This window comes from Oncorhynchus masou, chromosome 31, assembly GCF_036934945.1.
Source record: "Oncorhynchus masou masou isolate Uvic2021 chromosome 31, UVic_Omas_1.1, whole genome shotgun sequence".
In the NCBI taxonomy this organism is placed as follows: domain Eukaryota; kingdom Metazoa; phylum Chordata; class Actinopteri; order Salmoniformes; family Salmonidae; genus Oncorhynchus; species Oncorhynchus masou.
In genome coordinates, this window is record NC_088242.1 from 19257942 (window position 1) to 19402120 (window position 144179).

General features: G+C 44.8%; 1 protein-coding gene across 3 annotated transcripts; it reads left to right on the forward strand.

The window, feature by feature from the left end:
- The first annotated feature begins 12336 nt into the window (after positions 1-12336).
- On the forward strand, positions 12337-107440 carry srbd1 (S1 RNA binding domain 1). Of its 3 annotated transcripts, none has more exons than XM_064950271.1 (21): positions 12337-12447; positions 16924-16991; positions 17132-17549; positions 17847-18104; positions 18354-18520; positions 19484-19601; positions 20007-20145; positions 20842-20938; positions 21239-21395; positions 27099-27202; positions 28857-28964; positions 29057-29214; positions 31433-31523; positions 31741-31848; positions 55748-55839; positions 61839-61921; positions 91185-91291; positions 92411-92587; positions 95088-95240; positions 104565-104749; positions 106172-107440. In XM_064950271.1, exons 2-21 carry the CDS (start codon positions 16924-16926, stop codon positions 106462-106464), a joined length of 3081 nt encoding a protein of 1026 aa, XP_064806343.1. In that variant the 5' UTR covers positions 12337-12447; the 3' UTR covers positions 106465-107440. The 3 variants fall into 3 exon arrangements, with proteins under 3 accessions (XP_064806343.1, XP_064806344.1, XP_064806346.1); XM_064950272.1 differs by having other exon boundaries at positions 17135-17549; XM_064950274.1 differs by lacking the exon at positions 28857-28964.
- Positions 107441-144179: the final 36739 nt, after the last annotated feature.

The following is a 144179-nucleotide window of genomic DNA, read 5'->3' on the forward strand; positions in this document are numbered from 1 at the left end:
AACTACATAATTGATAAATTGTGTACCTCCACTACACTACTTTGATACACATCAAGCAGACTGAGGGTAGTGGGTATATGGTCTGGTGCAATGTTCCGTCTAAACCGGCGCACAGTAGCCCTGAGACTGCTGCGCAGCTCCCCAGGACTGCAACACAGAAGAAATATCAGCTCAGGAGATATAACTTCACTCAACTTTCTAGAGCAGTGGTCACCAACCAACCGGTCAATCTCCAAGGCATCCCTAGTTGATCGCCAAACATTTCTGTAAAAAACCCAATGATAAAGCTTGTACCCAAGAAGGCAAAGATAATTGAACTAAATGACTATCGCCCCGTAGCACTCACTTGTGTCACCATGAAATGCTTTTAGAGATTAGTGAAGGATCATATCACCACCTTACCTGCCACCCTAGGCTCATTTCAGTTTGCATACCTCCCTAAAAGGTCCACAGACGATGCAATCACCATCACACTGCATACTGCCCTATCCCATCTGGACAAGAGGAACACCTAGTTAAGAATGCTGTTCACTGACTACAGCTCAGCATTCAACACCATAGTACACTCCATCTTATCGTTAAGCTGGAGGCCCTGGGTTTCAACCCCACCGTATGCAATTGGGTCCTGGACTTTCTGACGGGGCACCCCCAGGTGGTTAAGGTAGGAAACAACATCTCCACTTCACTGACCCTCAACACTGGGGCTCCAGAAAGATGCGTGCTCAGCCCCCTCCTGTACTCCCTGTTCACCCATGACTGCGTGGTCATGCACGCCTCCAACAAAACAAAGGAGAGGCCTCCCAGGTGGCGCAGTGGTCTAAGGCATTGCATTGCAGTGCTAGCTGTGCCACCAGAGACTCTGGGTACGAGCCCAGGCTCTGTCGCAGCCGACCGTGAACGGGAGGTCCATGGGGCGACGCACAGTTGGCCCAGCGTCGTCCGGGTTAGGGTGGGCTTGACTGGCAGGGATATCCCTGTCTCATCACGCACTAGCAACTCCTGTGCCGGGCCGGGCGCAATGCACGCTGACCAGGTCACCAGGTATACGGTGTTTCCTCCGACACATTGGTGCAGCTGGCTTCCGGGTTGGATGTGCGTTGTGTCAAGAAGCTGTGTGGCTGGGTTGTGTTGTGTTTCAGAGGACGCATGGCTCTGACCCTTGCCTCTCCTGAGTCAGTACAGGAGTTGCAGCAATGAGACAAGACTGTAACTACTACCAATTGGATACCATGAAATTGGGGAGAAAAAAGGGTAAAAAAAAAGTTAAAAAAGGAGGAAACAGAGGGAGCACCCCCCAATCCACATTGAAGGGACAGTAGTGGAGAAGGTGGAACATTTTAAGTTTCTCGGCGTACACATCACAGACAAACTGAAATGGTCCACACAGACAGTGCGGTGAAACCTCAGGAGGCTGAAGAAATTTGGCTCGCCACCTAAAACCCTGACAAACCTTTACAGATGCACAATCAGAGCATCCTGTCGGGCTGTAGCACCGCCTGGTACAGCCACTGCACCTCCCTCAAGGCTCTCCAGAGGGTGGTGCGGTCTGCACCACGCATCACCAGGGGCAAATTACCTGCCCTCCAGGACACCCGATGTCACAGGAAGGCCAAAAAGATCATCAAGGACAATAACCACCCGAGCCACTGTCTGTTCACCCCCTACCATCCAGAAGGTGAGGTCAGTACAGGTGCATCAAAGCTGGGAAGGAGAGACTGAAAAACAGCTATCTCAAGGCCATCAGACTGCTAAACAGCAATCACTAACTCAGAGAGGCTGCTGCCTACATAGAGACTCACTAGTCACTTTAAACAATGCCACTTTAATGTTTACATATCTTACATTAATCATCTCATATCTATATACTGTATCGTATACCATATATTGCGTCTTGCCTATGCCGCTCGGTCATCGCTCATCCGTATATTTATATGTACATATTCTTATTCTATCCCTTTAGATTTGTTTGTATTAGGTAGTTGTTTAAAAAAAGAATGGAATTGTTAGATTACTTGTGAAATTGTTATATTACTTGTTAGATATTACTGCACTGTCGGAACTCGAAGCACAAGCATTTCCCTACATCTGCTAACCATTTGTATGTTACCAATAAAATTAGATTAGATTTTTTTTTAATTGCCATTTTTTAATTTGTCTTAGGTTGTTGACAGTAGGTGCACCCGATTCAGCTGCCCATCTTGACGAGAAGGCAAACGGTTGCCATTTAGAACCTTTTCATGTGTCTGAAGGTACAATCTCTGCCTTCCCAGTGGGCCCAGAGAGCAAATCAAGTGCACTATAGGGCTACCGATTTTATAACGGATGGCTCAAATGATCGTGTCTGCAGTAAGGTAGCAGTCATAAAAGAAAGCTATAGCAAAGTTAATACTGGGAGAATTAAAACCATGACTAGAGAGAGACTGTCAACTAAAAGAGCTAAGAGGTGCTGCTTGTAGGATTGAGTTCATGTTTAAATTCTTACTTCAACACTGTCAACATTTTATGAACTGTAAAATGTGCGTTCTTCCAATTTCCACTCAGCGCTACAACAAGCGCTGCAGCAGTGATGAATGAGTAGGAAAGTGTATCTATAGACTTGCGCTGTTATTATTAGTGGCTTTGGTCTTTTTTAATATCGAGGAATATTTTACTTTCTCTGAGTTCATAGGAGAAACAACATGAATTTGTTCAGCATAAATAATGCAGTGCGACTCGAGTTCGCAAATAGCGGGTGACTGGAACGAGCTGCGAAAAGCACTCAAACTGGACAGTTTTTATCTCCATCTCTTCATTCAAAGACTCAATCATGGACACGCTTACTGACAGTTGTGGCTGCTTCGTTCAAAGACTCAATCATGGACACGCTTACTGACAGTTGTGGCTGCTTCGTGTGATGTATTGTTGTCTCTACCGTCTTGCCCTTTGTGCTGTTGTCTGTGCCCAATAATGTTTGTACCATGTTTTGTGCTGCTACCATATTGTGCTGCTACCATGTTGTGTTGCTACCATGTTGTTGTCATGTTGTGTTGCTACGTTTTCATGCGTTGCTGCAATGCTATGTTGTTGTCTTAGGTCTCTCTTTTTGTAGTGTTGTGTCTCTCTTATTGTATTGTGTGTTTTGTCCTATATTTTTTATTTTATTTTAATCTCAGCCCCGTCCCCGCAGGAGGCCCTTTGCCTTTTGGTAGGCGTTCATTATAAATAAGCATTTGTTCTTAACTGGCTTGCCTAGTTGCCTAGTTAACTGGCTTGCCTAGTTAAATAAAAATCAGCTGAAGAACGGTGTCCATTTTTGGTCAGTGTCAGTGGGGGAACGGGAGAGCGGAGGGATGTTGAGAGGTGGCTGCTCTCTCCATTTGCTGAGACTGACCACAGATGCAAGCACCATCATCCCAGTAAAATACAAATACAACTATTTAAATGTATGATGACGCAGTAATACAACAACGGATCTATTACCAGTTTGATCATATAGCCTACCTTAATGTTTAAATAGAATTAATAACAAATGTCCAGAACATCAGTACACTGGCAGGGCAATTCAAGCAAAGCCAATATGCAGTGGTAATGTATTGGGCCTATAGCTTACTGCTCAGACCTCACTGCTACAGTACTGTTTTTAATTGGTTAATGTTGCATAGGCTTACGTTTTTTAAGTAATGTTAAAAAAATCTAGGCTTACATTTTGACTCAGAAACGGTTGGTGACCACTGTTCTGGAGTTTTCCCTGTTAACACTATCAACGTTTCCCTTTACTGTGGCAATTGTGATCTTTTCAACGCAATATTAGACACTTTCAATACAGCATATCGAAACAAAACGAGCTATGCAAGAGATTGTTTTGTAGGCAGAACGCATCAGAGTAGGATTTTATTGCATTGACATGCACGACTCAGCCGATACTCTACAGAACGGTGCAGTTTAACCAATCAGAGCTGCAGTAGGCCTATATGCAAATGATTAATTTCCATACATGGATCTGCGCTATTTACAGAACTGGTACGCCGTCCAGCTGGTGGCGGTAATGCACCATTAACATTGGATGCCAACCGCCGTTAAACCCCATTGAAGAAGAAGACTTTAAACTGGCCGTGAGTAGATGTGCTCGTTTTGAGATCAGAGCGAGAGATCAGAGCCACATGTGCACATTTTGTTCAAGTTATTTGCTAGTTAGTGAGTTATTAGCCCAGTTATAGATACTTTGTATTCAGCCATAGGGGAGTGAAGGCTTCCTACAAGAGCACAACACATGTACATTTCTAGACATCTTTGAAAAGCAAGTCCGGTAAAGGGCTTTGTTTTGTCTTAAAGGGGCAGTGTTGTATTTTGATACGGGTTTGAATAAGTTAAGTAGCCAAAAGGCAAAGGGTAACATAATTTTCTGATTCTCTGTAGTAATGGTATGGGAATAATAATGCATTTGATTTTTTGTGTGTTTTTTTTGTTGTTACATCAAACAACACTATATTTTCAGTGACCTTGTCTGAAGGACAAGCCCTGCATGTTTTTTTTTCAAAACTCTCTTGGAATGTAGGCCTACATTGATCACCATACGTTGGCTGCTACTGTAAGCTGAATGATAGAACAGCTATTTCCAAGTTAAAATGTAATGGGATGCATTTTCTCCATTGATTGTGATGGTAGGCCACTCTGGTAGGTCTACATTATAATCAAATAGTCACAGTAGTCTACTTGGCCACTGTTAAAACTGTAACTGTAAGGGAAAATTGGTGTGGTGTATACCTGTGTATAGCCTCCACTACACAACTGGCCCTTGTGTTTTACAAGAAATGCACTCTCCTACATGAGTGCGCTGGTATTATGGTTGCTGTCCTTTCAGAATCACAAACCTGTCACACACTGAAGACCTATAGGTTCACCACTGTACTAACCTGTCACACTGAAGGTCTATAGGTTCACCACTGTACTAACCTGTCACACACTGAAGACCTATAGGTTCACCACTGTACTAACCTGTTACACACTGAAGACCTATAGGTTCACCACTGTACTAACCTGTCACACACTGAAGGTCTATAGGTTCACCACTGTACTAACCTGTCACACTGAAGGCCTATAGGTTCACCACTGTACTAACCTGTCACACTGAAGATCTATAGGTTCACCACTGTACTAACCTGTCACACACTGAAGACCTATAGGTTCACTACTGTACTAACCTGTCACACTGAAGGCCTATAGGTTCACCACTGTCACATGCTGAAGATGTATAGGTTCATCACTGTACTAACCTGTCACACTGAAGACCTATAGGTTCATCACTGTACTAACCTGTCACACTGAAGACCTATAGGTTCACCACTGTACTAACCTGTCACACTGAAGGTCTATAGGTTCACCACTGTACTAACCTGTCACACACTGAAGGTCTATAGGTTCACCACTGTACTAACCTGTCACACACTGAAGGTCTATAGGTTCACCACTGTACTAACCTGTCACACTGAAGGTCTATAGGTTCACCACTGTACTAACCTGTCACACACTGAAGGTCTATAGGTTCACCACTGTCACACACTGAAGACCTATAGGTTCACCACTGTACTAACCTGTCACACTGAAGGTCTATAGGTTCACCACTGTACTAACCTGTCACACATTGAAGTTCTATAGGTTCACCACTGTACTAACCTGTCACACATTGAAGTTCTATAGGTTCACCACTGTCACACACTGAAGGCCTATAGGTTCACCACTGTACTAACCTGTCACACACTGAAGGTCTATAGGTTCACCACTGTACTAACCTGTCACACTGAAGGTCTATAGGTTCACCACTGTACTAACCTGTCACACACTGAACACCTATAGTTTCACCACTGTCACACACTGAAGACCTATAGGTTCACCACTGTACTAACCTGTCACACTGAAGACCTATAGGTTCACCACTGTACTAACCTGTCACACACTGAACACCTATAGTTTCACCACTGTCACACACTGAAGACCTATAGGTTCACCACTGTACTAACCTGTCACACTGAAGACCTATAGGTTCACCACTGTACTAACCTGTCACACTGAAGGTCTATAGGTTCACCACTGTACTAACCTGTCACACTGAAGGTCTATAGGTTCACCACTGTACTAACCTGTCACACACTGAAGACCTATAGGTTCGCCACTGTACTAACCTGTCACACTGAAGATCTATAGGTTCACCACTGTACTAACCTGTCACACACTGAAGACCTATAGGTTCACTACTGTACTAACCTGTCACACTGAAGGCCTATAGGTTCACCACTGTCACATGCTGAAGATGTATAGGTTCATCACTGTACTAACCTGTCACACTGAAGACCTATAGGTTCATCACTGTACTAACCTGTCACACTGAAGACCTATAGGTTCACCACTGTACTAACCTGTCACACTGAAGGTCTATAGGTTCACCACTGTACTAACCTGTCACACACTGAAGGTCTATAGGTTCACCACTGTACTAACCTGTCACACACTGAAGGTCTATAGGTTCACCACTGTACTAACCTGTCACACTGAAGGTCTATAGGTTCACCACTGTACTAACCTGTCACACACTGAAGGTCTATAGGTTCACCACTGTCACACACTGAAGACCTATAGGTTCACCACTGTACTAACCTGTCACACTGAAGGTCTATAGGTTCACCACTGTACTAACCTGTCACACTGAAGGTCTATAGGTTCACCACTGTACTAACCTGTCACACTGAAGGTCTATAGGTTCACCACTGTACTAACCTGTCACACACTGAACACCTATAGTTTCACCACTGTCACACACTGAAGACCTATAGGTTCACCACTGTACTAACCTGTCACACACTGAAGGTCTATAGGTTCACCACTGTACTAACCTGTCACACATTGAAGTTCTATAGGTTCACCACTGTCACACACTGAAGGCCTATAGGTTCACCACTGTACTAACCTGTCACACACTGAAGGTCTATAGGTTCACCACTGTACTAACCTGTCACACTGAAGGTCTATAGGTTCACCACTGTACTAACCTGTCACACACTGAACACCTATAGTTTCACCACTGTCACACACTGAAGACCTATAGGTTCACCACTGTACTAACCTGTCACACTGAAGACCTATAGGTTCACCACTGTACTAACCTGTCACACACTGAACACCTATAGTTTCACCACTGTCACACACTGAAGACCTATAGGTTCACCACTGTACTAACCTGTCACACTGAAGACCTATAGGTTCACCACTGTACTAACCTGTCACACTGAAGGTCTATAGGTTCACCACTGTACTAACCTGTCACACTGAAGGTCTATAGGTTCACCACTGTACTAACCTGTCACACACTGAAGACCTATAGGTTCACCACTGTACTAACCTGTCACACTGAAGATCTATAGGTTCACCACTGTACTAACCTGTCACACACTGAAGACCTATAGGTTCACTACTGTACTAACCTGTCACACACTGAAGACCTATAGGTTCACCACTGTACTAACCTGTCACACTGAAGACCTATAGGTTCACCACTGTACTAACCTGTCACACACTGAAGACCTATAGGTTCACCACTGTACTAACCTGTCACACACTGAAGACCTATAGGTTCACCACTTTACTAACCTGTCACACACTGAAGACCTATAGGTTCACCACTGTACTAACCTGTCACACACTAAAGACCTATAGGTTCACCACTGTACTAACCTGTCACACACTGAAGGTCTATAGGTTCACCACTGTACTAACCTGTCACACACTGAAGGTCTATAGGTTCACCACTGTACTAACCTGTCACACACTAAAGACCTATAGGTTCACCACTGTACTAACCTGTTACACACTGAAGGTCTATAGGTTCACCACTGTACTAACCTGTCACACACTGAAGGCCTATAGATTCACCACTGGCACACACTGAAGACCTATAGGTTCACCACTGTACTAACCTGTCACACTGAAGGTCTATAGGTTCACCACTGTACTAACCTGTCACACTGAAGGTCTATAGGTTCACCACTGTACTAACCTGTCACACACTGAAGGCCTATAGATTCACCACTGGCACACACTGAAGACCTATAGGTTCACCACTGTACTAACCTGTCACACTGAAGGCCTATAGTTTCACCACTGTCACACACTGAAGGCCTATAGGTTCACCACTGTACTAACCTGTCACACACTGAAGGTCTATAGGTTCACCACTGTACTAACCTGTCACACTGAAGACCTATAGGTTCACCACTGTACTAACCTGTCACACTGAAGGCCTATAGGTTCACCACTGTACTAACCTGTCACACTGAAGACCTATAGGTTCACCACTGTACTAACCTGTCACACTGAAGGTCTATAGGTTCACCACTGTACTAACCTGTCACACACTGAACACCTATAGTTTCACCACTGTCACACACTGAAGACCTATAGGTTCACCACTGTACTAACCTGTCACACTGAAGGTCTATAGGTTCACCACTGTACTAACCTGTCACACACTGAAGACCTATAGGTTCACCACTGTACTAACCTGTCACACTGAAGGTCTATAGGTTCACCACTGTACTAACCTGTCACACTGAAGGTCTATAGGTTCACCACTGTACTAACATGTCTATAATATATATAAAGACTGTTACAATTTCCCCCGGTCTCCCCTAACTAAAAGTGAGCGTGCAACTTTCCAACAATTTCCCCTAACAGTGAATTAAGGAAATTCTTACAAAGTTTTGGGATATTTTTCAACGAAAGTAAAGGACAGTTATGTTATGAGTAAAGTAGGAAGCCCAGTTTTCAATAGGCGATGAGAAATTCATGTTTCAGGGAAGGAGTGTATATACAGTTGAAGTCGGAAGTTTACATACACCTTAGCCAAATACATTTAAACTCAGTTTTTCACAGTTCCTGACATTTAATCCTTGTAAAAATTCCCTGTTTTAGGTCAGTTAGGATCACCACTTTATTTTAAGAATGTGAAATGTCAGAATATTAGTAGAGAGAATGATTTATTTCAGCTTTTATTTCTATCATCACATTCTCAGTGGGTCAGAAGATTTAATACACTCAATTAGTATTTGGCAGCATTGCCTTTAGATTGTTTAACTTGGGTCAAATGTTTCGGGTAGCCTTCCACAAGCTTCCCAAAATAAGTTGGGTAAATTTTGACCCATTCCTCCTGACAGAGCTGGTGTAACTGAGTCAAGTTTGTAGGCCTCCTTGCTCGCACACGCTTTTTCAGTTCTGCCCACACATTTTTTATAGGATTGAAGTCAGGGCTTTGTGATGGCCACTCCAATCTCTTGACTTTGTTGTCCTTAAGCCATTTTGCCACAACTTTGGAAGTATGGTTAGGGTCATTGTTCATTTGGAAGACCCATTTCCGACCAAGCTGTAACTTCCTGACAGATGTCTTGAGATGTTGCTTCAATATATTCACATAATTGTCTTGCCTCATGATGCCATCTATTTTGTGAAGTGCACCAGTCCCTCCTGCAGCAAAGCACCACCACAAAATTATGCTACCGCCACTGTGCTTCACGGTTGGGATGTTGTTCTCCGGCTTGCAAGCCTCCCCCTTTTCCTCCAAACATAATGATGGTCCGTTCTATTTTTGTTTCCTCAGACCAGAGGACATTTCTCTAAAAAGTTCAATCTTTGTCCCCATGTGCAGTTGCAAACCGTAGTCTGGCTTTTTTTATGGAAGTTTTGGGGCAGTGGCTTCTTCCTTGCTGAGCGGCCTTTCAAGTTTTGTTGATATAGGACTCGTTTTACTGTCGATATAGATACTTTTGTACCTGTTTCCTCCAGCATCTTCACAAGGTCCTTTGCTGTTGTTCTGGGATTGATTTGCACTTTTCGCACCAAAGTACGTTAATCTCTAAGAGACAGAACGCGTCTCCTTCCTGAGCGGTATGATGGATACGTGGTCCCATGATGTTTATACTTGCGTACTATTGTTTGTACAGATGAATGTGGTACCAGCCAACAAGTGCTCAGCATATGTTGGAACTCCTTTAAGACGGTTGGAAAAGCATTCCAGGTGACTACCTCATGAAGCTGGTTGAGAGATTGCCAAGAGTGTGCAAAGCTGTCAAGGCAAAGGGTGGCTACTTTGAAGAATCTAAAATCAATTTTGATTTGTTTAACACTTTTTTGGGTTACTACATGATTCCATATGTGTTATTTCATAGTTGTGATGTCTTCGCTATTATTCTACAATGTAGAAAATAGTAAAAATAAAGAAAAACCCTTGAATGAGGTGTGTCAATTTTTCGCTGGGACTGTATGTATGTACAGTGGGGCAAAAAGGTATTTAGTCAGCCACCAATTGTGCAAGTTCTCCCACTTAAAAAGGTGAAAGGCCTGTAATTTTCATCATAGGTACACTTCAACTATGACAGACAAAATTAGAAAAAAAATCCAGAAAATCACATTGTAGGATTTTTAATGAATTTATTTGCAAATGATGGTGGAAAATAAGTATTTGGTCAATAACAAAAGTTAATCAATACTTTGTTATATACCCTTTTTTGGCAATGACAGAGGTCAAACGTTTTCTGTAAGTCTTCACAAGTTTTTCACACACTGTTGCTGGTCCTGGTCCCTTTGCAGAAAAACAGCCCCAAAGCATGATGTTTCCACCCCCATGCTTCACAGTAGTTATGGTGTTCTTTGGATGCAACTCAGCATTCTTTGTCCTCCAAACACGACGAGTTGAGTTTTTACCAAAAGGTTATATTTTGGTTTCATCTGACCATATGACATTCGCCCAATTTTCTGGATCATCCAAATGCTTTCTAGCAAACTTCAGACGGGCCTGGACATGTACTGACTTAAGCAGGGGGACACGTCTGGCACTGCAGGATTTGAGTCCCTGGCGGCGTATGTGTTACTGATGGTAGGCTTTGTTACTTTGGTCCCAGCTCTCTGCAGGTCATTCACTAGGTCCCCCCGTGTGGTTCTGGGATTTTTGCTCACTGTTCTTGTGATCATTTTGACCCCACGGGGTGAAATCTTGCGTGGAGCCCCAGATCGAGGGAGATTATCAGTGGTCTTGTATGTCTTCCATTTCCAAATAATTGCTCCCACAGTTGATTTCTTCAAACCAAGCTGCTTACCTTCCCAGCCTGGTGCAGGTCTACAATTTTGTTTCTGGTGTCCTTTGACAGCTCGTTGGTCTTGGCCATAGTGGAGTTTGAATTGTGACTGTTTTGAGGTTGTGGACAGGTGTCTTTTATACTGATAACACGTTCAAACAGGTGCCATTAATACAGGTAACGAGTGGAGGACAGAGGAGCCTCTTAAAGAAGAAGTTACAGGTCTGTGAGAGACAGAAATCTTGCTTGTTTGTAGGTGACCAAATACTTATTTTCCACCATAATTTGCAAATAAATAAATTAAAAATCCTACAACGTGATTTTCTGGATTTTTTCCCTCCTCATTTTGTCTGTCATAGTTGAAGTGTAACTATGATGAAAATGACAGGCCTCTCATCTTTTTTAAGTGGGAGAACTTGCACAATTGGTGGCTGACGAAATACTTTTTTTGCCCCACTGTATGTATATATGTATGTATATGCCATTCATTCATACAAGGATACACTTTCATGCTTGGGTTAGGACCTCCATATTGTAGCTTATAGAGACCACAACTGATGTATTAAAACAATCTACTTTAGTTAAGATACAAACATCATGAAGCATATAACACAATAAATTAATTTGACTTCATGAAAATGTGTTTTTTGGACCTAACTTGCATGCCACTTTTTCCATGTGGTTCTTTCTCCATTAAATTATGACCTCTTCCTAAATATTTGATCACATTATTCATTTTTGTATGGTTTCCTAGAAACAAGGGGTTGCTCAACTAACCCTTTGGCTCAATTTACCCCACTCTCCCATTGAAGAACTATAAATCAAACACTTACTCCAGATGTAGCCTGTTGCAAAAAAGGCAATAGGGTCAATATAGTAAGGATTTTTTGAAATAGGTGCCTAAAAATGTTGCCTTTTCTCATGAGATATTTTGCATTCTGCATTTTAGTGTAGCTCAAAGTAATATTCTTTGGAATAATTGCCTATTATTGCCAAAATCTCAGTTGTCCAATATTTTAAGTGACTCTGGTCCTTTAAATGTGATTCAGAATAGACTACACCATTTTCATCATAGGGTGTTTTTCTCGTTGTGAGTACTAATACGCTGAAGTACATTTCCGTACAATGTTAGTTACTATAATACAACGTTTTATAAGTAGTATATTGTAAAGAGTTGATATGACTTAGTGTCCCTCTATACAAATAGATTGACGGAAGTGATCCTAAACTATGATTGGATGAGCCCTATCACGTCACGTGTTGGCGGAAGTAGCAAGAGCATCGTTTGCCAGATGTTTTGCAACATTGATGTATTGCTTAGAAGCTCTTCCAATTGAAAAACACTATCAACGTGAGTAGCTTGTTGTACTGTTTAACAAACTGCTAAACATATTTTCGTCGTCAATGCAACACTAACCAATGTTTTCATAATGTAGCTATAGGCCTAGCTAGCTACGCCGAGGGAGACAAATCACTCTGGTGACACTCGCGCCAGATTTGAATGAATGATGCTACCCGGCCGTTAGCTTAAATTAATACAAATTGTAATTTAAATGGATAGTTGCGGGACGAAGCTACCCGGCCGTAGCAGAGGTTGGGCCAGGGGTATTTTGCAGCGAAGGGCAACGTGTTCAACTACTAGTTATTTAACTGCAGGCCTCTGCAACCAATACTGTTATAATCATAGCTATTACACTAGACATGACGAACCTTTTCCACGAGAGCGGCGGAGCGTTCCATTTCCATCTTAACGGTCGTGCTATCAGAGATCCTTAGTACGTCCCTAACCCTTATTGAAGTAAAAAATGGTTAGACAAGGTTTATGGTTAGTGCATAGAGAGAGAGAGAGAGGGGGGGGGGGGGGGGGTATGGCATGAACATCTCAAGTATCCCGTATGGGGTACTAACGCTAGCTTGGAACTACCCTCTTCGAACTGGGGTGTAATCTTTACGCCGATTCTGTTGCAAAACGTTTTGGAAAAGAAACCATTCACTCCAAAAGTAAAACGAGAGTTTATATGGGACAAAATCAGGTAGGTCCCTCCCCGTTTCGTTCCGTTTGCAGTTTGATACTTAAACGGTAATTGGTTTCCGTAATCAATACACACACACACACCTGATGCTCTCCTGAAAATAAGTAGGCCTAGTATGTGGTGTTATGTTGTATAGCAGGGGTGTCAAACTCAAATACCCAGTGGGCCAAAATGTAAAACCTGAACAAAGTCACGGGCCAACATTGAACAAATTAACCTTTTAATATGGACCCAAACAAGTTTTGCTTTAACATTGAATATGGAACAAGCATCGCTTATTACCATACAATATATAATTTAATAGTGGAGACATGCAAAATCGAATTTCAAATGAAAAAACACCAATGGCATTCATTTATTAAATAAATAAAATTTAAATAAAAATTGTATGCCTCTTTTCTATTTGCAGCCTTCTGATTTAAATACCAAAATAAACTTTTTCCACTGGCTAATAATTTTACAAATAAAATGATAATAAATCAATCAACCATTCAAGCCCATGCCTTGTAGCAAGAAAAAGTGCATAAAGAAAACGTTAATAATTGCACACTGGTCTAATCTGATGTGCCCAAGCCAGATACCTGGCATCTCTTCTTGGATGCTAGTTCATCAATGTCTGGGCTCAAGCTCTGAGCTGAAGAAATCCTCAGTATCGAGCGAAGATGTTCATCAGTCAGAAAAGTTGCTCGCATAGATAAGTGCTGCCGAACATGGAGAGCATCTGAGCAGCTTGGGTGCGGTGCTGAGGCATTGTGTCATGGATGAACCGTGGAAACTGTGCGGCGCCCACAGCATCATACTTTGACTTCAGCGTGTCGTTGCACTGGAGTTCAATCAGCTCCATTTGGATGTTGGTTGGTGCATTTTCCACATCAACTGCGAAGGGATTACTAAGCAGTTCTAACTTGCATTTCTGGGCATCGAAGTCGGCAAATCGCCGGCTAAACTCAGCGGCGAGAACACTGAGTTTTTCAGCAAACTGTGCGCATGGGAACACGGCGGTAGAGATCTGCGCTTTTATGGATTGGCAGCAGGGAAAATGGCAAGGGTTTCTGATTCTCCCACAGGCACAGTTTAGTTTTGAAGGCCCTCACTGCAGCGTACATGTCTGTGATGATGCGCCCCCGCCCCTGAAGCTGCAGGTTCAGCGCATCGAGATGGCTCGAGATGTCACAGAGAAAGGCCAGCTCACACAGGAACTTTTGCTCCCGGAGCTCTGCTGTATCCTTCCCTTTGGTTTCCAGGAATTGACATATTTCCTCACGCAGCTTGAAACATCTGTTCAGTACTTTTCCTCTGCTTAGCCATCTCACCTCTGTGTGATACGGCACGTCTGCGTATTCCGAACCACACTCCTCCAGAAAAGATTTAAACTGGCGGTGATTTAGACCTTTGGCTCTTATAAAGTTAACTACCTGTGTTACTGTGGTCATAACATGTTCCATCTTTAGGGCTTTGGCACACAGTGCTTCCTGATGTATGATGCAGTGGTAAACAGTTAGCTCACCTGCACAGTTCTCTTCCCGCATCTTCTCCCGAACCATGCCCACCAGTCCACTCTTTTTACCACACATCGCTGGCGCACCATCTGTCGTTAATCCAACAAGTTTATCCCACGGCAGCTTTATTTCAGTTACACATTTGGAAACCTCCTCAAAGATTTCCTTTCCTGTGGTTGTGCCATGCATTGATTTGAATCCTAATAGCTCCTCCGTAACACACAGATTTGAGTCCACTCCACGGATGAAGACTGACAGCTGAGCAGTATCAGATGCGTCGCAGCTCTCATCCACAGCGAGGGAGAACGCAACAAAATCTTTTCCCTTTTCCATCAGCTGGTCATACAGATTGGTGGCAAGATCACATGTGCGATCAGCTACTGTGTTCCTGTTCAGGCTCACGTTTGAAAATGCTTGTTTTTTCTCTGGGCATACGAGGTCACAAACCTTCATCGTGCACTTTTTCATGAACTCTCCCTCATTAAAGGGCCGGGCTGATTTTGCGATCTCTGCTGCCACTATATAACTAGCCTTTACAGCAGCCTCGCTTTGTGATGTGGCTTTTTTAAACATATTCTGTTGTGAAACCAAGCTTCTTTTCATCTCCTCTACTTTCTGGCTCCTTTGAGTCATGTCCAGGTCCTTGTATTTGTCATGGTGTTTCGTTTCATAGTGTTGTCTAATGTTGTACTCCTTACTTACAGCCACGTTGACTCCACAAACAAGACAAACAGGTTTGTCTTTTACATATGTAAACAGATATTCTGCCTCACACTTGTCCAGAAAGCTCCTGTTTTCTGCCATTCTTTTCACCATTTTTGGAAAGGGTTAGCTCGCTGACAGTTGTAGCGTCTATGTTGCTATGACTACTGTCACAGAGGAGAGAGCGTTTCTGGGTCCTGTCCTGATTGGCGCGCGAAAACAGCAGAGCATTATGGGATTCGTAGTATTAGTGGTGAATGCGCTGTATAATACCGGCGGGCCAGCTCTAGTAGTAATTTGGTATTGTCTCGCGGGCCAAATATAATTACCCCGCGGGCCAAATTTGGCCCACGGGCCAGAGTTTGACACCCATGTTGTATAGTATACATGCTGATCATTGCTCCCCATATTGCTGATGGGGAGAGTGTGTGGGTACTTATTAAATACAGCCATCTCAGTAGGCCTAGGACTACCAGTAGGCAGTAGGCTTTTGCAAGTCCTTTTTACAGAGGTTATTGTAGGCCAAGGGCAGGAGTAGAGGCTATTTAGAAAATCTAGTTAAATGTGTATTAGCCTACATACTGTCCCAGTCAAAAGTTGAAACACCTACTCATTCAAGGGTTCTTTATTTGTACTATTATCTACATTGTAGAATAACATTGAAGACATCAAAACTATGAAATAACACATATGGAATCATGTAGCAAGCAAAAAAAGTGTTAATCAAAATATATTTGAGATTCTTCAAAGTAGCCACCCTTTGCCTTGATGACAGCTTTGCACACTCTTGGCAATCTCTCAACCAGCTTCACCTGGAATTATTTTTCAACAGTCTTGAATGAGTTCTCACATATAATGAGCACTTGTTGGCTGTTTTTCCTTCACTCTGTGGTCCAACTCATCACAAAACATCTCAATTGGGAAAGGGTTGGGTGATTGTAGAGCCCAGGTCATCTGATGCAGCACTCCATCACTCTCCTCCTTGGTCAAATAGCCCTTACGCAGCCTTGAGGTGTGTTGGGTAATTGTCCTGCTGAAAAACAAATGATAGTCCCACTAAATGCAAGCCAAATGGGGTGGCGTATCGCTGCAGAATGCTGTGGTAGCCATGCTGGTTAAGTGTGCCTTGAATTCTAAATAAATCACAGACAGTGTCACCAGCAAAGCACCCCCACACCATCACACCTCCTCCTCCATGCTTCATGGTGGGAACCACACATGCGGAGATCATCCGTTCACCTACTTTGCGTCTCACAAAGACACGCCGGTTGGAACCAAAAATCACAGATCTCCACCAGTCTAATGTCCATAACTCATGTTTCTAGGCCCAAGAAAGTCTCTTCTTATTATTGGTGTCCTTTAGTAGTGGTTTCTTTGCAGCAATTTGACCATGAAGGTCTGAGATGTGTCTGTTACTTGAACTCTGAGAAGCATTTATTTGGGCTGCAAATTCTGAGGCTGTTAACTTTAATGTACTTATCCTCTGCAGCAGAGGTAACTCTGGGTCTTCCTTTCCTGTGGCAGTCCTCATGAGAGCCAGTTTCATCATAGCGCTTGATGGTTAAAAATTAAATGTTGATTATCTCTCACCAGATGCAACGGCGAACTCGCACAGTTAAAGTCTACACGGAAAAGACAACAGATGGAGATTCCGATGAACTGTGAGTTTTATCATAAGTCAGGAATCGTGCATTGAATTCATTTGATATAAATTGTGTTGTTTTGTGTGTATTCTAAAGCTTCTATATTCACAGTTTCCCTTTTGATCAGTTTTCCATAACACAAGCCTCTGTTCCCTTAGTAGTCCACACACTCCGTCAGCGAGTGAAGATGAGATTGAAGAATGGCAGCCAGAATCCAAGGCCCCCAAGAGGCAGCAGCCAAGTGAGAAGAAACCAGCGGTGAAGAGGCAGGCTAAACCTAAAGAGCCCAAGGAATCCAAACCCAAAGCCCCACGCAAACCAGTGGAGAGGAAGCCCCGAGCTCCCAGAGCCCCTAAAGCTCCCAAACCCCCTAAAGAACCCAAACCCCCTAAAGCTCCCAAACCCCCTAAAGCTCCCAAACCCCCTAAAGAACCCAAACCCCCTAAAGCTCCCAGAGCAACAAAAGGAGGTAAAAAGCAGCAAGCTCTGTTAGAGGAAGAGGCTGGAGGAGCCAATCAGACTAACTCCATCTATGATGCAGCGGAGTCACAGCAGTCAGCCAGGGTCAAGAAGGAGGTAAGAGTCATGGAAACTCTCCACCTGTTTAGTAAGCTTTTATTACCCTAGTAACAATATTGTGTTCATTTGGTTAAACATTACTTGCTTTGCAATTGCATTAATGGAGTTGAGTGATTTTTGTTATTACAGTGGTATAGGGACTTAGTGGTACAGTGTAATACGAACTGCTCAACATGATTTCTATGAAATTACTACACATTTGGCTGTACATAATGGTAGACACCTCACTGACTGACTTCACCACTTGTTATATCAGGTAAGTGTTTATATACTCCTCCAATGGATGTCTTTCAGAGACTGTCCTTCATTGTGCCTGATGGATCGTGCAACGACAACATGTCCAGAGCAGGGGGCGGGTGGTCCGAGGGGCCGTCCTCCAGCCATCAGCCTTATGGGGGGAAGAAGGAAGAGCCTGAGGAGGACTTCGCGTTTGATGAGCCTTCTCTGAAGAGACAGAAGACCAGCAGTGCCCCTCAGGGCAGGCCCACCAGACTGCCCACCTCAGGAAGAGCCTTTGGAGAAGACCTGAACATGAACTGGGACCTTATTCAAGTAAGTCCTTTGAGTAATTCAACAACAAACCATCATTTTCAGCTCTAACCTAAATAAACTGAACAGTTGCTATACTGTTTTGCCAAACCACCAAATATGTAAATATCTGGTCTGACTGAATGGCACCCTAAAATTTTCTGCAAAATAGTTGACCATTGCAATCAATGTATGTTTCCTCATTAATGTAGTATTATTCACATGGTACTTTGATTCCTATGTGATGCAGCATTCTCCTCTGTGTGTTGTCAGTTGCTGTCTGAGAGGACAGGAGTGGAGCAATGGGTGTGTTTGAACATTTCCCAGCTCTTCAGAGAGGAGAACACCATTCCCTTTATAGTGCGCTATAGGAAAGAGATGATCAACCACATGGACGCAGATGCCGTGAGGGACGTGCAGCTGGTGCTGGAGGAGATCTAGTGAGGAACTTATTAGTGGGGTGATATACCAGTTTATTAGACTGGAATAGAAAATAATATTTAACTTGTTTATTTGACTTCACCGTAAGTAACTTAAGATAATCAAACAAATATTTCATAGAAGCCAGTGGTGTAAATTACTTAAGTAAAAATACTTGAAAGCACTACTCTAAGTCGTTTTTTGGGGTATCTGTACTTTAATATTTATAATGTTGACTACATTTACTTCACTACATTCCTAAAGAAAATATTGTACTTTTTAATCCATACATTTTCCTTGACATCCAAAAGTACTCATTACATTTTGAATGCTTAGCAGAACAGGAAAATGGGGTCATTCACACACTTATCATGAGAACATCCCTGGTCATCCCTACAACCTGTGATATGGTGGACTCACTTAACACATGCATTATTTGTAAATGATGGTCAGAGCATGCCCCTGGCTGTCTGTGAATTAAAAAAAAAACAAGAAAATGGTGCAGCCTGGATTGCTTTATATAAGGAATTTGAAAAGATTTATACTTTTACTTTTGATACTTAAGTATATTTTAGCAATTACATTTACTTTTGATACGTAAGTATATTTAAAACCAAATACTTTTAGAATTTACTATTATTTACTATTTTACTATTTTATTCGGTGACTCACTTTTACTTGAGTCATTTTGTATTAAATGTACTTTTACTCAAGTATGACAGTTGGGTACTTTTTCCACCTCTATGTCTGCATAAATAACTGTTACAACCAGTCAGTGCAATAACAGATCATCTCCGTTAGATGTCGCCAATCGAACAAGTTGGGTATTATTATAGTTGCCGATATTTTTTGTTGTTGCGTATTTCATCTGTTTTTCTGTGTGTGTGTGTGTGTGTGTGTGTGTGTGTGTGTGTGTGTGTTTCTGCATTTGTGTATGTGTGTCCATGCATGTTTTCATCTGTGTGATCCTGTGATCTTTCTAGTGGACTGGCGAAGAAGACGCAGACTATCAGTCAGACTCTTAAGAAGGAGGGAGTCCTGACTGCTGAGCTGGAACAGGCTCTGAGGAACTGCAGGACCGCTGATGAACTGGACCACGTGGTGAGTGAGAGCAGTCTACTTAGGGTTGCAAAGGGATGGAATGTTACCGGAAATTTTTTATTTACCATTAAACTACTGGAATTCTGGAAACTTTCAAGGATTTTTTGGAGTTTTCATATTTGATTTATTTAGCTGTAAAGCATAATCCTAAATATAACCCATGAACTTCATGAATACCGTTAATGTTTAATATTTTTCCATAGTTTATCAAAATTACCTATTAATTACCAACATTTCAGAAAATTCCAACTTTGGTAAATTACTGTGAGTTTTTTCAACTCCAGGTCTACTTGACCAGAACTGGACAGTGCGTGTATGTGATCTGGACCTGAACTGGAACATGTGATAACTGACTCACTGCCTGATGGAATATCCTCTCTCTGATGTGTGCTTGTACCCCTGCAGTATGCACCCTACAAGAAAGGCAGCAAGCTGAGCAAGGCCCGTCGTGCCAAGCAGCTGGGACTGGAGTCTGCTGCCCAGGCCCTGCTACAGAGTCCTCACAGTCTGGACCTGAGTGCCTGGGTCAAACCTGGGACTGAAGGTACACACATTATACTGCCAATGGTACTGAGTTCCCTGTTGGAAGATTCCCGCATTTCCTGCTTATCTACTTCTAATTGTAGGAATCTTCCAATCAGGAATTCAGGAAAACCAGGACATTTGGGGAAATCATTTTGCAACCCTAGCCCTGTGTCTCACACCTCACATTAGCCAGCTGGGCTAATCTGCAGCAACTCCAGTTCTTTGCCATTATTAGTTATCATGATTTTAAAGAATTGGTCACAAGAGGGCAGCGAAGGTCTATGAAAGGGGACCACAATGGGGATGCTTTGGCTAGATATAATTTCTCCCAACCCCCCTCCGTAAGATACGGTTGATTGCACTTCATGTGAAATTGAATGTATGGTAATTCAGTATAATGCCATTGCTTTCATATGCAGATGAAAATACATTTCCATTAGACCTATAATACTGGACATGCGCTCTCAGAATTCAGCACATAACGATGTTGATCTTTGGACACCGGGTTTGCTTTGAGTGACACAGTCAAACCTTTTACATACTGTACAGGGGAAGTATTGATGTTAGTTTCTGTTGAATAACATTTTACTGCTCAAATCTCCCAGTATGCTGTCCCACTGATACCATAGTGTTAGTGCTACAACTAGTTTATTACTGTGTTCATATCCTAATGTGAATTATATATACATCATTTCTGCATGTGTCTGCCCCACAGGTTTGTCCACTTTGGAGGAGGTGTCGACCGGAGTGGAGCAGATTTTGGCTGATATGATTGCTAAAGACGGAGAGACTCTGACCCATATTAGATCGCTGTAAGAACTTTCTCCTTCTCTCCCTCTTTGCCTTCCACACTATGTACAGAACTGTGTTCCCCACTCCATCTGTTCCCCGTCTCCAATCATTGTTTCAGCTAAACCTGCGATCTAGCTGGTAATAAGTACTCTGTGACACTTCTTGGCATCTGTGTGTGTGCATAGATATTTCCATCTTTTGAACGTTATTTACAGTGTTACGGTTATATCTCTCTCTCTCTCTCTGTGTCTCTCTCTTTCTCTCTCTCTCTGTGTGTGTCTCTCTCTCTCTTTCGGTCTCTCTGTCTGTCTCTCTCTCAGATGTGATAAAAACATGGTGACGCTCCAGTCGTCTGTGTCTAAGACAGCCCTGAAGGAGCAGCAGAAAGAGGGTCACCAGGGGAAGCCCAAAGACATTGACAAGTTCCACCTGTACTGTGACTTCACCTGCAACGTGCAGCGTATTCAACACCACCAGGTGAGTCCGAGACAGACCCCTCAGCCGGTAGCAGGGAAATGGCTTTCTCATTTCTATAACTCTAGCTCTAATCATGCATTTAGGTCAATGTCTTCAATGACAAGATGCATTATTTCCATCCATTACACACTAAACCACATTCAGTATCTAACACTGGTGAACACCTGTCCTGATGCCTATGATACATTAGTAGAACCACATAGTATTCAATGTGCTAATAGTCAACTGTTTGGACTAGGGTATGAAATGTGTACAAAGCATTTCATGTTTACGTCTCTTTGTCCACTGAGCCCCAAACTGTTTATGTAAAAATGAGTGATCTTTGAGTAATATTGTAAGATCACTGTGAGTTTAACTCTGTGGCAGTGCTTGGTATTTCCCTCGGCCCCCTCCCTGCGTGCCACTTCTGAATGCTAGTCACGTCAGGCGAGGTTAACCATGCCCCCGTCCCACTCAACCTGCCCCCCACCTTTTCCTGTGGCAGCTTGGTTACTCAGAGTTGGTCCGGGGCCACATGTCACAGTGGGTCTGTCACGGGCGCACCCTGCCCTCCTCCTTTCCTCTCGCCCCGGTCTGTGTCCCCCCAGTCATTCCCTCTCTGCTCCTCTTAACATATGTGACATGTCCCCCGCCGATGTGCCATTGGATTAGGGTCTGAGATTGACAGGCGTTCCTCCGCCGTGACAGCAGCTCACTGCCCTGAGAGACAAAAGGGAGAGAGCGAGGGAAGGAGGTAGAGAGAGAGAGAGAGAGAGAGCGATAGAGTGAATGAGTGAGTGGCAGCTGCGGATGAGTGGTGCATAGCTGCACTCATGGTGTTGGCCTTTCCATTCAGGCGCTTGTGCGTTCTAGTCAAGAGCAGCCCACTCTGCGAGCAACATTGTTAATTTTGTGACGCGGAATTGTCACTGAGTGTTAATTTCTCCAGCAGTGACCTGCTAGCTGTTGGATTCCGGCAAAAATCAACCTTTTCTTGGCGTCATGTTTAAAGGGGAAAGGTTGTTGTATGTGTTGTGACAGGAGGCATGTGTACGCACATACAGTACTCGCTGTTTAATTTAGCACATTAGGCTAACCGCAGTCAAGCAGGTGGTCAGGCAGGCAGTGTATTAAGGGTGTTAAGTTGTGGTATGTATTTATGCAGCTGGGTACAGAAGCTCCTGGAGATAACACTTTAAACTGAACACTTAGTTATAGAATTAGTTGATTCTAAATGGTGTTGTTTTAATGGGTTGAAAAAAATGCATTTCTGTTGAAACATCACTTTTTTTCAAATGGTTTATAAGCATAGGCACTAAAAGTATGATTGATCATCAATATATATACATATATTTGTGCTAACTCTATTCTTCATCCGTACTGTGAATGTATTTAGACTGATTTCTCTAATCTGAGTCAGTGGAGTTGATATTTCTAAAGACCACTGAGTTTCTATTTCCTCTGGACTTCTAGACATTGTCCTTTTGCGGGGAATTACTGTTAGCCTACACATAACCAACTACACAGTACACAACGATTCTTACAGATTGTCAAATGGCAGTTGAAGTTGTATGCCGTTTGGAATGTATTAGCCAATATCAGATTCAATTTGTCGAACATTTTAACTCTCTTGAAGTGCAGAAACAAACTGTATAATTACTTTTAATGAGTGCAGGTGCAGTGGAACGAAAATAAGTAAAAGGAGAAATCTGCATTTAACCGTCAGTATCAATTACATCGGTTTACACAGGTATTTAAGACCTGACTGAACACTCGAAGAAACACTATCACAATGATGTATTAATGTACACACACCACATTGTAGAGTAGGTGCGACTCTCTACCCTGTGCGTGCCTGGTCCTCCCTGTGATTGACAGGCGTGATGGTGGAGAGGTGAAGTGGGTACGGTCAGCAGTACTGCGGCCCTGCGTTGTGACCGGTGTGTTCCCGGGGGTGACCGATGCGTTGTGACAGGGCTGGTGTCAGGTGACCAGCTGGCCTGATTGATTGTTTAGCGTCCGCCTCACGCCACCTCACACCCAGGACCTCCAGCTGTCCCTTCCCTCCCTGCCAGGGAGGGTCAATCACAGGTTCTTGCCTGCACCACAACACTGACTACACAGAGCAACATGATCCTACTTCCTCTGCTCTCTTAGGACAGACATTTGAAAAAGTCAAGGAAATAGGTGATAATCCATTGTTCAGTGCTTCTTGCTCAGTTGCACTGTTGCTATTAAACTAAGATGCAGCTGGAGTTGCACTATTTTTCTCAGATGGTCAGGGTTAGCCCGTCGAGTCTAGTTGTAGATTTCACCGTTTTAAGTATTGATCCTAGAAATGGGCTGTACGTTGGCTTTGTGTGCCATGTTCAGAACAGAAATGGTTGCTGTCACTTGGGCTCTTTCACAAACTATACATATAACTAAATGTGATGTAACATGATTTCTAAGCATTTAGTAATTATTAGGAAGTATTTCCTCAATTACTAAATTCTTAGAAAACATGTTATATACATTTTCTGTGTTGCACATCACATTTAGTTATATGTATAGTTTGTGAGTCCATTAAGCATTATTGATTACTTCCTAATAATTACCTACAACTTACAACCACAGTTTATCTTCCCACCATAGTTTAATGTATACTAACAACAGGGCATCATAATGACAAACTCAATTTTAGCCATAGTTAGAGTGCATCAACAGTGCCTCTCCATAGCTATTAACGTCTTGCTTATACTTTGGAATATGCCATTAGGGATTTGTTTTTCTATCCACAGCTCTAATTCCCTTTGCGTCTCCAACTGGTTTCTAATCTTCTTGTCTGTGGTTGGCCTGGAGTGTAGTGGACCTAGATTTGTCTGCTTCCTCAATTATAGACCGGCTGTGATGGACAGGTGGGGAAATACATGCCTGTTCTCTGCAGTTGGACTGGCAGCTATTTGCATTACGCGCAGCCAGATGTGTGCGTGTGTGAGCTACATTTCCTTTATAACAATAGAGAAACAGGACATTTGCCATTTTTAAATTATGGTTTCATGATTATCTACAATTTCAAAAATAAACTTAGCATTAAAACAAATTGTCCAAGACTAGTCAGAGGGATCTTGTAATTTGGATGTTTTCCCCCATTATTTTATTTCAGTTAAAACATTGTTGTTTTATGAGATTACACATTTATTTGAGTGGTAATTATTTTTTGTCAAGTCACAGTTCAAATATAGGCTAAGGGAATAATGTGATTTCATTCTCTCGTTTTCGAATAATCACAGTATGTTTCATTCTTTAGCTTGGATTCCATTTAATTCAGACTTTATTGCCAATCAACAATGGATAATAAGGCATTTGTTTTAGGGCCATTACAGACTATTCCATCACGGTAAGACAATACAGTAACATAGAGATATGCAGTAGGACATTTAAAGTGAAAGATGTTGAGTCTACTGTATGGAACATTTATAGATATAGATAGAAACTGAGTGGACAAAACATTATGAGCATTACTCTTTCCACGACATAGACTGACCAGGTGAAACCAGGTTAAAGCTATGATCCCTTCTTGATGTCACCTGTTAAATTCACTTCATGAAGGGGAGGAGACAGGTTAAAGAAGGATTTTTAAGCCTTGAGACATGGATTGTGTATGTGTGCCATTCAGAGGGTGAATAGGCCAGACAAAATATTTAAGTGCCTTTGAACGGGGTACGGTAGTAGGTCCCAGGCACACCAGTTTGTGCAACCCTGCTGGATTTATCACGCTCAACAATTTTAAGAATGGTCCACTACCCAAAAGACATTCAGCCATTTCGACACAACCACGGGAAGCATTGGAGTCAACATGGACCAGAATCCCTGTGGAACGTTTTTGACACCTTGTAGAGTCCATGCCCTGATGAATTGAGGCTGTTCTGAGGGGAAAAGGGGGGTGCATCTCAATAATAGGAATGTGTTCTTAATGTTTAATATACTGTGTGTGTGTTTTTATATATATATGCAATGCTTAAATTATTTTTGGCTGCGATAATCTCAGTATTATATTGAATATTTATGATTCTAACACGATTATACAAATAATGAAAACAAGTCTTTATTCAACCCAAAACTAATATGATATTTATTTAAAACTAAATGTTTCCCTATAAAACATGGGATCAAGTTTATTTTTTCTTGAGAACACTCATTGGTGTATCGCAACCCCCATGTTGTGTGTGTTTGTTCTGAAAATGAAAAGATAAGGAGTTAAAAGTTCACCACATCGTCTTGTTTTCTTTGAGCCCTGCCTATCGCCCAGTTCAACAAGCAACACATTCACCATTCCTTACTCTTATTTAGAAAGTAAATATTGAATCTGAATCGCTCAGTCTTAAAAATAATATTCATTAATGTAGCTGACATTCCTCATATTTTTCCAATTATGATTTCATTGTTTATGAAGAACATGATATGTTGGAAATGTCTTTTTTCTTTATCTTAATAATGTAAATACTGAACTTGCATGTCCTGCAGTAGGAAAAATTGGAAGGATTGAATTTGTCAGACTGTCTGGTAACAACCTCTTAATATCTGCCAAACTCATTAAATCTCAGGCAGATGTGATGTGAGCTACATCATAGCATGGGAAATGTTTTTTTTCTGTCTAGTTCTGGCTGCGTTCTACACTTAAATGCTATCAATTTGGCTTAACAATTTGTTCCTAGTTGTGGAAAGGGTTTCTTGGAGTGTGTGATGGAGAGGAAACCATAAAGGAGTGATTGGGATGTTTCACATTACTGGGTATTATGCTACGCCCCCTTGCCATCTACATTTGTGGCGCTTGGAGTGTTGATTTCAATGGTGTTTGGTGATGGAGGTAGCTAGCCGTCCTGCCAAGCCCAGAGCGATGGAGGACGCGTGGCAGGGGGTGTCTTGTGGCCAGCGTTCAGGTAGCTGTCACAGCCATCACCTCCAACAATCTCACCCAGGTCATCCTCTTTCATGAACACTGATTCACCAACACAGACAGGACTGGGATAGATGCCTGTTCTCTGACAGAACATCTGTCTGTTTTTCTTTATGGCGTTCTCCACTGAGTTGTCCCTTAGAGAAACCCCACTCAGTGAGGAGGAATAGAGTATGTGGGGGAGGACATGAAAGTTTGTTGGATGTTTTGTCCGACTTTGTTCGATCGCACGCAAAACTTCAGATTTGATGAATATCGCATGAGAAATCACCCAGCGAACAGAAAAGCTCAAGGGGGTAACATGCCAAAAAAGGAAATATAAATTTCATCATAATTCTTGCAGCATTAATTTCTGTCTCGATCTGGCCATTAGCTGTTGTGATGTGGAGGGCGGGGGTGGATGTGGTGACTGCTTGGTGGCAGGCTGGTAGGATGTGTGGGGGGGGGGGCATTTGTCAACTTGGCTCTTCCGCATCGAATCCAGATTGATGGGCCATTTCTTCCCTTTTTCTTCAAAAGGTTTTCCTCAGAAAAGGTCAGACACTTAAAACTATTTGCTTAACAGCATGCCACCTTTCCTTCTAGCTAGATGGGGGAATTAGTGGGGGAGAGCAGGGAGGTTTTCTACAGTGTAGACTGTGTGAGCAGACTGTGTGTGTGTGTCCGTGCCAGTGTGGCGTGGGTTGGCTTTCTGTGCTGTTTTTGGAAAGTGTGTGTGAGGGGTAGGGGGCGTGGGGGTCTGTGCCGTGTGTCGCCTGTCTCAACAGGTTATGTTTTTCTTGCAGACCCTGGCCATTAACCGAGGGGAGAATCTGAAGATTCTGACAGTGAAGGTCAACATCCCTGACAGGGTGAAGAGCGACTTCTGTACGTGGTGTCTCAACGGCAGGTCGGCCCCCCCCCCCCCCACACACACACACAGACACACAGAGCCCTTGAACTTCTCTCTCCTGTACTTTCCTGCTCCCTCTCTCTGTCTGTGCCCTGTACCAGCCTGTAACGGTGGTGTCAAAACAGTGGTGGCTGTTTGCAGTCTGTCCCCCAGGTGTGAAGGGCATATGTGGGAGTCCGGTTCATGTATAGTCACACAGTTCATGTTTCTGCGTTGGTTACAGTGGCCCCTTCTAGAGCATCGTTCCCTATAACAGACACGGAAAGTAACTCAAAGCTCCATGCATTTATTAAATACCTGTGCTTTGTCTTTTAAAGCTCCTATAGCCACAGATAAAGTCGAAGTTAGCTTCTTTCTCTTTGTGTAAATAAAATATTTGTAAAATACTATGCATAACATGGTTTAGCAATAATAATTGACAATGTTTTTGGGGAAATGAACCCTCACTCACAAGTTGGATTCAATGCAGTAAAGATCATAGTCATCAATGTGAAAATGCCTCTACATTCACAGCTCAGTGGCTTTTTATGGTGTTGGTAAAAATAGATTTCCAGTCTCTTGTTTCAAAATAGTTCATATAGATTCCCAAATGGAGAATGTATATATATATATATATTTACATATTTCGACATGTACTGTATGCTGTAGAGCTCTCAAAATATTATTTTAAATATCTTATGATCATGCTTTTAAATGCATCATATTACACTGTACAACAATATTGACCCTGAAAAGGAGTTTTTCACAGTGAAATAAAAGGAAAACACCACAGTAAATGAAACAGCACATGAGATTATTTTCATAACAGCACATACAATTATTTTGTTTTGAAGTAGACCATAATATGCTATTCTAATTTGTTGATATACAAGAAAACACAAATTGACACATTTTGTTGTTTTAGAAAATTACATTTGAGTGAGATATAGACCGAGGCCCAGGTTTTTTTTTTCTCTCTCTCTCATGAATGAATTTGTTTTCAATCTGGTAAAGGTAAGATATATGCATTTTTTTAGCATATTTAATTCTATATTTCTTGAATTAATTGTTTGAGAATAACATTGTATTATAAATCATATATTATATCTAACATAAATGCATATCTACCCAGCAATGTGACAAATTCATACTAAAGGTGTACTTGCTTATCATGGAAAGTGTATCAATTGAATACATTAGTGTTTTTTTGTGATTTTAAAAATGGTTTGTGAGGAGATATTAATTTTCCCCCAACATTTAATTTTTGTATTTATTTTGTTAAATCCTTTTCTTGTAAAATGTTTATTTCATTCTATTTTAATATCTGCTTAACTTGTTAGTTTCTTTAAACTATCCAGGCATCCGATTCATAACAATAATAGTGAAAAATATCCCGTTTTTAAGTGATGGTGGTGTAAAAATCTCAAACCAAGACTTTATTTAGTCATGGAGCTGTACTGTAACCTATGAGGTCAAGGAATGTGAGAGGACCTGTATCCACACATGTAACCAATCCTTTTCTGATCAAAAGAAAGGTCAAAACAGTGAACTTACATTTTCGGTTTACAAGATTCACAGAATAACTGTAAAACGTCAGATTCACACCAAAAGGGATACCGTGCATCTATATATATATATATTGTCAGAAACCAATTTTTGGTTTCCGCTGTAGATGGAGACCCAAGGATTCCACTAGAGAGGAGCTGATTAAGATCTTAGGAGACGCAGTGGAGGACTCGTACAAAAGACTCTTATTCCCCCTGCTCAGCAGAAGCTACAGGTCTGTACTGAACTATGTGTGTGTGTTCCACGAATGAATTTAACTTTACTGTACTGTATTTTAAATACCCCCTGTCTCTCTCTGTCTGTCAGGACGAAGCTGACGGTTAGTGCGGAGAAGGAGTCCATAGCCATGTTTGTGCGCAACTTGCGCCAGCGTCTGTTGGTGTGTCCTGTGAGAGGCCGTGTCATCATGGGCGTGGACCCAGGGTTCAGACATGGCTGTAAACTGGCCTTCCTCTCCCCTACCAGTAAGAACCCATACTAACATGCCCCTCTTCCACTCTGAGTTTCTGGGTATAGGGGGAAGATTGGTGTTTCAGTCAAAAGACTGCTTTTAGATCAGAGAAAATGTGTTGTCCCAGTAGTTCATTCTAAGTGAAAATAAACATCCTAGCATATCTGCAAAGACCAGTCACACATGTCTGGTCTATACTGTAGTGTAGTCTACTAGTCTGTACTACTGGAGGAGCAAGGGTCCTCTCCTCTCCACCCCACAGAGCTGATGGACATTCCTCCCACCGGGCCTCTATGGGCGGGGCCCCATGCAGGGCCACGTTTGGGCCCTCCTCCTGGGCAGCTGATGGCCTGGCCACAGTTCAGGCTGCCAACCCGGCGGGGGTTTGTCAGCTGGCATTCCTGTGTTATGGCATCTGCCCTGCAGCAAACACATGCAAACAGACACGCATCGACACATACACACACACACTCAGCTTGACCATGACAGGTCTGGGGGTGCGTGGTCACATGACCTCTCATCGGAGCCTTCCAATAGGATCAGTGGTGTCCCATCAGCCTGACAGGAGATGGCAGCAGTTGAGTCGTTCCACCAATTCGGTGCCTTTTGAGAAGTGTAACTTGGTAAAAAAGAAACTCTTGATTTCACCTAATTTTAGCATTCTGTCAAAGAGCACGTTCAACTTCATAATAATCCCCCTCCCCCCTATATACTATAGTAAGTACATATTAAAGGTGCAATATGCAGAAATCGCTCTGCCATTTCCTGGTTGCTAAAATTCTAATAGTTTGCCTAATTTCAGTTTGGGACAAAACAAGCAATGCATAGGGTAGAGAATCATTGCACCATCTAAACCACTGAAATATATTTTCAACCAAAATTATTGTATTTTCAGCTGTTTGAAGCTGGTGTACAAAACTGAAAGTAAACGACCTAACTAAACTTAAGAACGGGAAGCATAGAAATAGCACAAATAAAACAGATCAACTTCTTCTTAGACTTGCTTTCGATGAGAATTCTATGTGAATTTGGTCGGTTCACCCAAAAAGTGCCAAATAAAGTAACAGGGTTGACTGTAACAGGGTTGGCAATTTCATAGTAAATTGGCCATATATCCCCCTTGTGACGGAGGAATGGAAACTTGTTGTGTGCAACAAGGAGTGGCATGCTTCACAAAAAAATATGAAATTGCTATAACATTTCTAGACTATCTATGGGTAACAGTGTTAACATGTTATGCTCGACCTGTTCCGTTTTCCACCACAAAACACCAGAAAATTGCTAAAAAGAGTTTAACCAGCTCACTTGCTTTTACACCATCATTTAACTATTAGATGTTCAATGTTAAATTTGAAGAAAAAAAAAATATATATAAAATGAATTGTTTCATATTAAAACGAGAGTACAGTTCACATAACAGGGTTGATTTTCAAATGAGGGGCATATGTAAATGAATCACTAATGACATGAAATAAATAATTATTTTCAGAAATGACTGTCAAAGCAACAAAATAACTAGGACTTCACAATGATGGTGAAACCTGGAGAAAGATTAAGTGGTTTGAAATCTTCCTAGAAGTGACCGAGTTGACGGAGGGACAAATGTCAAAATGCTGAATGTTGGCACTATAGCAAGCCTTTATTCATATATAACATCTGAGTTATTGAATTCTCCATGTAGTCTATATTAAAGGACACTTCATTTAATAAAACAGGCTTTTAAAATTCAATATTGGTGCACAATTTCTACTTAAAATATCAAATGGACACAAAAGGTTCTCTTTTCGTGGAACAACCCAGCTCTATTCGTCCGTCCTTACAGAGGCACAGGAATGGACAGATCTGGGGGAGAAGTTCAACAGGAGGAGTATACTCAAAATAGCCTTTTCACACTGCTTAGCTTAGCTTAGTTTAGCCGAAGCAAGCATAGTTGCTTGAACAGTGCTGAAAGGAAATTATTCAAGCCAACAGAGTAAGTTTGTGTGAGCATACTTGTTTGGAAATGGTATTAGTCCATCCATTCCATTTTCCAGGTCCCCCTCACAAAAGATGTTTCTAACCTTGAGTCTTTCCCTCGTTAATTAAAGAATCATCTTCAAATGCTCTTTTTGTCTCTCTTCCTGGGTCAGATCCTGTGATAAAGCTAGTAGGAGCGTCTTCTTTATACCTCAGTCTTGGTGATACAGAAGCTTTTGTCCATCTTACATACTCACCCCTCCTTTCTGTCCCAGGTCAGATATTATTCACAGATGTGGTGTACCTCCATGGTTCAGGGGGGAACAGAGAGGCAGACAAACTGCGCCATCTGATGATCAGATACAGGTACTGCATCTGGTGTGTTCGTTTAAATCAACTGTGGCACATTGTGTAGAGTATATCACTAAGATAAAGAACACTACTTATCAAAATGAAATCAAGAGGTTTTTAGGAGTATTTGAATATTCACAGAAATAGATAAATTAATCCCTTTTTTGTTGATAGAACACAATGTTTTTTGGTTTCTTTTTCACACTCTCCGTCAACTCTTTCATACACACAGCTGTAACACGGTGGTTATCGGCAACGGCACAGCCTGTCGAGAGACTGAGGCCTTCTTTGCTGACCTCATCAGCCGACGCTTCTTCCAGCCTCTGGACGTGTCATACTGGTAAGACCAGAGTCGTTACTGTAGACTCCTACTGTATGGGGCGGCAGGGTAGCCTAGTGGTTCGAGTGTTGAACTAGTAACTGAAAGGTTGCAGGTTCAAACCCCCAAGCTGACAAGGTACAAATCTGTCGTTCTGCCCCTGAACAGGCAGTTAACCCACTGTTCCTAGGCCATCATTGAAAATAAGAATTTGTTTTTAACTGACTTGCCTAGTTAAATAAAGGTAAAATTAAAACAATTAAATGTGCCCAGATAAAGTCCTAAGTGTAGACTCTTACTGTATGTCCCCAGGTAAAGTCCTAAGTGTAGACTCTTACTGTATGTCCCCAGATAAAGTCCTAAGTGTAGACTCTTACTGTATGTCCCCAGGTAAAGTCCTAAGTGTAGACTCTTACTGTATGTCCCCAGGTAAAGTCCTAAGTGTAGACTCTTACTGTATGTCCCCAGATAAAGTCCTAAGTGTAGACTCTTACTGTATGTCCCCAGGTAAAGTCCTAAGTGTAGACTCTTACTGTATGTCCCCAGGTAAAGTCCTAAGTGTAGACTCTTACTGTATGTCCCCAGGTAAAGTCCTAAGTGTAGACTCTTACTGTATGTCCCCAGGTAAAGTCCTAAGTGTAGACTCTTACTGTATGTCCCCAGGTAAAGTCCTAAGTGTAGACTCTTACTGTATGTCCCCAGGTAAAGTCCTAAGTGTAGACTCCTACTGTATGTAGGCTACCTAGGGAACTGAGTCAATGTCACTAAGAGGAGGTGCCTACAGGTTCCTCTCAGCATTCAAAAGACAATTAAAATGTTAAATGTAGGGAGCTTCACTCATCAATAAAATGAACAAAGGTAACAAAATAGGGTTAGCATGGGGAAATAGGGCAGGGGAGTGGCTAGGCTAAAGGATATGGGCCAGGCTTGGAATGGGTAATTCTTGTAGGTTTTAAATGTCATCTGGACTTTGTTTGAATGCCTCTAATTAAGAGCAAATATCTCTGGCAGTCCATCCAGTGCTGTAACCAGCAGCACTATCCCGTCCAACCCAAATAACGACTAGAGTTCTGATCGTCTCTCTTGCGCCGACGTTTGTTTGTTGACTTTGGGTCAGGACTGGATTGCAGCCCAGAACCACTCAGATGTGGCTTTGTATGGCGGGGGAGGTGGTGGCGCTTTGGGTATTGTGTTCTTCGTCGCTAGCTGCTGCCAGGCCCAGAAACGGTGTCTGCCTCTGCACTTTTAGGCTCAAATTCTATTGTGTGTAAATGGACCTCTACAGCAGCTGTGAGACAAGTGGATCCATTTCACTCACCAGCCCAGAATAAGGTTTACATACAGACTCTCCTACACATATTCAGCCCCTAAGGGCTCACGTGACTCCCATGAAAGCCAGTGTTTTGTTATTCCCAACTAATGGTCAAAGCTGAAATCTCTGGTTGTTTATTAAGTTTGCTTTAACTTGGTTCTACTGGGACAGTTCTTTTCAAAGCTGGAAAACTGGAACACATCATCGTAGCAAGAGATCCACCTCCAGATAATAGCTGTATTTTGTTCTAAAATGGCTTAGTTGTAACTTGTGACATGTAGGAATGTCTAACTTCCCTTTTATGTGGTGTTGAATGGCTGTCCTGTATTAGCCTCTCCCTCTAGACTAGGCTGTGCTCTGTCTGTGGGTTTCTACTTTTTATCAGACGACCTGGCTTCACAGCTTCACTCTGGTCTCTCTAATACTCTCTCCTCTCCAAAGAATGAGGGTATTTCTATTAAGCACACATCTAGCCCCACTGTCAGCCATGTCTCTCTCCAAGCCCACTTAAAGTCAATCATTGAGTAGTTAGTTTAGGCTCTGTCCCATGTTGGAGGAGACAGGGTTGAGGGTTCCGTTGGTACTACAAGGTGACTGTAGTCTGACCCTGACCAGAGTGGGTCCAACAGAGACACGTCCCTGTTGGAGTGAGGCAGAGACACGTCCCTGTTGGAGTGAGGCAGAGACGCGTCCCTGTTGGAGTGAGGCAGAGACGCGTCCCTGTTGGAGTGAGGCAGAGACGCGTCCCTGTTGGAGTGAGGCAGAGACGCGTCCCTGTTGGAGTGAGGCAGAGACGCGTCCCTGTTGGAGTGAGGCAGAGACGCGTCCCTGTTGGAGTGAGGCAGAGACGCGTCCCTGTTGGAGTGAGGCAGAGACGCGTCCCTGTTGGAGTGAGGCAGAGACGCGTCCCTGTTGGAGTGAGGCAGAGACGCGTCCCTGTTGGAGTGAGGCAGAGACGCGTCCCTGTTGGAGTGAGGGAGAGACGCACCCCTGTTGGAGTGAGGCAGAGACGCGTCCCTGTTGGAGTGGGGCAGAGACGCGTCCCTGTTGGAGTGGGGCAGAGACGCGTCCCTGTTGGAGTGGGGCAGAGACGCGTCCCTGTTGGAGTGGGGCAGAGACGCGTCCCTGTTGGAGTGGGGCAGAGACGCGTCCCTGTTGGAGTGGGGCAGAGACGCGTCCCTGTTGGAGGGGGCAGAGACGCGTCCCTGTTGGAGGGGGCAGAGACGCGTCCCTGTTGGAGGGGGCAGAGACGCGTCCCTGTTGGAGTGGGGCAGAGACGCGTCCCTGTTGGAGTGGGGCAGAGACGCGTCCCTGTTGGAGTGGGGCAGAGACGCGTCCCTGTTGGAGTGGGGCAGAGACGCGTCCCTGTTGGAGTGGGGCAGAGACGCGTCCCTGTTGGAGGGGGGCAGAGACGCGTCCCTGTTGGAGGGGGCAGAGACGCGTCCCTGTTGGAGGGGGCAGAGACGCGTCCCTGTTGGAGGGGGCAGAGACGCGTCCCTGTTGGAGGGGGGCAGAGACGCGTCCCTGTTGGAGTGGGGCAGAGACGCGTCCCTGTTGGAGTGGGGCAGAGACGCGTCCCTGTTGGAGTGGGGCAGAGACGCGTCCCTGTTGGAGGGGGGCAGAGACGCGTCCCTGTTGGAGGGAGGCAGAGACACTTTGTTTCTCTCCAGATATTTCCCAGGATTTCGCTCTTAACAGCTTGATCAAATCAATTCCCCCCCAAATGCTTAAAATAGTTCCAGCCTCCTGGATTTCCAGAGTTCCATTCCTCGAGGAGGGCTGTGGTTTTCCCTAAGTCCTTTTTATGGTATTGTAATTTGAAGTCAAAAGGAAGGATCATTAGTGATGAGGAATTACCTTTTTAGCAATGGTGACTCCACCTCCCACGAGGATTTTGGTCTTGATGATCGACCCCTGGTTGACCCGGGCAACCACCAAGTCCTCTTGATGATGATGATGATGATGAGCCAGATTGGTGGTCGACACATCAGAAGACCAGGATGCTGGGCTGCTCGCTTTGACCGCACCTGACCAACAACAGTCATGCCAACCACAAAGTTCATTTTGGTGGGAAGTTGACTGTCAGGCAGCGTGGCTCAGTGAATCTCCTCACTGACGTGGCGAGACACTCTACGCCTCTGAATCCTGTGGGTGAAAAATTAGAACGCAGAGCCTTAAATCAAAGGCCTCTCGGCACTCCAACCAAGGCCAGACTTCCACACAGTTTATTTAATCTCCTCATGATAAATGTGGCCCATCCGTAACACTGTGGCGAGAGCTGCTCTGTTCCTCGCTTTCCCTTCAGACTGTTTTAGCAACTGGAAACAGTTCTCTCCTTATAGTGATTTTTATTTTGGGCGAATCTATGCAATTATTCTTCGTATTTCTCTGTGAAGAAAGGCTCGACCGGAGCTTCTCGCTAAGTGAATTTCCTCAGAACTGCTCTGAATGGAAAAAACATATGTGTCTTGTACATCAGCTTGCAACTAGATATTACATATTCTTACTCCAAAAAAGCTAGAGTCTGCAAATCCCATATTTCTTGTAACCAAATGTCTAGGAGATGATTGAGTTGAACAAGCAGTATAGTGAATAACGTCATGGATGAGTATCGTATACTTATTTTGATTGTATTATACAATATCATATGATACTATTCTTCCGTTAAGTGGTAACTTATGTTGAATGCCTGTGTGAACTTGAGAAGTTATGTAAAAACAATTGTGTGTGTTTCTGTGCTCTCTCCTGCACTGGCTCAGCCCAGGAACACACACTTCAACCACTTCTCCTGCGCTCCAATCTAATTAAAGAGGCAGCCTCATCCGTACCATCTGCTATCTGTCTCCCTGTGCCACAGCTTGATCAGAACCCCTTGAGGTGCACCCCCCACCCCTCTGTGCTCACCACCATGCCTATCCCCACGTCTCCCCCAGCCTTCCTCCCCTCTGCCCTTCCGCCTGGCTGCTCCTGTGGAATGACAGCCAGCGCCAGCAGCCGGCACACTGAAATGAGCCTCCTGGACTCCCCTACCCTGGCCACGGCAACCCGGGCTCTCTAGGGCCTGCTGCATCACTCCGTGTGTGTGACTGGGTCTTGGTGGACTGGAGGCGTAGGGGAGAGTGGGTGGAGGGAGGCGTCTGCCTGTTGAGTGAGTCTTTAGATGTACTCATGTTAATAAGGCAGTCATCTCCTGTCTTCACCTGCTACCCTGCTCACTGAAGTTGAGGAGTGTAGCCTTTTCAGACTGCAGTTGAGCTTATCTTTGTGTTGTGTAGAGCTATAGGACCATCAACTGAAAATGATCCACACTGACCATACCGATCAGTTAACAAAGGCATTTTGCTGATATTGTTCATTACGATAAGGAGCCTGTAATAAAGAAATGAAATAAGTTTATTAATATGGGTGATTGTTAATGGGACAATTGATGGCTACAACCATCAAACTAGTGGTAGTTTAAATAATAAAAAAACAACTGTGGTGCACATTAATGTTATAAATGTGTCATTATATTTAGCGCTAACGCATCAATTCAGGCAATTTATTGCGATAGATTTTTTGTCCATATTGCCCAGCTATAGTGTGGTGTTTCACTCTGACTTAAGCCTACACTGAAACTGCTAAGGGCTTGTAAGTACGCATTTCACTAAGGTCTACACCTGTTGTATTTGGTGCATGTGACAAATACGATTTGATTTTAAACCTTTTTTCTACTGTGTGCGTGTGTCCGTCTGTTGGGGAGGTGTGTGTGTATGTAGGGAAGATGAGTGTGTGTGCGCGCACTGTATGTAGGGCAATTGTGTCCAGGAGGCAGTGGGTCCTGGGCAGGGTAGAGGTTACGGATAAAACCTCCAGCCTGGACACAGATGTGTGTCTCTGGATTCCTGTGTGCCTATTCACACTATTCCTGATGTTCACCAGATCTCCAGGAAAACCTTTCCTACTAGAGCTGGGAGATGTGGACAAAAATTCATATCATGATAATTTGACTGAATTACATTCATGTGCACCAGTTAGTTTTTAAAATATTATCCTTACAACTACTGCTGCATGGAGTGTTGTAGCTTTCAATTGTCAAGTAAGCAATGCACCATATTCACAGTATTACTTCATTTCAAACTTTACATTCCTTTAGTAAATGCTACTTATCATTATTATCGATATCTTGAAAATCCCGGGGAGTTGCAGCGATGTGACGAGATCGAAAAGGGGGGTAAAATACAAAAAAATCTATGCAAAAGAAATCTCAGCTCTATTTCCTGTCGTACAACATTCCTGTTGGGTAACCAAAGACTGTGATGTACAAGAGATTTGTAGGATACCTTACTACCCTTTCACCTCTATTCCCTTTCCTCTACTACTGTTACTAATTCAAGCAATGAGAAGAAAGGAATAATAATCAAGTGAATTAAATAGTATATTTTGATTTAAATAATTTAATTTGAAATAGTATAGCCAAGTGAAGAAGAAAATGTCATACTTTATATAGTTTTATCTGTTCAATTAGTCCACTCCTGGTATTGTATATTTGTCTTTAATAACAGTGATCTGACATCATGTAGCTTTTGGCTGTACGGTAAGACTACTTTTATTACTTCCAGTCCCATTCTAGAGCTTCATTACTGGTTGAATTCTAACTTCAGATCCATGTGCGTAACTCGAGCAAGACTGTCATTGACATAAAAAAAACATGGCTGTGGTTGGCTGTATTTCAAGGTAGTTGTGCCATCTTTAGATGGCTCAGATAGAGTTGAGCCTCCCTCTCTGACCATGAATGGAGTCCTTGTCATTGTGCCACGTCTCTCTCTACAGCTCCTGTCTTTGCTCTTGTGCGTCTCTTTGCACTGTATCTCTCTCTGACTCGCTCTCTCTTTGAATTAGCTTCAATATAGGCACAGTAGCCTATATGGCAGAGGAAGGCACTTTATATGTACCATAACTATAGAGGAGTTGGTGTGGTGGCTTGGCTTCATTGAGTCTGATCTGTGGGAGCTGTGGGATTCTCCTCCTCCCACACTATGGCCTGTCTGCAGCCTGCTGCTGCCTCCACGGCTCTTCACTCTGATCCCTCACCCCTGTCCTGTCTGACAGCCCTCCTCTGCCTCTGATCCCTCACCCCTGTCCTGTCTGACAGCCCTCCTCTGCCTCTGATCCCTGCCCCTCACCCCTGTCCTGTCTGCCAGCCCTCCTCTGCCTCTGATCACTGCCCCTCACCCCTGTCCTGTCTGACAGCCCTCCTCTGCCTCTGATCCCTGCCCCCTGTCCTGTCTGCCAGCCCTCCTCTGCCTCTGATCCCTGCCCCCTGTCCTGTCTGCCAGCCCTCCTCTACCTCTGATCCCTACCCCCTGTCCTGTCTGCCAGCCCTCCTCTGCCTCTGATCCCTACCCCTCACCCCTGTCCTGTCTGACAGCCCTCCTCTGCCTCTGATCCCTACCCCCTGTCCTGTCTGACAACCCTCCTCTGCCTCTGATCCCTGCCCCTCACCCCTGTCCTGTCTGACAGCCCACTGATCCCTGCCCCTCACCCCTGTCCTGTCTGACAGCCCACCCCTGTAGGCTACCCCTGATCCCTTGCTCCTGCTCTGTCTGACAGCCCACCTCTACCTCTGATCCCTGCAGATAGATAGTGTTGTTTTCGGAGGGAGCGCTGTGTCTTAATTATGTCTGAGCTTTCACTAGTCTAATTACCCCACAGAGTGGGGTGGAGTAGGGCGGTTACCATGACCGTGTTACCACTGCAACGGCAGTCAAATTCCACATGAACATTTAGTCACAGTAATTAGGCTTCTCCAAGCTTTGATGCTGCCGCTGGTCATTAGTAGCCTACCAAACTTGCTAACTGCCTAATACTCAGCACTCTAATCAGTCTGACATCAATGCAAATGTTATCAAAAAATCTAATCAAACACTTCACGAGAGCCCATGTTGCACAACATTTCTATAGGCTATGCAATTGCATGAGGAAGTGGTGGCCTCCTTTAAAAAGAGGAGGATCCCATCAACTTTCTATAGGCTACTCATTTTTTTCTCATAATATTAAGCACATTGCTTCTCTTACAACAGGAGTAAAGCCTACTTGGCTGGCATGAACATAAACCACGGGGAATAGCATCCTCCGTTCGCTGTTTAAGTGCATAGATGATATGTATTTTTTTCTTCCCTTCCCTCATTTCGAGACAGGTGCATGATAATGTTCCATTCAAAATAAATACAATTTCACACGCATATTATTTAGTATATGTGAAGACAAGATTACATCCAGAATAGTCTGATGGGTGACAATATTAGCCTATCAGTTGTGAATTATATATTATCACTTGTGAATAATGCCTAGCTTGCGACTTTTTCAAATCAGTCACACACTTCATGTAGCCTAGCCCATAGGTTTTTTAAAGGTTTGTATCACAGCTAAAGTGGCCAAATAACTTCTTAAAATAAAGCACATTATTCCACTTTACAAGGGGTGTAGAGCCTAACTGGTGTACATAATCAGCATGTGAGTTTCAAGTTTGGGGAAGATCATGTTCACCATAAAAATGCACCTTTTATAATAAAAGCATTTCCATTTCATAATCACGTGTTTTCCCGCTAATGAAACATTTGTGCTTATAGCCTACTGCCGTGTGCGCATTGATGTGCTTATAATGTGAAGAAATAGCCTAATAGTGTATCAACATTTTAAGCTAAATGTTCTGAGCTGTTGTCAGCCTTATTTCCCAAAAACACGTTTTTTGATTCTGGTGGTTGTATTCATTTGGGATCTATCGCATTCCACAACTGTCCCAGATTAGGTTTTGAATATGTATTTCTAGGGAGAATAAAATAGGTCAACTTTTGTGCTATGGGGGATAGTAGATTGACATAGGCTAGTGCTTTTGCTGTTCTCATCTTGTTGGCTGACAAAAAGTACATGTGGACAGTTCTTCCCAAAGCTTCTATATGCGCCTCGGAATTGCATAAGGACACGCACAGTTGCATCCCCGATGTGTCTGTCTTCAATTGTAGCCTGTGAGAAAGACCCGATCACGGAGCACGCAGCCGGGAGAAGGAAATTATAATTATTATATTTAGCCCAAGGGCATAATGGCCACTGGCCACAAAAGGCATGTATTATTTTAGGGGCATTACAGCCACACAAATGGGATGCCGCCTGGAAATTTGAGGCATTATCAAGTGCTTGTCAAATTGTGAATGAGAGACTGATGAAGTGTGTACAGCCTGCACCTTTCATGCGCTTTTTTACAAATCATAAATAGTCACATCATGCAGCCTTGGAATGTATAGCATTTTTAACATAGCCCAACGTTTTTTATGACAACTAAAGTTACATTAACTCTAAGCGTATAGGAGGACCTATTTCTTTGTTAACCATTCAACAGTGAATAGGCGCATGTGCTCACTCCCTCAGATCGTTTGGAGAAAATATCCTTTATTTTTTTCCAGCTATGTTCAATTGTTTTCTTCATACTATAAAAATAATATGAATAAAATACAATTTTATTGGTCACACACATATTTAGCAGATGTTATTGTGGGTGTAGCGAAATGCTTATGTTACTAGCTCCAACAGTGCAGTAGTATCGAAGAATTCACAACAATACACACAAATCTAAAAGTATGGAATTAAGAAATATATAAATATTAGGAAGAGCAATGTCGGAGTGTTATTAACTAAAATACAGTATATACATATGAAATGAGTAAAGCACTATGTAAACATTATTAAAATGACCAGTGATTCCATGTCTATGTACACAGGGCAGCAGCCTCTAAGATGCAGAGTTGAGTAAGCCGGTGGTAGCCAGCTAGTGATGGCACAGGGCTCTAAGCAAATCTTGTCTGCTAAATAAACTAGTGTAGCCCACAGCCATATGGCATAGCCAGATCAGGGCCTAATAACATAAGGACAACTCGGAGTATGCTATTCTGTTCTTCTGAAATAGACTACATTTTCTTCATATCATGTTCCTTTAGACTTGTCTAAAATAAATCATTGATTTATTGTGATGGTGTAGGCTGGTATACATGGATTGTTCCATAGGTCTGCGTCAGTGGCTTGTAGGCTATGCGTGGAAGCCAGGAGATGCTAAATATGTTTTATGTTGATTAACAGTCAATTACCGTGAGACTGGCTGTTATTTGCTTGACCATCACCGGCTGATGAAATTTCATGCCACAGCCCTAGGGTGAAGGAGAGTGGGGAGAGGAGTACTCCCATAGGTCACTTCAGATATCTCCAACATTCTGTGAGCAGTGTATGTGTATTCCTCCTGTACTCTGCGTGTGTTCTCGTCATGGTGGCCCGCCACACGTACCTTCCCAGTCTCATTATCAAGTGTGAGTGGATGGCCGGTTGACAGGCCCAGTCCCTCCACAGTGTGACCTTCTCTGTCATGTCGTATTAGCAGCAGGCCATCGAACACTCAGCCTTTGTCACAGGGCATAAACGCCCTCTCAGGGCTCAGCGGCTGCTGGACAGGGGACGCTCCTCTCTCCCTGTGTCCACCTCTCAGATAGGCAGCCCTCAGTGCTGGATACCAGCCGATGACAGTGACCTAAGATGTGTCACTGAGACGAGTGCAATGCAGTGACATCCACCCGCCCACCTCCCTGTCTGCCAGGCCAGGGTTACAGTGTATCCTAACTTCTGCCAGTTCAGCTGGTCTAGTGGCTATGGAGCTGTGAACCTAGAGTACTAGATCTACCTCTCGTCCCTGGAAATGTTCCAGGAGTTCAGTTGGTTTGTTGATTTCATGCTTGGATTGACTTAATACATTTAGGATAACCTTTGAAAGCAGTCCAAACAAAGAAAGTCCATGTTTTCAGTTCTAGTTCGGGTTCTGCTACAGCAGGCCCTCTTGGCACTCAGGATGCGGTAAGACAGGGCTTAATATGTAGATTAGGGTGTGCCGGAACAAAAAGTGATAGAGGGGTGACCTGGGGTGCTCTGAAGGAACCGGAATGCAAAATAAAAAGGACACCTTTATAATAAAGCATTGCAGGCGTTATTAACGTGTTTGTGTAGTGGCATAGAGCAGTAGAGTAGAAGTGCTTGCAGAAGTTGCACACATGGGGGACTTTATTTGTAGCCTAGGGTCCCCAAAAAATGTGGCCTTTTAAAAACGCATTTCATGCAATTCTACATAATTTTAAATGACTGAATCTTTTTTAATACCACACAAATGATCGAAATGACAGTCTACTTTCACACTGACAAACTGAGACGACCTTGTCTTGAATCCACCAATAGCCTAGGCCTAGGTGTGCGGAGAGACACATATTGCACAATATGAGGGGATTATTGCCCTAAAAAAGCTTTCCAGATTCACTGACTTATCCAATGATGCGGAGCTCACTCACCGGTGATGGCCGATGCGCTCTCTTGTTTTACTTTGTTAAACAATGCTGTTCGCAATATGCCTATTTGGAAGTTTATAAAATATTTTGGTAGCCTACAGACAGATTAGTCTTCTCTTTTCAGCATGAGCCATTTGCTTTCCAAACTGTATATGAAATATTGTGAAAGGCCTATTTTGTCTGCATGCTTTTCACTAACAGATTTGCCACGCGGTCCCGACTATAGGCTATGCCTTGTGATTGGGCTACGCACAATCCACAGCTAAGTATTTAAAAAATAAATGTGTCTGTCATTTTACCCCCGATTTCGTGATATCCATTTGCGATCTTGTCTCATCGCTGCAACTCCCCAACGGGCTTGGGAGAGGCGAAGGTCGTGTCATGCGTCCTCAGAAACGTGACCAGCCAAGCCGCGCTTCTTAACACCCGCTTGCCTAATCCTGAAGCCAGCCGCACCAGAGTCCCGGAGGAAAACACCCTTCAGCTGACGAGGTCAGTTTGTAGGCACCCAGCCTGCCACAAGAAGTCGCTAGAGTGCGATGAGACAAGTAAAGCCCCCCCCCGACAAACCCTCCCCTTACGACGCTGGGCCAAATGTGGTCCACCCTATGGGACTCCCGGTCATGGCTGTTCGAACCCCAGGCTGTGGTGACGCTGTAACACTGCGATGCTGTGCCTTAGACCTCTGCGCCACTCGGGAACCTGCGTTGTTTTTAATAAGCTATATTGATCTTCTGTGGCTAAATTATACTCCTGGTGTAGTATTCTGAATTATAGCATTTTAGTGAATCTCACTAGATATTTATTGTACTTTTTCCCCCTTTTTTTACCCCCTGCGATGCAGTGCCTAAGAACGCTGTGCCACTCGGGAGGCCCGAAACTCACTCTGGTTATGACAGAGATTCATGTGTGCTTCTCTCTCTCGACACAGCAACGGCCATGCGTTGGTCTCTTAGGCTACAATGTTGCGTTAACCATAAACTCGTTTTCACAGTACATTTTTTTAGGGGGCAGGAGAATTACAGAAGAGGCAACTAAAAAAATATATATATTACCTTTATTTAACTAGGCAAGTCAGTTAAGAACAAATTCTTATTTTTAATGATGGCCTAGGAACAGTGGGTTAACTGCCTGTTCAGGGGCAGAACGACAGATTTGTACCTTGTCAGCTCGGGGGTTTGAACTTGCAACCTTCCGGTTACTAGTCCAACGCTCTAACCACAAGGCTACCCTGCCACCCCAAAATGAACACTGATCGCTTTTATTGGAATTTTTACATCGCAAACAGGATCCGGCTCAAATGAAGCACGGGGTATGACTGAGATAGAGAATGTGTATAACTGGACATGGAGGAGATGGCATCATGGCGTGGCCGGTGGGTGGGTGGGTGTCCATATGAAGGACAAGCTCAGCTGACATTAACCCCATCAGAACAGAGTTGTAGATCTCTGGGCAGTAGTCATGATACAGAGTGCCTGGTTCCCTTGACCGCTTGGGAACCATGTCCCCCTCACTGCCCCCCTGTCACTCCTAAAGGCAGCCGAGAACAGAGATGACCCCCCCCCCCCCCCAAACCTCACCCTCCTCCGCCCAGTATTAGAGACCCCAAGGCCGATCCCCAATGCCACCGGCTAGCCAGTCTCTCCAGATCAGTTTCACTCTGCACTGGGCAAAAGGCTAGGATATGGACCAAGACACTCTCTCTCTGTCTATATCTGTCAGTCTGTCTGTCCATCCAGTCTGGGGTTGTATTGAGGTTTTGCTGTGTCTTGTTGAGTAGCCACTATAATGGGGTGACAAGGCACCGCTGCTCGGTGGTTTGTGTTCAGAGGTTTTGTGACATTTCCTTAAGAAAGAGAGTGATATGTAACAGAGATGACTGATTTCAGTAACCGATGACCGTGTTAGTTGGAGATTTTGTTTGTCCTCCCCTTTCTAAGCCTGTGAGCCTCAGCCCAGGTCCGAAGCTCCATGTATAGCCAAGTATCTGCTGTCCAGGAACCAGTGGCGTGGAGGGAGATGAGTAGTGATGAGTCCTGTCAGTGAGTGGCTCTGTAACAAGCAGCTTCTCCCTACAGTCCCTGTACTGTCAGAGTGTATAAGGCCTGACGTCCCAGCCTGCCTGCCTCACCGTAGTACTACTAGTGGTGGTGAGGCTCTGTCCTTGGCCGTACTCCACTCTGTCTTCAGGTAATCACTGTTCTCTGATCCCACCCTGCTCCTGGTGGAATGAGATCACTGCTGGCTTAGGGGGGTTTTGCCCATGATGATGTGGCCTGGGCCCTGGAGGGAGCCAGGCAGGCAGGCAAGGATCCTGGCTAGGGTGATTAGGATCCTGGATAATTACAGAGAAAAGCCAGGAGGCTAGAGGCCCACTGAAGGTTAGCCGTCTGAATCACAAAGAACAGACTGACGGACACGTGGGTCTTGACTGTGGTACGGACTGGGGCGCTCTTCCAACTTCCACTGTCCGCTCCTTTACCCAGCAGCGCCTCAGAAACACGTCCTGGTGTCCTCCCCTGCTGTCGCTGAGTGTCCCTTGTTCGCTCTCTTCCCAAGAGCTCTGTATTAAGGACTGTTACATCATCTCTCCTATACACATCCACATACTGTATGATCAACTTGAACATCTTATCCGACATACATTTATGCCTGACACTTGTATGGTACATTAGCGGTATATTTCTTGTCAACCATAACGCATACATAATCATAACCCTATAGTCGTTCTTAATGAGTAAGCTTTTACCAGTACTCTGTTTATATTTTCCCTAATATACGCAAAGATATCCTGATGTCATGGACTATAATGCCGTCTGCGCTGATGGATGGTAGCTTTTTGTGAGAATGAAGCAAGGTTCTTTGTCGCCACAAACTCAAAGCATCAAATCCCCACAGACGTGTGTGTGTGTGTTCATTTCCATACGTATGTCTCTCAGCCACTCAGAGTGGCTGGAGCCAATCTCCAGCAATAACACTTTTACTGCACTGCACATTTCACGCTTCATTTGGCTCTGCTGGGCCGTTTGAAGGACTTTATGGCCATTGGACATTAGAGAGAAAGAAACATCAAAACATGGAAACCTCAATGCCACATCTGAATGCTTGCAATAGCAGTCACTCTCCTTAAATTGGCCCAAGGAATCAGTTGTGTGTATATCTATGAGAAGGACTTATTTTAAGTGGTCTCAAGCTCCGTTTTAAGATTGAGATGGAATAGAAACTAAGAATGGAAACCAAGATGCACAATAAAGCCAATATGAGTAATTGCACATTTACCAGATGGATAAGAACATTAGACTAGAGAGACATGTCCCCCCTCTCAAAATGTACACAAGTCGTAAAGGAGGCCAGCTATGAACCGTTTGTGCCCAGGCTGACCAGTATAGATATGGTTTGAGTGGGGGCTGTGGGGACTCACAGGTGGCCAACAATGTGCCACCCTGCTGCCCCACTGGTGGCCAAGCATAGCAATCGCTCTCCCCTTAGGGCACCAACGCTTTCTGCTGTGTGTGTGTGTGCGTGTGTGTTAAACATGTGTGACATGTTTGTGTGAGTGACTGTGTGTGTGTGTGTGTGTGTGTGTGTGTGTGTGACGAGCGTCTGCCACCAGATTGATGTGAGTGGCTGTGAGACCTTGCTCTTTTCAGACGTGCTCTGCGGTGGCAGCTGGAGTGTGGCATTGGCGGGGCCCCACGCTGACTGGGCGCTTCCAGCCTCCTAGCACCAAGCGTGAGACTGACGGCCCCTGACACCTGCCATTTGGACCCTTTTCTGGGTGAAAAATGTCATAATTTTCCGACAGGACCAGGGCCGGTATCTGATCATCAATCCTCCGGCCAAAGTCCCCCGGGTCAGGCTTTGCAGCTGACTGAACAATGGGGCAAAGCTGTTTGAGGTGTGTGTGTGTGTGTGTGTGAAGAGAGACAGAATACATCCATTCACACAGATGCATCACTCTTACTGAAAACCCCAAAATACGCTCTAAGGAGAGCAATCAATTTCCCTTTTTTTAATCACTCCTCAACCTCATCAGTTCAATGAAGTTGAGTTTAACTATAATCAGTCTATTCAACCCAGGATAGGAGGCTGTATGGCCTTTCTGTTCCTGGATCAGCTGATTGGAACCATGTGGCAGGGCAGTCAAATAATTGGATGTAGAGGTTGGACAAAGCCTTGAGATTATCATTATTTGAGGGATTGCACTGAAGGTATTGTTGAAGATGTTGACATCATGGTATTTTGAATTTAGTGATCGCTGATTGGTGATGTCACAGGATTGTTCCAATAATATCAGAGAGAGAAAAAAAGTGTTCTGCATATAAGGTCCTAAAGTGGGACAATAGATCCAGTTGGTATTAGATAGAACGTCGCAACCCTGCCCACCTGTGGGGAAAACAACCTGTGGTTACCTAGGTTACCCCATTTTGCTCAAAGCAAAAACGTAACCTTTTTCAAATACAATTTTCTTGCCGTCTGCTTGTTTTCGTCAATTATAAAACTACATTTAAGAAAAGTACAACATGTCTAAAGATAATGGTTCAAAATTGCCTGCATTATCACAACTTAGAAAAACATAATATTGTAGGGCAGCGTTTCCCAAACTCAGTCCTGGGGTTGATTATTTGAATCAGCTGTGTAGTGCTAGGGCAAAAACCAAAATGTGCCCGCACCCCTTGGGGTCCCTAGGACCGATGGGGAAACACTGTTGGAGGGCTTCCCTCATGCCTTTTTTCATGACTATGCTAGCAGCCACTTGAGTGAGAGTGCTAGCTAGCTAACGATCAGAACATTTTTAAGCTAGCCAAGACCAACAGCACCATTAAATGGACTATACAGCTGCAAGTAGTGAGTGGAGTTACAAACAGACTATACTAAACAAGTTGAATGTCTTACCTGTGATTTAGATGTTTTCCACACACATAGCTACGTGTAGCCTACTTGGACACCGCGTCCTCACATTTCCCACTCACACACACCGAATAGCAGGCTCTATTTCCCTACGTGGGAGCATTGTGAACTGTAGGTCAGGATGTTTGACCTGGCTACATGTACATTGTATAGCAAAACAGCTTTTCGACATGTTTTGTTATTTCTGTATCACAAAAAAAAGCAGATGTACCGTTGTGGGGTTTAATGGAGAGACACATTCAGTTCAATGAGTTGTGGGGTTTAATGGAGATACACATTCAGTTCAATGAGTTGTGAGGTTTAATGGAGATACATGTTTTGTTCAATGAGTTGTGGGGTTTTAATTGGAGAAATATTAGTAATTTTTATCTTGTTCATGACCCACTCTTTTCTAAGTGCAACCCCATCTTAAACTTTGTGGTGCCTACTAGAATCAACGGCCAAAAGTCGAGTCTAATTTTGTTTGGGGATTTGCTGCTTCCTGTCTCTGTTTCACAGTGTTCTGTATCATGTCACCAAGGGGATGATATTGTCCTCGCTCCTCGCTAACAGACCTGATGATCTGATGCTGAATTTTAATTAGAGAGTGGTTTGAGCGAGGGGTCCAGGGGGGGGTGAGGTATCAAAGCTTGTATCCGTCTCCCCCAATGTCTGTCATGACTGGCCGTCAGGGGCAGTGGCATGGAGGGGGTGTGAGAAAGGGAGAGGGCTACAGTAAGACTGGGGTTCGGAGGGAGCTTGGCTGTGACTTTGCCCCAGGACAGGAACAATGGTCTGAGTAAGTGAGTGACAACCCTGAAGGGCCACCAAGTCATCCTTTTCACTTAGAGGCATCCGTTGACTTTGTGCTTGTGTGTGTGTTAGTGTCCACTTAGGCCAGAGCGCAGGGCACAGACAACCTTCTGCTGGCTGCCACGGCGATACCCTCGCCATGACGATGGTCTGGGTACCGTGGAGACAAGGGGTCTAGGCTGTATCTATGACAGGGCTGCTACCAGCTGTCCCAGGAGCACTGCTAATTAATTCAGACATGATAGGGGCTAGCCTCTCTCCCTGTCTCTCTCTTCCTCCCCTTTCCTCTGTCTATCCCTTTCTTATATGACTGTAGAGGTTTTTTGGGGGGCACTTTCCCCTGGGATAGACACTAACTGTACAGACTCTCTTTCAACTGACCCAGAGCATTCTACTGTGTCACATATCACTTAATGAGGAAGAGAGTGTGTGTGTTTGTGTGTTTATTTTATCTGTGGTTCCTGCCTTACTGACGTACAGGGAGACCCATGGCCTTGTCAGTGGATGATGTCCTTCCTCAGCTCAGTGCTGCCTGTATTTGTCAGATATCATTAGGCCATGTTCTAAGAGACTAGTGCTGGCCTGCTATCAAACTATCAGCACTGAAAGACTACTCTTCCCCATCACTGGTCACCAGCCTTCTCTCTGGAACCTGCTCTAGTGTGTCTCTGTCTATGCATGTGCGAGAGAGTACACAAACTTGTGTGTGTGTTGGTCAGAGGTGTCGGACCAGATGGGCCTGTTTCTGAGGAGTTGCCTCCAGGCTCTGGAGTGGCGAGAGAGAGACTCAAATCAAGCTTTATTTCTACGGCACATTTCAGACATGGAATGCAACGCAATGTGCTTTACAGGAAAAAATGAATACAACAATAAAAGCTGAAATATTCACTAAACAACAAACCATAAGATAAAAACAAAAGAATGACACATATTGAACAGCTAAAAAGCACCAAAAGGAAAAGCAAAGCTAAAAATATATGTTTTAAGATCTCTTAAATATGTCCACAGTTTTGCCCTCCCTCAGGTTCTCTGTCAGGCTTTTCCAGAAGCTGGGGTCATAGTAACTAAAGGCTGCCTCTCCATGCCTCTTGGTCCTAGACTTTGGGATATTTAAAAGACCAGTGACCTGAGATAGGTACATAACTGAAAAGCAAGCAAGAGAGAGAGAGAGCCAAACAGGAGAACAGAACGACCATCTTGTTGCTTCACTCTCATCAGCATGTGCGTTTGTCTTGTTGCCAAGCTCATCCTATATCCATACAGAACATGAGCTTACATCTGTCTGTGGCCTGCCATTGGTCCCTGCTTCCATGCAAACTCTTTACAATATATGGTCCTCTGCTTGTCTATCTCAATCACAGTGTTTATTGTATCTCTGTTTTTTTTTGTCTCTTGTCTGTCCTTGTCACTATGACTGTTTGTCTCTTCTTCTCTGTGTGAGAGTGGTGTGTGTTTGGGTGTGTGCCCTGTGCTGTGACCTCCTAATCCGTCTGACTGTCTTATTAATGACCAGCTTGCCGACTCCATCTTCTCTGACCCTGCTGAAGGTCATGTGCCAGCGCTCGTTAGCGCTGTCACTACGAAGACATGTCAGCTGTCAGCAGAAGCGGGAGTGGGGGGTTCTAATGCAGAGACGGCTAGAGTAGTCAAATGGGGGAGGGAGAAAGATGGGAAGAGAGAGGGGACAAGTTCATTTAACATGTAATTCTTGTCAGACTTCTGTCGGCTGATGCTAAACAGGATGGTACTAATTGGCAAGGTTGTCGTGGCAGAGGCCCCCATTCTAGGGTCTTTTGATGTGGTTGTAGTAAGAAGGGGATCTTAAAAGAGGTTTGGTTGTACCAACAGTGAGTGTGAGAGGGGCAGGCGCTGACCTCTCATCACAAAGGTCAGCTAGATATGAACACTGAGGAGAGATACTCCCCCATCTGATCTGTCTATCCAAGAGGAAAGAGAGAAGGGTATACCCTGAAGATGGAGGATGGATCAGTGGCATGACTTTATAATAACACCTCTAACCGGACATGCAGGATAATATGGCAATTGTGAGATGATACAAAATGCATCATACGGGATGATTTCTGAATTTTGAAAGTTACATATCTTAACTTGATTGCTGACAAGCAAAACATTTTGGGACTTTGTCAACAACTGACTAATGAAACAAATACCCATAGATCGTTTTTGGGTGGAGTTTTCCTTTAATGTCTTCAATTCCCCCACCATTTCTCAGTCATTAGCCTACAATAGATGTGTAGTAGTGGCAGCAGCAGCAGCAGCAAAAAAAGAATCGTCCCCTTTTCAGCTCCCTGTCTTTCAAAGATAATTCGTAAAAATCCAAATAACTTCACAGATCTTCATTTGTAAAGGGTTTAAACACTGCTTGTTCAATGAACCATAAACAATTAATGAACATGCTCCTGTGGAACGGTCGTTAAGACACTAACATCTTACAGACGGTAGGCAATTAAGGTCACAGTTATGAAAATTTAGGACACTGAAGAGGTCTTTCTACTGACTCTGAAAAACACCAAAAGAAAGATGCCCAGGGTCCCTTCTCATCTGTGTGAATGTGCCTTAGGCATGCTGCAAGGAGGCATGAGGACTGCAGATGTGGCCAGGGCAATAAATTGCAATGTCCATACTGTGAGACGCCTAAGACAGCGCGACAGGGAGACAGGACAGACAGCTGATCATCCTCGCAGTAGCAGACCATGTGTAACAACACCTGTAAAGGATCGGTATATCCGAACCACACCTGCAGGACATGTCAGGATGGCAACAACAAATGCCTCAGTTACACCAGGAACGCACAATCCCTCCATCAGTGCCCAGACTGTCCACAATAGGCTGAGAGAGGCTGGACTGAGGGCTTGTAGGCCTGTTGTAAGGCAGGTCCTCACCAGACATCACCGGCAACAATGTCACCTATGGGCACTAACCCACCATCGCTGGACCAGACAGAACTGGCAAAAAGTGCTCTTCACTGACTAGTCGCGGTTTTGTCTCACCTGGGGTGATGGTCGGATTTGTGTTTATCGCCAAAGGAATGAGCATTATACCGAGGCCTGGACTCTGGAGCGGGATCGATTTGGAGGTGGAGGGTCCATCATGGTCTGGGGCGGTGTGTCACAGCATCATCGGACTGAGCTTGTTGTCATTGCATGCAGTCTCAATGCTGTGTGTTACAGGGAAGACATCCTCCTCCCTCATGTGGTTCCTTTCCTGCAGGCTCATCCTGACATGACCCTCCAGCATGACAATGCCACCACGCACAGAATGAGCAGTATGGCTGGTTTTCTGCAAGACAGAAATGCCAGTGTTCTGCCATGGTTAGCGAAGACCCCGGATCTCAATTCCATTGAGCACGTCTGGAACCTGTTGGATCGGAGTGTGAGGGCTAGGGCCATTCCCCCCAGAAATGTCCGGGAATTTGCAGGTGCCTTGGTGGAAGAGTGGGGTAACATCTCACAGCAAGAACTGGCAATTCTGGTGCAGTCCATGAGGATGAGATGCACTGCAGTACTTAAAGCAGCTGGTGGCCACACCAGATACTGACAGTTACTTTTGATTTTGACCCTCCCTTTGTTCAGGGACACATTATTCCATTTATGTTAGTCACATGTCTGTGGAACTTTTTCAGTTTTTGTCTCAGTTGTTGAGTCTTGTTATGTTCATACAAATATTTACACATGTTATGTTTGCTGAAAATAAACGCATTTGACAGTGAGAGGACGTTTCTTTTTTTGCTGAGTGTAGTAGTAGTAGCAATATAGTCGTCCTCATTTAACGTGTTGTTCTATTGTCCTCATTTAACATTGAAAATAATGAACATTGAAATGTTACTGTGGCTACAGTAGGTTTGACTCTGAGTTAGAGGCCTTCAAACATTGACCAGGGGCTTTCCCCATCCAGACCCGATATGCATAAATAAAAAATATATTTATTTATTACAATATAGAGACCCGTTCCAAACGGACCAGAAGACAATTAGACCCGTTCCTGGTCAGACCCGGTCCAATCCGAGTGAGGGAAGCAGCAGAGAAGTAAATGTTTAAGCGACCTTATTAACCGGAGCTGATAAAGCGCGAGGTAGAGGTGGTCGAGAGAGTTGACGGTCTAGCAAGGAACCGTGCAGTGTGTGTAGGCTACTGTGAGTGTGAGTGAGTGACACGGGAACAGGGAGGAGGGAAGGAGAGACAGCAACCGACCAAGCCAACTCACGCTATAGCAGACTAATACACTATATATACAAAAGTATGTGGACACCCTTTTAAATTAGCGGATTTGGCTGTTTTAGCCACACCTGTTGCTGACAGGTGTATAATATCGAGCACACATCCATGCAATCTCCATAGACAAACATTGACAGTAGAATGGCCTTTCTGAAGAGCTCAGTGACCTTCAAAGTGGCACCGTCATAGGATGCCACCTTTCCAACAAGTTAGTTTGTCAAATTGTGGCCCTACTAGTGCTGTTATTGTGAAGTGGAAATGTCTTGGCGCAACAACGGCTCAGCTGCAAAGTGGTAATCCACACAAACTCGCAGAACTGGACTGCTGAGTGCTGCAGCGCGTAGCACGTAAAAATCGTCTGTCCTCGGTTGCAACACTCACTACTGAGTTCCAAACTGCCCCTGAAAGCAATGTCGGCACAATAACTGTTTGCCGGGAGCTTCATGAAAAGGGTTTCCATGGCCAAGCCGCCGCACACAAGCCTAAGATCACCATGCGCAATGCCAAGCGTCAGCTTGAGTGGTGTAAAGCTCTCTACCATTGTACTCTGTGGAGTAGTGGAAACGCTCTCTCTGGAGTGATGAATCACGCTTCACCATCTGGCAGTCCGACGGACAAATCTGAGTTTGGCGGATGCCATGAGAACTCTACCTGCTCCAATGCATAGTGCCAACTGTAAAGTTTGGTGGATGAGGAATAATGGTCTGGGGCTGTTTTTCATGGTTCTGGCCCCTTATTTCTAGTGAATGGAAATCTTAACTCTACAGCATACAATAACATTCTCATTGATTCCAACTTTGTGGTAACAGTTTGGAGAAGGCTCTTTCCTGTTCCTGCATGACAATGCCCCCGTGCACAAAGCGAGGTCCATACAGAAATGGTTTGTCGAGGTCGGTGTGGAAGAACTTCACTGGCATGCACAGAACCCTGACCTCAACCCCATCAAACACCTTTGGGATGAATTGGAACTTTAACTGGAGGCCAGGACTAATCGCCCAACATCAGTGCCTGACCTCACTAATGCTCTTGTGGCTGAATGGAAGCCAGTCGCAGCAATGTTCCAACATCTAGTGGAAAGCCTTCCCAAAAGAGTAGATGCTGTTATAGCAGCAAAGGGGGGGACCAACTCCACATCAATGCCCATGATTTTGGAATGAGATGTTCGACGAGCAGGTGTCCACATACCTTTGGTCATAAAGTGTAGTTGCCATAGCTAGGTTATTTACCATCCAATATGATTACGTGGTACCAGTCTTGACTGCATCAAACGAGGAGAAGCTAGTTAAACTAGCTAGGCTAATTTAGGCTACATGCGCTTTCTCGTCTTACACAGTTACAAGCAACTATTCCATCCAGAATATAAAGTAGCATCCTACCTGTTGGTTTTTGGTCTTTGTAGTCTATCATTCTCCTTTTTAACTTTTAATTCCACCTTCCATTGTTTCTCCTAACTTTTGTCCCACACGAAGGCTCTATGCCTGTATCCTTTTGCCACTTTGATGATTAACGATTGGCCAACAACAAGCTACACGCGCCACTTTCGTGAAAAGCAAAGGGCAGCAGCATGAAATATACAATTTCTCTCTCTCCATCTACTGCAGGAGTCGTGTTCGGAACTGTATGGGTCCTTCCGGACAAGTCAGTTAAAATTACACGTACCCAAGACCCGTGACAATCAGATCCGACCCAGACCTGTGACATTATATAGAATTCTGGATCCGGAACCCCTCGGATCAGGTCTCGGGTTTTCGGGTACGGGTGATGATGTTAGTATTATTGCTCGAGATTTCCACATTTTAATTATTTTTATTATGACTGGTGTTTATGGGCCAAACATTTCTGAAGTGCTAAGCCTATTCTGTCCCAAGTTCCCAATTAGGATTTCATTCTCTATTTTATTATTTATCAGTTGTCACCTTCTGCTGTTGAAGCGAACGGTAGCAGTACACATACAAGTCCTCTAGATGGCAGTAGTGTCACACTACAACTGGATTCTCTGTACACACACACACACACACACACACACACACACACACACACACACAAACTAAGCTTGGAGGTTGAGTCCATTAGTTAAGGATTCATTCTGTCCTTTAGCTCTGCATCACCTTACATTGTTTTATGTCTGCTGGGGCTCCACCTTTTGGCTTTTACCTTCACATCAGGTATATTTCTGGAACTAATGGCCATATTTTAAAAGTAACAAGCAACACAATGGTAAAACTGTTAAGGTATTTGGATGTGCTTGAGTGCTTTACGACCAATTAGTCATAGAATTGAAAATAATAGATAATGCCGTTTTGAATATATGTATGCATGTAGACTTCTATAGTTGAGAACATGTCCTAGGCATATTCATGTAGATAAACGAGCAGAAGCATTCGCCCTGGCCTCTAACCTTATTTGCTTGATGAAAAGGTCTGTGATCACCGGAGTTGGAAGAGAACGTTAGAGATAATTACCATGGTGAAAGGTTAGATTTATTGAGTCGGTGTCTACGACAGAGGGTCTCGAACAGAGAAAGGAGAGCTTGTTACTGAATGAATGAATTGATTTGTAGGTAATGGTGCATTTGACACTAGCGATATAAGTGGTGCTGAGAATGAGAATACATCAGTGGAAGGAGGGGCTCTGTGAGTGATGTGATGATTATGACAGTACATTGACTCATTCTTATGAACCTTAATCGTATTATTTTTGTACATCTTTATTAGGGCTATTTGTTTTTCCTCCACTATTCTTTTCCCTCCATCTTCCCCATTCGCATACTTTTTTTCATTCTTTTTTTCGCCTAAAAGCTTCCCTAAAAGCTATGTGGATCAGTCTCACAAACCTGAGCTTATGACGTCCTTGATAGTCAAAGAAAAAGGAGTGTTTGCATGAAAGGCATGAAGGAACAGCAGGGCCTTATGGACTTAAGAATCAAGTATTGATGCTTTGTGAGAAGATGATATTTTAGTAGAAAGAAGAGGCTGGAAGACAATGGCACTTGGAGGGGGGGGGGGAATATAAGAATACTCATATACTGAACCTTTTGAGAAGAGAGTAAGAATACGAGTGGGCTTTGGTATGAGTGTGAGTAGTTCTGCCACTGGTTGACTGCTACTGTGTGATCCTGGCTGCTCCTGTAGACTTTGTAATTGTGCTAACGCTAGTTAGCATTGGGTCCAGTAAATACCTTCAACTTCCTTCAAACTGCACGCAGAGACATACAAATAGTATCCATGACTTCATCCGACTGGGTAAGTAGAACAAAGAACTTAATTGCCAAATTGTTGAACTATCCCTTTAACCATGTGTTCTCTCTGTCTCAGCATCACCAGCGAGGCAGGGGCATCCATCTACAGTGTGAGCCCAGCGGCAGTGAAGGAAATGCCTGATCTGGACCCGAACCTGAGGAGTGCAGGTGAGATACACCTCAGTCAATGGGCATGTCATGCCAAATAGTGTCCACTTGCCAAAATATGTCCTCCCCTCTTGCATCACAATGGGATTTGAGAAATAGACAATATATGTTTTATGGTTACATACACCAGATAGGTGCAGTGAAATGTGGTGTTTTACAGGGTCAGCCATATTAGTACAGCACCCCTGGATCAAATTAGGGTTCAGTGCCTTGCTCAAGGGCAGAAGGACAGATTTTTCACCTTGTCGGCTCGGTTATTCAAACCAGCAACCTTTCGGCTACTGGCCCAACGCTCTAACCGCTAGGCTGTATGCTGCCCTAATTAGGAGTTAGCCTCCGTTGCCAGGGCCGTTGCTAGAAGTTGCGAAATTCTGACTGGTCTACATAAACCAAAGCCTCTGTTATGTTGGTGGCTTAGCTCTTTGCTGGATTCTAGTCTGCTCTTCTGAGTCCTGCTCTGCTGTCTGGTCTGGCCTGGCAGCTCTCATCTCTGCTGTCTGCTCTGGCCTGGCAGCTCTCATCTCTGCTGTCTGCTCTGGCCTGGCAGCTTTCATCTCTGCTGTCTGCTCTGGCTTGGCAGCTCTCATCTCTGCTGTCTGCTCTGGCCTGGCAGCTCTCATCTCTGCTGTCTGCTCTGGCCTGGCAGCTCTCATCTCTGCTGTCTGCTCTGGCCTGGCAGCTCTCATCTCTGCTGTCTGCTCTGGCCTGGCAGCTCTCATCTCTGCTGTCTGCTCTGGCCTGGCAGCTCTCATCTCTGCTGTCTGGCCTGGCAGCTCTCATCTCTGCTGTCTGCTCTGGCCTGGCAGCTCTCATCTCTGCTGTCTGCTCTGGCCTGGCAGCTCTCATCTCTGCTGTCTGCTCTGGCTTGGCAGCTCTCATCTCTGCTGTCTGGTCTGGCCTGGCAGCTCTCATCTCTGCTGTCTGGTCTGGCCTGGCAGCTCTCATCTCTGCTGTCTGCTCTGGCCTGGCAGCTCTCATCTCTGCTGTCTGCTCTGGCCTGGCAGCTCTCATCTCTGCTGTCTGCTCTGGCCTGGCAGCTCTCATCTCTGCTGTCTGCTCTGGCCTGGCAGCTCTCATCTCTGCTGTCTGCTCTGGCCTGGCAGCTCTCATCTCTGCTGTCTGGCCTGGCAGCTCTCATCTCTGCTGTCTGGCCTGGCAGCTCTCATCTCTGCTGTCTGCTCTGGCCTGGCAGCTCTCATCTCTGCTGTCTGCTCTGGCCTGGCAGCTCTCATCTCTGCTGTCTGCTCTGGCCTGGCAGCTCTCATCTCTGCTGTCTGCTCTGGCCTGGCAGCTCTCCGTCTCTGCTGTCTGCTCTGGCCTGGCAGCTCTCATCTCTGCTGTCTGCTCTGGCTTGGCAGCTCTCTGTCTCAGCTGTCTGCTCTGGCCTGGCAACTAATCAGTCATGAAGGGGTCAACCTTGACACAAAACATCCTGGTTAAACATTCTGGTTATGTTGCCCAGGACTTTCCCACACCACTGCATTTGTTTTAAGGTCAATAACTTCAGTTGTTGGTAGCTCTCAAGCACTGACATTAACCTGAACTATCCCACATCAGTCAACACTGACATGGTGCCATGTTATTGACAAACTCTTCTGGTCCCTTATCCTAGCAGTCTGGTCATCTCTGTAGAACTCATCATGTTGCTGTGAAATCGGACTTCCCTTAGGGTCCAGGCTGTGTGACGGACCACACAAACTCTCTACACTCTGCACAATGCGCCATCTCAAACACAGAAACACATTTAAGAAACTCTGGAAAAGAATCAAATGCTCTCCAAAACAGGATTTGAGAATTATTCCAGACTTCCTCTATAAAAACAGTAAATCAAGCTGCGGATTTATTCATACATTGTCCTCTGGTCAAGAGCGCTAGCAAGCCCAGGGAGACATATTTATCCCCTTAATGAAAGGCGTAAGTAATGTTGTGTTTTATTTTGGATGTGTGTAATAATGTGTGGGCATTTATCTTGGATGCAATAGAGTAGAATGTTGTGAAGGATATTGTAGAAAGATTGTTCTGTGGGGATATGTGTGCGTGTGTTTGTGGGGGGGGGGTGCTTTCAGTATGTGGATGTGCTTGTCAGCGGAGAGCGTGTTTTTTGAACAAAGAGGGCCTTAAGGGCCTGTTGTTTTACACCACACTTCCAAGTTCTAGAACTCTTCCCCCTGCCCTGGTCGGTCTGAACTCCTGAGAGGGAGTACTGATGCCCCCTAGTGTGGAAAGGTAATGACAACACCCTTAGATTATCCACTGCCCCTCTGTCGGGACCCTGAACTCAGATGAGATGGTTATATGACATTGAGTGGGAGACGGTAGTGGCTAGATTATGAGCATTTTGTTGAGTGTCTGAGTGGATAGTTATGTGGCTCACTATCAGGCAAGTGGATGCATTGTGGGTGTATGTATTTAAATCAGTGATGACCAAGTGTTTTGTTAGGGATTCAATATGTAATTATGTGTGAATATGTAAGTAGACAGCTTTATTGTAGCCTATGTTACATCATACAAGACTATATTTGAAATGACGGTGATGCGGGTGTTTGCTTGAGTAAAGTGGCTGGTGATGAATGTTGGACTGGTGGATGATCTGGTGAAGTGCATTATGGTGGAGGACTGTCTAGATGTGCGAGGCTGAGTCGGTGTGAAAGAGGAGGAGGATGTGGTGGTGTGTTTTGCTAGATGACTCGCTGGATGTACGTAGTTGAGGTGGGACTGGGACGGAGGAGCATGTGGAATCAATGCCTCACTCTCTGCATCTCTCCTTGGAAGCCTGTGGGAAACTGCAGCCTGCAACAATATTTAGACAGGGATGGCGTTTCAGCCCAGGCCTTGTACAGCACACACAAAAGCACTTCTCTCCTCCGAGTCCTCTCGCCGTAATAGGGGGGTCATTTGTAAGCAGAGACTCGCAGTGCTCTCTCCAGCACTTATTGAAAGGTTTACTAGCCAAGCTAAAGATTCACCAAGGAGAGGAATCTGGCATGGACTGGATGTTTGGTAGCTCTCCAGTGGGTTAGCGCTGATAAGCTCTCTCTCATAGACTGTCATGGTCAGTTCATTGGCGACTCCACTACTTGTGTAAAATTCTTGTGGTTTTTGAATGATATGTCCCTAGCATGCTCTATTAATCACATGTTGTCCATCTCTTACACTGTTTTAAGTCCGTGTTTAACCAAACACACTCAACTGGTCCCATTCACCAAACTCCGTTATGTTGTCATTGGCATATAAACAGATGACGTTCGCAAGCTCTCGCTGGGGTTTATTTCTCTTTTAATTAGAGTTTTATTGGCTTTAAATTGAGTTTGGTATTAGGTCTATTTGCATCTATTTTGAGATTCTACTGCTGAGAACTCCGTTAATGTGATCTCTACGAGGAATAATAGCGTTGAGGGTGTGTGTGTGTGAGCTATTTTGTGTATTTGGATTGGAAATAGTTTCTGTTCTCATATGTTGTAGTGGCTGTGAAATAATGTCATGTGTTTAGTAATGTTTATAATTTTTCTTCTTGTCAGCCACCCTGGAGAAGGGATTTAGCTACATTTAACTGGACATCAAGTATTACAAACATCATCATTAAACGTGTGTGTGTGTGTGTGTGTGTGTGTGTGTGTGTGTGTGTGTGTGTGTGTGTGTGTGTGTGCACGCGCTTGTGTGTGCGTGTTTGTGCGGAAGCGTGTTGCACCTCTTTTCTCCTGAAGTGTATACTTGTTCACTACTTCTAACAAATCTAAAAACCTTGTATTGGTGGAGGAATGGGCTGCAGGGAGGTTCCACCATATTTCTTATACGTGTACCAGTTGTACGTGTACCAGTCATTTCCTTCCACATGAACAAGTGCATACTTTGGGAGGAAGATGGGATAATAGCCAGGGGAGAATCTCAATTGCATCTCCTTGATTCCTTGTATCCTCTCACCTCGCCGCCTCCTCAAAACACATTTAATGAGATCCAATGGGTTTTGAGAAGGATGCGAGGAATCAAGGAAATGCAATTGAGATTCTCCCAGTGTGTTTATGTGAGAAAGCAGGGCTGTCTCCAGATGTGTCCTGGAGACAGGTGGGTGTAGTTCAGTGACAGGTGCAGGCACTCTAATTGGCTTGCAGCCGTGGAGTTCATTAAGATGATCCCCCACCCCACCAATCATGAGTGAATGGCCTGCCCTTAGGACAGCCCCTAACATGCATATTTACAGTGCCTTGCGAAAGTATTCGGCCCCCTTGAACATTGAGACCGTTTGCCACATTTCAGGCTTCAAACATAAAGATATAAAACTGTATTTTTTTGTGAAGAATCAACAACAAGTGGGACACAATCATGAAGTGGAACGACATTTATTGGATATTTCAAACTTTAACAAATCAAAAACTGAAAAATTGGGCGTGCAAAATTATTCAGCCCCCTTAAGTTAATACTTTGTAGCGCCACCTTTTGCTGCGATTACAGCTGTAAGTCGCTTGGGGTATGTCTCTATCAGTTTTGCACATCGAGAGACTGAAATTTTTTCCCATTCCTCCTTGCAAAACAGCTCGAGCTCAGTGAGGTTGGATGGAGAGCATTTGTGAACAGCAGTTTTCAGTTCTTTCCACAGATTCTCGATTGGATTCAGGTCTGGACTTTGACTTGACCATTCTAACACCTGGATATGTTTATTTTTGAACCATTCCATTGTAGATTTTGCTTTATGTTTTGGATCATTGTCTTGTTGGAAGACAAATCTCCGTCCCAGTCTCAGGTCTTTTGCAGACTCCATCAGGTTTTCTTCCAGAATGGTCCTGTATTTGGCTCCATCCATCTTCCCATCAATTTTAACCATCTTCCCTGTCCCTGCTGAAGAAAAGCAGGCCCAAACCATGATGCTGCCACCACCATGTTTGACAGTGGGTATGGTGTGGTCAGGGTGATGAGCTGTGTTGCTTTTACGCCAAACATAACGTTTTGCATTTTTGCCAAAAAGTTCAATTTTGGATTCATCTGACCAGAGCACCTTCTTCCACATGTTTGGTGTGTCTCCCAGGTGGCTTGTGGCAAACTTTAAACGACACTTTTTATGGATATCTTTAAGAAATGGCTTTCTTCTTGCCACTCTTCCATAAAGGCCAGATTTGTGCAATATACGACTGATTGTTGTCCTATGGACAGAGTCTCCCACCTCAGCTGTAGATCTCTGCAGTTCATCCAGAGTGATCATGGGCCTCTTGGCTGCATCTCTGATCAGTCTTCTCCTTGTATGAGCTGAAAGTTTAGAGGGACGGCCAGGTCTTGGTAGATTTGCAGTGGTCTGATACTCCTTCCATTTCAATATTATCGCTTGCACAGTGCTCCTTGGGATGTTTAAAGCTTGGGAAATCTTTTTGTATCCAAATCCGGCTTTAAACTTCTTCACAACAGTATCTCAGTATCTCGGACCCTATCTCGGACCTGCCTGGTGTGTTCCTTGTTCTTCACGCTTTTAACGGACCTCTGAGACTATCACAGTGCAGGTGCATTTATACAGAGACTTGATTACACACAGGTGGATTGTATTTATCATCATTAGTCATTTAGGTCAACATTGGATCATTCAGAGATCCTCACTAAACTTCTGGAGAGAATTTGCTGCACTGAAAGTAAAGGGGCTGAATAATTGTGCACGCCCAATTTTTCAGTTTTTGAATTGTTAAAAAAGTTTTATCTTTTTTTAAATCCAATAAATGTCGTTCCACATCATGATTGTGTCCCACTTGTTGTTGATTCCTCACAAAAAATACAGTTTTATATCTTTATGTTTGAAGCCTGAAATGTGGCAAAAGGTCGCAAAGTTCAAGGGGGCCGAATACTTTCGCAAGGCACTGTAATAAGTGTAATCAAGCCTGTTACTATATGAAATATGCTGTTTATTGTTTTACTTTTCATCATCCCTCCTGGTATTTTAAAAGACAATTTCTCTGTTTGCGTGTATTGGTTAGGCCTAATAGTAATTCATTAGTTTGTGTGTTGGGCTCTACTTTTCCCAGTGTCCATAGGGAGACGAGTTCAGGACCCGCTGGCTGAGCTGGTGAAAATCGACCCGAAACACATCGGCATTGGAACCTACCAGGTCAGTGATTCCCTTTATACTCAGTCCTCACACTGTCTTCTACCTCTCATCTCTCCCTCCCTTTACACTCAGTCCTCACTGTCTTCTACCTCTCATCTCTCCCTCCCTTTACACTCAGTCCTCACACTGTCTTCTACCTCTCATCTCTCCCTCCCTTTACACTCAGTCCTCACTGTCTTCTACCTCTCATCTCTCCCTCCCTTTATACTCAGTCCTCACACTGTCTTCTACCTCTCATCTCTCCCTCCCTTTACACTCAGTCCTCACTGTCTTCTACCTCTCATCTCTCCCTCCCTTTACACTCAGTCCTCACACTGTCTTCTACCTCTCATCTCTCCCTCCCTGTACACTCAGTACAGTACAGATCCATACCTCCTCTTTGACCCTAGTCTTTTCCGTTGCCTGCCCAGAGCAGAGTGTTGGTATTGAAATGAGATTATTGGCTAGTCCAAACAGAAGTCAGCAGGAGCAGTGAGCTAATCCTATTCCGGCCGGTTTGCTCTCGTCGCCTCGTGTCATGACTAATCCATTTTTCTCCTCAAATTAATTAAATTAGGCCCTCCTGGTAGCATCATGTATTGACACAGAGCTGGGACGAATTAGTATTTTCTCTAGCTATTGCTCACTCTTGTCTCTCCTTTGTGCGCTCTCTTTATCTCTCTCGCTATCCCTTTCCCCCTCTCTCTGCTAAAAAACATCAGCTTCAACTCTGGAGGACCTTAAGTGAAAATAAATGCAGATTACTTTACTGAAGAAACAGTTTGTTGTTTCTTGGGAGGCTGGTGAAGGAGAGAAAAAGACACAGTGTTTTCCCCGCTGTAGAGCTGTGTTGTTATTAGGAGTTCCTAGGCAATGGAAAACAAACAGAGAATCTGTCTGCACCCTTTATCCAGTGAAGGGAGGGGTGAGGTTTGCCCGCCTGCACCCCTAGAGATGGTTACAGGAAGGTGCTCTCGTTGGAGTTGGACACGAGCTGGAGGCAGCGCAATGCATTCTGGTCGGTGGTCGTTCAGTAGAAGAAACTCAGTGCAGAATGACAATGATAGACAGAGATGTCTGGGAGTATTCAAACTGAAAAAGAATATTAAACCACAGACACACTGATATGTCTGTTCCTGCATACACACATTTACAAACATAATTTACCAATGTACATTAAGTTGAAGTGTAAACTCTGCCACACACACAGGCATAAACACTGGCCCTCCTCCGAGTGCAAGGTGTCCTCCTCAGCCTTTGGTTTCTTTCTCCGCTCTAACTGAAAGCAGATGTTCCCTGGGAGAAGAAGACAGCCCACGAGCTGTGTCCCCAGGCCAATTCACAGTCCACTGCCCTTAGACACACACACTCACAGCACAGAACAATGCAGCAGTGAAATATGGGGCGATCTGAGAGATCAGTGAAGCCCCCCCAAAGACCTCTGTCTTCACTCCACTGTTCTCCAGCCCAGTCTGTCCCTCTTCTCTCCCCCGCTCAACAGACCCAGACTGCTGCGTGGGCTGACCACTCCCGACGGCTAGCCAAGACAGTGTCCCCCTCCCCCATGGGCCGTGGGTCTGACACTCTGTGCTCCCCCGCCCGGCGCGGGTCACGGTGACGTCCCCCCTCGCGTCTGTCAGCGTAGAGGGTTTATTTACTCTGTCACATGATCTGAGAGGGAGAGGGAACCGGAGCCGGGCGGCTGGGGCTGAGACGTGATGAGTGATGTGGGGACCAGAGATTCAGAGTTGAGGGAGACTGAGGCTGGAGGGGGAAGTGTACAGACCTGTAGTGTACAGACCTCAGTTCTGGGTTATTTGATCTCTCAAGCTCAGTGTTTTTTGTTCTTGTCTTGAATTTGTTCTCACAAGGCAGTTTCTGTGTTGTTTCACCAGCTGTGTGGTTCTTTTGTTTGGCCTTACTGGATGGTCTGAGACACTGTTGTAAGGACTAAAGTGGCAAGTGCTTTTCGACTAACAGGCTCTACTGTAAACAGTGACTGTCAATGCTAGCACTGCAGGCTAACTCCCTATATGTGTTGTACACTAACTTAGCTAGCATGGAGTTTATTAGCCCAGAAAGCTAGAGAACACCCAGCCAAATGAAACAGAAATAAAGTGCACACATAGTGCCTCTTTCACACCCTTGACTGACAGGCTTGATGAGAGCAAGGAAATGGGTGGATGGGTGAAAAAGACTGGAGCAATAAAATCTGATTGGAGCTATCCGTAGTCGAGGGACCCTGCTGAAAAGGTCATTTTCACTCCAAATACGTGCGGTAGAAAGAACTGAACAGTTTCTTCAGTTTGAAGACGTGTATTTTTGAGTGCGTTTTATTTATTTATTAGAAGTTATACATAGTCATACATGTACTTGATGTGTTTTGGACGAATCTGCCTAAAATGTGATTCCAACTTATATTTTCATAGATAAGAAATAGATTCAGATTGAAGCAGATTTCAAAGATACCATGATACCAAAATTATGTCTAATGGTTTTTGGATGATCTAGGTCTACGATCTTCCTTCCCAGAAGGATACTGTGTGTATTTTCCCTGACATGAACACTTTCCTGTTGACAGTGGCTTTGTTCTCACATGTCAATCACTGGTGATGTGGGCGGAGCCTCACTTCAGGGGAATCCCCTGGGTCATACTTTCAGCCCCAGCTGTGTTTGAAAACACAGTGAAACACAGCCGGATATTAAAGAAGCTGTCACTCCTCACCTCTCTCCCCTTTCCTTGCCCCCATACCCCTCCTCCCCTAGAGCACCCTGAGAAAGTGTGCTGTTTAGCAGTTAAGTTAGGGCAGGTTTTGTGTCAAGGCAGGTGAGATGGCTCCATGGCCCATGGCAGGGGATTGTGATGTCACTTCCATCGGTAGTCCTAGCAGCATTCTCAAGGTCTTGTTTGGTAGACACGTATTGATTGGCTGACCCTCTGGGCTCTTCTCCGACTCTGAGTCTATAGGTGCCTGCAGGGCGGACAGGAAGAGAGGGGTAAGTGGAAGGAGGGAAGAAAGGAGGGGTGGCAAGTGATGTAGGGGTGACAGTGATTGATGGCTCTTGCCTGAAAGCAGCTTCTGAGCGTGGGAAAAAAATGAAGTTTTGCCACTGAAAGGCTGTGGCTCAAACACAGGAGGAGCCCTAACTTTCACTGTAACCCAATTTGGCTCTCACATTTCCTCTGTTAGTGTCAGAGTATTTCCTATGAGTTTTTCCTATGCTGTACAGGTGTGCCCTAGTTACCTAAATCCTTAAGCTCAGGAGTGAAAACCCACTTCATTGTTTTTCAATGGGATTTACAATTTGGACAGCACTCTACAGTATGCGAGGCAATATGGAGAATATAATTGTTTTCATACTATAGCTTTCCTATAACAACGGTTGTTTTTGTTGCCGAGGTGCGTCGCGCAGCATGATAAAGCACCAGTACATATTGTGCTCTTCGAATCCGAGGGCAATAATGTCAGAGGGGGAAAAGTGTTTGTTTGTAGTAACTTGTTGCTGTACTATCGCTAATAGACGTGACTGTTTCACCATTCAGGATTCCAGCTTTATTCATGTGTGTGAGTGAATTCAGGGAAATGCAGAATTTGTTGTTGGGCTACATAACAACCGATCTTTCTGAGTAGTGAAGTGTATGTGTGTGTGTGTGTGTTCACCGCATGCTCTACTAGTAGTGCCCTGTGGCAGAATGGGAGTGTGTCTCCACTGAGAGGTGTGATAGGAGGAAGAGGAGGACAAACCGCTCTGTTGGCAGGTGTTTATTGGCAGGCTTTCTCACAGCCCTCAGCCGAATAGCACAGGGCTCAGGGCTGTTCATCAAGGCTGTTACAATAACATAAAACCATCTCCTCACTGTCATGATGCTTTGCCTTCTGATTTACGACTGTTTATTGACACACACACACACAGGCACTTGCATGCATATATATATCTCACACACACACTTTCCATATACTCAACACTGCCTGGCTGTAACACATTGGCTGTATATATTTAAGACACATGGTACCTAGAGGCTGTCAGTCAGTCAGGACGAAAACATTTTCAGTGGTAGCCCTCATTATGGCCATACAATCACTACCCTAAGGGCCTCAGTAGAAACTGCCATTGTGGCTCCTGTACGGTTGTAAGGCAGTTGTCAGACCTTAAGTGATAGGCTTCATGAATGTGTGTCAGTCAGTGAGACCAGTTAGTCACTGACCACCATTACATCTCCACGTCAGTCAGCGCCTTCGCAATCGCCTCTTTCAAAACCCTATCTACTATTCTGACAATCTCTCGCTCTCTCCTGTTTGATTGGGGGCTTTAATGTTTGCCGGAGAATACCTGGCTCTGGTTACCATGAGGCCATAGTGGGTTTGGGGGGGAGGGGCCATGTAAAGGGATTTCATTTCAACATCTTTTGTGTCTCTCCAAGTCGGAGAGAAGTATGTTTTCAGAGCCTGCAGCTGGTTAGACCAGCGAAGCGGGGTCTCCCTCTGTCTGTCGTGACCCCGCCGACTGATTGACATCTCGGAATGGCATCGTCTCATAATAAGCTGTTAACTGGGCTGAGTGTAGACAGAAACACTTTGTTCTGGACTGGGGCCCGTCCAACCCAAACAGGACCTCGCACCTGAATCTAATCCCACCTCTCCACACCGCCGTGGTATGGGGGCTGGTGGGAGTTGTGGGTTTTGGGTAGGTTGAAGGTAGTGGGGTGAGGAGGGGATACTGCCTTTTTTACCTTCGTCCTGGCAGTGTTTATGCCTTCGGGGGGGGGGGGTCATAAGTGTATAAAAATAAAAAAAACACCCCAAATTCTTCCCAAACTAACCACAGTCTGTCAATGGCGTAATTGGTTTTCTGGTGTTGTGTCTTCATGGCTAACATCGCAAGCGGCCGTCGCTGGGCTCAGCTGTCAGTCTCTCGACCATTCACTCTGTGTGCGGGTGTGGGAGGGCACAGTGAGGTGCCAGTAAACTCACTGCTTATTCAATTATAGATAAGGCAATGTTTGAACACCTCTGATTGATTCCAAGTGCTGGGCTTGGAGTCTGAGGAGAGGATCAGAGGGGTAGAGAAAGAAGGTGTGTGGGGGGGTACTGCTTGCACAGCCTGGGGGCTTGAGGGGGTTAGGACAGAGGGAGGAGGGGGTGGGGTAGAGGGAGGATGAGATGAGGGAGGACTGGGTGAGGACAGAGGGAGGACGGGGTGAGGACAGAGGAAGAAGGGGGGGGGAGGGGGGAGTGAGGAGAGGTGGAGGGGGTTTGAGGATGGGGAGGAGAGTAGATGTGGGGAGGGGGTGGGGACAGAGGGAGGAGGGGGAGGCAGAAGGAGATACGCTCCATAGGCTTTCTCAGTGACACATTAAAGTGAGTGGAAAGCTGTGAGGGCCCTATGCTGACAGACACACACACACACGTCTGCCCTGCTGCTGCAGCCTGCCTGCCTGCCTTTGACTTTGAATGATGTGAATGTGTGTTTTATGGAGCAGAACCTCCTAGCCTCTTCTTACTCGCTCCACTCCGACACCACTACTCTGTTACACAAACAAACTGGACATGTAAGGTCATACACTCTGGGATGGAACTCAGGCTTTAAAGACACAATACTTTAATACACTTTCTCTGAGGTCATCTGGGCATCTTGTTGTTGTTTTGCTCCTTGTTTGGGTGGGGTGTACTGTATCACTCCCATCCATCCCTCTGTTTCACCAGTACTGTGTTCTCCCGTTCCCTCCTTCACCGAGCCGGAGAGGGTGTTTTTACCCGGCGTGCCAGCGATAATACGCTCAGTAGTGGCGTCCCGCATCATAAATTTGCCCGCGCCCCCTGTAAACGACTCCTCCAGTGCCCCTGGGCCAGTGTTAAAAATAGTTCCTAGGCTGTTGTGATTGATGGGTTCCTAATGAGTGTGCATTCCTGTTCTGAGGCTGAACCTGGCTGGAGGGGAACGTTTTAAAGGTGTCCTCTCATCCACACCCGCGCTGGGACTGTGAGAACCTTCCCTCCATACACACCGACACCCCATCCTTAGCCATGGTTAAGCAACACAAGCCAAGGGTTAGACTCATTAATGGGAAACATATACACAATATCTCTTTGTCGTATTTTTGTGAGGAACTCATCATTTATACTACCTTTTTTAATTTGAATACCACAACATGAATGTTTTAAAATTGTTTTATATGTCTTTATTTTCACATTTTGTTTGGGTAGCACTTCCACTATAATATTGTGTGAGGGTTGTTGGTGTGTTTGTCCACACCTGCATAGTGCATTCCACAACCCTACTCACATGTCTCACCTCTCTAAGGTTACAGCAGGAATGTGAGAACATGTTTAGCAGAGTCAAACAGGAGGTGCTGTTCTTGTTTGAAAAGAATCTTCAGACCGGTGTGACATTACAGGTGCTTCCCAGCTCTTTCAGTTCTCTCTATGTTCCTGAAATACTCACCAGAAATGATGCTGTGTCATAAATCTGTCTTCTCAGGCTTTGCTACAGAATATTCATGTTTGGAAAGTTTAATTTTAGTCCCAAAACTGCCTGTGGCTGAAAAGTTCAGCTAAACAGCAGCGTTTCACCTATGGAGCCACTAGGGGAAGAGTAGGAGTGTAGACAAGCTAGAGAAAAAGACCTTGGCTTGAGTGCTCCACACGCTCATTGTTTCTCTCTCCTAGGACCTCGTGCTGAAGGTTTAATGTCACCACTGCCGCAGTGTAAAAACCACGACTAATGTTGTGCGAATGGCAGAGGACCGAAAAACATCATATGAACCAAATCCCAGTGATATCCTACCCACAGGTCATAAAGTATGTTAGGGGGGTTGGTGGGGTTATGATGGATGAGCAAGAATGACGTGATGAGTTACGGGCAGTCGCAATGCCAGTACCAATGGAAGTGAGTGACAGTGGCCCCGGTGGTGTTATCCAGTGGACTGTGGAGTTAGACAAACACGGTGACGCTGCTAGTTTACTCTGTAATCCCACACGCTTCCTGCCTTTCTGGACAGTCACTCTGCTCTGCTGTCTGTCTGTCCTCCTTGGCCAGGTCACTCCACACATGCTGCCCCCCCCTCCTGGCAGCTGTCAATCACCCTGTCACATGGCCCAGTGGGACTCCTCTCCTTCCTACGTTTTCTTTCTCTCCTTTTTCTGTTTTCTCTGTCCCCGCTTCCATACTTTCCCTCTTTATGTTCTCTTTTTCTTTCCCCCTTTTACTTTCTTTCTGCTCTCTTATTTCTACACTTTGCTCTCTCTTTCTCTCCTCTCGCTTTCATTTTGCTTTCTTTAATTTCTCCTGCCCCAGTGTGTCAGGGCTCTCATCACCACAACTCATCCTTCCATTAGGCTGCAGTAGCCCTCAGTCCCCGTAACCCTCCAGAACCCCTGGGCAGTCATTAGCAGGCCTGCCATCACCCAACAAACACAGGTCTGGGAGCAGCGCATTAAAACATCAACACCTGCTATGTACAGGGGACAGAAAATACAAGCTATTTGTATTAACACTCAACCAAGCACCCACAGCCAGACCTAGGCTCATGCAATATACTGTAGAAGTTCACTAGAAGATGTAGAAGTGACAGAGAAGATATTGACTTCAATATTACTGAGTCAAAGGGTATAATTTACTTCCCCTCCATATGTAGTACAGTATGTGGAAAATCTTGCATTTGATTTTCCCTTTAGAAAATACAAATCTTTTTAGATGGTCTCCAACCCCACTCCATCTTTACCTTCTTCCTCATGTGGATTCTTCAGGTAAAGAACACTGAGGCCCACAGAGTCCCCCTTCCTGCCTGCCTGAAGCCAGTGTGCAGAGTTACCAGTTGTAGGAGTGTAATATACAGGCTCCAGCTCTGTCACACTGCCTCAGGAGGAGAGGTCCCAGCTTTCCCTACTTCTCTTACTGCCCTCTCAGGACCAGTGGAAAGAGCATGCTCCCTGGCTGTTTAGAAAACGTGTTAGTGCTGACACAAAGGGGGCGATTTGCTCACATGTTGTTATCGGTTTACAAGGTGCTGTTTGTTCAGCTAGCGATCGAGTTACATGGCAAACGGGGCCAGGCAGTAAGCGTTTTCAGGGGGAAATGCTAATCGTAGGCTCTTTCACCCAAAAAATATATTTTTTTAGATCACCTGATCCCCCTCTTTGTCCCCCGCTTGAGAGTATAGGACACCACACTGCTCCTCTCCTCCCCCTCTCGCCTATGTGTTATGGTAGAGGTATGGGTGGGGCCATCTCTGTATGTTGCTAGCTGTTCTGTCTCCCATAAATATTCAAATGAAGTGCACAAACACTGGTATTAGCCAGTGTTGTGTTTGAGACCGAATTTAAAGACCAAGACCGGAGCAAATAGAGTCCGAGTCAAGACCGGAGAGGGGGGAGGGAGAGACCAAGACCGGAGAGCGGGGGAGGGAGAGACCAAGACCGGAGAGCGGGGGAGGGAGAGACCAAGACCGGAGAGGGGGGAGGGAGAGACCAAGACCGGAGAGGGAGGGAGGGAGGGAGGGAGGGAGGGAGGGAGGGAGGGAGGGACCAAGAAAGGACGTACAATGCAAGGCCATAATTGTAATTTTGTCTAATCACCGCCGTAGTAAGAGTTAAAAATATCCAGTATTTCTCTTCTTCATACAGTACCAGTTAAAATTTTGGACACAGCTACTCATTCAAGGGTTTTTCTCTATTTTTAAAAAACTATTTTCTACATTGTAGAATAATAGTGGAGACATCAAAACTATGAAATAACATCATGTAGTAACCAAAAAATATATATATTTCATATTTGAGATTCTTCAAAGTAGCCACCCTTTGCCTTGACAGCTTTGCACACTTCACCTGGGATGCTTTTCCAAGGAGTTCCCACATATGCTGAGCACTTGTTGGCTGCTTTTCCTTCCCTCTGCTGTCCGACTCATCCCAAACCATCTCAATTGGGTTAAGGTCAGGTGATTGTGGAGGCCAGGTCATCTGATTCAGCACTCAATCACTCTCCGCATTGGTGAAACAGCCCTTACACAGCCTGGAGGTGTGTATTGTCATTGTCCTGTTGAAAAACAAATGCTAGTCCCACTAAGCGCAAACCAGATGGAATGGCTTATCGCTGCAGAATGCTGTGGTAGCCATGCTGATTAAGTGTACCTTCAATTCTAAATAAATCACAGACAGTGTCACAAGCAAAGCACCATCACACCTCCTCCTCCATGCTTCACAGTGGGAACCACACATGCAGAGATCGTCTGTTCACCTACTCTGGGTCTCACAAAGACACAGCGGTTGGAACTAAAAATGTCTATTTCCACCGGTCTAATGTCCGTAGCTCATGTTTCTTGGCCCAAGCAAGTCTCTTCTTCTTATTGGTGTCCTTTGCAGCAATTTGACCATGAAGGCCTGATTAACACAGTGTCCTCTGAACAGTTGATGTTGAGATGTGTCTGTTACTTGAACTCTGTGAAGCATTTATTTGGGCTGCAATTTCTGAGGCTGGTGACTCTAATGAACTTATCCTCTGCATGGCGGTCCTCATGAGAGCCAGTTTTATCAATGCGCTTGATGGTTTTTGCGACTGCACTTGAAGACATTTTCTAAATTCTTGAAATTTTCCGGATTGACTGACCTTATCTTAAATTATTGATGGATTGTCGTTTCTCTTTGCTTATTTAAGCTGTTCTTGTCACAATATGGACTTGGTCTTTTACCAAATAGGGCAATCTTCTGTAAACCAAACCTACCTTGTCACAACACAACTGATTGGCTCAAATGCATTAAGACGGAAAGAAATTCCACAAATGAACTTTTAACAAGGCACACCTGCATTTCAATTAGCATTCCAGGTGACTACATCATGAAGCTGGTTGAGAGAATGCCAAGAGTGTGCAAAGCTGTCATCAAGGCAAAGGGTAGCTACTTTGAAGAATCTCAAATACAAATATATTTTTGATTTGTTTAACACTTTTTTTTGGTTACTACATGATTCCATATGTGTTATTTCATAGTTTGTCTCCACCATTATTCTGCAATGTAGATTGTAAAGAAAAACCATGGAATGAGTAGGTGTGTCCAAACTTTTGACTGGTACTGTAATCAGAATAGTGAATAAAGGCATGCTGAGGAAAAAGAGAGCCACTCTACAAATTATTACTTTCCCAAACCATTTTTACAAAAACTTATGGAAACTTCTGCCTTTTTGAAGGCCAACAGGCGCAATAGCAAGCAGTAGTTTTTCCACGGTCTAGCTAGCTAGACACATCGATGGCCCTGAACAAACTTTATTTGACTCGATGTAAACTGGAAACCACATATCCTGAGGCTGCATTCATTGTAGCTGGGGATTTTAACAAGGCTAATCTGAAAACAAGACTCCCTAAATTCTATCAGCATATCAATTGTGCTACCAGGGCTGGTAAAACCCTGGATCATTGTTATTCTAACTTCTGCGACGTATATAAGGCCCACCCCCACCCTCCTTTCAGAAAAGCTGACCATGACTCCATTTTGTTGCTCCCAGCCTATAGACAGAGACTAAAACAGGAAGCACCTGCGCTCAGGTCTGTTCAACGCTGGTCTGACCAATCTGATTCCACACTTCAAGATTGCTAAACAAGCTAGGTGTCAGTATAGAGACAAAGTAGAGTCGCAATTCAACGGCTCAGACACAAGAGGTATGTGGCAGGGTCTACAGTCAATCACGGATTACAAAAAGAAAACCAGCCCTGTCGCGGACCAGGATGTCTTACTCCCAGACAGACTAAACAACTTCTTTGCTCGCTTTGAGGACAATACAGTGCCACTGACACGGCCCGCTACCAAAAACTGTGGACTCTCCTTCACTGCAGCTGACGTGAGTAAAACATTTAAACGTGTTAACCCTCGCAAGGCTGCAGGCCCAGACGGCATCCCCAGCCGCATCCTCAGAGCATGCGCAGACCAGCTGGCTGGTGTGTTTACGGACATGTTCAATCAATCCTTATCCCAGTTTGCTGTTCCCACATGCTTCAAGAGGGCCCCGTAGCACTCACTTCCGTCATCATGAAGTGCATGAAGGACCATATTACCGCCACCCTACCAGACACCCTAGATCCACTCCAATTTGCTTACCGCCCCAATAGGTCCACAGACGACGCAATCGCAACCACACTGCACTAACCCATCTGGACAAGAGGAATACCTATGTGAGAATGCTGTTCATCGAATACAGCTCAGCATTTAACACCATAGTACACTCCAAACTCGTCATCAAGCTCGAGACCCTGGGTCTCGACCCCGCACTGTGCAACTGGGTACTGGACTTTCTGATGGGCCGCCCCCAGGTGGTGAGGGTAGGTAACAACATCTCCACCCCGCTGATCCTCAACACTGGGGCCCCACAAGGGTGTGTTCTCGGCCCTCTCCTGTACTCCCTGTTCACCCACGACTGTGCGGACATGCACGCCTCCAACTCAATCATCAGACGACACTACAGTGGTATGCCTGATTACCAACAACGACGAGACAGCCTACAGGGAGGAGGTGAGGGCCCTCGGAGTGTGGTGTTAGGAAAATAACCTCCCACTCAACGTCAACAAAACAAAGGAGATGATCGTGGCCTTCAGGAAACAGCAGAAGGAGCACCCCCCTATCCACATCGATGGGACAGTAGTGGAGAGGGTAGAAAGTTTTAAGTTCCTCAACATACACATCACGGACAAACTGAATTGGTCCACCCGCACAGACAGCGTGGTGAAGAAGGCGCAGCAGCTCCTCTCCAACCTCAGGAGGCTGAAGAAATTCGGCTTGTCACCAAAAGCACTCACAAACGTTTACAGATGCACAATCGAGAGCATCCTGTCGGGCTGTATCACCACCTGGTACGGCAACTGCTCCGCCCACAACCGTAAGGCTCTCCAGAGGATAGTGAGGTCTGTACAACGCAGCACCGGGGGCAAACTACCTGCCCTCCAGGACACCTACACCACCCGATGTCACAGGAAGGCCATAAAGATAATCAAGGACAACAACCACCCGAGCCACTGCCTGTTCACCCCGCTATCATCCAGATGGCGAGGTCAGTACAGGTGCATCGAAGTAGGGACCGAGAGACTGAAAAACAGCTTCTATCTCAAGGCCATCAGACTGTTAAACAGCCCCCACTAACATTGAGTGGCTGCTGCCAACATACTGACTCAACTCCAGCCACTTCAATAATGGAAAAATTAATGGAAAAAATGTATCACTAGCCACTTTAAACAATGCCACTTAATATAATGTTTACATACGCGACATTACTCATCTCATATGTATATACTGTACTCTATTCCATCTACTGCATCTTGCCTATGCCGTTCTGTACCATCACTCATTCATATATTTTTATGTACAAATTCTTCATCCCTTTACACATAAGGTAGTTGTTGTGAAATTGTTAGGTTAGATTACTCGTTGGTTATTACTGCATTGTCGGAACTAGAAGCACAAGCATTTCGCTACACTCGGATTAACATCTGCTATCCATGTGTATGTGACAAATAAATAAAAAATATTTGAACAACAACATGATCAACATCTAAGCAAGATGAGCTTAAGTCTAACGAAGGAACAATAGATAAAACCTCTCAAACTTTTTCAGCGTATTGGCCATCAAAATTGCACTGATAAACGGTGGGGAATTATAACCTCCTCGTCCTTCTGCAACCTGCCTGCCAATGCATGTTTGTCCCAACCAAGTACCCAAACTTAAGTTGGCTGGCTAGCTTGCTACTTCCAGACACAAATGAGAGAACACCTCACTCTGACCATTTTACACGCCGCATCAGAGCTGGTTAGGCTGTTTTAAATGTTATCTAGAGCGTTCTTGACTAACCACTTGACTACTTTTTTGCCTACTTTTACGGACACTGGTCATATTCAGCAGGTGTTGCGCATTCGTAAATTCATCAGTTGTTCGGCGCTCTGGCATACTCAGACAAGAGTGCTCTGATATCGGAGAAGATAGTCAAAGTGATTTTGCGAACGCAAAAGATATGCTAACTGGATAACAGTTGTTGAAGTTCTTGCTAGCTAACCAAATGAGCTGTGTATAGCTACCGAATAACTGAGGGGAAAAGGTCCATCACTTACCCACTCCTTCAATAACATGACATCCTCCTAGCAGCTATCTAGCTAGCTATCCAGCTAACGTTAGGCTCCTTGTTTTTAGCTTGCTACGTAAATAGATATGCTAGCCTATTAGCTATGGTATGACATACTTGTAATCATTGCCCTTGCTAGTTTGATTGTATTGACATTCCCAGCCTTAGTTACATTCGTCTGTTTTTGTCCAGAATATTGAGTAATTTATTAAGTCATTGAAACTGAAACAGTGCATCTCGAATGGAGGCAGCAAACAATGTATCAGGCTAGCTGTGATTTACAATCTGAATTGCCAGGGTTAGAGCTTCCAAGTCTGTTCTATTCATTCTTATTTCTATGAGCTCATCTTTCCCACCTCTCTCTCTTTCTTCATGGTGTCGTAACTCTCTCTTTCTCTGTTTAATGGGTGACTCAGAGGTCACAGCCAAACCTCTCTGATCAAGGTGTGTTGTAATGTAATCTAAGACAACACCCTCCATCAAACAGATTCAAGTCATTGATCAAGGGACTAGTCCTTTGATGCTGCCAGTTGTGCAGTCACCATACTGTGCTTGTGTGATTTGTAATACCTTTGTACGGTAGCAAAGTCCAATGTAACCTGTTTTTATTTAATTTTTTTGCCACACGATTTTTGCTTTCTATGTTTTGAATGCAATGCTTCAGTTTCGGTAACAATGTCAATATGACTAGCTTCCATCCTGTCCCTGGTCTGTAGTGTACAAGGTAACCATGTCAATATGACTGTCTTCCATCCTGTCCCTGGTCTGTAGTGTAGTGAAGTAGGTAATCCTGAACCAGCTGTTGGAAGTATCAGTGTGCTGCTAAACCCTAGTGTTAGGCTGCCACTGCAGGGCCTTAAATCAGAGCCTCCTACTCCTCCCTCCCTCCCTTACCCCTGGGTCTCTTCTCTCTGGGCTCCTGTGGCTCCACTACTGGGCCTTACTGTGTGAATTCCTGAATGAACTCTGGCACACACACACACACACACACACACAAACACACACACACACACACACACACACACACGCAGGTGGGCCCAGGGCCGGATTAAGAAATCATAGGCCCCGGGGCTTTGCTTCTTTTGTAGCTTTCTACTAGATGTTGGAACATTGCTGCAGGGACTTGCTACCATTCAGTCACAAGAGCATGTTGGGCGATTAGACCTGGCTCGTGGTCTGCGTTCCAATTCATCCCAAAAGTGTTCGATGGGGTTGAGGTCAGGGCTCTGTGCAGGCCGGTCAAGTTCTTCCACACTGATCCCAACAAACCATTTCTGTATGAATCTCACTTTGTGCGCGGGGGGCATTGGAATGCTGAAACAGGAAAGGGCCTTCCCCAAACTGTTGCCGCAAAGTTGGAAGCACAAAATGGTCTAGAATGTCATTGTATGCTGTAGCATTAAGATTTCCAATCACTGAAACTAAGGGGCCTACACCGAACCATCAGTTATCCCAACAGCCCCAGACCATGACCCATATACAATACCATTCAAAAGTTTGGGGTCACTTAAAAATGTCCTTGTATTTGAAAGAAAAGCAAAAAAAAATGTTAATTAAAATAACATCAAATTGATACAGTGTAGACATTGTTAATGTTGTAAATGACTATTGTATCTGGCTATGGAATATCTACATAGGTGTACAGAGGCCCCTTATCAGCAACCATCACTCCTATGTTCCAATGGCACGTTGTGTTAGCTAACACAATGGCACGTTATGTTAGCTAATCCAAGTGTATCATTTTTAAAGACTAATTGATCATTAGAAAACCCTGAGACTGGTCTCATCAGTCTTTTGCAATTATGTTAGCACAGCTGAAAACTTTTCCTGATTTTAAAGAAGCAATAAAACTGGCCTTTAGATTAGTTGAGTATCTGGAGCATCAGGATTTTGTGGGTTCGATTACAGGCTCAAAATGGCCAGAAACAAAGATCTTTCTTCTGGAACTTGTCAGTCTGTTCTTGTTCTGAGAAATAAAGGATATTCCAAACTGAAGATCTCATACAACGCTGTATACTACTCCCTTCACAGAACAGAGGAAACGAGCTCTAACCAGAATAGAAAGAGGAGTGGGAGGTCCTGGTGCACAACTGAGCAAGAGGACAAGTACATTAGAGTGTCTAGTTTGAGAAATAGATGCCTCACAAGTCGTCAACTGGCAGCTTCATTAAATAATACCCGCAAAACACCAGTCTCAACGTCAACATTGAAGAGGCAACTCCGTGAAGAGGTGACTCCAGGATGCTGGCTTTCGAGGCAGAGTTCCCCTTTCCAGTTTTTTTTTCTTAATCTTTTCTTTTTATTGGCTAGTCTGAGATATGTTTTTTTTTTGCAACTCTGCCTAGAAGAACAACATCCTGGAGTCGCCTCTTCACTGTTAGCTAACACAACGTGCCATTGGAATGCAGGAGTGTGATGGTTGCTGATAAGGGGCCTCTGTACGCCTATGTAGATTTTCCATTAAAAAATCTGCCATTTCCAGCTACAATAGTCATTTAGAACATTAACAATGTCTACACTGTATTTCTGATCTACACTGCTCAAAAAAATAAAGGGAACACTTAAACAACACAATGTAACTCCAAGTCAATCACACTTCTGTGAAATCAAACTGTCCACTTAGGAAGTAACACTGATTGACAATAAATTTCACATGCTGTCGTGCAAATGGAATAGACAACAGGTGGCAATTATAGGCAATTAGCAAGACCCCCCAATAAAGGAGTGGTTCTGCAGGTGGTGACCACAGACCACTTCTCAGTTCCTATGCTTCCTGGCTGATGTTTTGGTCACTTTTGAATGCTGGCAGTGGTTTCACACTAGTGGTAGCATGGGACGGAGTCTACAACCCACACAAGCGGCTCAGGTAGTGCAGCTCATCCAGGATGGCACATCAATGCGAGCTGTGACAAGAAGGTTTGCTGTGTCTGTCAGCGTAGTGTCCAGGGCATGGAGGCGCTACCAGGAGACAGGCCAGTACATCAGGAGATGTGGAGGAGGCCGTAGGAGGGCAACAACCCAGCAGCAGGACCGCTACCTCCACCTTTGTGCAAGGAGGAGCAGGAGGATTACTGCCAGAGCCCTGCAAAATGACCTCCAGCAGGCCACAAATGTGCATGTGTCTGCTCAAATGGTCAGAAACAGACTCCATGAGGGTGGTATGAGGGCCCGGCGTCCACAGGTGGGGGTTGTGCTTACAGCCCAACACCGTGCAGGACGTTTGGCATTTGCCAGAGAACACCAAGATTGGCAAATTCGCCACTGGCGCCCTGTGCTCTTCACAGATGAAAGCAGGTTCACACTGAGCACATGTGACAGACGTGACAGAGTCTGGAGACGCCGTGGAGAACGTTCTGCTGCCTGCAACATCCAGCATGACCGGTTTGGCGGTGGGTCAGTCATGGTGTGGGGTGGCATTTCTTTGGGGGGCCGCACAGCCCTCCATGTGCTCGCCATAGGTAGCCTGACTGCCATTAGGTACCGAGATGAGATCCTCAGACCCCTTGTGAGACCATATGCTGGTGCGGTTGGCCCTGGGTTCCTCCTAATGCAAGACAATGCTAGACCTCATGTGGCTGGAGTGTGTCAGCAGTTCCTGCAAGAGGAAGGCATTGATGCTATGGACTGGCCCGTCCGTTCCCCAGACCTGAATCCAATTGAGCACATCTGGGACATCATGTCTCGCTCCATCCACCAATGCCACGTTGCACCACAGACTGTCCAGGAGTTGGCGGATGCTTTAGTCCAGGTCTGGGAGGAGATCCCTCAGGAGACCTTCCGCCACCTCATGAGGAGCATGCCCAGGCGTTGTAGGGAGGTCATACAGGCACGTGGAGGCCACACACACTACTGAGCCTAATTTTGACTTGTTTTAAGGACATTACATCAAAGTTGGATCAGCCTGTAGTGTGGTTTTCCACTTTAATTTTGAGTGTGACTCCAAATCCAGACCTCCATGGGTCGATAACTTTGATTTCCATTGATCATTTTTGCATGATTTTTGTTGTCAGCACATTCAACTATGTAAAGGAAATAGTATTTAATACAAATATTTCATTCATTCAGATTAGGATGTGTTATTTTAGTGTTCCCTTTTATTTTTTTGAGCAGTGTATATCTTTTTTAAAATATTGGTTCTACAGACAGATTAGTCTTCTATTTTCATTGGTAAGCATTTGCTTTCCAAACTAAGTTTTTCCCATGATTGTATTTAGAAATTTGCACAAGACAAACAGACAGCCGCATCATAACATTGAAATATAATCCATCGATGGCAGTTCCTATTCAAGTCAGGTCTGGCAGCCATTGCTAGTGTACCCATTAGTTTAACAGTCAAGCGGTTCCAAAACCCTTCTATGGATTGTATGTCTATGGCCACAACAAACTGTATATTTGGCTCACATGCTGCCCAAATTGCGGCCTTCCCGACTGTAGGCAACTGGTAACTACCAAAATAAAGGAAACACTTGAGTAAATGAGGGATACAAAGTTTGTTATGGTGTGTGGGATGCATTTTCCTGGAATGGTCTAGGTCTACTTCTGTGCCAAGGTGCATTGAAGCTGTTCTGGCAGTCATTTTTTGAAAATATTGATCCTCTGTGGCTAAATTACACTCTCTGGTGTGTTTTGAACATTGAGCGTGGTCTTGTGGTTGGGCTTTGGCCTTGTCCCTGACTCACACAATTGACCAGTCACATTTATTTATTAATCAGTTACCCACGAGGCCCCCTACCTCTCCCCCCTCCCCCGCTTCTCCTCCCCAGATTACCAGAGCGGCAGCAGCAGGCTGTGATGGATGTCTGGGTGTATGATACAGAAGGGGATCAGTTGACAGATGGACAATGACTAGCAGATGCAGGGGCAGATTGGCTGTAACCAGTAGATCTAGTGACAACCTGTTATGTGTGTGTAGGACGTGTGATTGAAGATGGGTTGCACAACAGCCTAAGTACCTCTGTGAGGGCATGGAAAATTGGAGGACATATTAAGAAACTAGTTTCATTGTATTGTCCAGTAGTGATAGATGTAATTTTCCTCCTTTCAAAGTGTGGCCTTGCTTTCTACCGCACATCCATTCTGAAGGTAATGGATTTCACACTGTATGACGATGTGTAGCCATAGACTGTTCACTCTGCCACCATCCGGCAAACAGTACCGGATCATCGGCTCTTGAACCAACTGGCTCTGATTCTACCCTCAAGCCATAAGACTGCTAAATATCCAGGCTGCTAAATAGTCAATTAATGGTACCCAAACTATCTTTACTGACTCTATCTTGCACTGACCCTATGTACACTCACTAGACTATATATGCACACTCACACACACTACAGTCGTGGCCAAAAGTTTTGAGAATGACACAAATATTAATTTTCACCAAGTCTGCTGCCTTAGTGTCTTTAGATATTTTTGTCAGATGTTACTATGGAATACTGAAGTATAATTACAAGCATTTCATAAGTGTCAAATTACATGAATTTACTGACAATTACATGAAGTTGATGCAAAGAGTTAATATTTGCAGTGTTGACCCATCTTTTTCAAGTCCTCTGCAATCCACCCCGGCATGCTGTCAATTAACTTCTGGGCCACATCCTGACTGATGGCAGCCCATTCTTGCATAATCAATGCTTTTAGTTTGTCAGAATTTGTGGGTTTTTTGTTTGTCCACCCGCCTCTTGAGGATTGGCCTCAAGTTCTCAATGGGATTAAGGTCTGGGGAGTTTCCTGGCCATGGACCCAAAATATCGATGTTTTGTTCCCCGAGCCACTTAGTTATCACTTTTGCCTTATGGCAAGGTGCTCCATCATGCTGGAAAAGGCATTGTTCATCACTGAACTGCTCCTGGATGGTTGGGAGAAGTTGCTCACGGAGGATGTGTTGGTACCATTCTTTATTCATGGCTGTGTTCTTGGGCAAAATTGTGAGTGAGTCCACTCCCTTGGCTGAGAAGCAACCCCACACATGAATGGTCTCAGGAGGCTTTACTGTTGGCATGACACAGGACTGATGTTAGCGCTCACTTGTCTTATCTGGACAAGCTTTTTTCCGGATACCCCAAACAATCGGAAAGGGGATTCATCAGAGAAAATTATTTAGCCCAGTCCTAAGCAGTCCATCCCTGTACCTTTTGCAAAATATCAGTCTGTCCCTGATGTTTTTCCTGGAGAGAAGTGGCTTCTTTCCTGCCCTTCTTGACACGGCAGGCCATCCTCCAAAAGTCTTCGCCTCACTGTGCGTACAGATGCACTCACACCTACCTGCTGCCATTCCTGAGCAAGCTCTGTACTGGTGGTGCCCCTCCTTTTGAAGCTTCCAGTCTGTTATTCAAACTCAATCAGCATGACAGGGTGATCTCCAGCCTTGTCCTCGTCAACACTCACACCTGTGTTAACGAGAGAATCACTGACATGATGTCAGCTGGTCCTTTTGTGGCAGGGCTGAAATGTAGTGGAAATATTTTTTAGGATTCAGTTCATTTGCATGGCAAAGAGAGACTTTGCAATTAATTCCAATTCATCTGATCACTCTTCATAACAATCTGGAGTATATGCAAATTGCCATCATACAAACTGAGGCAGCAGACTTTGTGAAAATGAATGTGTCATTCTCAAAACTTTTGACTATGACTGTACATTGACACTCTCACACAAAACCCATACACATTCACATACTGCACACTACATACGCACACACAGACCTAACACAAACACACACACTTTTACACTCATCATTTGCTGCTGCTACTCTGTTCTTTATTTTATTATTATTATTATCCTGATGTTTAGTCACTTTACCCAGCTTTTATGTACATATCTACTTCAAATACCTTATTATTATCTATCCTGATGCCAAGTCACTTTACCCAGCTTTTATGTACATATCTACTTCAAATACCTTATTATTATCTATCCTGATTCCTAGTCACTTTACCCTGCCTTCATGTACATATCTACCTCAAATACCTTATTATTATCTATCCTGATGCCAAGTCACTTTACCCAGCTTTTATGTACATATCTACTTCAAATACCTTATTATTATCTATCCTGATTCCTAGTCACTTTACCCTGCCTTCATGTACATATCTACCTCAAATACCTTATTATTATCTATCCTGATGCCAAGTCACTTTACCCAGCTTTTATGTACATATCTACTTCAAATACCTTATTATTATCTATCCTGATTCCTAGTCACTTTACCCTGCCTTCATGTACATATCTACCTCAAATACCTTATTATTATCTATCCTGATGCCAAGTCACTTTACCCAGCTTTTATGTACATATCTACTTCAAATACCTTATTATTATCTATCCTGATTCCTAGTCACTTTACCCTGCCTTCATGTACATATCTACCTCAAATACCTTATTATTATCTATCCTGATGCCAAGTCACTTTACCCAGCTTTTATGTACATATCTACTTCAAATACCTTATTATTATCTATCCTGATTCCTAGTCACTTTACCCTGCCTTCATGTACATATCTACCTCAAATACCTTATTATTATCTATCCTGATGCCAAGTCACTTTACCCAGCTTTTATGTACATATCTACTTCAAATACCTTATTATTATCTATCCTGATTCCTAGTCACTTTACCCTGCCTTCATGTACATATCTACCTCAAATACCTTATTATTATCTATCCTGCTATCCTATTGTACATAAAATATAGCTCAGTATTTGAATTATTTTTTTTTACAGTCATTATTGCTCATCTTTATGTAGGGTGCCAATAATTTCTGTCCCCACTCTATAAAATAATGAGAGCCATTGCTACAATTTGTGCACTGGTAACATACTCCATATGAACACTTACTGTACATACCTTAGGGGTAACAAACAGGCTAGCCACTATTCCCCCCTTTGCTCTCAATCACTTGTCATTTTTGGACTTTGTCTTCATGTTATTTTTTCTGTCCATCTCAGTTTTAAACAGCCCTAGAAGTGTGAAAGGTTTGTCTGGATTAACTCCTCTGCTAATCTAAAACCCATGTGGGAGAGCTTTGAAGACTCCCTGACCCTGTCCAACAAAAACAGGCTCTGCCTCTGCACGTCTCCTCATCCCTCTGCACGTCTCGTCATCTCTCATCACTCCCCACTCTCTCTCTCTGCACGTCTCCTCATCCCTCTGCACGTCTCCTCATCCCTCTGCACGTCTCCTCATCCCTCTGCACGTCTCGTCATCTCTCATCACTCCCCACTCTCTCTCTGCACGTCTCCTCATCCCTCTGCACGTCTCGTCATCTCTCATCACTCCCCACTCTCTCTCTGCACGTCTCCTCATCCCTCTGCACGTCTCGTCATCTCTCATCACTCCCCACTCTCTCTCTGCACGTCTCCTCATCCCTCTGCACGTCTCGTCATCTCTCATCACTCCCCACTCTCTCTATGCACGTCTCATCATCTCTCATTACTCCCCACTCTCTCTCCGCACGTCTCCTCATCCCTCTGCACGTCTCGTCATCTCTCATCACTCCCCACTCTCTCTCTGCACGTCTCCTCATCTCTCTGCACGTCTCGTCATCTCTCATTACTCCCCACTCTCTCTCTGCACGTCTCCTCATCCCTCTGCACGTCTCGTCATCTCTCATCACTCCCCACTCTCTCTCTGCATGTCTCCTCATCCCTCTGCACGTCTCGTCATCTCTCATCACTCCCCACTCTCTCTCTGCACGTCTCCTCATCCCTCTGCACGTCTCGTCATCTCTCATCACTCCCCACTCTCTCTCTGCACGTCTCCTCATCCCTCTGCACGTCTCGTCATCTCTCATCACTCCCCACTCTCTCTCTGCACGTCTCATCATCTCTCATTACTCCCCACTCTCTCTCCGCACGTCTCCTCATCCCTCTGCACGTCTCGTCATCTCTCATCACTCCCCACTCTCTCTCTGCACGTCTCCTCATCTCTCTGCACGTCTCGTCATCTCTCATTACTCCCCACTCTCTCTCTGCACGTCTCCTCATCCCTCTGCACGTCTCGTCATCTCTCATCACTCCCCACTCTCTCTCTGCACGTCTCCTCATCCCTCTGCACATCTCGTCATCTCTCATCACTCCCCACTCTCTCTCTGCACGTCTCGTCATCTCTCATCACTCCCCAATCTCTCTCTGCACGTCTCCTCATCCCTCTGCACGTCTCGTCATCTCTCATAACTCCCCACTCTCTCTCTGCACGTCTCGTCATCTCTCATCACTCCCCACTCTCTCTCTGCACGTCTCATCATCTCTCATCACTCCCCACTCTCTCTCTGCACGTCTCCTCATCCCTCTGCAAATCTCGTCATCTCTCATCACTCCCCACTCTCTCCCTGCACGTCTCGTCATCTCTCATCACTCCCCACTCTCTCTCTGCACGTCTCCTCATCCCTCTGCACGTCTCGTCATCTCTCATCACTCCCCACTCTCTCTCTTCACGTCTCGTCATCTCTCATCACTCCCCACTCTCTCTCTGCACGTCTCCTCATCCCTCTGCACGTCTCGTCATCTCTCATCACTCCCCACTCTCTCTCTGCACGTCTCCTCATCCCTCTGCACGTCTCGTCATCTCTCATCACTCCCCACTCTCTCTCTTCACGTCTCGTCATCTCTCATCACTCCCCACTCTCTCTCTGCACGTCTCCTCATCCCTCTGCACGTCTCGTCATCTCTCATCACTCCCCACTCTCTCTCTGCACGTCTCATCATCTCTCATTACTCCCCACTCTCTCTCCGCACGTCTCCTCATCCCTCTGCACGTCTCGTCATCTCTCATCACTCCCCACTCTCTCGCTTCACGTCTCGTCATCTCTCATCACTCCCTACTCTCTCTCTGCACTTCTCCTCATCCCTCTGCACGTCTCGTCATCTCTCATCACTCCCCACTCTCTCTCTGCACGTCTCATCATCTCTCATTACTCCCCACTCTCTCTCTGCACATCTCCTCATCCCTCTGCACGTCTCGTCATCTCTCATCACTCCCCACTCTCTCTCTGCACGTCTCGTCATCTCTCATCACTCCCCACTCTCTCTCTGCACGTCTCGTCATCTCTCATCACTCCCCACTCTCTCTCTGCACGTCTCGTCATCTCTCATCACTCCCCACTCTCTCTCTGCACGTCTCCTCATCCCTCTGCACGTCTCGTCATCTCTCATCACTCCCCACTCTCTCTCTGCACGTCTCCTCATCCCTCTGCACGTCTCGTCATCTCTCATCACTCCCCACTCTCTCTGCACGTCTCATCATCTCTCATTACTCCCCACTCTCTCTCTGCACATCTCCTCATCCCTCTGCACGTCTCGTCATCTCTCATCACTCCCCACTCTCTCTCTTCACGTCTCGTCATCACTCCCCACTCTCTCTCTGCACGTCTCCTCATCTCTCTGCACGTCTCGTCATCTCTCATTACTCCCCACTCTCTCTCTGCACGTCTCCTCATCCCTCTGCACGTCTCGTCATCTCTCATCACTCCCCACTCTCTCTCTGCACGTCTCCTCATCCCTCTGCACATCTCGTCATCTCTCATCACTCCCCACTCTCTCTCTGCACGTCTCGTCATCTCTCATCACTCCCCACTCTCTCTCTGCACTTCTCCTCATCCCTCTGCACGTCTCGTCATCTCTCATCACTCCCCACTCTCTCTCTGCACGTCTCCTCATCTCTCTGCACGTCTCGTCATCTCTCATCACTCCCCACTCTCTCTCTGCACGTCTCATCATCTCTCATCACTCCCCACTCTCTCTCTGCACGTCTCCTCATCCCTCTGCAAATCTCGTCATCTCTCATCACTCCCCACTCTCTCCCTCCACGTCTCGTCATCTCTCATCACTCCCCACTCTCTCTCTGCACGTCTCCTCATCCCTCTGCACGTCTCGTCATCTCTCATCACTCCCCACTCTCTCTCTTCACGTCTCGTCATCTCTCATCACTCCCCACTCTCTTTCTGCACGTCTCCTCATCCCTCTGCACGTCTCGTCATCTCTCATCACTCCCCACTCTCTCTCTGCACGTCTCATCATCTCTCATTACTCCCCACTCTCTCTGCACATCTCCTCATCCCTCTGCACGTCTCGTCATCTCTCATCACTCCCCACTCTCTCTCTTCACGTCTCGTCATCTCTCATCACTCCCCACTCTCTCTCTGCACGTCTCCTCATCCCTCTGCACGTCTCGTCATCTCTCATCACTCCCCACTCTCTCTCCGCACGTCTCCTCATCCCTCTGCACGTCTCGTCATCTCTCATCACTCCCCACTCTCTCTCTTCACGTCTCGTCATCTCTCATCACTCCCCACTATCTCTCTGCACTTCTCCTCATCCCTCTGCACGTCTCGTCATCTCTCATCACTCCCCACTCTCTCTGCACGTCTCATCATCTCTCATTACTCCCCACATCTCCTCATCCCTCTGCACGCCTCGTCATCTCTCATCACTCCCCACTCTCTCTCTGCACGCCTCGTCATCTCTCATCACTCCCCACTCTCTCTCTGCACGCTCGTCATCTCTCATCACTCCCCACTCTCTCTCTGCACGTCTCTTCATCTCTCATCACTCCCCACTCTCTCTCTGCACGCCTCCTCATCCCTCTGCACGTCTCGTCATCTCTCATCACTCCCCACTCTCTCTCTGCACGCCTCCTCATCCCTCTGCACGTCTCGTCATCTCTCATCACTCCCCACTCTCTCTCTGCACGTCTCCTCATCCCTCTGCACGTCTCGTCATCTCTCATTACTCCCCACTCTCTCTCTGCACGTCTCCTCATCCCTCTGCACGTCTCGTCATCTCTCATTACTCCCCACTCTCTCTCTGCACATCTCGTCATCTCTCATTACTCCCCACTCTCTCTCTGCACGTCTCCTCATCCCTCTGCACGTCTCATCATCTCTCATCACTCCCCACTCTCTCTGCACGTCTCGTCATCTCTCATCACTCCCCACTCTCTCTCTGCACGTCTCATCATCTCTCATTACTCCCCACTCTCTCTCTGCACATCTCCTCATCCCTCTGCACGTCTCGTCATCTCTCATCACTCCCCACTCTCTCTCTTCACGTCTCGTCATCTCTCATCACTCCCCACTCTCTCTCTTCACGTCTCGCCATCTCTCATTACTCCCCACTCTCTCTCTGCACGTCTCCTCATCTCTCATCACTCCCCACTCTCTCTCTTCACGTCTCGTCATCTCTCATTACTCCCCACTCTCTCTCTGCACGTCTCCTCATCCCTCTGCACGTCTCGTCATCTCTCATTACTCCCCACTCTCTCTCTTCACGTCTCGTCATCTCTCATTACTCCCCACTCTCTCTCTGCACGTCTCCTCATCCCTCTGCACGTCTCGTCATCTCTCATCACTCCCCACTCTCTCTCTGCACGTCTCCTCATCCCTCTGCACATCTCGTCATCTCTCATCACTCCCCACTCTCTCTCTGCACGTCTCGTCATCTCTCATCACTCCCCACTCTCTCTGCACTTCTCCTCATCCCTCTGCACGTCTTGTCATGTCTCATCACTCCCCACTCTCTCTCTGCACGTCTCCTCATCTCTCTGCACGTCTCGTCATCTCTCATCACTCCCCACTCTCTCTCTGCACGTCTCATCATCTCTCATCACTCCCCACTCTCTCTCTGCACGTCTCCTCATCCCTCTGCAAATCTCGTCATCTCTCATCACTCCCCACTCTCTCCCTGCACGTCTCGTCATCTCTCATCACTCCCCACTCTCTCTCTGCACGTCTCCTCATCCCTCTGCACGTCTCGTCATCTCTCATCACTCCCCACTCTCTCTCTTCACGTCTCGTCATCTCTCATCACTCCCCACTCTCTCTCTGCACGTCTCCTCATCCCTCTGCACGTCTCCTCATCTCTCATCACTCCCCACTCTCTCTCTGCACGTCTCATCATCTCTCATTACTCCCCACTCTCTCTCTGCACATCTCCTCATCCCTCTGCACGTCTCGTCATCTCTCATCACTCCCCACTCTCTCTCTTCACGTCTCGTCATCTCTCATCACTCCCCACTCTCTCTCTGCACGTCTCCTCATCCCTCTGCACGTCTCGTCATCTCTCATCACTCCCCACTCTCTCTCCGCACGTCTCCTCATCCCTCTGCACGTCTCGTCATCTCTCATCACTCCCCACTCTCTCTCTTCACGTCTCGTCATCTCTCATCACTCCCCACTATCTCTCTGCACTTCTCCTCATCCCTCTGCACGTCTCGTCATCTCTCATCACTCCCCACTCTCTCTCTGCACGTCTCATCATCTCTCATTACTCCCCACATCTCCTCATCCCTCTGCACGTCTCGTCATCTCTCATCACTCCCCACTCTCTCTCTGCACGTCTCGTCATCTCTCATCACTCCCCACTCTCTCTCTGCACGTCTCGTCATCTCTCATCACTCCCCACTCTCTCTCTGCACGTCTCGTCATCTCTCATCACTCCCCACTCTCTCTCTGCACGTCTCCTCATCCCTCTGCACGTCTCGTCATCTCTCATCACTCCCCACTCTCTCTCTGCACGTCTCCTCATCCCTCTGCACGTCTCGTCATCTCTCATCACTCCCCACTCTCTCTCTCTGCACGTCTCCTCATCCCTCTGCACGTCTCGTCATCTCTCATTACTCCCCACTCTCTCTCTGCACGTCTCCTCATCCCTCTGCACGTCTCGTCATCTCTCATTACTCCCCACTCTCTCTCTGCACATCTCGTCATCTCTCATTACTCCCCACTCTCTCTCTGCACGTCTCCTCATCCCTCTGCACGTCTCATCATCTCTCATCACTCCCTACTCTCTCTGCACGTCTCGTCATCTCTCATCACTCCCCACTCTCTCTCTGCACGTCTCGTCATCTCTCATCACTCCCCACTCTCTCTCTGCACGTCTCCTCATCCCTCTGCACGTCTCGTCATCTCTCATCACTCCCCACTCTCTCTCTGCACGTCTCCTCATCCCTCTGCACGTCTCGTCATCTCTCATCACTCCCCACTCTCTCTCTGCACGCCTCCTCATCCCTCTGCACGTCTCGTCATCTCTCATTACTCCCCACTCTCTCTCTGCACGTCTCCTCATCCCTCTGCACGTCTCGTCATCTCTCATTACTCCCCACTCTCTCTCTGCACATCTCGTCATCTCTCATTACTCCCCACTCTCTCTCTGCACGTCTCCTCATCCCTCTGCACGTCTCATCATCTCTCATCACTCCCCACTCTCTCTGCACGTCTCCTCATCCCTCTGCATGTCTCGTCATCTCTCATCACTCCCCACTCTCTCTCTGTACGTCTCGTCATCTCTCATCACTCCCCACTCTCTCTCTGCACGTCTTGTCATCTCTCATTACTCCCCACTCTCTCTCTGCACGTCTTGTCATCTCTCATTACTCCCCACTCTCTCTCTGCATGTCTCGTCATCTCTCATCACTCCCCGCTCTCTCTCTGCACGTATCGTCATCTCTCATCACTCCCCACTCTCTCTGCACGTCTCGTCATCTCTCATCACTCCCCGCTCTCTCTCTGCACGTCTCGTCATCTCTCATCACTCCCCGCTCTCTCTCTGCACGTATCGTCATCTCTCATCACTCCCCGCTCTCTCTCTGCACGTATCGTCATCACTCCCCACTCTCTCTGCACGTATCGTCATCTCTCATCACTCCCCGCTCTCTCTCTGCACGTCTCGTCATCTCTCATCACTCCCCACTCTCTCTCGCTCGTTCTCTCTCTCTATTTATTTATTTATTTCAATGCCCAACGTCGGCAGATATGCAGGAAGATATTTTGCCATAAACGGCTGCTTATATTGTGTCCCTAAATCCTTTCAAGATTGTGGCCTAATTAAAGTTGAGTACTGTACAGTACAGAGCAGGTCACTTACCAAACAGCCTTATGTCTCAGGTTTTTGTAATCGTGGCTGTGTTCGTGGCTGAGTCTCATTGGTGGATAGGAGGGATAACAATAACATCCAATATGAACTGTAAATATTCAGGGGATTATAGTCATGGCTCACTGAGAAAGATTTAATTATGTTGAGTGCACTGATGTCATTGATGTCAGATAGTCGTGGTAACCTCTTAAACCAGTGGTCAGAGAGTGTGAGAAATGTAATGAAGAGTTTAACGAGGTGTTTGTGGCTGGCTGGGAGGGTTTGGGATGTTAGTAGTGGTGAGGAATAGATAACTGTTTTGGAAAGAGGGTTTGTGTATGTTTAAGAGTTTTATGGATGGTTGCAGGGCTGGTGTATAAGGCATAAAATGGCTGGTTTGATTTAGGTGTGGAAGGATAGTTTGTACCGGGTAGAGGTATAGTTTGTACCGGGTAGAGGTATAGTTTGTACCGGGTAGAGGGATTGTTTGGGCTGGGTAGAAGGATAGTTTGGCCTGGAAAGAGGGATAGTTTGTACCGGGTAGAGGGATTGTTTAGGCTGGGTAGAGGGATTGTTTGGGCTGGGTAGAAGGATAGTTTGGGCTGGAAAGAGGGATAGTTTGTACCGGGTAGAGGGATAGTTTGTACCGGGTAGAGGTATAGTTTGTACCGGGTAGAGGTATAGTTTGTACCGGGTAGAGGGATTGTTTGGGCTGGGTAGAAGGATAGTTTGGGCTGGGTAGAAGGATAGTTTGGGCTGGGTAGAGGGATAGTTTGGGCTGGGTAGAGGGATAGTTTGGGCTGGGTAGAGGGATAGTTTGGGCTGGGTAGAGGGATAATTTGGACTGGGTAGAGGGATAGTTTGGGCTGGGTAGAGGGATAGTTTGGGCTGGGTAGAGGGATAGTTTGGGCTGGGTAGAGGGATAGTTTGGGCTGGGTAGAGGGATAGTTTGGGCTGGGTAGAGGGATAGTTTGGGCTGGGTAGAGGGATAGTTTGGGCTGGGTAGAGGGATAGTTTGGGCTGGGTAGAGGGATAGTTTGGGCTGGGTAGAGGGATAGTTTGGGCTGGGTAGAGGGATAGATTGGGCTGGATAGAGGGATAGTTTGGGCTGGTTAGAGGGATAGTTTGGGCTGGTTAGAGGGATAGTTTGGGCTGGTTAGAGGGATAGTTTGGGCTGGTTAGAGGGATAGTTTGGGCTGGTTAGAGGGATAGTTTGGGCTGGGTAGAGGGATAGTTTGGGCTGGGTAGAGGGATAGTTTGGGCTGGGTAATGGTGTGGGGGCTAGCATACTGTAGCTTTAGCTGTTTGAGAGACACATGTTGTAATGGCTGCCATCACTCTTTCCAGCACGATGTGTCCCAGAGCTCTCTGAAGGCAGCCCTGGACGGGGTGGTGCAGGAGTGTGTGAGCTTCGTGGGAGTGGACATCAACATCTGCTCAGAGACCCTGATGAGGTAGGGCCGAATAGTTTCCCTCAGCAGTCACAACATGGCCTTCACACACGATCTGACCGCCAGCGCACTGTTTAGTCTGACGCCCCACTCTGTCTCCCACTCTGGCCCGACTGGGACGGGCAGGCCTGACAGAGGGAATCATTTACATTTTAGTCATTTTGCAGATGCTCTAATCCAGAGCGACTTACAGGAGCAAATATGGTTACGTGCCTTGCTCAAGGGCACATCGGCAGATTCTTCACATAGTCTGCTTTTGATTCGCACCGGCGACCTTTCGGTTACTGGCCCAATGCGCCTCACCGCTATGCAACTTGCCGCCCAGTGCTTGGCTGACAGGCAGACTCACACTCCCAAAACACATTCACACACTCAGTCACTCCCTCACCCGCCTCTGTACAGGCTTGGAGAGAGTTACAGCATGTTTGTTTTACTCGGCACTTGGCCTTAACCAACAAAACAACAAACTAGTGTTCAAGGTGTCATTACTACATTCCAAAATCTCCTAGTGACTCCCTTCTCTTTCTTTATACACACACAGCACACCATTACACATTTTTCTACGGGAAAGCCTTTAATGAGATGAAGGTGCAGGGCCAGGCAGTAGTCAGTGATCAGGTCATCTGTTTACCTGGGTGTTAATGGGTTTTTTACAGGGGCCCCAGACAAGCCTGCCCAACACTCCAGAGCCTCAGACACACTGGACGTGTTCAATATTACTAGCCCTTTATTTAGGAGGGATGACATACTGTATGTTTACCCTATGTCTGTCTGTGTCTGTCTGTCTGTCTGGACTGCCAGTGCACTGGCAAACTGGAGGTCTCTCAGAGCAAAGCCCCTCAAAGTCTGGAGAATGGAAAAGGTCACACACACAGAACATGTATGTCTTAGGGAAACCCAGGGAGATTTATTCCTAAACATTGGTGTGATTTTCCAGATCACATGCTCCAATAGGTGGCTGAGCGAGGGTAACAACAACAGTCTCTTGATGATGTTCCCGGCTAGTAATACTATGCTACCCTTCTGAAGTGTCCTTAATGGAGAGTTGTGTAATTACCAACTATGGTGTTACTGTTGTTCTGTGCTTTTTACTGCAGTAACCCATGTGTGTCTGTGTGTCAGACACGTGGCAGGTCTGAATACAGGGCGTGCAAAGAGCATAGCAGAGTGGAGGGAGACGAACGGGCCCTTCATGAACAGAGATCAGCTGAGACTGGTGAAGGGCCTGGGCCCTAAGAGCTACCAGCAATGTGCCGGCTTCATCAGAATCAACCCTCTCGACCATCTCAACAACCACAGGTAAACGCAACTCAACAACCACAGGTAAACACAACTCAACAACCACAGGTAAACACAACTCAACAACCACAGGTAAACACAACTCAACAACCACAGGTAAACACAACCCACCAACCACAGGTACACACAACCCACCAACCACAGGTACAGCAGCATCAGACCTGCCAACCTGCACACATTTTGCATACCATGCTCGCAATTTGAGGTCAAAGTATGCTGGTATTAAAAACGACCCTAAAATATGCAACAATGGGCTTCTCGTTGGCACTTTGCGTTTTTTGTCTCAACCGTCTGAAGTTGGAGCTGAGCCACTTTCGCGGGGACCTCAAATCTTTAGCTCTCCGCTCCAGCCCACCCACGTAGTATTTCCTCCCTCCACTTCCCTCGAGCTGGATGGTAGTTCACCACTTTGTCCGGAGACACCACTAATGTGTGAGGAAAATTGAGAACTGTTTGTCAAATACATTTTCCAAAATGTTATGTTTTAGTCAATTTTGCAGGTTTTCCTACTTACAAAGCATGTAGAGGTCTGTAATTTTTATCATAGGTACACTTCAACTGTGAGAGATGGAATCTAAAACAAAAATCCAGAAAATCACATTGTATGATTTTTAAGTAATTAATTTGCATTTTATTGCCTAACAAAATTATTTGATCACCTACCAACCAGTAAGAATTCCGGCTCTCACAGACCTGTTAGTTTTTCTTTAAGAAGCCCTCCTGTTCTCCACTCATTACCTGTAGTAACTGCACCTGTTTGAACTCGTTACCTGTATAAAAGACACCTGTCCACAGACTCCAACCTCTCCACAATGGCGAAGACCAGAGAGCTGTGTAAGGACATCATCAAATTGTAGACCTGCACAAGGCTGGGATGGGCTACAGGACAATAGGCAAGCAGCTTGGTGAGAAGGCAACAACTGTTGGCGCAATTATTAGAAAATGACGGTCAATCACCCTCGGTCTGGGGCTCCATGCAAGATCTCACCACGTGGGGCATCAATGATCATGAGGAAGGTGAGGGATCAGCCCAGAACTACATGGCAGGACCTGGTCAATGACCTGATGAGAGCTGGGACCACAGTCTCAAAGAAAACCATTAGTAACACACTACGCAGTCATGGATTAAATCCTGCAGCGCACGCAAGGTCCCCCTGCTCAAGCCAGCTCATTTCCAGGCCCGTCTGAAATTTGCCAATGACCATCTGGATGATCCAGAGGAGGAATGGGAGAAGGTCATGTGGTCTGATGAGACAAAAATAGAGCTTTTTGGTCTAAACTCCACTCGCCGTGTTTGGAGGGAGAAGAAGGATGAGGACAACCCCAAGAACACCATCTCAACCGTGAAGCATGGAGGTGGAAACATCATTCTTTGGGGATGCTTTTCTGCAAAGGGGACAGGACGACTGCACCCTATTGAGGAGAGGATGGATGGGGCCATGTATCGCGAGATCTTGGCCAACAACCTCCTTCCCTCAGTAAGAGCATTGAAGATGGGTCGTGGCTAGGTCTTCCAGCATGACAACGACCCGAAACACACAGCCAGGGCAACTAAGGAGTGGCTCCATAAGAAGCATCTCAAGGTCCTGGAGTGGCCTAGCCAGTCTCCAGACCTGAACCCAATAGAAAATCTTTGGAGGGAGTATTGCCCAGCGACAGCCCCGAAACATGAAGGATCTGGAGAAGGTCTGTATGGAGGAGTGGTCGAAAATCCCTGCTGCAGTGTGTGCAAACCTGGTCAAGAACTACAGGAAACGTATGATCACTGTAATTGCAAACAAGGGTTTCTGTACAAAATATTAAGTTCTGCTTTTCTGATATATCAAATACTTATGTCATGCAATAAAATGCAAATTAATTACTTAAAAAATTTTGTTTTAGATTCCGTCTCTCACAGTTGAAGTGTACCTATGATAGAAAATGACAGACCTCTACATGCTTTGTAAGTAGAAAAACCTGCAAAATCGGCAGTGTATCAAATACTTGTTCTCCCCACTGTATATTGGACTGTTAAAGATTAGTAGGTCTGTGTTAATTAATCAGTTGTTGATCTGTCCTCTTGATATTGCTGTATGTCAACAGTAGGCAGCTAATGATGTCATAATAGTCAGTCCACCAATGACAAGGTATGTTGAAAGAATGGTAGCCTAGTAGTCAGACCTAACTTGTTCTGTCCATAAATAAAAATGTACATTTGATTTGTAGAGCACTTTTGATTTACAGACCGAAACCACAAAGCTATTATTAACAATATGAGCAGCTATTGAAATCTACACGAGTTAGTTCACAGGTTCACTGATTGACCCACTCAAAGGAAAAAGTGTATTAGTTACACCATGGACATAGACTGAGAGCTGAGCGAAATTATTCTTATTTTTATTATGGGGATATTTCAATTCATGACTTTGAATTGACTATATTGAAAATTCGCAAACAATCTTGTTGCTTGTTGCGATGCTCTCCCATCCTCTATTCAGTGAGTGTGGTGTTGTGTTGATAGTGATGCAGCAGGGGGTAACTCAGCCCAAGCAGCCCAGGAGAAGCCTGCAGCTAAGGGGAAGGGAAAGACCAAAGCTTCAGCTGCTGTACATACCCTGCCCAACCCTCTGGACCAGACCTGCATCCACCCAGAGTCCTACACTGTGGCCAGGAGGTGAGAACTACTTACAACCACCACCCGTCACCCCAAAGCATGTTCCAACTAACATGAGCTTCAATTTTACCCCAGCTTGGAGGCTACTTCTGGGGGCAATGGGGGATGGTTGCTTACAGTTTTTTTGGTCTTGATTTGGCCAGACATGGGAGCCAAATGTGTGTGTGTATGTGTGTGCGTGTGTGTGTTTCCGTGTGTGTGTTTACTGCTTGTAGTTGTGTGTGAGGGGGATCTTGGTAGCATCTGGTCCTGTGGTGCTGTGCTGTGTGAGAAGTGATTGTTAGCGCTGCTGGTGCTGATATCAAAAGCACATTGAGCATCTGCCCTGGGCTTTGCAGCTCTGTAGCTCTGTGGCTGGGTGGCTGTCTATCTGAATGGGGCTGGACCCTGCAGCTGCAGTCACTCAAATCTGTTTAGACTACATCAACCTGACACTTAGCATTGGCTCTTAGCATGTTGATGTGCCTTTCACTGCTAGCGTGAATGTATTTTTACATGTGGAAAAGAACTTCATCAGACGGGACTCATTTTGCTCCAAATGGGGTGTACAGATAGGGTTGTCTCTCTGCCTCAGTGATCTATCATTAAAGGGGCCCATAGGGGTGAGAGGTTGCCAACCACTTACAACTAGGAGAGGGCAAATAATCACCCTGTCATATTCTCACACCCCCCCCCCCTCTTCCCTGCTTTACTCCCTTTCTTTCTCCCTCATTCCCCGTCTCATACAGCTTTCCCCCCTCTTCCCTGCTTTACTCCCTTTCTTTCTCCCTCATTCCCCGTCTCATACAGCTTTCCCACCTCTTCCCTGCTTTACTCCCTTTCTTTCTCCCTCATTCCCCCTCTCATACAGCTTTCCCCCCTCTTCCCTGCTTTACTCCCTTCCTTTCTCCCCCATTCCCCGTCTCATACAGCTTTCCCACCTCTTCCCTGCTTTACTCCCTTTCTTTCTCCCTCATTCCCCCTCTCATACAGCTTTCCCCCCTCTTCCCTGCTTTACTCCCTTCCTTTCTCCCCATTCCCCGTCTCATACAGCTTTCCCACCTCTTCCCTGCTTTACTCCCTTTCTTTCTCCCTCATTCCCCGTCTCATACAGCTTTCCCCCCTCTTCCCTGCTTTACTCCCTTTCTTTCTCCCTCATTCCCCCTCTCATACAGCTTCCCCCCCTCTTCCCTGCTCTACTCCCTTCCTTTCTCCCCCATTCCCCGTCTCATACAGCTTTCCCACCTCTTCCCTGCTTTACTCCCTTTCTTTCTCCCTCATTCCCCGTCTCATACAGCTTTCCCCCCTCTTCCCTGCTTTACTCCCTTTCTTTCTCCCTCATTCCCCCTCTCATACAGCTTCCCCCTCTTCCCTGCTCTACTCCCTTTCTTTCTCCCTCATTCCCCGTCTCATACAGCTTTCCCCCTCTTCCCTGCTTTACTCCCTTTCTTTCTCCCTCATTCCCCCTCTCATACAGCTTTCCCCCCTCTTCCCTGCTTTACTCCCTTTCTTTCTCCCTCATTCCCCCTCTCATACAGCTTTCCCCCCTCTTCCCTACTTTACTCCCTTTCTTTCTCCCTCATTCCCTGTCTCATACAGCTTTCCCCCCTCTGTTTGTTTTATTTTCTCTCTGTTGAGCCTCATTTCCTACTAAATTAGACAGAAGTGCCTCACTATCTATTATCACAATTCTATATTTTTACCAAACGCTGCTGGTCCTAATGGAGGAGGTTCTCTTAATGCTGCTGGTCCTATGGAGGAGGTCCTCTTAATGGAGGAGGTTCTCTTAATGCTACTGGTCCTTATGGAGGAGGTTCTCTTAATGCTGCTGGTCCTTATGGAGGAGGTTCTCTTAATGCTGCTGGTCCTAATGGAGGAGGTTCTCTTAATGCTGCTGGTCCTAATGGAGGAGGTTCTCTTAATGCTGCTGGTCCTAATGGAGGAGGTTCTCTTAATGCTGCTGGTTCTAATGGAGGAGGTTTGCTTAATGCTGCTGGTCCTAATGGAGGAGGTTCTCTTAATGCTGCTGGTCCTAATGGAGGAGGTTCTCTTAATGCTGCTGGTCCTAATGGAGGAGGTTCTCTTAATGCTACTGGTCCTAATGGAGGAGGTTCTCTTAATGCTGCTGGTTCTAATGGAGGAGGTTCGCTTAATGCTGCTGGTTCTAATGGAGGAGGTTCTCTTAATGCTGCTGGTCCTAATGGAGGAAGTTCTCTTAATGCTGCTGGTCCTAATGGAGGAGGTTCTCTTAATGCTACTGGTCCTAATGGAGGAGGTTCTCTTAATGCTGCTGGACCTAATGGAGGAGGTTCTCTTAATGCTGCTGGTCCTAATGGAGGAGGTTCTCTTAACTTAATGCTGCTGGTCCTAATGGAGGAGGTTCTCTTAATGCTGCTGGTTCTAATGGAGGAGGTTCTCTTAATGCTGCTGGTTCTAATGGAGGAAGTTCTCTTAATGCTGCTGGTCTCCTATTGCCAATTGTCATTATACAGACAGAATGGGTTGACTAGACCATGCGTGACCACTAGCAATATCTCTATCTCCATCTCTCTATCTTTCTCTCTTTCTCTTTATTTCTTTCTTGCCAGCGATGTCTCTCTCTTCCCAGAAAAATCTGTGCAGCTGTTCAGTACTTAAGTCATGATTTTGGAAATGTGGGTTATTCCTAATATAGTGTGGCGCAGTATGTGGGTTAGCCAGCCCCAGAGCCCTGGTTGTGTCCAGAGCTGGAGGAATGGCTTGAGACTAATGAAGCAAACACAGCGTCTGTCTGAACGATGGCTTTATAATGACACTGACAAGCATGAGAGATTCCCAACAATCTGTAACCCATTTGGACACAGCTCACAGACACATCCCTCTTTTTTTCCTCTCTGGCACCCTCCCCTCTCTTCCCCGATCTCTCCCTCTACCCCTCTCTCACACACACATACTGGCAGTACAATTCAGAGGCCAGATAAGCAAATACTTGGAACCTCCTTTTAACAGTTGCGCATTGTTTGATGTTAGTGAAATCTTATCTGCTCAGCCTTTACTGTAAATGAAAACAGGTTTTAAGGTAAATCTCCCAGTGACTTTGAGCGTTATATTAAAAAGCTACGCTGTTCCTCCCTTTAACACATATCACAGATCCCGGTACAGTGTATGGGGGAGGACAGAGGCTTAAATCAATCCCACATTTGATCCTAGCGGGCGTGTGGCAGCCTTTATTGGGTTTTGGGGGCTGATACTGTTGCATTACAGCTGATGTGTGAGGCGTGGGCCAGCAGGCAGTAATGGAGGATCCTGTTGCTCTAATGTGATGAACCTGATACCCTCAGCCACACCGCTGGGAACGACTAATACACACACACAGATATAACCAAACTCGCACACAGTCATCCATCCACAATGGCCTGCTGTCTGCATTGAATAGTGTGGATGCATAGAACTGGATTTTAGAGTAGACTATTTGCAGTACATAGTGTACTTTAGAGTTGCACTGAACATAATGAGACCATTACGGTGAATCATCTACCCCAGTAAAAGTCATGCGTGTAGTGTCAGTCATAGATGTTTAGTGTCAAATCTTCAGTCCACAAATCAAATCAAATTGTATTTGTTATGTGCACAGGATACAGGGTGTAAACGGCACAATGTAATGCTTACTTGCAGCCTCTCCAACAGTGCAGTACACTTTATCAATTGGGGAAGCAGGTAGCCTAGCAGTTAAGATAATTTTCATTTTCTTTTCTTCTTGGGCCTCTATAACTTATGGAAGGACCACCAGAGGGCAGGCTGTATCTATATACGTATCTATATATGTATCTATATCTATTTTTTTGCGAATTGGATTGATCCCCTCTACCACACGGAACCCCACTAATCCTACCGATGGAAACGCACGAGGTGGCTAAAAACAGACCTCCATCCTATGCTAGCTTGCTACCGATGGCCCGGCTAGCTGTCTGAATCGCCGTGACCCCAACCAACCTCACTACACACTGGACCCTTTTGATCACTCGACTAAGCATGCCTCCCCTTAATGTCAATATGCCTTGTCCATTGCTGTCCTGGTTAGTGTTTATTGGCTTATTTCACTGTAGAGCCTCTAGTCCTGCTCACTATACCTTATCCAACCTATTAATTCCACCACCCACACATGCGATGACATCTCCTGGTTTCAATGATGTTTCTAGAGACAATATCTCTCTCATCATCACTCAATACCTAGATTTACCTCCTCTGTATTCACATCCTACAATACCTTTGTCTGTACATTATACCTTGAAGCTATTTCATCGCCCCCAGAAACCTCCTTTTACTCTCTGTTCCAGACGTTCTAGACAACCAATTCTCATTGCTTTTAGCCGTACCCTTATCCTACTCCTCCTCTTTTCCTCTGGTGATGTAGATGTGAATCCAGGCCCTGCAGTGCTTGGCATTCACTCCTATTCCCCAGGCGCTCTCTTTTGATGACTTCTGTAACAGTAATAACCTTGGTTTCATGCATGTTAACATGAGAAGCCTCCTCCCTAAGTTTGTTTTATTCACTGCTTCACACACTCTGCCAACCCGGATGTTCTAGCTGAGACCACCAAACATTCTGACATTTTCATCCCTAACTACAACATTTTCAGACAAGATAGAACTGCCAAAGGAGGCGGTGTTGCAATCTACTGCAAAGATAACCTGCACAGTTCTGTCCTACTATCCAGATCTGTACCCAAACAATTTGAACTTATACTTTTAAAAATCCACCTCTATGCCTCATTGCCTGCATCCGTAATGGGTCAGCGGTCAAATGACCTCCACTCATCACTGTCATACGCTCCCTGAAACACTTCAGTGAGCAGGCCTTTCTAATCGACCTGGCCGGGGTATCCTGGAAGGATATTGATCTCATCCCATCAGTAGAGGATGCCTGGTTATTTTTTTTAAATGCCTTCCTAACCATCCTAAATAAGCATGCCCCATTCAAGAAATTTAGAACCAGGAACAGATATAGCCCTTGGTTCTCCCCAGACCTGACTGCCCTTAACCAACACAAAAACATCCTATGGCATTCTGCATTAGCATCGAACAGCCCCCGTGATATGCAGCTTTTCAGGGAATCTAGAAACCAATATACACAGGCAGTTAGAAAAGCCAAGCAGAAATTTGCTTCCTGCAACACGAACTCAAAAATGTTCTGGGACACTGTAAAGTCCATGGAGAGTAAGAACACCTCCTCCCAGCTGCCCACTGCACTGAAGATAGGAAACACTGTCACCACTGATAAATCCACTATAAATGAGAATTTCAATAAGCATTTTTCTACGGCTGGCCATGCTTTCCACCTGGCTACCCCTACCCCGGTCAACAGCACTGCACCCCCCACAGCAACTCGCCCAAGCCTTCCCCATTTCTCCTTCTCCCAAATCCAGTCCGCTGATGTTCTGAAAGAGCTGCAAAATCTGGACCCCTACAAATCAGCCGGGCTTTCTTTCTAAAATGATCTGCTGAAATTGTTGCCACCCCTGTTACTAGCCTATTCAACCTCTCTTTCCTGTCGTCTGAGATTATTGTATTTACTTTGCCACCATGGCCTTTTTTTTGCCTTTACCTCCCTTATCTCACCTCATTTGCTCACATTGTATATAGACTTGTTTCTACTGTATTATTGACTGTATGTTTGTTTTACTCCATGTGTAACTCTGTGTTGTTGTATGTGTCAAACTGCTTTGCTTTATCTTGGCCAGGTCGCAATTGGAAATGAGAACTTGTTCTCAACTTGCCTACCTGGTTAAATAAAGGTGAAATAAAATTTTAATAAATAAATAACCGAAAGATTGCTGGTTTGAATCCCCAAGCCAACTAGGTGCAAAATCTTGCGATATGCCCTTGAGAAAGGCACTTAACCCTAATCGCTCCTGTTAGTTGCTCCGAATAAGAGCGTCTGCTAAATGACTAAAATATAAATATTATCAAAAATATTCACCTACTGTACAGTATGCGGTACAGAAGTGATGATTGAGAGCCCACTTGGCTGGCTGGTTGGCTGGCTGGCTGTGTAATAGACTGGGTCAACTCTCTTAACTCCTTCAAGGTGGATCTGGACAGGCTCTATGCTGAGGCCCACCCAGCCTCTCTCTGTGTGTAGCCCTGTGCCTCGTCCAGCGCTCTGGCCCCGTCACCACTGGTTCCCATTACCACCACCCAGAGGGAGAGGAGAGGTGGAGAGGGTACTCACTGGGCCCCGTCCAGCACTCTGGCCCCGTCACCACTGGTTCTCATTACCACCCAGAGGGAGAGGAGAGGTGGAGAGGGTACTCACTGAGCCTCGCCCAGCACTCTGGCCCCGTCATCACTGGTTCTCATTACCACCACCCAGAGGGAGAGAAGAGGTGGAGAGGGTACTCACTGGGCCTCGTCCAGCACTCTGGCCCCGTCACCACTGGTTCTCATTACCACCCAGAGGGAGAGGAGAGGTGGAGAGGGTACTCACTGGGCCCCGTCCAGCACTCTGGCCCCGTCACCACTGTTTCTCATTACCACCCAGAGGGAGAGGAGAGGTGGAGAGGGTACTCACTGGGCCTCGTCCAGCACTCTGGCCCCGTCACCACTGGTTCTCATTACCACACAGAGGGAGAGGAGAGGTGGAGAGGGTACTCACTGGGCCTTGTCCAGCACTCTGGCCACTGGTTCTCATTACCACCACCCTAAGGGGAGGGGAGAGGAGGTGGAGAGGGTACTCACTGGGCCTCAAGCGAGAAGCAGAGGCCCATGGCTGGGCTCCCTCCCTGGTACCCCTTAAACACAAACACACCAGGCTGAAACCTGAGCCCTGCAGAACCCCCCCGCCCCAAACCAAAGACGCCACCCTACCGCCCACCCGCCACAACCACCACCAGGGCCTGCGCTGTGCCTGTTCATAAATCAACCCGTGTTCCCCCTACCCCCCTTCCAGGAGAGACACACTACCTCTGTGGCTCTGATGACCAGCACAGAAATCAGGGCGAAAGGGAGAGTGGGAGAGGGGTGTTTCTGAAGGAAGGCTTCTTATTTTACTGTTTTTTTTTGTCTGATCTAGATAGATGATAGCTGGGGGGCATTTGTTGAGTTCCATGATGACTTTGTGTGTGTGTTTAGAATTTGTCTGTGTGTTCATGTCTATGATTTTGTGTGTGTGTGTGTGTGTGTGTGTGTGTGTGTGTGTGTGTGTGTGTGTGTGTGTGTGTGTGTGTGTGTGTGTGTGTGTGTGTGTGTGTGTGTGTGTGTGTGTGTGTGTGTGTGTGTGTAGATTTGTGGGGCCGTGTATGCTTTGGTTCATTATGTTGTGCTTTACTTGACCATAGTGTGTATTGATCGGGCTACACAGAGCCCACATGCACACTTCGTGTTGTGTGGCTAGAGAGGTAAAGTGATCTGGAGTGATGTGAGCTGCCTGCCTGCCGCGTGACTCTAACTGAGCCAGGCTGGAAGTCATCAGCCGGCCAGGAGAGCCAACATGGAGAACCAGCAAGTCTGTTATTATGTGCTCCGTGTGTACTTTTCACTATTTTTCAGAATTCACTCATGGGACTTTTCTCTTTCTTTTTTATGCTTTACCTTAGTGAGCTGAGCAGGATGCTTACTGACTGACTGACTGTAAACTCTGTATGTATTAGGGAGTGTTTTTTCCTGTGGTCATTCTATACCTGTGTCTGGCCTTCTCAGTGCCAGAGGATCCTAGCAGGTCTGTGGGTTAGTTCTTAAGGACACTGGAGGGTCTGGATAGACAGAGGCCACAGTTTAAGGGCACCATTCGTCTCAGTCCAGAGACAAGCTCGGGGCCAGAGGTCGAACGGCAAGGGGTGAGTGGCTGGGCAGAGACCCCACAGCTGCACTGTACAGTTTGTACACAGCCTGTGTAGAGTTCCATCTCCACAGACAACTGCACTTGTCAACGAGACGTGTGTGTGCATGTCTGCGTATTAATAAGAGTAGGTTCTGTGTGTGTACATTATGAATGTGTCTTTCCAGCAGCAGTCATCCTCTGGGGCAGCTACAGGAAATGGGTGTGGCCTGGACCCACCTGCTCTGTCAGTCACAGGGAGGACAGCTGCTGCTGAGTAGCTGGCGTCAGGATTCCACGACAACAGACGGACATCCATCACCGACAATAGCTGCTTAGCGGGTCCTCCTGCCCTCAGCTGTGGCCTGCATTCCTACTGCCCGCCCCCACCCCCACCACCACGATGCCTTGCAATCCTACAGGCACCTCTGGCCAGTCTGACCCCAACCCTTGGGCCTAAACTCCTAGGTTCTAGATATCACCTTCTTTCTAAGAGTGTACTGTCTGTTGGCTGTCTGCTCTGTACAAGTACACACTTTGAGGGATTACATTTCAGATTCAGAGTTCTGGATTTGCACCTGTTAGTAATTTCTTGACCCATATTTTAGTCATTCTGATTGTGTCTAGGATGGTTCCTATCATGTTATGTGATGGTCTGTTTGAATGGCTGCTCATTCATGGAGTGATGAGACATTATTCAGAAAGTGGGATGGGCCCCCATCATACTTGCTGGGGATTGGTGGAGGCCTACCCAGTCAGATGACTGGCGGCTGAGTGCTCCAGTCCAGGTTGAGCATGGGCGGGCTCCCAGGTCTCGGTGGCGATGGTGTTTACCAGCCTGCATAGACAGAGGTGATTTATGGAGAGGTGAGGGGTGACGTCCCTGCAGTGTGCACTTATGAACAGAGAGAGCATGAGCTGGGACTCTGAAACCAGAGATTTAGGGCATAATTATTCTCACACCTCAATCCCCCTCCTCCTCCCATTCACCCTGAGGCCTCTCAATTGGTCTGCCAGGGGGCCAGGCACACGTGCTGCGGCCCACCATGGAGCGCAGTTAAAAAGTCATTCATTAAGACTGCTTACCCCACCTGTATGTGAACTGGCCTGCAGGGACAGAGAGCGAGCAGGAGAGAGGATGGAGATGGGTTAGGAGCTGGGGGGGGCTGTTCCCTCCGTAACTATGGCTCCTCAGGCAGGCAGGCAGGCTTCTCACACCAGCAGGCAGGCAGGCAGACTTCTCACACCAGCAGGCAGGCAGGCAGGCTTCTCACACCAGCAGGCTGGCAGGCAGGCTTCTCACACTGGCAGGCAGGCTTCTCACACCAGCAGGTTGGCAGGACACCAGATCATTACTTATGGTTCTTTTGTTTCTCTGTGTTTGTTTGTAGTTGATGCACCAGTCCATGTATTGTATTGTTGTGTCCCTGATAAGGGACTTTGGGTCCTTAAAAAGCACAATATAAATCCCATGTTATTTTATATATTTATATTAATTATTATCCTTATTATGATGCTGTGTCTGACTCCCCTGCCTCTCCTCTCCTTAGTTTCCTGTCCCTGGTAGGGGGTAGTGTGGACCAGATGGGCCGGCCAGAGCTCAGACAGAGTGTGGAGGCCAGTGTGAAATGTCAAGGTCTAGAAGCCCTGGCTAAAACCCTCAACACCACCCCAGACACACTGCAGCTCATCATAGACGGACTCACCCAGCCTCCTGGCTTTGACATCCGCCAAGGTAAAACCTCACCTCTGTCCCAGACCTACTGTCATCATAGTCCTATTACAGGAGTCTGGTGTCAGAGCCTTGTCCTGGGACGTATCTAAAGCCATTCACCCTTTACTGGACGCCTCTCCTGAGGACCATTACTACAACTCACCCATATCAACGGGCCTGTTATGAATGTTATCCTACTCCAGCCCAGCCCAAGCACTGACCCAACCTGTCATTTAATAAGACTGGGTCTCTCTTTCTCTCTCTCTCGGTCAGCTGGTTAATTGGTCAGCTGGTTCCTATTGTAGAACAGTTAAAAAGTGATCCAGTCATCTCAATAAGCATGGCTCCTCCTCGCCATGAAACATTTTATACTGTTATCACACATCCTGGCAGGAAAACAGTGTTGTGCTTATCCCGCCTAGTGGTTGTAGCAGAGGCCGTGTTGTTGTTCTATAGATGATCTTAGTTTTTCTCAACTAGACGCCACAGGGGAGGGAGGTCACCGTTGAGGACGCAGCAGTGTAGTTCTGGATTTCTCCTTAAAGAGAGGAGCCTCTTTCTCATTAATGATATATCTGTCGGCAGGCAGGACAGTAACGACCTGGGTCTTCCCCATCCAAATGATGACAGGGGACATCAAAGCCTGGAGCACTGCCCGGCCCAGTCTAGGCCCCTCAAACACACAGTCTCTGGGGAACTGGGGAGGGGGTTGGATCTACACTATGAAGGGGAGGTAGATGAGAGAGAGAGTGGGGGATGATATGAGGGGAGAGATGCCAGAATCACAACCCAGACCACTGGCACTCTGTCTGTCTGTCCTAAGTGTATCAGTTCGCCTCACTTCAGAGGGATTGTAGACAGCCTGGTCATTGCTGACAAGTATGAAGTGCGGTAGAGAAATGGAGCGATCCACAGCCTCAAGTGTTGACTTGGCTTCAATTCTGAACAGAATTTTTCCATTGTCATGTTCGGTCTCTAAAGGGCATGCTGGTAGCAGCACTGGTGCAGTGAGTTCAGATCAGTCATGGGCGACTGTCAATCATATTGAATGCGAGAGGGAAGTGGAGGGGTGTGTAGGGTAGTGTGTTGGGAGCTGGGTGTCGGCGTCTGGAGGTCATGGGTTCAGCAGCAGGTTGAGGTGCTCAGGTTCTGTTGTGATGTGTCTCGGTGCATACTCAGCTGTGTCAACAGATAGCATGCGATTCGGGTGTTAGAAGAGGATAATTGTAGATGAGTGTTTCCTGGACCGTGAGCCCATGTTGAAGTTAATGCTCCAGAAAACGGACAAAATGGAAAACTGAAAAAGCAAAGCCCGCGAGGAATGTGGAAGTATGCAGAAGCAAATATTGGGTATCCTGCTTAGGAATATGATATCTGGTCTTCATTCCACTGTTTAACCTCCCTCCTTTCCTTTCACTCCTTCTCTCTTTCACTCCCACCCAGACTTCGAGAAGGCAGACTTCAAGCGTGGCATTGTGTCTATGAGTGACCTGAGAGAGGGGGTGGTTCTGACGGGCCGGGTGGAAAACGCCGCTCTGTTCGGGGCCTTTGTGGACATCGGAGTGGGCCGCAACGGGCTGATCCATAAGAGGTACATCACCCCAGACAAGCTGCCAGCTGACCAGAGGAGACGCAGCCTAGCCCTAGGCCCCGGGGAGAAGGTGGAGGTCAGGGTGCTTAACGTGGACCATCAGCGGGGCCGCATTGGACTGGACCTCATACGGGTCCTCAGATAGACCAGTGTGGACTGGACCATGGCTTTGCACTTGGGTCATGTTCAGTAGAAATGTAAAATGTTTTAAAACAGTAAAAGTACTACCTGAACACAACCCTTCTGTGTAGCCACTCCTAGAACATCTCTGTGACAGAAGATGCTGACATGTTCTGTTCATGTAGTTTTCAGTATGTTGGACCAACTCTTTATGCCTCAGTTTGTATTATTTTAAAAACCATGTTTAAACATGTTTTGAGAAATGTGTTAATAAATAGAAAATTATCAGCCAAAGTGATAAAAATTAAGCCTAACTGAATTTTTGTTAAACCCAGTATTGTGACATTGTCTGTTAAATGATGATTGGCTAGGCACTCGTTTAAATTATTCCCACCTGCTGGATGCCGTTACTGTGGCAAGTATCAGACAGTGTCTCTGCTGTCTTGTTACCCAGACGGCCCTGCCAGTGAGTTGATTGACAGTCTCTGAGGGGCGGGGCAGGGGGAGATGGAGGTCTTTGCCAGACTGCAATAAGCCAGAGGGCCACAGAGAGAGGAGCCCAGACACAATTATCACAGGACAGAGCTGTTGTGCCTCACTAATCATACGCTTCAAAATGAATCCCATATTCCCTTCTGTATTATCCAATCTGTTTGTGTTGGTGTGGCACAAATTGAGAAATGCATCAATAAGGCACACACAAGCCTGCTGGAGTCCCCTGTGTAAACCTTGGAGAACACCCAACCAGTGTTGCTCCCTCCAGGATAGAAGGTTTATTTGCAAAGTGCATCTAACACCGTCATTGTGTTACAGAGATGTTTCATCAAGACTGACCAACCGTGGCAGTGCTTTGTGGTGATGAAAGACTATACATGCTGATTGGCTTCATGTACGCTCCATTGTGTTGTCTCTTTAGTTTCCAAATCAGTATTAGTGTTTGAGTGGCTTTGTCATTTTTCATGTCGTCTCCTAATCGGGGTTATAAATTGCTTAGCTTTTCAGTAGTGTTGTCATTTTTCATGTTCTCTCTGTGTGTGTGTGTGTGTGTGTGTGTGTGTGTGTGTGTGTGTGTGTGTGGTCGAACTATGTCGTGTTTGTGAGAGAAGTAGGGTCTGACCGGAGTGTGCTCAATCTTTTCCCTCTCACTTGGGCTCCTAGACACAGAGCTTTCCATGGTCTCCCCACACGGCCCTGTCCTGCCATCCAGCCAGAGAGAGCCACTTCACAAGGGGAGACCAGTGTCATTACAACCCTCTCTTCAGGAGCACAAGTCACTCTCCCCTCTGTACGTGACCACGCAGATACGAGAGGCAATTTGACTGGCAGCTACTGTCGGGTATGTCTATCAAACACACTGGTGGAGCCCCCCAAACAAGCTGTAATTATTACAACAGAAGGCAGGCTGCAGCCAGCCTCGGCAGAGGCTGATTCAAATGACTAACGGTGAGGATGGGAGGGATCCTGCCTTCTCCGTGGTCTCTCTGCTGTGTTTCTGACTGAGTTCTATGACCATTCATCCATCTCTCCCATCTCTGTCCCATAGAGGTCGGCTCAATGCCCAACAAGACCTCACGGTTTGACTTCAGTATTCGACGTTTGTCCACGGAGGGGTAATGGAAACATCATCCATGGTGTGCAAAACGGAAAGGGATCTCCCAGTTGGCCGTGTGTGTGTGTGTGTGTGTGTGTGTGTGTGTGTGTGTGTGTGTGTGTGTGTGTGTGTGTGTGTGTGTGTGAGAATGGTATGAGGTCACTTTATGAAGGGTGTGTAATAGATTGTATCCTCCACCTCCGTCCAGCCCTATTGGGCTCTGAGCCAGCAGTAAACAAGCAGTAAACCAACCAGCTTAGGGTTGGGTGGATGTAAGGATTTAGTGCCATGGTATGGAACATGTCTTTTCAATATCAAATCAAGTTTATTTGTCATATGCACAGCATACACATGTTGTGCACAGTACAATAAAACATTAACTTGCAGGTACACCTCTCAGCATTGCGACTATAAGAATGAAAGTACCTTTTTTTTCAAATTACAAATGTGTAATTTTCCCTGAGTTTAGAGATTAACATTGTGGTCTTTTGGCAATAATGTGGGGAAGGTATTCATAGACTGGTGAACCACAGCATGGATCATCTGCTCTCAAACAGATATTGAGCTAAAGTCATACCCTAGTTCAGTGTTCTCCAAACTCGGTCCTGGGGACCCCAAGAGGTGCATGTTGTGATTTATGCCCAAACACTACACAGCTGATTCAAATCATCAAGTAGTCATCAAGCTTTGATGATTTGAATCAGCTGTGTAGTGTTTGGAAAAAGAAAAAAACGTGCACCTCTTGGGGTCCCCAGGACTGAGTTTGGGAAATGCTTCCCTAGTTCATACCTTAGTTGTATGAACTCTTCCCAGCAGCAGCTGTCACCCATGTCCCTCACACCTACGATGAGTCAATAACCTGCCTCTCTGCAAAGCACAGAGACTAATAATGTACAGGACTGTATATGATCCTGTCCTAACTGCATGTTGCTGTACAGTACCAGAGGTTCAGCTAGCTGCTAGAGATGGCTTATTACAACAAGTTAGTGTGTCTGGCTTTTTGCGACCGTGTTGACAGTGGGGAGAGAGGGATGGATGAGGGAGGTATGGAATGACACAGCAAATGAAAGACTTTCTCTGGTTTCTTCTCTCTGACCTCATCAGTATGATCGTGGGTTTTATGAGCTCCTTACACCCTGCACATCATTTACTGCACACACACAGCTTAGATCAAAGTAGCTAAGTTCATACAAGGAATGTGCAATTATCCCCAAAAAATCAGCTCTGTACTGGGGCTTCAATATAATGAAAGACAAAAGTGATAAAACAGATTTAGAGATTCTTCATATCGGCTAACCCCCTGTATACCTACAGCACATACTCATTCAGATACTGTTCTCTCTAATGCACTCAGTGGCGATGCCTGGGGGCAGGTGACTGGCTGGCTGTTTTGCATTTTCTCCGCACCTCATCAGCAGAGCTTATAAAGGCCTGTGTCCCCAAACGAGGAGGAATATTAACTGTGGCGCGCGAGCGTCTGATTAGTGGCCCTTCCTTCTGGGAGCCAGTCCCCTTCTCCGGGATTTCAGAGCTGAAATTCACTACCCCACCTCACCGGGGGCGATAACCGTAACTAGGTTACCCGGCTTGCACATCCCCTCCAGCCTTGCTGCTCATCTCCAATAAGTGGATAATGTCTTTAGACTGATTATGAGGGTGGAGGGGGTGAGCAGCCCCTCCAGCAGTTAGCCCTCTCTGGGTAAATATTTTCACAGCAGCCCAGGTGTTCCAGCCCCCACAAAGACATAAGGGACTGGGGGGGGGGGGAGACAGAAGGGGGAGAATGCTGTGTGTACGTGGGGGTAATGGATACCTTGTTGTGTTTAGAATTGCAGATGTTGATTCACCTCTGCATGGGAGGATACACACACACACACACACACTCACTCACTCACTCACTCACTCACTCACTCACTCACACACACACACACACACACACACACACACACACACACACATCCTATAGCTTAATTTCAGACTATTGCTTACAAAAGTACTTTCAGTGGAAAAGGATAGTGGACATGAGATTGTTTATTAATCTTGCACTCATCCACTGCTGAGTATGTCATTTTGTCTTCTCCCAACTTAGGCCTACACCCCCCCTACCACACACACACACACAACACACTAACCCCCTCCAGGGCTGCACAGTGAGATATGTTTTGGGACACACCAGGCTCCTTCCTGTCCCCGGGTCGTGGCCGCTGTTGGTGGCTGATGGTGATTGACAGCTGAGACAGGAGAGTAGTGTTTTGGTTTGGTAGGGCCCTCGAGGGCCTCAGTATAGGGGAGGCCTTTATGTAGGAGTCCCTTACAGGACGCCAGTCAACTTTCTCACACTGATTCATATTCATATCTCTTATCCATATCTCATGTCCATCCCACAGGGATCACAGCTAGAGCTGGGACCAACACTGGGCCGGCGAGAGGAAGGAAGGGGGCTTAAGGGGAAATCAGCAGAATAGACTGGGAAACATTCTTCTGAGGCGCAGTATGGCTCGTCTGTGTTGCAGGATCCCAATACTGATTCACTTGGTGATGGTGTCGTAGTACAGCGGTTCCCAAACTGTGGGGCGCTCAGGGGGAAACCCAGTCCGGCTTTAAACTTAGTTTTGAAGGTTGTAATAGTAGAATGCACAAGGTGCAATTTAAAAAATGGAGTTCCTCTTGTCATTGCAGACCGTAGTACAGGGGTTCTCAAACCTTTTCACTCAGTCAAGGAGACCGAGTCATGGCCGAGATCGGGAGGGGTCAGAGACCGAGTCCAGACTGGTACCAGACCAATGCGAGTCCAATTCAAGGCCATGATTGTAGTTGTCATATCGCCAGCACAATAAGAGCTAAAAAAACATTCTGTTCATTCAGAAGAACATATGGATTCTTTAGGCATTCAGAGTAGTAAAAACATGCTAAGATCACCGGTCTCTAAACAATGGATAAAAATACACAATATTTTCCTCTGCTGTCCCTTTAGCGAGTGTGTGTCTCTCAAACAGTTTCACCCAGTCTCCCCTACTACCATAGCACCATAGCAAGACAATTCTGACAACTGTGACAAGGTTTGTGGCTATTTTTCTACAAATTTAAAAGACAGTAATATTACATATATATATTACAAGTGAAGTAGGAAGGCCAGGTTTCATTAGGCATTACGATTATATAAATGTGTCATGAAAGCAGTGTGCATATTTGGCCTGGCGAAGAAGTTTTGTGTTGACTGAATGGGGGCTAAGAATTATGTTGTTTTTTACTCCACTGGTCTTGGCTGCTCTCTGGGGGAAAAAGTCCTCATTGTCTGAGTCTGAGTCAAGACTAAGTAAAAGGTATCAGAGACTGAGACAAAACCTAGACACACCACAATGTGGGCTCGAGACTGGTTGAGTGCCACAACACTGGTCGCAAGTATCTGTTCAGCTATTACATACCGCTCCTTGTACTGCGATGGTGATGGAGGTGGTGGTGGTCACCACCCGTGTGGTACTATTCTGTCAGCTGTTAGGAGGAAGGAAGAGGGCAGTCTATTTAGCTGGAGTACCGCTGGGCCCTGTTCCTCCCAGACAGCTAATGATGATCTATTTTTCCTGATGGCCAAACGGCTCAGGAACAGGAAGAGCTTTGGCTGTCATCATTCCCTACAATCACTGGCCCGATTAGCCCAGCGCTCCATTAGGCCTGCCACCAGCACAACTGTTAGCACAGCTGCTAACACCTCTGCAGCCCTCTGGGCACAGCCAGCCAGTGCAACTGTTTGTTTAGTCACAATTTCAGCTAGCCATTAATGCTGAGGCTAATGTATAATTGCTATTAGCCCAGTTATGCTTTTGCCACAACAAACTGAATAGCTGTCGGTGGTTAGCATTAACACAGATGCTATCTGGCACAGCCATAGACATATACATCATGGGGCACAGCTGGGATCCTTTCGGGAGGTCATTCCAGGTATAGGGAGTATCCATGAAAAGCTCTGGTCACTGATTCAGTAGCCTGCTCATTCATTTATTCTAGTAATCTTCCAGCCGTTCACCATTGCCTTAGTTCTTTCTGTTGTCATCAGGAGTGGAGGCAGGGTTACTAATGACTTGGGTTAGAGGGCAGGGCCAGAGGGACACTACTGACAGGGAACTGGATATACAGTAACTTCCTATGGGAAAATGATAGTGGAGGGAATAGTCAGGGAAGGGACTATGTTATTTATAGCTGTTTGTCTTGTTTTGGCACAGAGACCATATCATACTAGAGAATTGTGCGTGTGTTTTTGAGGACATTGGGGTTGATTCATTCTGATTACTCTCGCCAACACCACCTCACCTCTGATCACTATAACACTGTTACTCTCTGCCCCCTGGACACAAGAAAATCATAAAAGCATATTTCACTGATCTTCGAAGCCAGAGAGCTTGTTTCTAGCCTCATCAGAAAGAGCCAGAGCTTCCCGCTGAGTGATTACTGTGAATCCTGCTGTAGGCCAAACACAACACTTATGTTTAATACCTTAAAGCCCATGACCGGTTCATATGGCCACAGAGCACCAGTCTGGCTCAGGGGATCTCTCTCCAGTGGCGAGGAGGCCTATTTTAAGAAATGGCCGCTGGAGGCTCCAGACTACGTTGACTATGGCAGGGAAGTCCTCTCCTGAGGGCCAGCTGGGACCTGTTTTCTGGTGTTCTACTAACGTTGGTCTGCTGGATCTTCCAATGGAGCACAGAGGGAAGGAGACAAGGAACATTTCATGTTAAGAGTGTGATTTTAACCATGTGTGGAGTGTCTTATAGCACATCCCTGCCATAGTAGATGGTAGCAGATGGGCTCTGCTCACTGTTACAATACATACTTTTATTCTAACAGCAAGTACTGTTCATACACTCCAACATTAGAGCCAATTGACATTTTTACTGACCATAATAAGAGTGTTGGTTATGTGCCCTGGTTATTCTGAAAATAACTCATAGGACTTGCTACAAATTCATTCTGAGTTACAAGTCTTTTGTTAGATATGCCAACAGTGCAAATAGCAAGTGTATTCATGAGAAAGCACTTGGTGTGATTTTTTTACGTGCGTTGTCTGATGCCCTCAGCATGCACTGAGATGACCTTGTTCAAGAAGAAAACAAATACTGTATCAGAGGACATAGCTAATATTCAGAGTTTGTTTAGCTGCTTCCCCAGGGCTATTTACAGTTGTTTTTTGTTTGTGTGCTATTGATTCCTGTGAAATTATAGAGAAATATTGAACCATTTATTTTCTCTAGGAAAAAAAAGTTGTTGTTCAGCAACCAAAAGCAGAAACTCAACGGGGCTTTGTTCAAACAAATATTGAAATGTATACTAAACAGTTCATGGACCAAAAAAATACATGACGTTTTCAAGAAGTTTCTGTTCATAAACAAATGCATGGGTTGCCATCTCAGAGAAGAGTTCCCATCGTGGCATGAACATAGTGTCCTGTAGTGTACTTTTCAGGGGCTAGACTAGAGAAAGGGTCTAATACAGATGATGTTGGGAAAGAGGATACCTAGTCAGTGTCACAACTGAATGAATTCAACCGAAATGCCTTCAGCATTTAACCCAACCCCTCTGAATCAGAGGTGCTTTGGGAGCAGTTATTGTTGGGGGTTAAATGCCTTGCTCAATGACAGAACAACCGATTTTCCCACCTTGCCAGCTCAGGGATTCGAACCAGCGACATTTTGGTTACTGGCCCAATGCTCTTAACCGGTAGGCTACCTGTTGATGGGTTGAGTACTGTAGGGACATGTAGAGTAGGGAGACTTAGAGCAGCACATTGACCTGGGGGCTACAGGGCTCTAGTGACATTCCCAGGCCTCTGCCCTCATCAAGTCTGACTTTCCAATACCATGGGGCTGAGACACATTCTCCATGCTCGTGATGGAACCTGAATGGATCACTTTACCATAACGTATAGCCCAATACTTGACCAGTCAGAGGGGAGAGCGACATGGAGAGCAGCATAGCAGTAGACATGTGGAGCAGAGCGGCCGGCGGTCGGAACGGTGTAAACACCCAGCAGTACGGCAGCACTGTAATCACAAACATCCTCCCACGTCCACCCGATCCTCAACACCCTCTCTCAGGTTACCCAGAGTACACTGCAGCAGCACCATTGCCCCTCTGATGTCATTCCACGTCTGCTCAGCACAACGTCCTAACCACACAGGCTACCCTCCTTGGGCCCTCAACGGGGATATGCCCAAGAACCGACATGAAATGTAATTTCATCCCGATTTAAAATAAATAGGTGAACGAATGAATTAAAAGGAGGGAGATCTAGCAGGGCGCGGCTGTGTTTGGGTAGGGAAATGTGATACAGGAGGAGGAGGAGGGAGAGAGGCGGGGATGATGTTAACCCCCTCAGTGTCTCACTCTGCTATGGTCTGCTGCTGCAATCAGATCTGGGAGCAGGCCGGAATACAGCACAGGCTTGTGTCGGCTTTGGGTTCAGGAGGCTGGAATTTCCTGTGTTTTCCCCTGGTCGGTGGGTCTGTTGGTCGGTTGGTGTTATGCTGTATAGATCCAGCAGGTCGGTTGGGCTGTGTTTTGCTCGGCTCGGGCATTGTTCCCTAGTCGGGTTCAGATCCCAGCTGAACTCTCATCCTGGCCGGAGAGGAAATCAAACTGCAACACAAAAATGTGCCCCGGTTTGAGGTTTTATTGTGGGGGGAACATGAGAACGTAATGAAGTCTAATGAAGATCTATACTGAATCAAAGTAGGTATGAACGTTTTCTTAAATGAAGACGGCTGTTAAAATTCTTTGGATGCAATGGAGACCCAGCTTTGGATCAGGAATCTGCCTCGTTAGAGAGGCCTCCGTGTGCGTCTGTCTCACCTGTCTGGAAATATGTTGCGGTTTGGGAAGGTTCCACGGGCTGCATGCATAATTCTACATCCAGCCCAATCAATTGCTCAGTTCTTGCTGTTATACACCCGGCCAATCGTATGGGCTTCTAGAGGTCATGTGACCAGTTGAGTTAAAAGCAGACAGCGGGCACCTAATTTTTTACCCAGGGCTAAATACATAATGACCTGTCTATTCTCTCAGCAAGCTTACTCTATGGAAACAACTTTACAGCCCTGTTTAACATCCATTGCATGAGTGTGCCTATGTGAGTGTTGCAATGTACAGGAGTAGATTTTGTTACATGCCCTTTTATCCAAGTGTGTGTAATTGTACCTTTACCAACCAATATTTCTGGGCTTTCAAAGAAGGCCTAAGACACCAGGGAACCCAATGACGCTGTTGGTTGCCAGGTTTTGGCTAAGCCAAGTAACTGCAACATTTTACTCATGACTTCCAATCAGATTTTGGCCAAAGCAAGTAACCGAAGCTCACATTCTTTGCCCAGATATCCAATGCAAACAGGGGTTTGATTAAGGTGATGCTGTTAATTGTTCTGTAATGGTCTTAGTGAAAGCCTAGGGCTGGGTAGCTCTGTGGGGTCCTTCTCTCTTATATGGAGCAGACCCCTGGTCCTGTGTAATGGTAGAGGCTACAGACAGCCCAGGGTGGAGAGGGGAGGGAAGGCTATCATGTTGTCTTTGTTTCACAAAGTGAACTCAAAGCCTGTGTTTATGGTGAATTGGGCAGTCCGGGGACACATCAGACCCAGTCTTAGAGCTTGGCACTTGTAGGATTTTGGCCAACTCGGTTGGTCTGTTTGTTAAGACTGTGGCCCTCAGGCTCTGTCTGTTTTTCCAGATTGTTTTGAATCTAAGTTGATCAGAACTGTACTGTAATGTTTACCTCGAGTCATCTAAAATATTCTATGCTGCTGAATGAGATATACTTTCACAGTAAAGAACGGAACTGAGCTCATCCCACTTTGCACACTTCAGCGTGACATCAAATTATTTGATTTTAGAAAGACATATGTGAGGAAACAGAGGAAATATATTTTCTTGCACCGCTGGCATTTGAGAGAGGGAGAAAGAGAGGGAGAAAACTATCATATCTCCAAAGCCCCTGTGCTGTGGTAGGTTCATGGAAAACTACTTAGAGAACTCCAGACAGTTAACGCTTGCCAGAATCTGAGCAAAGTCCAAAAGGAATTAATATTAATATTAGAGAGAGGTAACCCTGACATGTGCAATTTAGGCCAGAGCCTGGTATAAATCTATCCCAGAAGCCTCTACTTCCGCCCAGCCGGGGCCCTGAAACCTGGAAAACAACGAGAGCGTAGCGTCTGAAATATCCATTGGCCAATTATCTCTCTCACCCAGCTCGGAGCTCGTGGCTCAATAAAACCAGGGATGAGGGATGAGCGGAGGCTTTTCTTGTCTTAACCGGATGCAAGTGCCAGCTCCAACGCATCCCCACTGATTTACAGTTAGAAAGTGAAGGGCACTATTTCACCCTCTCTATTTCATATATCACCTGTTCCAGATTTTTGATATTACACAATAGTTAGTGTTTTAGTGTAACCTTGAGGCTCAGAGACAGGTCTGCATTATTGTAACTCGCCACATTGTTGCCAATGACTGTATCTGTTCCTATGTTTATGCACAATTAACCTAGCCTAGTGTAAATGACCTTGTCCATTCGACAGATATGAAAATGACTGTCTTACAGTCAAATGTCTTAGTCTGGGGTGAGAGTGACACAGATAAGAGATGCAGTATCTCAGTTCCCAGAGTAAATACCTGGCAGTAATGGTCCTTCTACTAAGCTGCGCGCAGGCGGTCGCCCCAAGACTGCTGAGCAGAAATACCAGCCCACCAAGAGAAGCACGAGATTGAACTTCACTCAACTGGTCGATCTGTAAATAGCCTTGTGTTCCTATTTATTTCTATTCTTCTCGGGCTGTTGACGGCATGTGTACCCGATTCAGCTGTCCTGCGTGCCGGGTAGGCGAACTGTTGCCATTTTGAACCATTTCATGTGTCTGAAGGTACAAACCTCTGCCTCCCCGTTGGGCCCAGAGAGCAAATCACTTGCACTATAGGACTACCGCTGGCCAATCGGATGGCTCAGACTACCGTCTCTGCAGTAACAAAGTTAATACTGTGAGATTTCATTTTAAACCATGCCTAGAGAGAGACTGTCAACGAATACAGCAAAGAGATGCTGTTTTTATGAGTGAGTTCATGTTTAAGTTCTTACTCAGCACTGTCAACACTTTGTAGTCATCACTTTTATCCGCCATAAAATGCGCGTTCTTCCAATTTCCACTCAGCGCTGCAACAAGCCCTGCAGCAATAATGAATGCGTAGGAAAGTTTATCGATAGGCTTGTGTTGTTGTTATTATTATTGGCTTGAGTCTTTTTTAATATTGAGGAATATTTCACTTTCTCTGTTCATGGGAGTAACAACATGAATTTGTGCAGGAGGCAGAAATAATACCCTTGAGTTTTACCATCAGCTGGAAGACAGTGTCCCTTTTAGTCCGTGTCAGTGGAGGAAAGGGAGAGCAGAGGGATGTTGACAGGTGGACCCTCAGTCTGCTGCTCTCTCTCTCCGCTGAGACTAACCATCAGGCACCATCGGCCCGGTAAAATAAAAAGCTAATCATTTAAATGTACACTCCCTCAGCTGTACCTCGCTGTGCCTCACAAGTATTACAACAACTGATATATTGCCGGTGTGATCATATAGCCAACCTCAAATTTAGAAAGATATAGTTTTTAAATGTCCCAAACAACAATGCATTGACAGGGCAATTCAAGCAAAGACAATGTGCGGTGATAATGTATTAGGCCTATAGTTTACTGCACAAATCGCGTTACTACAGTACTGTTTTTAATTGGTTAATGTTGCATAGACTGCAGGGTAGCCTAGTGGTTAGAGCGTTGGACTAGTAACCGGAAGGTTGCAAGTTCAAACCCCCGAGCTGACAAGGTACAAATCTGTCGTTCTGCCTCTGAACAGGCAGTTAACTTACTGTTCCTAGGCCGTCATTGAAAATAAGAATTTGTTCTTAACTGACTTGCCTCGTTAAATAAATATAAAATAGGCTTGTTTTTTTACGTAATGTTAAAAATACATCTGAGTGACTCAGAAAAGGTTGGTGACCACTGTTCTGGAGTTTTCCCTGTTAACTATCAACGTTTCCCTTTACTGTGGCAATTGTGATCTTTTCAACGCAATATTAGACACTTTCAATACAGCATATCGAAACAAAACGAGTTATGCAAGAGATTTTGTTGTAGGCAGAACGCATCAGAGTAGGATTTTATTGCATTTACATGCACGACTCAGCCGATACTCTACAGACCGGTGCAGGTTAACCAATCAGACCTGCAGTAGGCCTATATGCAAATGATCCATTGGCATAATATGGATCTGTGCTATTTACTGAACTGTGTTCACAGCATGAGAGGTCGTGAGTAGATGCGCTTGTTTTGAGATCAAAATGAGAGTTGCATGTTGCCACGTGTACACATTTTGTTTATATTCTTTACTATTTAGTGAGTTATTAGCCCAGTTATAGATCATTTGTAGCCAGCAATAGCAGAGTGTTTGCTTCCTACAAGAGCACAAAACGTGTACATCTTTGAAAAAGTGAGTCAAGTAAAGAGCTTTTCTGAAAGGGGCAGTGTTGTATTTTGCGAGAGACTTGAATAAACTATGTAGCATAATTTGTCTGATTCTCTGTAATAATGGTATTGGAATAATAATGCATTTTATTTTGTAATGTGGTTTCTTGCATCAAACAACAACATTTTCAGTCGCTTCCTTGTCTGAAGGACAAGTGGATAAACAGGTTAATATCAAGCCCTGCATGTTTCAAAAGTCTCATGGAGTGTGGGCCTACATTGAACTCCACACGTTGGCTACTACTGTAGGCTGAATGATAGAATAGCTATTTCCATGTTAGAATGTTATGGGATGCATTTTCTCCATTGTTTTTGATGGTAGGCCACTCTGGTAGGCCTACATTATGATCAAATAGCCAGCAGGTTCATCCTCAGTGTTCACATTAAACGCACGCTGGAAGTTGCACTGCATTTTCACAAGGTTCAGGTTTGCGCTCAGCAGAGCTGAAATTTGCTCAGTGCCGAAAGTAAATGCCTGGCAGTATCTCAGTTCCCAGAGTAAATACCTGGTAGTATCTCAGCTCCCAGAGTAAATACCTGGTAGTATCTCAGCTCCCAGAGTAAATACCTGGTAGTATCTCAGTTCCCAGAGTAAATACCTAGTAGTATCTCAGCTCCCAGAGTAAATACCTGGTAGTATCTCAGTCCCCAGAGTAAATACCTGGCAGTATCTCAGTTCCCAGAGTAAATACCTGGCAGTATCTCAGTTCCCAGAGTAAATACCTGGTAGTATCTCAGTTCCCAGAGTAAATACCTGGTAGTATCTCAGTTCCCAGAGTAAATACCTGGTAGTATCTCAGTTCCCAGAGTAAATACCTGGTAGTATCTCATTTCCCAGTGTAAATACCTGGTAGTATCTCAGTTCCAGGAGTAAATACCTGGTAGTATCTCAGTTCCCAGAGGAAATACCTGGCAGTACCTCAGTCCCCAGGGTGAATACCTGGCAGTATCTCAGTTCCCAGAGTAAATACCTGGCAGTACCTCAGTCCCCAGGGTAAATACCTGGCAGTACCTCAGTCCCCAGGGTGAATACCTGGCAGTATCTCGGTCACCAGAGTAAATGCCTAGCAGTATCTCAGTTCCCAGAGTAAATGCCTGATACACTATCTGTCTGCTGTGATTAGATCACATCTGATGTTTAGGATCATGACCCCCCCGGCTGTCTCTGCTGATTGGGTAAATAACACAGCTGAACAGTGGTAGCTGTCACACACCTGCGGAGTTAAAGGTTGTGACCCTGACACCTTTCTAAGTGTATGAACTAAGCCCAGACTATTCCACCTGCCTTGCTGTGGAGGTGTTTGTGCAGCCTGTTGGCGTGATGCCTCTGGCCAAAGAAGCTAGAGGAACTGTGGCTGTGCGTCCTGGAATGAGGCAATGTATTTCTTTACCTCGACTCAGCCAGCTGCATGACAGGGGGAAAAAGCTGCAGCAACTAATTATGACAGTGTGAGTAAAAGTGAGCTCAAACTTGGCCTCTGCAAATCATGATGGATTGTGTGCACGATGTTGAATAGTATATTCATAATATTTACTCAAATACCGCAGGAAATGAATGGCTTTACAGAGCAGCCGTTTCAATTTACACATTTTGGGTTCTTTTTTTGGGCCTTTGAATTTAAACGGTAGGGTTAGTATGGCTCTCTTGTTCTCTCGCTTTCTCTCACTTTCTCCTGTTAGGTGCTGCCTGATGCTGAGAGAGGAGAGCTGGGCCTGTTGTCACGGAAACAGGGGGGCAGTTGAGATGGCTGTGAGTGGCAGTGTTGTCCTCAGGTAGGAGGTTAGTGTTACAGGAGTATTTCCTTTCCCAGGCAGGAGAGAGAATGTAAGTCTCACTGCCCCCGGGGGGTAGCTGTAGCCCTGCCTGCCATTGTTCCACAGAGTAGGGGGTGAGGGGCAGTACAGCAGGTGGATGAGCAAGCCTGGAGGAGAGACGAGAGGGGGAAGGACAGGGGAGGGGGGAACATGAGATGCCTAGACCTCACCTGGAGGCAGGGTGGTTGCCCAGAGCGATGATCTGTCACTCACATGTATTGCAGGGCTGCTGTTCCCAGGCCCTCTCAAGTAAGGAGGGAAAGGGAGTGAGAGAGAAGGAGAGAGAGAGCATCCTCACATAAGCTGATATATGATACTGTTCCTTTCAGCTCCTCACCTCATTTCACATCACCTTCACCAAAACATTAATACCACTTTACCGGTCAGTACACAAGCAAGGACCTTCAGAAAAACACTCGACACTAGGGTTGCACTCCATAAAATTGAGAAGTTAGATGCAAATGCAAAGATGTTTAAGCCTAACACAAACTTCACTGATAGACTAAAAATAGGACTATGATTTTAACATCCTGAGGTGGGATATACTTTCCATAGTTCTGGGACTGTGGTATAGATTTTGTGGGGGTTGGGGAGAGGAAGTAGGATAAAGAAATGTGTAGTATGATCTTTATTAGATGGAAATGTGTGTGTGTGTGTGTGTGTGTGTGTGTGTGTGTGTGTGTGTGTGTGTGTGTGTGTGTGTGTGTGTGTGTGTGTGTGTTTTGTACTGCTGAGTGGGGGTTTCCCAGAAGAGCATTGGCAGTGTCATTTTTTCCCACTAATGTCTGTGGCTCTCCCATTGGGGCTTGCTACTGGAGCTCATAGCGATATCCGGTTACCCAGGTGTGTGTGTGTGTGTTTGTCTGCATATCCCAATAATAACAGGTCATGACGACAACACGTCTGTCCCTTCAGTGATAATATCCTCATAAATTCACACGGGCACTTGTCACTTTTAACCCAAATCCTTGCCCTCTCCATATCAAGACATATACACACTCTGCATGAAGCACGACTGCAATGTCACCTCCTATGAAGAGGGCAAGGACAGCACATCCAGCTTCTATCTCCAGGCCATCAGCCTGTTAAATAGTCACCACGAGTTGGCCTCCACCCAGTACCCAGCCCTGAATCCCAGACACTGTCATTAGCCAGCTACCACCTGGTACTCTACCCTGCATCTTAGAGACTGCTGCCCTATATTCACAGAGCCATTGAACACTAGTCACTTTAATAATGTTGACATACTGTTTCACCTACTTTATATGTACATTGAGTGTACAAACCATTAGGAACGCATGCTCTTTCCATGACAGACTGAACAGCTGCAAGCTATAATCCCTTATTGATGTCACTTCTTAAATCCACTTCAATCAGTGTAGATGAAGTGGCGGAGACAGGTTAAAGAAGGATTTTGAAGCCTTAAGACAATTGAGACATGGATTGTGGGAAGCATTGGAGTCAACATGGGCCAGCATCCCTATGGAACGCTTTCGACACCTTGTAGAGTCCATGCCCCGACACATTGAGGCTGTTCTGAGGGCAAAAGGGGGTGCAACTCAGTATTAGGAAGGTGTTCCTAATGTTTTGTACTCTCATTGTATATACTGTATTCTAGTCATGGCTTCCTATATAACTACTGCTATACACACCTTTCTATTCATATACTGTCTATACACACCATTCACATACATATACAGTGGGGAGAACAAGTATTTGATACACTGCCGATTTTGCAGGTTTTCCCACTTACAAAGCATGTAGAGGTCTGTAATGTTTATCATAGGTACACTTCAACTGTGAGAGACAGAATCTAAAACAAAAATCCAGAAAATCGCATTGTATGATTTTTAAGTAATTAATTTGCATTTTATTGAATGACATAAGTATTTGATACATCAGAAAAGCATAACTTAATATTTGGTACAGAAACCTTTGTTTGCAATTACAGAGATCATACGTTTCCTGTAGTTCTTGACCAGGTTTGCACACACTGCAGCAGGAATTTTGTCCCACTCCTCCATACAGACCTTCTCCAGATTCTTCAGGTTTCGGTGGCTGTCGCTGGGCAATACGGACTTTCAGCTCCCTCCAAAGATTTTCTATTGGGTTCAGGTCTGGAGACTGGCTAGGCCACTCCAGGACCTTGAGATGCTTCTTACAGAGCCACTCCTTAGTTGCCCTGGCTGTGTGTTTCGGGTCGTTGTCATGCTGGAAGACCCAGCCACGACCCATCTTCAATGCTTACTGAGGGAAGGAGGTTGTTGGCCAAGATCTCACGATACATGGCCCCATCCATCCTCCCCTCAACACGGTGCAGTCCGTCCTGTCCCCTTTGCAGAAAAGCATCCCCAAAGAATGATGTTTCCACCTCCATGCTTTACGGTTGGGATGGTGTTCTTGGGGTTGTACTCATCCTTCTTCTTCCACCAAACACAGCGAGTGGAGTTTAGACCAAAAAGCTCTATTTTTGTCTCATCAGACCACATGACCTTCTCCCATTCCTCCTCTGGATCATCCAGATGGTCATTGGCAAACGTCAGACGGGCCTGGACATGCGCTGGCTTGAGCAAGGGGACCTTGCGTGCGCTGCAGGATTTTAATCCATGACTGCGTAGTGTGGTACTAATGGTTTTCTTTGAGACTGTGGTCCCAGCTCTCATCAGGTCATTAACCAGGTCCTGCCATGTAGTTCTGGGCTGATCCCTCACCTTCCTCATGATCATTGATGCCCCACGAGGTGAGATCTTGCATGGAGCCCCAGACCGAGGGTGATTGACCGTCATCTTGAACTTCTTCCATTTTCGAATAATTGTGCCAAAAGTTGTTGCCTTCTCACCAAGCTGCTTGCCTATTGTCCTGTAGCCCATCCCAGCCTTGTGCAGGTCTACAATTTTATTCCTGACGTCCTTACACAACTCTCTGATCTTGGCCATTGTGGAGAGGTTGGAGTCTGTTTGATTGAGTGTGTGGACAGGTGTCCTTTATACAGGTAATGAGTTCAAACAGCTGCAGTTAATACAGGTAATGAGTGGAGAACAGGAGGGCTTCTTAATTAAACCTCTTAGAGCTCCCCCCTACTTTGTGCAATTTCCGCCTGAAGACATACCCAAATCTAACAGCCTGTAGCTCGGCACAGAACCAAGGATATGCATATTCTTGGTACCATTTGAAAGTGTAAAAGTGAATTAAATGTAGGAGAATATAACACAATAGATCTGGTTTAGATAAAACAATGAAAAAAAACATACTTTTTTATTTTTGTATCATCATCTTTAAAATGAACAAGGTAAAACAAACATCCAGATAGGATAATGGGGACAATTTCAGTGAAAAATATAACAGTACTTGTGCAAAGTTTCAGAATGATAACTTCCAAAATGAGTGTGCTACATGACATTTATCATGAAGTCACCCAGGTGTCCCACACAAGTAGCCCAAATGTACCCAAGTGGCCAAATTGGTGAAGGTATACATTTTGAAACAAATAACTATATACAAAATACCAAAATGGTATTTTAACACACCCCCCCCCAAAAAAAAATGAAAAAAAAAAGATTTGAAAAACATTTTTATTGATAAAAATATATATATACATTTACAAAATAACATGGGTAACTATTTACACACTCTCAATATTTGGAAGACCCTCAGTCCTCTATCAAATCTATTTATATAGCCCCAGCCTAAAACCCCAAACAGTAAGCAATGCAGGTGTAGAAGCACGGTGGCTAGGAAAAACTCCCTAGAAAGGCAAAAACCTAAGAAGAAACCTAGAGAGGAACCAGGCTATGAGGGGTGGAGATCACGAGTGGTTGTAGAGGTTTGCAACAGGACAGCCCCTCGAGAGTAAAAATGAACAGTTTAGGGTTCCATAGCCGCAGGCAGAACAGTTGAAACTGGAACAGCAGCAAGGCCGGGTGGATTGGGGACAGCAAGGAGTCATCATGGCAGGTAGTCCAAGCATGGTCCAAGGGCTCAGGTGCTCCGAGAGAAAGAAGGAGAGAAAGAGAGAGCAGACTTAAATTCACACAAGACACCGGATAAGTAGTACTCCAGATATAACAAACTGACCCTAGCCCCCACCCACTTTGCCATATAACCCCACAAACTTTGCCAAAACTCTAGACAATATTCTGTTGCTGATGCCAGATGCCATAGCAGTCTCTTTCTGATGTAAAGCAGAGGGTCACTGAGCATGTGGTGCATGTGATGGGAGACTTCATCTTGCAAACAACACATCAACGCCTCCATGCTGTGCCCTTTTGGCCCTTAGGCACATCCATGCCTGCACAAATATATTTGGGCAGATGAACACTTGTGGCAGAAGGGACAGGGCTTAGTGCAGTGGTGCTGTAGCCAGCAAGCTCCTTGATGCTCCCTCTAATGTAGACTGATTGGAGGAAGCATGCTGGCTGTGTTGAGATGTATGGGTTTGCATTCTACACCATACCATTTTTATTTATATATATATATATATATATTTCATTACATCTTTATATATTGAAAATAAAATGTAAAAACAATCACAAATAATATTTATATTCATTTCAAACATGATCAATTTCCTCTAAAATTGTTTCTACATTCGTATATCTAGTCTTAGAATTAGCTTTCCTTGACTTATTCGCCATGAAGTTGGATAAATAAACAGCTGAAGATGCAAGTCACCGAAATACTACTGTGCGTAATAAGCGTCTCTCCTTCATGGTTGAATTGAATTGAATTGAAAGAACGGTCCTTTCGCCAGCATTCAATGGAAAGGTTTGTCTTACAACAAAGAACCATGGGATATTGCCGTTTACCTTTGCTCATTGGCTATCTACCCAGCTAGATATCAAGACAATCAGTGGTCATTGGGTTAAAATACAGTCAATCAATGAGACAGTGGTCATATAATTGGTGCACAATGGGCTCGTTCCTTGTTGTCTTCCAATCGGTTTTTCCAGGTCAATACGTCCTGCAAAATGACCCATCAAGTTTGGTTGTGTTGATTGCAAGGAAACCCAACATGACTGGATAAAGTTAGGGAAAGTCTGTCTATTTTACGTTGGCTGTTACGTCGAAAATTGAATGACACGAAATTCAACGAGGTAAGCTTTCACAAAATGTTTCGTGTTAGGCTATAAAAAATTGATTTAACAGAACAAAATACCATTCATTGTGTAACAATGAGCCTTGGGATTGCAACCAGAGCAAGATCTTCAAAGGTAAACGATTTATTTTAATGCAATCTGTGATTTTGTTACGCAAGTGCTGGTTGAATAAGTAGTTTGATATGTGTTTTTCTGGATTTTTGTTTTAGATTCCGTCTCTCACAGTTGAAGTGTACCTATGATAAAAAATTACAGACCTCTACATGCCTTGTAAGTAGGAAAACCTGAAAAATCTTCAGTGTATCAAATACTTGTTCTCCCCACTGTATATGATTTAACAAACTATAGTTTCGGCAAGTCAGTTAGGACAACTATTTTGTGCATGACATTTTTGTTTGTGTGTCGCTACTTCTGCCGAAGACGGTCCCTCTCCCTGTTCGGGCTGCGTTCGGCGGAGTCACCGGCCTTCTAGCCATCGCCCATCCACTTTTCATTTTCCATTTGTTTTGTCTTTGTTTTACACACCTGGTTTCAATTCCCCAATTACATGTTCATTATTTAAGCCTCTGTTTTCCCCATGGTTTTTGTGCGTGATTGTTTTATGTATGTTCGGTCCGTTATTGTGGGCTCGGTATTATGACATGTTATTGGAATATTTTGAGTAAAGTTACTTGTGTCACTCATCTCTGCTGTCCTGCGCCTGACTCCTCTGCACCAGCTACACCCAGACCATTACAATGTGTATTTGTTGATTTGTATGTGTATGTGTTTGTAAACTTCCGACTTCAACTGTATATATCTTGTTTCAATTCATCCTAGGTAGATATGTATAGAATGCGTTACTGTTACAGTGCTATTTGGGTTGTTAATTGGATTAATTCCGTAATTTCTTAATTTCTTTTAAAAAACTTTTTGTATTGTGTGTGTATTGTTTTGTATGGTTCAGTATTACAGTACTGTTGGAGCTAGAAACATAAACATTTTGCTTCACTTGCGATGACATTGCAAATCTGTGTACACGACCAATAAACTTTGATTTGATTTGATTGTAGTGGACCCTCTCTCTCCCCAGCTGCTTGAAGACCTGGTCACGTTACCACGGGCAGTTCTCTTCTTGCCTGTCCTCATCGTTACACGACTGTAACTCTAGATGGACACACTGGGTGTTTATTTCACATGTTTATTTTCACTAGCGAAGCTCTTCCTTCAACTTCTCCTCTCCTCACCCTTCCATTGTTGTGAGAGGAGAGGAAGAGAAAAGAGCAGAAATCCCTGATCATGCAAACTGACCAGGGGGAAGTTGGATTAGTCTGTTAGGGGGATTCCATTTCAGTATAACCAATACTGTCATTTTCACCACAATACAGTAGCCCTGATTAATGTTGGTCTCATGAATGACACATCTACAGTATAATGACTGAGGTTATTGCATTAGTTTATGGTGTGATTGAAGTGTGTTGGTGAACAATCCACTGAGAATAGGTATTGGTGGTGTGTTGGAAGGTTGATAGATGAAAGCAGAGTCCTGTGAAGAAGATTTTTTTGAAATAAGTGTGGCTCTTAGAGCTCCAATACTCATTGTGTTTTCTTTCTTAACTATGAAAAATGTGGGACAGAGCTCTCTCTCTCTCTCTGTGTGTGTGTGTGTTTCCAGATGATAGATGTGTTCAGTGTTTAATAAATGAAGTGCTGAGTGTATTCCTCTCCTGGGTCTCTCTAATGGAAGTCCTGTGTGGACTAGACGCTGAAGCCTCTGTGGTACGACACAGACAGACCAGCCTGGTTCCAGCCATCCTGCCTGACCCAGGCCCCCTCCGCTACCCTGCCTGACATTCCTCTTCTCCCAGTGAGGGAGGCATTAGCAGCCCCTTCACTTCCACCCACTCCCCAGGCTTGCAGTAAGTCCCTCACACTTAGCACCTCCCTGCCCCAGGCCCGGGCCTGACTGGCAATTGAGGGATCTTCCACACAACCAGGGCCTTTTACAGGCCTTGCCCAAGAAACATTCTCTTTTATCCATACAACCAGGCCCTTGAAATGGGTGTGTCCTGGGGACCGTAGCCCAGAGTTGCAGACGAGGTCGGCTTTCAGCATTAGGGAGACTTCCAGGGTCCAAAGGGACATAGTGAAACACTGCACTGAGGGACAGAGAGGTGGTGGTTGTGGATTAGCCTTATGATCCATCCATGCTGCTGTATCTGTTACAGTAGGCCATGACTCTTTTTTAAATGTGGCTCTGTCACTGATGTCTGTTTGCTGATAGGATGTGTTTGCAGCATAGCTAGCCAGCAGAGGGAGATGAGAGAGGGCACAGCTGTAAACAGCATGCAGGCAAACACATATTGACTCACTCATTCTACGTGGCTTTAGGCGGTAATCAATCCGATTCAGCGTTCTACCAGGCTTGCAATTTAAAGGTAGTTTTCAATTTAGCCGACGTATGCAGAGTTTACTATGAATTCGATCGCCGCGAACACGGGAACATTGCCTTAAAAAGATGCATTATCGACAGTGCGCAATCAGATTAAATCCCCGCTTTAGTTTAGTTTCCTGGCCCTTTAACCAAATATGTATTCTCCTCCAAACAAGGCGCTTTAGGATAACCCCAAGGAAAAACAGTATTTGTTAAGCCAGAAGCACTCCAATAAGTACTGTTGGGTGTGTTTATTGGCAGACCTCTTTCTCTCTCTCTGCTCTATCGGGCACTACTGTAGCCTATATAAAAGCATCCTGGCTGCCAGACAATATTGGAGAGTAACTTGTAAGCCTTCCTGTTGAAGTGTGTTCAGGCATGACTAGTCTGGCAGCTATTCTCTTCAGCTTGGATGAACTCTCGTTGACACTCTGGTGAATGTGTCATGTCTCGGATAGCAGCATTCTCATGACTGTGGCTACACACCTGTGTGACAGAACGGCACAGGACTCCTGGGTTACAGCTGGGTTACACCTAGTTTACCCCTGAGTTACAGCTGGGGTACACACAGAGGACAACACCCAGGAAATAAATCCTCAGGATGACAGGAAACTGCTGAGACAACAGGAAGTGAGACTGCGGCAGAAACGATCATCTTGAGTGAAAGGTGCAGCAGGAACCAAATTAAGGACATTGTAATGCAGCAGACTCAGCCTGCAATACCTGTTAGTCGTAGCCTTTACTGAACATGATATGAATAAATGAACAATGGCTTCAGACAGTATGTCTGCACCATGTCTATGGAGAGGTGTGTGTGTAATGAATTAATCCAGTGTGTGCCCTTCTCAGGTTACCTCCTCCCCTCCCACAACAGTCAGTCAGTGTGCCAGGTGGCTGATGGATGGAGGGACATGATGTCTGTTTACTGTAGACTGATAGATTGGTGTGTGTGTGTGTGTGTGTGTGTGTGTGTGTGTGTGTGTGTGTGTGTGTGTGTGTGTGTGTGTGTGTGTGTGTGTGTGTGTGTGTGTGTGTATACACACACACACACATATATATATATATACCAGGCATCATCAACTAGATTCAGCCTCAGGACAATTTTTTCTTGAGGGGATGGTCGTGGGCCCGGAACATAATTATATATAATTTGTAGACTGCAAACTGACCCGCAAGAAGCCAAAACAGATATAATGTTTAACTAAAACATAATTTCAAACCTTTCTTACATTTGTATATGATCACGTCCCTCTATTGTGCGTGGGAATACATAGGAACCGATTTCCTAAATTAAAATCCCTTGGAGCTGATTTCCTGGTGCTTTTATACTCTTTTATATACAAATATTGAAATAAAATAAAAAATATATAATATATTTTTGATCGAAAAACTTGGGGTGACAAATAAAAAACCCTGTGGGCCGCCAGTTGGGGAACCCTGGTCTATACCTACTGTACCTCGAGGTAAGCTGCTGTTAATATCCTGAATGTACATGCTGTTCTTGTCCAGAAAAGAAGAAAACCTTTTTTTCTCCCCCGACACAAACCTCAACCAGAAAAAAATAGCTGCTTCTCATATTACAGCATCATCCGTCTAAAAACTTTAATTTGGCATTAAAAGCACTTGAGGTTGTGAAAGCAGGTCGACTTAGAGTTGTGAAGTGCTTTTAGGCTGCTAGATTAGGAGTGTTGATGGGGCAGAACAGCTGGGCGCGTGGGGGGTGGGAGGTGCGTGTGGGCAGCCCTAATGACTACCTGTGCAGGTGAGAGTAGCAGGGCGCTGGGTTGGAGCCAAGCCTGGAACCCTGTCCTGCACGGCCATGACAACTTAACTCTGTGAAGCTGTGAACAGACATGACATGATGTGGCAGGCCCACCGACAGACTGACAGCTCCCACAGACAGCTGCTACAGACGACTGCTCCCATAGACAAAAATGCTCACACCAACAGACAGCACAAAAAGAAAAGGGTTAGGGAGGGGGTTAGATGAGTTTTAGTATTGTAGATAGATAAATTGTGGCTTCTATCAATGTTATTTTCTGCATCATTTCCAATCCCCCTTATATATACAGTACCAGTCAAAAGTTTGGACAAAAGTAATAGTGAAGACATCAAAACTATGAAATAACACATGGAATAATGTAGTAACCAAAAAATTGTTAATCAAAATATATTTTATATTCGAGATTCTTTAAAGTAGCCACCCTTTTCCTTGATGACAGCTTTGGACACACTTGTCATTCTCTCAACCAGTTTCATGATGTAGTCACCTGGAATGGATTTCAATTAACAGGTGTGCCCTGTTAAAAGTTAATTTGTGGAATTTCTTAATGCGTTTAAGCCAATCATTTGTGTTGTGACAAGGTAGAGGTGGTATACAGAAGATACCCCTATTTGGTAGAAAACCAAGTCCATATTATGCCAAGAACAGCTCAAATAAGTAAAAAGAAATGACAGTCCATCATTACTTTAAGACCTGAAGGTCAGTTAATCCAAAAAATTGCAAGAACTTTGAAGTTTCTTCAAGTGCAGTCCCAAAAACCAACAATCGCTATGATGAACTGGCTCTCATAAATACCGTCACATGAAAGGAAGTCCCACAGATTCCTCTGCTGTGGAGGAGTTACCAGCCTCAGAAATTGCAGCCCAAACAAATGCTTCACAGAGTTCAAGTAACAGACACATCTCAACATCAACTGGAGACTACCTGAATCAGGCCTTCGGGGTCGAATTGCTGCAAAAAAAACACTACTAAAGGACACCAATAAGAATTAGAGACTTGCTTGGGCAAAGAAACACGAGCAATGGACATTAGACTGGTGGAAATCTGTCCTTTGGTCTTATGAGTCCAAATTTTAGATTTTTGGTTCCAACCGCTGTGTCTTTGTGAGACGCAGAGTAGGTGAATGGATGACGTCCACATATGTGGTTCCTACTGTGAAGCATGGAGGAGGTGGTGTGATGTTGTGGAGGTGCTTTGCTGGTGACACTGTCAGTGATGTATTTAGAATTCAAGGCACACTAAACCAGCATGCCACCCACAGCATTCTGCATTGATATGCCATCCCATCGGGTTTGCGCTTAGTGGGACTATCATTTGTTTTTCAACAGGACAATGACCCAACACACTTCCAGTCTGTGTAAGGGCTATTTGACCAAGAAGAAGTGTGATGGAGTGCTGCATCAGATGACCTGGCCTCCACAATCACACGACCTCAACCCAATTGAGATGGTTTGGGATGAGTTGGACCACGGAGTGAAGGAAAAGCAGCCAACAAGTGCTCAGCATATGTGGGAACTGTTTCAAGACTGTTGGAAAAGCAATCCAGGTGAAGCTGCTTGAGAGAATGCCAAGAGTGTGAAAAACTGTCATCAAGGCAAAGGGTGGCTACTTTGAAGAATCTAAAATATGTTTTGATTTGTTTAATACTTTTTTGGTTACTACATGATTCCATATGTGTTATTTCATAGTTTTGGTGTCTTCAGTATTATTAGACAATGTAGTAAATAGTACAAATAAAGGAAAACCCTTGAAAGAGTAGGTGTACAAACTTTCAACTGTTAATGTATATATAATATATATACGTGTAACGCTCGTCTGAAGAAGTGGACCAAGATGCAGCGTGGCGTCGGTTAAAACTTCTTAGGGCTGCAATCCTGTTAACGGGATTGATATGACAACAGCCAGTGAAAGTGCAGAGCGCCAAATTCAAACAACAGAAATCTCATAATTAAAATTCCTCAAACATACATGTATCTTACACCATTTTAAAGGTAATCTTGTTGTTAATCCTACCAAAGTGTCGGATTTCAAATAGGCTTTACAGCGAAAGCACCACAAACGATTATGTTAGGTCAGAGCCAAGCCACAGAAAAACATTGCCATTTTTCCAGCCAGAGAGAGGAGTCACAAAAAGCACAAATAGAGATCAAATTAATCACTAGCCTTTGATGATCTTCATCAGATGATGCTCATAGGACTTCATGTTACACAATACATGTATGTTTTGTTCGATAAAGTGCATATTTATATCAGAAATCGCAGTATACATTGCCGCATTATTTTACAGAAATACTCATTGTTAGCCTCCCGGGTGGCGCAGTGGTTAAGGGCGCTGTACACTTCTCCTTAATGCAACCGCTGTGTCAGATTTTTTTTTAAGCTTTACGGAAAAAGCAAACCATGCAATAATCTGAGAACTGCTCTCAGAATAGAGATATCCACCATCTTGGAGTCAACAGAAATCAGAAATAACATTATAAATATTCACTTACCATTGATGATCTTCATCATCAATGCACTCCCAGGAATCCCAGTTCCAGATTAAATGTTTGATTTGTTCGATAATGTCCATCATTTTTGTCCAAAGAGCTACTTTTGTTAGCACGTTTGGTAAACAAATCCAAAGTCGTGAAGCGCGTTCCCGAGTTGCAGACGAAATGCCAGAAATTTCCATTACTGTCTGTAGAAACAAGTCAAACGATGTATGGAATGAATCTTTAGGATGTTTTTAACATAAAACTTCAATAATATTCCAACCAGAAAAGCAAAGGAACGCAGCTACCTCTCATGTGAAATGCGCGTGACCAGCGCGTGACTGCTGGCAGACCTCTGACTCATTCCTCTCTCATTCGGTCCCACTTCACAGTAGAATCCTCAAACAAGTTTCTAAAGATGGTTGACATCTAGTGGAATCCCTGTGCAACATAACCAATATCCCACTGTGTATTCTATAGGGGCTGGGTTGAATATCGACCAAACTCAGATTTCCCACCTCCTGTTTGGATTACTTCTCAGGGTTTTGCCTGCCATATGACTTCTGTTATACTCACAGACATCATTTAAACAGTTTTAGAAACTTCAGAGTGTTTTCTATCCAATACTAATACTAATACGCATATATTAGCAACTGGGACTGAGGAGCAGGCCGTTTACTCTGGGCACCTTTTATCCAAGCTACTCAATACTGCCCCTGCAGCCATAAGAAGTTAAGCATATTCTTTAATGATAACCACAAAAACAAGAAAGAGAGAACCAACCAAACATACAGCCTTGTAGGGCTCAACAGCAACAACACAAGGACAAGATCCCACAACATAAGTGGGAAAAAAAGGCTACCTAAATATGATTCCCAATCAGAGACAACTATAGACAGCTGCTTCTGATTGGGAACCAGACTCGGCCAAACACAAAGAAATACACACATAGTAGAATGCCCACCCAAATCACACCCTGACCAAACCAAATAGAGACATAAAAAGGCTCTCTAAGGTCAGGGCGTGACAATTTGTACATATTTGTAAATGTTTTCCTCTATTATTTTCCTCTAAGCCTACCACCGCTCCCCTAATTGGAGTAAACTAATGGACAACAACACTTAAGGCTTCTACTTACAGATTATACCTACTATATACATTTTACTGTCACAGTATATTTTACAACAGTTATCTTTTGTTTGATTTTAGTCCCATCCTTCAGCTACCCTCAACCCCTCCCATCTATCTCTGAAGGCCATTCTGTTTTGATTTATTTTTGTCATAAACTTTCCCACTTTGCTGTTTCACAAAAGTTCTGAATCTATATACATTTTACGGACACAGCCAATTTAGCATTAGTTATCTTGTTATTTTTAGTCCCACCCTTTAGCTCCACTCAACCCCTCCCATCTATTACTGAACACCATCCCGTTTTGATTTCTATTTGCCATATATTTTTCAACTCTGCTGTGATGTTTTACAAAAGTTCTGAACCTTTTTATTCTCATAATTTCTGAAGATTGTAAATTAAAGATACATTTTTTTGCTAAGAGTATTATTATATTATTGATCGATTGACTAGGACTTTTCAAATCACCCAGCAGTGCTATTTGAGAGAGTTAGCTCCATGTAAATGGTAGCTCCATGTAAATGTTGCAATTATTCAGCCATTCCTGAACCTGCAAACAAAGCAAGCTTACATATGGACAGTACCAAAACAAATGATCTAATGATTCTGTCTCTTCGCAGCAAAATCTGCAGAGCTGGGATGGTGTATCCCCCATATCCCCCATATACAGTATATAACATTCTATTGGTTTCAAATAATTTTGTATAATAATTTAAATTTGAAAAACACTTAACTTTTGAATCCAGCGTTGTTTTGTGTATCAGTTCATAAACCACGTGTCATAGAATCGAAATTCTCTTCCCAACTATTTTGCAATCTATATGGCACAACTGTCCATTTTTGGTCCTTAAATGAAATTGGTATACTTTTTTATTTATCACAATTTTCTTGAACAAATCTTTGTCTTTAATGCAGGGCAGACAGACCAAGTTCCTTACTTTCTCCCCCTTCCACTTGCCTCTTCAGGTTTTGCGGTAATGCATAGAGCAGACATTTCCATACATTTTTGTTAGCTGCATGTGTGACATAACTCCACCATACTATTTATGATATCATTTACAAAGATGATATCATTTATAGTCTTTTCTGGTGGATTAAACTGAAATTGCAAACAACTTTCCATGGCTTGTTTTAAAAAATAGCAATATTTTGGAGATTGAAATCTGAATGAAGGGAAAAAGGCCATTCTTGAACATGGGGTGAGACGTTCTTACTAATAATCTCTTTGAGAACCAGTTCGGATTTAAAAACTTCTTAGGGATAGGGGGCCATATTCTGAAATTTGGATGAATGAGGTGCCCAAAGTAAACTGCCTGTTACTCAGGCCAGAAGTTAGGATATGCATATCATTGGTAGTATTGGATAGAAAACACTCTAAAGTTTCCAAATCTGTTAGAATAATGTCTGTGAGTATAACAGAACTGATATAGCAGGCGAAAACCCGAGGAGAATCCATCCAGAATTTTGTGGGGGGAGTTGACACCATTTAAAATGCCTATGGGGAAATCAATGGAAATCCTCCCAGATTGCAGTTCCTAGGGCTTCCAGCAGAGGTCAACATACTTTAGAAAGAGTTTCAGGCTTGTCTTTTGAAAAATGAGCTGGAATTAGTAGTTTTTCTAAGTGGCTCCCATTTTGGCTGTAGTGTTATGACGCGCGTGGATGAGACCGCTCACTTCGTTATTTATCTACGGTAGTGAACATACTATTCTCCGTCTTAAATTGTATTGTTTATTTACATATTAGGGTACCTGAGGATTGATTAGAAACATTGCTTGACTTGTTTGGACGAAGTTTATTGGTAACGTTTGGGATTAATCTTGTATGCATTTTGAACCAGGGGAAACCGTTGGATTATTGAATGAAGCGCGCCAACTAAACAGACTTTTTTGGGATATAAAGAATGACTTTATCGAACAAAACAAACATTTGTGATGTAGCTGGGACCCTTTGGATTGTAAACAAAGGAAGATCTTCATAGGTAAGTGATTTATTTTATCGCTATTTCTGACTTTTGTGATGCCTCTGCTTGGTTGGAAAATGTATGTAATGCTTTTGTATGCGGGGCGCTGTCCTCAGATAATCGCATGGTGTGCTTTCGCCGTAAAGCCTTTTTGAAATCTGATAAAGTGTCTGGATTAACAAGACGTTAAGCTTTTAAATTATGTATGACACTTGTATTTTCATGAATGTTTAATATTAGGATTTTTGTATTTTGAATTTGGCGCTCTGCAAATTCACCGGATGTTGTCGGGCCGGGCGCTAACGCTACGCCTATCCCAAAGTTAAGTATAACTTTTGCATGATTGAAGCCTTTAGTGATTGAAGCCTTCAGTAATATTTAATAATTTCTGCCCTCCCAATTAATATTCATTACATAAAAATGACAGTTTAATTATGTCTAGCATACTGTTCCAAATAAAATATAATATTTTTTGTTCATATAAATAAAAAAACATGTTGCTAGTTATAAAGCATTGCCAGCAGCATACCACCCTGCATACCACAGCTAGCTTGCTTCTGAAGCGAAGCAGGGTTGGTCCTGGTCCTGATCCATCCCTGGATGGGAGACCATATGCTGCTGGAAGTGGTGTTGGAGGGCCAGTAGGAGGCACTTTTTCCTCTGGTCTAAAAAATATCCCAATGCCCCTGGGCAGTGATTGGGGACACTGACCTGTGTAGGGTGCTGTCTTTCGGATGGGATGTTAAACTTAAACGGGTGTCTTGACTCTCTGAGGTCATTAAAGATCCCATAGCACTTATCGTAAGAGTAGGGGTGTTAACACCGGTGTCCTGGCTAAATTCCCAATCTGGCCCTCAAACCATCACGGTCACCTAATAATTCCCAGTTTACAATTGGCTCATTCATCCCCCTCCTCTCCCCTTTAACTATTCTCCAGATTGTTGCTGTAATTGAGAACGTGTTCTCAGTCAATTTACCTGGTAAAATAACAGATAAATAAAAAAATAGGCAAGGCCATAAGCAAATAGGTAAACTGTGATATGACTAAAGACTTAATCAGGGTGATTTTTCCACAAACAGATAAATATTTTCCTTTTCATGGTAGCAAGATTTGATCTAATTTTGCAAACGTTCTATTAAAATGTACTGTAGTGAGATTATTAATTATTTTGGGATATGAATACCGAGTATGTCCACTTCAGCGTCAGACCATTTTATTGGTAAACTACACAGTAATGTAAAAGTTATATTTTTTTGTGACCCAATACGGAATATAGTAAATTTACAATAATTTGGTTGTAATCCAGAGGTTAGAAAAATGATCTAGATCTTCTATGAGGCTGTGGAACAGTGGAGATTTTAGCATGTAAATCTTGGTGTGGGAAAAAAATGGAATGCATGCCAGCAAAGTCACTACAACACAACACTAAACAATACATTAATTGCACTATAACGGTGACAAACGATGCCCACAAACTGTTAGGGCCTACATGAAGCTGTCCCAACAGCAGTCCCAACATCTTACCACTGCTACACCTGGCAATCAGCAGCGCCTTGTCTGGCAGCGAAACAGTTCACTCAGCCTCATTTACTGGATTTAAATAAAACATAGATTATATGGCTGACTTGCTTAAACAAATGTGGTTTCTAATGACAAGATGTACAAACTATGGCATAAGGGGACGACAAGAGTATAAGAGACCATCCGTAATTTCGATTAAGACATTAATGAGCGAGCTCGGACAGACGTAGTCAATATAACTATTTGTTTAGCACTTTTGAAATTTACAGCGACAGAATTCAGAACATGGGCAATTCTTATGGATAGGATAAATAAAGGGGGCATATAAGTAGACAATGAAAGCTCTTACAATATTTGATGATTACATTTCTCTAAAACAGGTAATAGGCTACATTTGCACCACCAAGTCAGAACAGTAGGCAATATTAAGAGGGGTAAATAGACCAGTCGGAACTTGTTTATTCCCGACTTCCCAGTTGTCTTGAACTCACTGAAGTGACGTTTTTGCAGTTCCGAGTTAACACTTGTTTTGAGCACGGCACAAATCATGCTTCATTGACAGCATGGCCAATGTTGAATGTTTATAATTTTAAACTTGTAAAAGAGCCCCTTAATCAAAGATTTAGGATCACACAGCCACTGTCACTGATTCCTTCCAAACCGCTCAGTGTTGAATTTGTGATTTCCAACTTGTTGTGTAATGTTTATGTCCAATGGCCGATGAGCAACGACACATTTAATCTTTCATTTATTTTTATATGACAAGGATTAAAAATTTGCTCGTAGATTGTTGACTTGTTTCATGATGATGACTGCTAGCTAAGATTTTGGAAGCATGATGTGTTGACAGTCCAATCAAAGCTACTGGACATATAACGTGATTTGACGTAATTTTATCTGTGGCCAGTGACCTGGATCCTTCTTGGATGGGCACTTCTAATGTATCTCTATGGCAGCACACAAAGGGCTAGCATTTTTTAGGTCTACCCTTAGACTTGGCAGTGACATAATGTCCCCATGAGTAACAGAACACTGAGCCAGTCACGGCGCGAAGCTCCGTATTTTATGTTGGCTTGCCCCACCACCAGAGAAAGCACTGAGCTCGGCTGAAACACCTGCATTTTGGAACTGCCTTACTCAAGAAAACAAAAAAGAGACCATGTTTGTATGCAGCTTTATTATCTCAATGATATATACATTTTTTATGTTGTATGCAAACTTATATGTGACATTAATGCCAAAATCACATTTCTTATATTTTTTTTTACAAAACATGTGGGGCTCACAACAGGTGTGGCCCCACCTGCCCTGAATGACGGGTCTCCACTACTGTGGAGAGATCCAAATTATGGATTTAAAAGAAAACATGAATCATCAGTGTACAACGGCACCTTTGTTTTTTAATAAGCCCTGTATTTCTACCCCCTTGATATTATTGATGGATCTGATTTTAATAGCTGACATTGTGATGGCCATAATAAATAGATATGCCAATAGGGGACAACCTTGTTTTACTCCTGTTGATAGTTTAATCATTTTTTTAAATGTAGCCATTATCTACTATTTTACACCTATGGTAGTACAGTAGTGGTACAGTAGTAGTAGTAGTAGTAGCAGCAGTAGTGGTAGTAGCAGTAGTAGTAGTAGTAATAGTAGTACAGTAGTAGTAGCAGCAGTAGTGGTTAGCAGTAGTAGCAGTAGTAGTAGTAGTAGTACAGTAGCAGTAGCAGTAGTAGTAGTAGTAGTACTACAGTAGTAGTAGTAGCAGTAGTAGTAGTAGTAATAGTAGTACAGTAGTAGTAGCAGTAGTGGTAGTAGTAGTAGTACAGTAGTAGTAGCAGTAGTAGTAGTAGTAGTAGTACAGTAGTAGTAGCAGTAGTAGTAGTAGTAGTAGTACAGTAGTAGTAGTAGCAGTAGTAGTAGTAGTAATAGTAGTACAGTAGTAGCAGCAGTAGTGGTAGTAGCAGTAGTAGCAGTAGTAGTAGTAGTAGTAGTACAGTAGTAGTAGCAGTAGTAGTAGTAGTAGTAGTACAGTAGTAGTAGTAGCAGTAGTAGTAGTAGTAATAGTAGTACAGTAGTAGTAGCAGCAGTAGTGGTAGTAGCAGTAGTAGCAGTAGTAGTAGTAGTAGTAGTACAGTAGTAGTAGTAGTAGTAGTAGTAGCAGTAGTGGTAGTACATTAGTAGTAGCAGTAGTAGTAGTAGCAGTAGTAGTAGCAGTAGTAGTCGCGGCTGTCCTTCGTGGACACATTTATGTATCATATGCTGTAGGACAATTACAGAAGGTCTCCTCCGCTCTCTCAATCCACTCTCTCAATCCACTCTCTCACACCACTCTCTCAATCCACTATCTCAAACGCTTCTCCTCCATTTCCCTCCTCACTTCCTTCACCGCATTCTCCTTCTCCAGCTTCATCTTCTCCACCTCCTTCTTAAACATCTCCTCCTTTTCTTTCATCTTCTCCATCACTCCTTCCAACTCCTCTCGGACTTCGTCCACAACCTCTCTTACAGTCAAACTAATTTCTCTTGTTTATCTTCTCTTCCACAATCAACTCTATCACTCTCTCCATCTTGGTCTTCCAATTTTCCTCCATCCTTACCTTCATAAGCTTCAACCTCTCTACCTCCATCTTCAGCTTCTCCTCCATTTCCAGCTTCACACGCTCCACCTCCTCTTCCTTCCTCTTCTCAAACTCCTCCATCTCTATTTCTCTCTCTCTCCCTCTCTTTTCCCTCTTTAATCTTCTTCTCCAATCCCTCCAACTCTTCTTTCATTTTCTTCACCTCCATCTTTGCCTTCTCTTACACATCTATTTTCATTCTGTCCATCTCCTTCTTTCTTTTTAATAATCTCTCCTGTTCTTGTAGTTTTCTTCAGTCTCTCATCCACATCCAGGTTCAACCTTTCCATTATCATCTTCTTCTTCTCCGACATCTCTTTCTCCTTTTCCAACTCCAACTTTCCAACTTTCTCCAATATTTTCAGCTTATTACTCTTCTTCTCCAGTTTCTCTTTCTGTCTATCCAGCCCCTTGTCTTTCATCTCTACCTCCTCCCTCTGCTTCTCCACTTTTTTCTTCTATTTGTCGCCCTCTGCTTCTCCTTCTCCACCACATCTCCCTGCCTGGCCACCTCAGTCTTCTTCCTCTCTCCCTCTTCCCTCCTCGACTTCAGTGCCTCTTTTGCGCACTCCTCTCCCTTCTCCAACAGCTTCTCCTTTATTTCCACCTTCTCTCTTTTCTTCTGAATCTTCTCCAGCAGTTCATAGAGAACCTCCACAGTGCCTTCCTTCATCTCTGCATCCACACTCTCCTTAACTCTCTCGATACCCCTCTCCATCTTTCTCCTCCAGCCCTCTTGCACCATCTGAGGAGCTGGCTGGGAAAGAAAATGTGAAATAGAATATAATATTTATATTAAACTGTAGGGGTTAGTGGTAGCTTTGAAGGAAGAGGCACGTTATAATCCGGGGGCGATCTGGTGCGCCTGATCTGAGGAATTCCAAGTCTGGGTGAAGAATATCTAGCAAAATGTGATCTGCTCAATCAGAGGGCTGTTGGCAGGAATATCTCCGGTGCCACCTGTTGTTGTGCCTTGGAGCACTAAACCCCTACAGAGCGCTGCTCTGGGGCTGGTTCTCTCTCTACGGTGTCAGCTCGGTTAGGTACTGGGAAAGCAAAACACATTTTCCAGTGAACAATAATTATGGGTCTCACTCAGGACAATAGGTCGCTGATAGGTTTGCGTTCTGCTCTGTTCTAAGTGTACAGCAGAATTTATTAGTGCAACAAACTGCAACATCTACTACTACTATCGGGTATGTTGTCATGACAAGAGCATTATGATGCTCCAGAATGTTGGCCCCGGAGTTCCGATACTGTCATATCCATGCCTAAGCCTACTGTGTTGGCCTAATACCCCATGTGACTGACTGGACTGGGCTGCATGGAATAACTTTACTAAGAAGTTCACTCACAGGAAAAATAAAGTTATTATTTTCTATTTAGTCCAGTGTAATCTGCTTTAGTCTAGTCTAGTCCAGTCTAGCCAGATAAAATGTATCCCCATTTCTCTTAACATGGTTTACAGTAAAAGAGACAAAGTCAAATTTATTAATGAGAAATGTCAACACTCAACAGATGGTAAGTTGTATAACAAATTACAGCCACATTGTTTAAGAAAATAGCGCATCAAAATACCCTAAAATTAGGCTACTTAATAACAGATTATTTTTCAGGGCAAATTCTCTGATTTTGCAGGTTGGTGAACCAAAAAAATAAAATAAAAATACAAAAAGATAAATGTCTCAGAGTAGGCCCCTCTCACTTAACACCTCCCTGCCCCAAGCCCGTAAGTATCTTGATTTATGGGTGTCACTCAGTCCAATAGGTTGCTGAAAGATTTGCTTGTGCTCTGCTCCAAGTTTTCAGAAAGAGTGGCTGAGAAAATGCAATTCATAGTACAACATCTGAATTGTTGTGTATATTGTCATGACAATGGCATTATGATGCTCCAGAATGATGGCCACCCCAGTGTTCTGGTACTGTCACATTGCCTACGTAGCAGTGGAGGCTCATCAGAGGAGGAAGGGCAGGACCATCCACAGTGAATTTCATAAAAATATAAATAGTGAAACATTATAAAAGTTATCCTTTTTAGATAAAACTATACTAAATATATTCAGTTTCAAATGTTTTACATTGAAGGTCTACAGTAGCCTCAGCAGCACTTTGTAGGGCAGTACCATGGTGTAGCCGGAGGACAGCTAGTTTCGGTCCTCCTCTCTGTACATTTACTTCAATACAAAACCTAAGAGGTTCATGGTTCTCACCCCTTCCATAGTCTTACACAGTAATTATGACAACTTCCGGAGGACGTCCTCCAACCTATCAGAGCTCTTGTAGCATCAACTGACATTTTGTCCACCCAATCAAAGGATCAGGTAATTAATCTAGTACGGAAAGCTTTAGCTACAGCTAACTAGCACTGCAGTGCATAAAATATGGTGAGTAGTTGACTCAAAGAGAAATAGGACAATAGTTTAACAGTTTTGAACAAATTCATTTGTTTTTCACTTTCAATTTTCACTTACTTAGCTAGTGAATGCAGCTAGCTAATTTAGCCCACTCAAACACCTGGCTCAAGCAGAGAGGGATGCTATGTTAGCTATGACTATCCAACATGGATATTTTTCCAATTTAATGAAAGCTTTTTGTTTTATTAACTGCTAAACTGCTTGCTTACCAAACTGTACTGCATGATTGTTGGGGTTTACTAACGGTTAGCGGTTAACAAATATGATATGAAGGTTTGGCTTGGAAAGATTTTTTCACCTGGTCACAGACAGCTGATGTTTTGTGCACTGAAGTCTACAAGTGAAGGGAAAAGGTGAGAAGAGAGAGCACGTAGATACGAGAAGGAATTATAGTTACAATGATCAAAGTGATCGATTCTGTTGAAAAATGTTTCTTAAATGGAAGCAAACAGAACAAAACGGGGATAAAATACCTGAATTTGTCCAACATAAACTCTCGTTTGCAAATGCTGGATTGATGATTACAGACTAGATTAGCTAGATGCAGGCAAGAGTGTGCAAGGCGGTATTGAATGTGTCACTGCCTGTCACCTTGATTACTCTAATGTATGTTACATTGAGCTGGGAGAGTAGAATATGAATGGCAGTCATCCAATGTGCTGTAATATAAATAAGGCCATGCTAATAAAAAATTAATCATCCTCCTTTATCTTAAACGGGGTCATAGAACATACACATTATACTGTAGGATATCTGTGGCCTAGGCCTACTGTGCTGCCATAATTCCCCATAGAGACTACCATTTCATACATGTCTGTGTAGCAGAGTGATGTTGTTACCATAGATTATGCATAGGCACTTTATTTTGATGGAATTGTACAGCAAAGAGGACTGGGTCAATGGGTCACCTCAAGAGGTGATACATTTATTTTTTAATTAATTTACATTCCATTGTATGTTTATTATTTTATCACAGCTGTGTTGCGGTCATTATTATGTAAAAGCACTAAACTGTATTATATCATGTTAAAAATGTTTGTAATGTCAGGTTTGATAGCACATCCTTGGTTGGTTTGGTCCATTTGTTTGGTAATCGTTGGATTGCCTTTAATCGTCCTCTCTCGTCGGCCTATCCTTGAGAGAAGGTATATTGTCCTCTTCTCCTCTATTTTTAAGTGTAAAAACATGTAAATATGTTCTTTAAGTGGGAGAAAAGTAGTAATTTAGATAAATATATTTTGCTGCAATTCTCATTGTACAGAATTATATTTGACATGCACATGCGCATTTTCTGCAGGTATACTATAATTTGTAATGACAATTCCAAATTGTGGTTTGTGTTTTATTTTGTACTGTGGTGTATGTGTTGTGGTGTGCTAGGTGCACGACATGTGCACACCACAACACATTTCTGTGAGTCCTCCATCGTCTGCCTATCCTTGGGAAGGGGTGCACGACATGTGCACACCACAACACATTTCTGTGAGTCCTCCATCGTCTGCCTATCCTTGGGAAGGGGTGCACGACATGTGCACACCACAACACATTTCTGTGAGTCCTCCATCGTCTGCCTATCCTTGGGAAGGGGTGCACGACATGTGCACACCACAACACATTTCTGTGAGTCCTCCATCGTCTGCCTATCCTTGGGAAGTGGTGCACGAGAGCATGTGTGTAACAGATGCCACGGCTACCTGTTTTTGTCAACTCTCTATAGGTGGCAAATAAATCCCCACAAATCAATCCAGTTCTGAGTGACTTTATTTTAGACACAATGTAGAATTAAGGACGCAACACATGCCCCAACACCAAATATTATTATAAATAATTAAAATTTGTGTCAACATGAAGTACACTGACCAAAAATATAAAAGCAACAAGTAAAGTGATGGTCCCATTTTTCATGAGCTGAAATAAAATATCCAATAAATTTTCCATACACACAAAAAGCGTATTTCTCTAAAATGTTCACATCCCTGTTAGTGAGCGTTTCTCCTTTGGTGGTGGCAGCATCATGCTGTGTGTAAGGGGTGCATGATGGTGGCAGCATCATGCTGTGTGTAAGGGGTGCGTGGTGGTGGCAGCATCATGCTGCGTGTAAGGGGTGCGTGGTGGTGGCAGCATCATGCTGTGTGTAAGGGGTGCGTGGTGGTGGCAGCATCATGCTGTGTGTAAGGGGTGCGTGGTGGTGGCAGCATCATGCTGTGTGTAAGGGGTGCGTGGTGGTGGCAGCATCATGCTGTGTGTAAGGGGTGCGTGTTGGTGGCAGCATCATGCTGTGTGTAAGGGGTGCGTGGTGGTGGCAGCATCATGCTGTGTGTAAGGGGTGCGTGGTGGTGGCAGCACCATGCTGTGTGTAAGGGATGCG

What these genes read in the sequence shown, in the direction of transcription:
- srbd1 (XM_064950271.1), top strand. Translation starts at nt 16,924, where the DNA reads ATGCAACGGCGAACTCGCACAGTTAAAGTCTACACGGAAAAGACAACA. An exon ending in CTGCTCAGCAGAAGCTACAG is followed by an intron (nt 28,965 to 29,056) that starts GTCTGTACTGAA and finishes TCTGTCTGTCAG; the next exon opens with GACGAAGCTGACGGTTAGTG. An exon ending in CATCTGATGATCAGATACAG is followed by an intron (nt 31,524 to 31,740) that starts GTACTGCATCTG and finishes TCATACACACAG; the next exon opens with CTGTAACACGGTGGTTATCG.